The 144,179-nt window shown below is 39.8% G+C and overlaps 1 long non-coding RNA gene across 3 annotated transcripts; it reads right to left on the bottom strand.

Annotated features, from left to right (window-relative positions):
* Positions 1-23,807: 23,807 nt before the first annotated feature.
* Positions 23,808-124,279, bottom strand: LOC114228963 (uncharacterized). Of its 3 annotated transcripts, none has more exons than XR_008557481.1 (5): positions 124,150-124,279; positions 119,322-119,559; positions 114,595-114,693; positions 113,568-113,698; positions 23,808-23,887 (listed from the first exon to the last, which is right to left on the bottom strand). It is a non-coding gene; the product is annotated as an uncharacterized LOC114228963 (long non-coding RNA). The 3 variants fall into 3 exon arrangements; XR_008557480.1 differs by lacking the exon at positions 124,150-124,279 and adding an exon at positions 122,674-122,718 and having other exon boundaries at positions 119,322-119,669; XR_008557482.1 differs by lacking the exons at positions 23,808-23,887; positions 113,568-113,698; positions 124,150-124,279 and adding exons at positions 97,115-97,163; positions 122,674-122,718 and having other exon boundaries at positions 119,322-119,669.
* Positions 124,280-144,179: the final 19,900 nt, after the last annotated feature.

Raw genomic sequence — 144,179 nt, 5'->3', positions numbered from 1 at the left:
TAATAAAAATATTTTTAAATATGTAATTCACATTGTCTGTTTCTCCTTGAGTAAGTTTTATGGTTTGTGTTTTTCTAGAAATTTTCCATTTTATTTAAATTGTCTAATGTATTGTTATAGAGTTGTCCATAGAATTCCTTTTAGTCTTTTTTTTTTTTTTTCTGCATGATTGGTAATAATAATACCTCTGTTGTCATTGTAATTAAACATTATAAGCATGGTCATCTGGGCAGCTTCACCAAGAAGCTACAGATTGACTCTCCCCAGAGAACCACTGGTCCACTCCATGCAGATGACTGGGGATAGGGATGGAACAAAGGGAGATGTGGGAGCACACACAATGTAGATGGGGGCAACACAGGGAAGGTGCTTGCCTGTTTTTCTAGCCTGGCGAGCAATGGATTGGCTGGCGGGTGGTCCCTGTCAGAAGTGCGTGAAATCTTGGAAAGTTGAAATCCCCGGACAAAGGAACTTTCCCTCTCTGGTGCTCCTGTTCTCCTGTTTGCGCTTGTTCTCTTGCTCTTGCTCTCCTGCTTGCCTCTTTCTCTGGCTTGCTCTGTGAGGAGCACTTGACCATGCTCTCACCTGCTTTCTATCCAGACTCATGTAGTCCATAACCTATGTGGACACTTGCATCTGGGAACACAAGCTAAGCTTTCCAGATACTAGACTGGACTGTACTTTAATATGGAGCAAAAGCTATGGGCAGTGGCCTTAATTCTGGCCCTGCTGAAGACAAGTTTGGACTGCTTCCCTTGTGAGACGGACCTTGGAGGTGAACCCCCTTAATTTTACATAATCTATAAAGCTTTCCATTAAACCCCATCCTCCTATGGGGGCCACAGGAAATTCTTTTCCTCAAGGTACCCCAATAACTGCACTTCCACTAATAATTCCTCTCTTATTTCTGATATAAGTAATTTTAGACTTTTCTTTACTTAGTAATCTAACTGCAGGTTTGTTTATTTTGTTCATCTTTTCAAAGAACCTTTACATTTTTCTCTATAGTATGTCTTAATTTTAACTCATTTCAGAGTTTGTTTTATAATTTTCCTCTGTTTTTTTTTTATGCATTGAATACTTAGTGTTCAATTTCTATACATTTTGAACATTTCCCAAATGTGTTATCTTATTGATTTAAAATTTTACAACATTGTGATTGAAAACAATACTATACAATATTTCATTTTATAATTTATTGAGGCTCGTTTTATGACCTCTCATATGTTCTACTTTTCTTTTGATCTTTTGTCTAGTTTGTCTATCCATTATTAAGTGTGATTTATTGAAATCTCTAACTGTTATTATTAAAATGTCTATTTCTTTAAATGCTTTTAGTTCTTGTTTTATGTCTTTTGGAGTGTTTTGTTAGGTACATATCCTATATAATAAAAGGCTAATATGAAAATCTACCAAACAGCGGAATGACCAGTTGCTATGAACGCACTGACCACCAGGGGAAAGATGCTCAATGCAGGAGCTGACCCTGGTGGTCAGTGTGCTCCCACAGGAGGAGCGCTGCTCAGCAAGAAGCCGAGGTCACAGCTAGCAAGTGCAGCGCCAGTGGCGGGAGCCTCTCCTGCTTCTGTGGCAGTGCTAAGGATGTCCGAATGAAGCCATCAGTAGGACATCCCCTGAGGGCTCCTGGACTGCAAGAGGGTGCAGGCTAGGCTGAGGGACCTCCCTGAGTGCATGAATTTCATGCACCAGGCCTCTAGTATGCTTATAATTGTTATCTCTTGTTCATGGTATATTCTTTTTATTATTATAAAATACAGACCCAGTGCATAAAATTCGTGCATGGTGGGGGGGTGTCCCCTCAGCCCAGCCTGCACCATCTCCAATCTGGGACCCCTTGGGGGATGTCTAACTGCTGGTTTAGGCCAGGATCGGCCCTAAACCGGCAGTCGGACATCCCTCTCACAATACTGGACTGCTGGCTCTGAATTGCTCACCTGCCTGGTTGCCCCTAACATGCCCCCCCCCACCAGCCTGATCATCCCTCACTGCCTCTGCATGCTGGCCTGATTGCCCCTAACTGACCACTCCTGCCAGCCTGGTCACACCCAATTGCCCTCCCCCCGCTGGCCTGGTCGCCCCACACAGACTGCTGTTCAGTCATTTGGTTATCCCTCACTAACCCCCCTGCCAGCCTGGTTGTAGGAAGCCATCTTGTGAGGGCATGAGGATTAATTTTCATATTACCTCTTTATTATATAGGATGTTCATCTTTATCTCTAGAATTTTTGTTTTCTTTTTTAAAAATTTTATTTTATTGTTTAAAGTATTACATATAGTAGTACATATATCTCCTTTTTTTCCCATTGACCTTCCCCCAGCCTCCCCTACCCCCTGTCACATGCCCTCATTCCCCCCCCCCCCCGTGTCTTGTGCCCATTGGTTATACTTATATGCATGCATACAAGTCCTTTGGTTGATCTCTTTCCCCCTCTCTCTAGCCTTCCTGCTATAATTTGACAGTCTGTTTGATGCTTTACTGCCTCTGTATCTATCTTTTTATTCATCAGGTTATAATGTTCTTTATTTTCCATAAATGAGTGAGATCATGTGGTATTTTTCTTTCATTGTCTGGCTTATTTCACTTAGCATAATGCTCTTCAGTTCCATCCATGCTGCTGCAATTGGTAGGAATTCCTTCTTTTTTATAGCAGCATAGTATTCCATTGTGTAGATGTACCATAGTTTTCTAATCCACTCATCTGCTGATGGGCATTTAGGCTGTTTCCAAATCTTAGCTATGGTGAATTGTGCTGCTATGAACATAGGGGTGCATATATCCTTTCTGATTGGTGTTTCTAGTTTCTTGGGATATAATCCTATAAGTGGGATTACTGGGTCAAATGGGAGCTCCATTTTTAGTTTTTTGAGGAAACTCCATACTGTTTCAAGTTATTCTTTATATTAATACTAGAGGCCCGGTGCACAACATTTATGCACTGAGGGAGGGGGTGGTCCCTAAGCCTGGCCTGCACTCTCTTGCAGTCCAGAACCTCTCAGGGGATGTCTGCCTGCCAGCTTTGGCCCGCTCCCTCTGGGAAGTAGGCTTAGCTGACAGTAGGACATCTCCCGAGGGGTTTTTAGTGCTGCCTCAGAAGCAGGAGAAGCTCCAGCCACTATTGCTGTGCTTGCCAGCAATAAACCAGGCTTCTGGCTGAGCGGCGCTCCCCCTGTGGAAGCACACTGACCACCAGGGGGCAGATCCTGCATTGAGCATCTGCCCCCGGGTGGTCAGTGTGCATCATAGTCACTGGCTGTTTCAAAGTTTGGTAGATTTGCATATTAGAGTTTTATTATATAGGATCACCAATTCCAGCATTTCCATGGTTGTTGTTTAAATGACATACCTTTTCCATTTATTTATTTATTTATTTATTTATTTATTTATTTAACCTATTTATACTATAACGTGGTGTTCAGGGCTGTGGGAGCATTCACTACTCCATCCTGCTCACAGCACCAATTGTCAGAGCAAGTTCTTCCTCTGGACCCTGCTCACTGTACTAATTGTTGGAAAATCAGTTCCTTCATTCTGCTGACTATGCCAAGTGTGGGAGCACTCACTCCTCAACCTGCACATACTTTTGAATCCTGCTCACAGTGCCAAGCGTTAGAGCAAGTTCCTCCTCAAACCCTGCTCTCTGTACTAACTGTTGGGAACTAAGTTCCTCCTTTATACTGTACTCAACTACGCTAATTGTTGGGTCCGAGCCCCTCTGCCAGGGGCTGAACCTTCTTGGATGCCTGGTGGTAGACAGAGAAGCCAGGGGAAGTTGTTGTATATGAGAGGGTCTTTATTGTAGGAGACAGTCGCCATGTGGCTATTGCTAACAAGGGGCCACTAGACAAAACAGTTCTTCAAAGCACAGTCCCATAAAGAAGGTAGCCTCACACTGGCTAGGTAACAATACATCTTTCCCACACAGTAGCAGTAGCCTCTGTACCCACAGCCTCCCATAACAGCAACCTACCTTACATAGGAGCAGCCCCACCAAACAGCACACTGGCTGGTCAGTAACAACTTTATACTACTTAGACAAAGGAGTCTTCTTTCCAAATAGTGACATTAATCATTTGGGTTATAGAAGGGCATGCTTGTACAGTCGTTTGCTGCATCCTTGCACCTGCATATAGCATCTTAGGCTTGGGAACCCTGATTAAGATTCCCACACTCAGAGTGGCCTTGGACATCCAGTGTACTCTGAACAAGGCCTCTGTACTCTAATTGGCCTTGAGCATCACTCTGAATAAGGTCCCCACAGGGGCACAGAATCTCCCCCTTGTGGGTTCTTGCCCTATGAACTTTGAAGAATAAACTCAGACTAAAAGGTTTCTTTAGTAATAAATGAGGAAGTTTATTGGAAGCATATACAAACTATGCCTCCCCAAGGGGTCTCCAAATGAGAAAAACCTGATCTCTCTTTATCTAGTGGGGAAAAAATCAAACCTAAATATTTCCTAATTTTGTCATTCTTCTGTAGAGTATCAGTTTCAAAGTCCAAAGCCCACATGGTGCCCCCCTCCTCTTCTCCCCATATCTGTGACATTCCTCTATTTTCTGTGAAAGTAAGATAAGCATTGGAGCCCATCACATCTGCACTCCTCTCTCATGGACCCCTTTTATTCCCTGAAACTGCCTGTCCTATCTCTAAAATTCCTTTCAATACCATTGAATGTAATGTTTTTACATGTAAATAGAATATAGTTGGATCACTTTTTTTCACTCCTACATATTCTGCCCTCTTTTGTTGTTTTGTCTTTATATGGAGCTATATCTGCAAAGCTTTGCCACCCTGAAGCTGACTTTTTGAGATATTAATTTCAAGTTGTTCATTAAGAAACAAAACTAAGAAAGAAACTTTGACCCTTCTCCTTTCCTGCCTAAAAAATTGAGACAAATAAAATGGCTTCAGGAGGGTCTTAGAATGCCATCTTAGCCTAACTTACATCAAGTATAAATAAGAGGGCTTCAGGAAGGTGCCTGTTAAATAGGTGTTACCTGTGTCCCATTGTCACTGAGTTGCCCAGCAAGAATTTTCTTGTCCTGAGTTTTGCTCTACCTCAGCTACCTGTGAGTCACCTATTCCCACCTCTGAAATCTGACATTCCATCCTGCCCCCATCTCTTTTATCCAAAAATGTCTTTGGCTCACAGGTTTTTTGTGTTTTTTTTTTATTTTAATTTTTATTTTTTAAATATATTTTATTGATTTTTTACAGAGAGGAAGGGAGAGGAATAGAGAGCTAGAAACATCGATGAGAGAGAAACATTGACCAGCTGCCTCCTGCACACCCCCCACCGGGGATGTGCCTGCAACCAATGTACATGCCCCTGACCAGAATCGAACCTGGGACCTTTCAGTCTGCAGACCGATGCTCTATCCACTGAGCCAAACCGGTTTCGGCTGGCTCACAGTTTTTGCCTCACTTTATAACTTTATGGAATTATCATGCCTATGTGAATTCCCCATGTTCATGAATTAAACTTTTATTTTCTTCTGATTATCTGTGTTAATTTGATAGCCCAGCCAGAAGAACTCCATAGGTGAGAGACACAGTATTATTCTTTCAGCTCACAGAAGACACATTCCCTAGAGAGGGTAGATGTGAGGAGATGGTAGAATGATGAGATGGTCTGCTCCCTTGGCCCTGGGATTTGAACAACCTACTGCCAGGATGGGTGAGTTAGTGTAGAGAGGGCAGGGCCCCCAAAGCCACCTTCTCTACCAGCCTTTCCAGCCATTCTAAAACTTGTTGAGGTTTATGGTGCATTGGATGCACACTTTGCTGTGGCCACTCACTGGCCAAGGGATAGTCTCCTGCCTCTCTGTCTTTTGATTGCATTGTTTAAACTACTAACATTTGATGTTTTCATTTTATTTATTGAGTTTGATTTATTTCTGCCTTTTTACTTTTTCCCCAGTTTCATGATTTTTGTTTCTCTGTTTTCTTTCCCATTTTCTTTTATATTAAGTGAATATTTCTTTATGTAGTATTTGAACTTCATTAATAATTATTACAGTGTTTTAAATTTTATTTTATTAATTATTGCTGTAAAGATTACTGTATACATCTTAAATTATTAAAGTCTAGTTGAGATTTTACTGACTAAATTCTAGTGAATTAGAGAAATGTTACTCTTATATATCTCTATCCCCTCTTTCTTTTTTTGGGGGTATTATTATTACATGTGTATAAGATACAAACCAGTAATACATTGCATGGTTATTACAATACATACTTTTATATCTACTTAAAATGTCAAGAAGAAAAAGAAAACAATTATATATTTGTAGAGTTGTTAAACTCCTTGCTTACCATTACTGGTTTTCTTCATTTGTTCCTGTGGATTTGATTAAATATCTAGTGTCATTGCTTTTCTTCAATATAGCTCTGCTTCTATCCATCAACTTGTGCTGTTATTGACAAATATGTGACATTTTTATATATTACCTGGTATAAACCAAGCAATATTATTATATACCTACTGCATTATAACAAGATTATGCTAAGCAAAATAAGCCAGTCAGAGAAAGATAAATATTACATGATCTCATGTATATGTGGAATCTAATGAACACAATAAACTGATGAATGAAATTGTTAGGACTGTAGGGCAATACACACTTTAATTGCCACTTGTAAGTTTCCTGCCTCAGGAGAACAAAAGACCAGGAAAAGCTTGCTGGACACCAGAAGTCAAACCATGTAAGGAATTGAAACTGTCCTGAAGACACCTGATCAGACACCTGCATTCCATCTGCATTCCAAGCCCACTGCCTCAGCCTCTAGACCCACCGACAAAAAGTTTCCCGCCAGTGACTGAATATAAGGATGAAACTCCAGCTCCTGGGGGCTGCCATCATCAACCCAATGTCCTCTTGGCTCGGTACTATGTGGCCATTCCCTCCCCTATCCCCTTTCCTTAAATAAATTCAATTTTTCTTTATCCACAGTCTGAAATGGCTACCTAGCCTGCCCGTGTACACCACCATGTTCACATTTCAAAATAGAATCAGAGGCATGGAAACATGGAACTGATTGATGAATCTAAGAGGGGCTGGGTGGGTGAAAAGAGATTAACCAAAGGACTTATATGCATATATGCATTGCCCATGAACACAGACAATAGGGTGGTAAAGGCCTGGGGCAGGGAGGAACCTGGTGGTGGGGTGCAAGGGGAAGACAAAGGGGGAGATCTGTAATACTCTCAACAATAAAGATAAAAAAGTAAAATACCCAAAGTTAAACTTAGCAAGAGTACAGCAGAATGTAAAATTAAAATCTTAAAATCATGGAAATCAAAAGAGGCATAAATAAAAAACAACCAAGCAAAAAACAAAATCCATTTATAACAAAAAATATGCATCCTTACTTTTCATAATTACATAATTACCTTTATCACTGCTCTTTGTTTTGTTATGTGGATTCACATTATCATCCAGTGTCATTGCTTTCAGCTTCAATAGCATCCTTTATGGTTTCTTAAAAGGCATATCTGCTAGCAAAAAATTCTCTGTTTTTGTTGACCTTGGAATGCCTTTATTGAATTCTAAACTATGGCATTTGAAAATACTGTTTCAACTGAACCCCATTTAGCCATCCTCAACAGGGTGCCAAGCACACGAGTGCTACCACAGTCTATCCTCTACATGCGCCAATTCACTAATTGAAAATCACAGAGTGACTTTGTTGTGAACAGAAGAATGTCTAGGGAAGTTATCTAATGACTAATCTTTTCTGTTAGCCCATTAAAGTTGCAAAAACAAAATACCAACTGGTGGCTTATAAACAACATAAATTTATTTCTCACATATAAGATCATTCTTCCTTTTTTTGTGGGCTCTGCCCTCCTGATCTCATGACCTCCAATGTTTCTAAATCATAATATCATCATCTCCAGCATTAGATTTTCAAAATATGGATTTTGGAGAAATATAAACATTCAATCTATATTATCCATCTTCTGAAGGAGAAGAAAAGCTGAAGGGATTTTTATTGGCTGTTGAGGAAATGTTGGTTCTCTGATATTCTGGCATCTATCTATCATCTATCTATTATCTATCTATCTATCTATCTATCTATCTATCTATCTATCTATCATCTATCATTCTATCTATCTATCTATCTATCTATCTATCTATCTATCTATCTATCATCTATCCATCCATCTATCTATTTTCATCATCATCATCATCATCATCTATCACCCTAACTATCTCTTTCTTTTGTTTCTTTACCTCAGTCTGGTTGTTAGTCAGGAACCACTAAGGGATTTTAGGGCTCACCAATGGATTATTCACAATTTGCAAATACTGGCCTTGTGTATCCTAGTCTTTGTTGTCCTGAAGATAACGAGGCGTAAGATATGACCCACTATCGAAGTGTTAATAACTTGACAACTGTTTAGTCAATCACTCTGCAAGGGTTCTGAATTAGGAAGAAATATTATCAGCAGGGAAGGACCTCTGATTTAAACTTCCCTACAGTTCTAACTTAGGTGTGTGTGTGTGTGTGTGTGTGTGTGTTTAATGAATAGTTAAGAATAAGATTATGTCTCTAACTGCTTAAACATAATTTTTCATATTTTAATAAATTTAACATTTCTCTCTGCATAACACTTAATTGCATTTATTTATATCTCACAAATGAGTTTTTATTAGAGCACCACCTCAGCATGACCTCCCGAGCTGATAGACACAGTACAACTCCTATGGTGGAAAGAGAAGGCCCCCAGTTCTTCCTTATGTAACTTCTACACAGTAAAGGTCTGCGTAGACCTTTGCCCAAGGAATGAATGAGCATTGTCTCTTCTGAGAAAAGAAAGAGAAAGTTTTCTCCCTTCTCTCTTCTTTTTTATTTTAACTAGAGAGGACTCAGGGGCATGTCTTGCTTTGAAGCAGAAATGACAGGGTTCATTACTGAATTTCCGGCAGGGAATCAGAAGTGCTCCCTTCCTGTAGCACTCCTTCGACTATCAATTGGCAGCCAAGAATAGTGCTTCTTAAAAAGTATCTTAACAGGGAAACTGCTATTTGGGTGAGGGAGCAGTAAACTCTAACCCCACAAGACAGTAATAGCAACTTTTTATGAATGTCTTACTCATCCAGCTTTATTATAGAGTGCTTTCCTCATGGACAAGCAGCAAGCAAACCATTACAATGTCTGAGAACACTTACTGAACACCGAGCACATCTTCCTACAACATTTATAAACTTGAATATTCCAAAGCTCTTGCAAAATGGTGACTTTTTGTCTATATAATAGGGTTTTGTGGGGAAGTATAAATGTATCTAAGGAATTTTCATAACTGTAATGAATGTTGCTTTTGAAATATATTGTGGCTTTGATATAAAGAAATCAAAATCATAAAACTTCACAATGAATTCTTGTCTAGGAAAATAAAAATTCCTCTTTACATGGGCCTTTTTGTATGCCAAAGGGAGAGAGAGCTTTTACTTTCACTGTCTGTGGACAGAGAAAGAAGGAACATTAGAAGTGCTCTGAGCTCATCAGCAGAATTAATGATTTATCGCAGGTACATTCCTGTCAGCATGACCAATACGGACCCTGGGTTCTTGATCCCAGATCAGTGATTTTTCTATGAATTGTGTCATACAACTCAAATAAATCTTCTTTTCTAGAAAAATTTGCCTCAACCAAGAGAAACATTTATCTGTAAGGTGATTTCTCATATATATTTTATAAACCTCCCATTATGCAAAGCAGAAAACTGACCCCCAAAAATGTTAAAAACATTGCCTTAAATTAAACATATAACACATGACAGAGCTGATGCAAAATATTTAGACTTCATGTTTTGTTGCCTTTTAATATATTAGACAAGAGTGTCTATTATTAGTGATATAATATTTAGTCCATATATAATCCAAACAGAAGTTAACACTCTTAGTAAAAATGTAATATACACAGAACACAATTTGTGAAGATTTTTATCTTTAGTGTTCTTTTGCCAATTTGTTTGCCAATATTCCCTATCTTTGTCTTCTGATCATGTTCATAATAAACATAATCAATGCTAGAAATGGTCAGTGTGGTAGAGTTAAACATATCCAGATGTTTAGCTACATTAATACGCTTGCCTTTCTTAATCCATTTCAATACTGTGACAAACTTTTTATTTCTTATGGCATATGGTGGAGAGAATGGGAGCTAAAAAAAAATAGTAATAATTTTCTGCCCACCGTTAGGCATATTCTTGTGCTCCATTATGCTCCGATTGGGGCTCTCACCCCTCCTGGTGATTTCCCTGTTATTTTCATTATTGGTTTCATGATTAACATCCTTCAGTTTCCAGTAAATCACTTCACCCAGTTTCCAGTGGCCCCTATACCTGGCCCCCACCTGCACTTTGTCCGAGATTGGTTACTCTGATTGACCTTTACAAGACACATAAATATCCCGCTCCCTCTACTCTGTCCCACTGATACCATTTTGGTCTCAGCCCTTCTGTTAGCAGATGTAACAAAAAATTTATAATTCTTTATACCTTTTGGCCTTGTGCGTTCCTCCTTCGGTGACCCTAACATTTGGTGCTATGGGAAGATTCCACGGGAAAGGGAGCCATCACCTGGGCTTCCGTCACCCCAAGTTTGCTACTCGGAGAGGAGGAGGCAGCAGCAGTTCGACTGGGCTTACCTCCGAATCCTACTCGGGTGGCCTTGATTAGGCCTCCTTCCGTTATGCGCCCTCTTGAACCAGCCAAGTAGGATGCTGGATCCGGAACCTGTCCTTCCCATTGCTGACCACACACTCAACATTTCTTCATTTCATCTCTGGTAAGTAACAATTGGATCACCCTTCTGGATTTCTGATTTGCTATCTCAGACAAAAGAACTAGAGTTAGGCCAGAAATCTTCTCCAGTTCAGCCTTGCCGTGGGACCAGGCCCTACATTCTTACTCATTGCAGGGGATGTGCCTGCCATGTGCATCAGACTCTCTTCCTCCCTCCAGAGTCTGACTAGATGATGAGGATGCCTTCCCTCTAGTCTAGCTTCCCAGGTATCCCTTTGTTGCTTACCTCCTCTTCCTAATTTGTACTATGGGGAATTCTTTTCCTGTTCCCCTAAAAAACACTCTCCTGGGATGTCTCCTCAATAATCTTAATACATTCAGCCTTTCCACAGAGTTCTGGCTAAAGGCCTTATCTTCTATTGTAATACTTCCTCGCCACAATTTAAATTAGACAATGATTCACATTGGCTCAAGAATGGAACTTTTGATTTTAACATTCTCGAGGATTTAGGCAATTTCTGTCACCACAATGAGAAGTGGTCAGAGATCCCCTATGTCCAGGTCTTCTTTACACTCCTATTGTCATCCTTTTCTGTGTCAAACCTGCTCTACCTATCAAATCCTACTTCTCCACTCAAAGGCCTGTTCCACTAACCCTGGACCTTCACATCCTGAGGCTTCTGATCCATCCTTCCCGGATCCATCAGGTCCTTCAGAATCTCCCTTTGGCCCTTCAGATCATTCAATTATCCTTTCCCCACCAGGTCACCAGAAACCACCTCCTTATGTCCCTCCTCTGCCCCCTGTCTTTGGAATTCACCTCTTCGTCCATCGCTTCACCCTCCTTACCAAGCCCCCTTCCAGGATAGCCCCACCTCCAGTCTCTGTCCTTCCCCTCTGAGAGGTGGCTGGGGGCTAAGGGTATTGTCCAGGTACACATCCCATTTTCCATGTCTGACCTCGCACATATTGAAAGGTCTCATGGGTCTTTTTCCTCCGACCTGATCACTTTTACTAAGAAATTTGAGTACCTGACCCAGTTCTATGATCTGACCTGGCACAGCATCTATGCCATCCTGTCCTTCTCTCTAACCCCAGAGAAGAAGGAGCATGTCTGGCTAGCAGCTCAGGATCATGCCGATGCTCTTCATAGACAGGGTACAGTGGCCAAACTGGTGGGTGCTGACGCAGTCCCATGAATTGACCCAAGATTGGATTATCCAGTTAATTCTCCAAGGCACCACCTCTGTAGCCACATGATCATCTGTCTCATTGCTGGACTCAAAATGGCTGCCCATAAGACAGTCAACTATGACAAACTAATGAAATCACTCAGGTTCCTGACAAAAATCCAGCTCTCTTCCTCTCCTGCCTCATGGAGGCCTTACAGAAATTTACCACCTTGGACCCCACATCCCCATAGAGAACCCTTCTTCTGAACACCCATTTTATATCCCAACCAGCCCCCAAAATATGCCATAAACTTCAAAAAATAGACACAGGTCCACAAGCCCATCAAAAAAATTTCATGAACCTGGCCTTTAAGGTCTTTAATAATAGAGTTGAAGAGACCAAAATCCAAAAACACAGGTGAGATCAGGCCAAGGCTGTTTCCCAGAAGGAGGCTTTTCAACTCCTAGGCCTTTCAACTGCTCTCATGAATCCCTAATGAAGTACCGGTCCTCCAACTAGGGTAAGTCAAGGGCTAAGCCTCCTCCAGGCCCATGCTTTAAATGCAAGAAGGAAGGACACTGGGCCAAGACCTGCCCAAATCTGAGACCCCCGCCTGGGCACTGCTCAAGGTGCAGAAGGGAAGGCCACTGGAAATTGGATTATAATCTAGCCCCTCCAGGTCAGACCTCAGCCAGTCCAGCAAATCCTCCCTCTGGATCTGATTTGGAGCTCCCAGACCACTTGGGACTGACCACTAAAGACTGAAGCTGCCCAGGACCTGACAAGGTGCCACAGACTTACATCACCAGGACAGAGCCTCAGGTAACAATTGTGGTGGCAGGTAAGTTGACCTCCTTTATAATTGACACTGGGGCCACTTATTCTGCCCTCCTTGAATTTGCTTGGAACCCTTGTCCCCTCCTCGGTTTCTATTATGGGGGTTGATGGACTAGTCTCACAGCGATTAGCCACTTCACCTCTGCACTGCATCTTACTAGACACCCCCTTTATCCACTCTTCTTGTTCTACCTCAGTGCCGGACCCCCATCCTAGTCTCTATCATCCTATGTTCCCTTGACCCTTCTTCCCACTTGTCACCCTCAGCCTTTCTCCTTCTCCTGACAGCCACCCCCAGCCCTGAAGCAGAACTCTTAAACTCCTCACTGGCCAACCTCCTTGTATGGGGCCTCTCCACCCCCTCTATCACAACCCATCACCAACCCATTTTTATCCGTCTCAAATACCCTAATACTTTCCCTTGCAAACCTCAATATCTCATCTCATTAGAAGAACAGAAGGGTCTCCAGCCCATCATTAAGAGACTTCAAAAGTCTGGCCTCATAAAAGTCACCAATTCTCCCTACAACACCCCCATTCTTCCTGTCCGCAAAGCAGACGGCTCATATTGCCTAGTCCAGGATCTTTGCTTCATCAACTAAGCCATCCTCTCCATACACCCAATAGTCCCCAACCATTACATGCTCCTCTCTTTAATCCCCGCTACCACCACCTCCTAAACCATCCTAGACCTCAAAGATACCTTTTTCTCTATTCCCCTTGATGAAGACTCCCAACACCTATTTGATTTCACATGGACAGACCCCCAACATCAATTCATCACAGCAACTAACCTGGACTGTCCTGTCACAAGTATTTTAGGGACAGTCCTCACTTATTTGGCCAGGCCTTATCCTAGGGACACATGGCTGCTGTGGAGAGAAAATGCTTGAGGGAACAGGGTGACCTTGTGTAATTGAGAGAGAGAGAGAGAGAGAGAGAGACAGAGAGAGAGAGACAGAGAGAGAGACAGAGAGAGAGTGCTAACTCTTTGTTAAGCTGGGACTGTATTATCTCAAGTTTGGGAAGGACCTTTCAAACTAACCAATCAACTTCCCAATGTTTCATGGACTGATGTTGGATCCTCCTTCTAAACAACCCATTTCCTACATCTTATTGGGTTCTGTGTCCCTATCCTATCTGATCCTTTTCCTAGGCTAGACAGACAGGCCTCTATACCCAGCGGAAATTTTTTTTTTCTTTATTTTTCTAGCCTTCCCCCAAGTAATCTGTGGGGACCAAAATGGTGGTTCCCTAAGGAGTGTGTGAAGCTGTAGCTTCCTACTGAAGCAAGCAGGCTTATTGTCCTATCATCTCCCTGGTTTATTAGGCTTAATAATGTCTGATTCCCTTTGCTCCCATCCTTTATTAATATCTAGCTACTTATCCTGACAATATTAGTAATATAACTTCATTATATAAGAACTAAAAATATTAATACTTTTCCTCGCACCTTCTAAGTTCTTCTGGCTAGGCAAATAACCTAATTAACAGAGTCAGATTGACAGGAGAAAAAGCAAAGTTTAATACATGCACATAGCAAATTCACCTAGACATGTTAAATTCATGAAAATTCCCAAGACAACGAGGCAACATTGAGTATTGCTGGGGGTTATCCCCCAAACTCTAACTTCAGGATTGATTCTGCAGAACCGACAAGTAGCCTTATTCAAATTCATAAGAGCTGTAACAGGGGAAACTTACATACATGGGAAAGCAGCTGCTTGTTTCCAGTGGTGGCTGGCCATGAAGAATCCATACCCCTCCCAGGAAAGAGCTCCCTTTGTAAAGGTGATGAGTAGTGGGGTTAATAGCAAAACCAAATGATGGGTAGTTGTGTAGACATCTTGAGAGAACAATGTATTACTAAGTTAAAAGAAAAGTTTAAAGACAGTATCAGGCAGTTATTACACTCTATACATTCATTAACCTCCTTCCTGGGGGCATGCCATTAGTCTTTGGGTGCCATTTTGGTTATTAGTGTAGTCAACAAAGTATGAGGTCTTAAAGAGTTAAAAAGCCACAGAGAGTTCAGCAGTCACAGAAAGTGCAACCTCTCCCAGAAGCCTCTGTTGTTGAGGCCATATTATATCTAAAGCGAGTTCCCTACAGGTAACTAAGACCTTTTCGGACAAAGGAGAAAGGGGGTATGCAGTATTAGATTTCAGAAGTGAGAATGGTCAATTTATAGGTTGTCCAGGAAAATTGGAAGACACATGGCAAGAAAAATCCTTGCAACACGTAAGCAATGCAACACAGGGCGTATCTAGCTGACAAGCACCTGCCTGAAGCCCTCTTGTTTTACCATACTTAATTTAAGGGAGACTGAGGCAGCATCCTAAGATCTCCATCGTGAAGTAGGATTCTTTGTCTGAATCTCTTGGGCAGAAAGGGGAGAGGGTCAAAGTTTCTTCCTGAGTCTTTTGTTTCTTAATAAGCAGCTTAAAATGAATATTCCAAAAAGCAGCTTCAGGGTGGCAGAATTTTAGTCCCTTCAATAATCAGTTGATTGTATTTCACAATGGAAGAAGTGTCAATCAAGAAAATTGTGTAATGTATCCAAGGTCATACAACTCTTTAGTGTGAGCAACTCAAACTCAAAGTTTTTACTCACTATGAGTTCATGTAATTAAAATTAATGTTAATAAAATATAGTGTGTATATTTAAACATAGACTGGTTAATAACTATATATTTATATATCTTTTTTTTTTCTTTTGACTGTTTTCTAATGTAGAATCCAAATATTTTTTTAAAAGACTTTTTTGTTTTTATTCTCATTTGGTACCATTGGGTTGGGTTTTGTAAAAAAGATTTTAGTAGGTTCTTAAAACCTGGGACTTGAAAGAAACCAAATATTTTCTTTTATTGATTGCCGTCCATTTAAACTTTCTAAAGTACAGATGTTATCCTCAGATTCAGTTTTGCCCTATGTTCTTTTTCTCTGTGCTGTTTATCTTGTGTATCCTCCTATCTTTCCTACTTCTTGTCAGTCTTCTTGGTCACTTTCTGCTTTGCCCATCTTCAATGAATGCTTCCCTATGACACTTGCCTTGAAAAGTGTTTGCTTTTACTCCACATTTTCTTGGGGATTTTCACTATTCTAGTTTATTTCATAGATAGTTTATGTGCTTATGATTTTCAAGTGAGCACTTGTTTAAATAACTCATGTCCGTGCTAATTTTTAGAACAAATTTCTTGACAACTTATCAAAATACTCTTCTAAAAAGTAGCATTTTAATAACTAATGTAGGAAAAGTGAGAGACATCTTTGACTTCTCCCTTTATCACAGACACTCAATCCTTCCTTTTTTTTCTAACCCTGTTCATTTCTTATCTGCATATTTTGACTGCTCTGCCCATGTATTCTCCTATCCTCATGACCTTGTGCTCTCTTACTAGTGTCTCTAGATTTCTCTTCCTTTTATTGCCTCTGGCTTTTAAAATCCATCCCTGATTGTATCCCATTGTTTGATATTTAATCACTTGCCTTTAACCCCAAGTTTCCCTATGGGGTTATAAAGATGGTAAGGCATATGGATTAAAGCCTCTACATTTTGGGTTGGCTGAAAATTCTAAAAATCAAAGGGAGTGTACTTGAGTTTTTGATAATGATGATTTTCAGCACTTACCACATGGCTCATCATCTTTGATCCCTCTCCTTCTCAGCATATGACTCTGGATGTCTATTCTTGAGACACTACCAATCTTCAGGCAGAAGCTACTCAGTCTTGTGACCACTCCATTACAAACCTGCCTACACATCAATTCAACTCTGACTCCTTTGCTAACTCAACATTTTACTTTGTCCCTTAAAGGTTCAGATACACAGGTTTGTCAATGTAAGAAACATTTAAACCTGCAGAAGTCTATTTGCACCAAACTGATAACAATTGCCAGAAAGCAAAATCTCAGTGAATGGAGAAAATGCTCCTGAACATGGCAGGTTTGCACCTTATTTTGTACATTATAATCAAAGGAGGAAGCTTAATGGGGTTTATGAAATTCATTGATGATGGATTAGGGAGGTGAGAGAAGGCAAAGTAGACAAATCTCTGAGACTAATAAACAGACACTTTTACATTTCTGGGTATAGGGTAGCTAGCAATTAACAATTAACACGATAATTACAATAAATATGTATTACATGTTTTGTGGTCTCTGCTCTGGTGCAGTGAAGGGTTTGAAAAAAAAAAGGAAATTTCAAAGGTATGTTATCATAGATGAAAAAAGACAGGCTCAGTTAAGGAAAGACTGACCTTTGTCAGGGGAGATACTGGCCTAGGACAGGACTACCTGCAATGGACTGCTTTCAGTTAGGAAGGTTTAATTTCAGACCATCCTATGAGTTTACTTTATGTCTCTGAGGTTTTTTTAAAATATATATTTTAATGATTTTTTACAGAGAAGGAGGGAGAGGGATAGAGAGTTAGAAACTTCGATGGGAGAGAAACATGCATACCTCCCACCAGGGATGTGCCTGCAACCAAGGTACATGCCCTTGACCGGAAACGAACCTGGGACCTTTCAGTCCGCAGGCCAACACTCTATCTACTGAGCCAAACCAGTTAGGGCTGTCTCTGAGTTTTTAAGGCCACCACGCAGGCTTCCCCTGAGCTTGTCATGTTTAGTATGTTGTCACTTTTTTGTCCACAGGTTATAAGCACACAACAGGGCTTGTGAAAATTATCAACACAGATTTCAAACTAGATTTAAATGCCATCAGAGTAATTCCTTTTTGTAACTGTTTACTCTTTTTTCAAGCTACTTCCATCATAAGTGGGTTATAGTTTTCATTAATGTTTTATTTCTGCTTAGTGAGAAGCCTCTATGGTAGTGGTACAACTTCCTTCTGATTAGGAAAAATATTTTTAATACATAAATAAATTATTTGCCTCAGTTTTATTTACCAAGTTCAAAATAATTATAATTACATTTGTATTTATATAATATATATATTTAACCATAAAATACTCAGAAGGACAATTTTAACAACTTTTCAAAGAATATAATTAGGATAATATTATTTACAAAATTGCTGTATGCAGGCCGACATCTTCTCTGTCTTTTATCCTCCAAGGTAAAGTATAACAAAGATAAATTTAAAAAATTTACCATTGTTCAAATTTAACTGCCATGCTCCTACCAAAAAAGTCATACTAATACACAAATTTGATTAAGCCATTTTATGCTTAAAACTCTTATGTTCCCCATAGAACCCAGAATAAATTTTAAAACATTTAGAATGACTTACTTAGTTCTTTAAACCCAGTATTTGCTTCATTGTCAATACCTTGTAGCACTTCCATCTCTTGTGACCCTAAGTGCCTTGCGGTATAGAAATATCTGTGCATTTCTTTTCTTTTGGTCTGCACACTTTTGGCTTGTTTTCAATAAAGGGGAGTCACACTTTTCCTCCAATAGTCATCTAGTCATCACAAATGTTTTAAAGTGAATTAATGAACAATGAATTAGTTTTGTAAACTATTCCTCGGATACTCTGCCTCTATTTTTCTCCCGAATAACACCATTGCTTTGAGTATTCTTCATCAGTTGCTTGGATTAATACCTGTCAATCTCTTTTTCTTTACCCAAACTCTGGCCTTCCCATCTCATTCTACCACCAAAAAGTAATATATTAATTTAAAACAGTCGTCAGCAAACCGCTGCTCGCGAGCCACATGCGGCACTTTGGCCCCTTGAGTGTGGCTCTTCCACAAAATACCACGGCCTGGGCAAGTCTATTTTGAAGAAGTGGCATTAGAAGAAGTTTAAGTTTAAAAAAATTTGGCTCTCAAAAGAAATTTCAGTCATTGTACTGTTGATATTTGGCTCTGTTGACTAATGAGTTTGCCGACCACTGATTTAAAACATTAAACTAGTCTCTTTCTGAAAAGTATATCATTACCTAAATAACAGAGCAAAGTTTTTGCACTCCAGTCAAAACTCCACAATATAGTTTCAAATTGCCTTACCAGTCCCAACGTCTATATTCCTATGCTACCAAGATAAGTATTCCTCCATAAAATAAAATCCAAAGAAAGCCAAACTACTCACCAATCCCTGTACACCTTTACGTTCTGTTGTTGGTTATGTTAAAACGTTAGTGTTATGAGAATGCCATCTATTCCTCACGGTGCATCTCAAATGTTACCTGCTTTCCCAAATGGCAAGACCTCTATAACCCATCAGATAAGTAGAGATAGTACCCTTTCTGTTTGTTTTAATTACATTCTATTATAAATATTTGTTTTCATATTTTCTCTGTATTTATAAATTCTTTAAGGGATCTTCAGTTATTACTGCAGACTCTCTCTCTGAAAGATTGAGTACTATATATCCATTTCTCATTAAATATGGGAAACAAAAAAAAAGACAGATTAAAAAAAGAGATTAAAACTATAGAAAATGAAATAATAAATGTCTCCAGGAAGCATCATAGAACAAAACTCCTTAAATTTTACATTACCAAAAAAAAAGAAAAAAAGAACTTTTCAAAGGCTTTTAAAAATTAAAATGTACAACAACCCTATTATTATTATTGTTGTTATATAAAATCAATGTGTGAAGAGATACAAAATGTTTAAAAGTATTTTTTTCTTACTGAGAACATTTTTACTTAAAGTCTGGCTCTGAATTGTTTTTCCCCTCAATACTCTGACATCAAATGTGTGGGTTTTCCTCACACCAATCAATTATCCAATTCTTCATACACCACATGGCTATCTTATAATTCAAATAGAGGCCGGGTGCATGAAAATTCATGCACTGGAGCGGGGGATCCCTCAGCCTGGCCTGCCTCCTCTCACAGTCTGGGAGCCCTCAGGGGTGGAAGGCGACCCAGTGATCAGGGGAAGGCGATGCCCCCATCATACCTCTGCTGCTGCCACTGCTGGCAGTGCAAGCCTCAGCCGGCCCTGGTTACCTGATCCTCGGGCAGCCCTGGGCGGCTGGGCAGCTGCCATCCAAGGCTTGCCTGCACCTTGGGTATCGACTGGGCAGCCGCCATCTTTGAGGGCGTGGCATGTCAATTAGCATATTCCCTCTTTATTAGATAGAATTCAAATATGACACAAACTCCCCAGAGTTAGCAGAGACCCCACAGTTTAATGGCTAAGTCCCACAAATCTGTCCTTCTCCATTCACTAATCACCAATCTCTGCCACCTCTATTTCTGACTGGGCAGTTATAAAGTCAGGAGGTTTTCACAACCCCCTCCATAGGTTCAATAATGAGCTCACAGATCTCAAGGAAACACTATAGTTACATTTACTGGTTTATTATAAAGAAAAACCAGTTAGGAGCGGTGCATGGAACAGGGTATGGGTGGGAGGGGACACAGGGAGCAGCACTTCCATGCTCTCTCCAGGCATGCCACCCTCCCAGCACTTTGTTGTGTTCACCAACCTGGATGCTGTTCACCAATCCAGAAGTTCTCCATACTCTGTGGTTTAAAGTTTTTTATGCAGATTCCATTGCATAGGCATGACTGATTCAATCATTAGTTATTGATGCTTGAACTCAGTTTTCACCCCCTCTACCCTCTAATTACATTGTTGGTTTATCTGGCAACTGGCCCCATCCTGAAGTTACCTAGGGGCCTACCTAGGGTCACCTTATTAGCATAAACTCAGATATAGTTAAAAGGGGGTTATTATGAAAAGACTAGAGGCCCGGTGCATGAAATTCGTAGGAGAGGTGGTGTCCCTCAGCTCAGCCTGCATCCTCTCCAATCTGGGACCCCTCGGGGGATGTCTGACTGCTGGTTTAGGCCTGATCAGACATCCAACTCACAATCTGGGACTGCTGGCTCTCAACCGCTTGCCTGCCTGCCTGCCTGATTGCCCCTAACCACTTCTGCCTGCCAACCTGATCACCCCCTAACCACTCCCCTGCCAGCCTGATTGACACCTAACTGCTCTCCTGCCAGTCCCCCGCAACTGCCCTCCCCTGAAGATCTGGTCCCCACCAACTGCCCTCCCCTGCTGGCCTGATTGCCCACAACTGCCCTTCCCAGCCGGCCATCTTGTGGAGGCCATCTTGTGACCACATGGGGGTGGCCATCTTGTGCGAGGGTGTGATGGTCAATTTGCATATTTCCTCTTTATTATATAGGATGCTCCTATCACTTTTGTCACCTAGGAAATCCCAAGTATTTTAGGAGGTCTGTGTCAGAAACCAGTAACAAAGGCAAAATACACAGTTCTTATTATCACAACTGCATGGGGATGTGTGTCCCTCAACTCAGCCTGCACCCTCTCCAATCTAGGACCCCTCAAGGGATGTCCAACGGCTGTTTAGGCCCAGTAGGATCGGGCCTAAATGGGCAGTCGGACATCCCTCTCACAATCCAGGACTGCTGGTTCCCAACCGCTCGCCTGCCTACCTTCCTGATTGCCCCTAACCACTTCTGCTTGCCAGCCTGATCACCCCCTAACCACTCCCCTGTCAGCCTGATTGATACCTAACTGCTCCCCTGCCAGCCTGTTTGCCCCTAACTGCCCTCCCCTGCAGGCCTGTTTCCCCCCAACTGCTCTCCCCTGCAGGCCTGGGTCCCCCTCAACTGCCATTCCATGCAGGCCTAGTCACCCCCAACTTCCTTCCTCTGCTGGCCTGGTCACCCATAACTTCCCTCCCCTGCAGGCTTGATTGCCCCCAACTGCCTTCCCTTGCAGGCCTGGTCCCTCCCAACTGCCCTCCCCTGCTGGCCTGATCACCCACAACTGCCCTCCCTTGCAGGCCTGGTCCCTCCCATCTTCCCCTGCTGGCCATCTTGTGGTAGCCATCTTGTGTCCACATGGGGCAGCCATCTTGTGTGTTGGAGTGATGGTCAATTTGCATATTACTCCTTTATTAGATAGGATGATATAAAAAATTGTGAATTAAACACTTAATAATATTTGCCTATTTCAATTCATCATTTTTTATTAGAGAAATGTGTGGATGGTCTTTCTCCATTGCTAGCAGGAGTGGGGTTCTTATGATATCTTGGGAAAAATAATTTTATGAGACTTGCATGGAAGAGTGATTTTTATTTGCATCTTAGGTTTATAAAGTTCCAATTTCCTTAATCCAGTCCTGGAAGATGGGCAGCTAGGGATTCAGTAGAGCTAGAAGCAAAGGAAGTGTCTAAAGTTTCCATTCCATGCTGGAGCTGGGTCCAGGTTAGCATCACGATAGGTGTAGCCCATTTGTCCATTGTGTGGGATCCACATGGTTGTGGGTGATGTGGGTGAATGCAGGGGAGCAAGGAGATTATAACCCCTGTAGCAGGAGTCCTAAGAGAGCCAGAGAGCCAAGAGCTAGAGGGCAAGAGTGTAAGTGTGGGAACCAAGAGCACAAGAGAGCAAACTCCTTTGTTTAGGAGCTTAAGTATCTCAGCTCTTCTTGCTCTTGCAGTGGCCCCGACGTTGGACAATTATCTGTTCCCAGGTGTGACTAATAGGCATGTACCTTCCCTATGTCACCAAGACTACTGGGCATGTGTGTAAACTGCAGCTTCCTGGCAAAGCTGCACAAATGGCATGCCCTTGGTATTTGGCTTTTCCTTTGTTCCTTTCCTGTTATTCATAACTAGTTTAAATTAAAATGGTATCAGTTTGTCATTCAAGTTAATTTCTAAAATTGTAATTGGGCACAATAATAATAGCAACAGTAGACGCTCTCTTATGTAGTTCTTTTTTTTAAATATATTTTATTGATTTTATTACAGAGAGGAAGAGAGAGGGATAGAGAGTTAGAAACATCGATGAGAGAGAAACATCGATCAGCTGCCTCCTGCACACCCCCTACTGGGGATGTGCCCGCAGCCAAGGTACATGCCCTTGACCAGAATCGAGCCTGGGACCTTTCAGTCCGCAGGCCGACGCTCTATCCACTGAGCCAAACCGGTTTCGGCTCTTATGTAGTTCTTGTTGTGGGTCAGCTGTTGGGAGAGTTAAGTCATGGTTCTACAAGCATAAATTAAACTCTGATGGCTCTAACAGCCCCCTGGGCCCTCTAAGGGAAAGCAGCGCAGCACAGGACTAGAGGAAGGGGCAAGGAGAATGTCCATGTCTAATGTGCTGACAGATCTCAATACGCACAGAGAACAAGTCATGTTTATAGTAAGTTCAAGGGTTGTTTTTTTTCTTCTTTTCATTTTCACCTTGTGAAGAGAGTCATTTATGTATGTGCTTTGAACTCAGAGAACAACAATGTCCTTAAATTCAAAGAACAACAAAGTTCTTTGTTATGCAAAATACTGATGAATTCTTATGTTTACAGGCTTTTGCCTGCTTTCACAAACTGGCAAAGATAAAGAAGGTTAGATTTTTTTCAAGTTCTATAGGTACTCAAGTGGACACATTTGTGGATAATTTGAATTAGCAACTTTCAAAATGCTTCCAAAATAAACATTTCTCAAATTTAACTCCTCATTCATGCAAAAAATTCTTTGTTTTAAATATATTCATGTATGTATAAGGTGCTAAATGAGAAGCTTATACATTTTCCCCCCAAAACAATGTTTTCTCCATAAGCAGTAACATGTCTAGAAACCCCACTTCTATGCCACAGGAATGAAAATCCCATGATTTTCCAAGGGAGTATTGAACTTAAGAAAGAACCACAAAGGATGGCCCACACCTCTAGGGGACTGTGTGAGGTAATTAATTGCTCTTCCTCTTTATCTAGCCTCCAGTTCTCTCCTAGGGAAAGTCAGGTGACCTTAGTGACCTTCCCACCCTAAATGCTGGGAAGGCAAGAATTCTAGGTATAGATGTTGCTGGTGGAAGTGGAGTCTGCAGTATCATGAAAGAAAGCATTTTGGGGGACCCACAAGGAAGGAGGAGGTCTGGAGGAAAGATTTATTTGGATGCTCAATACAAAATCAAGAGTACCCCTCCTAGGTTCCATCTGTGTCCATCCCAAAGTGGAAACTCAGGGCCAGAAATAGTGCCAATGCCCAGAGATCCTAAGCCATATTAAAGCTAATCCATTCCAGCATCCAGCTAGCTCACCTTGTGTTCACAGCTGCAATCCATTGCTGAGCTTGGTATCTAGGCTCCTCAGGGAACCTGTATTTGGAGTCTGCTAAGACCATGCAACAGGACAAGTGTGGGTCACTGAGAGAAAAAGAAAGAGAGAGAGAGAGAGAGAGAGAGAGAGAGAGAGAGAGAGAGAGAGAGAGACTCTTAGCAGAGGTAATATTATCTTGGGCTTGGGAAGAACCAAAAGCTTTTTCAAATTAACTTCCCAAGCTGTCGCAGCTTCTGAGGGGTCCATCCCATAATCATAATCTTTTTCTGGCAGGCCACTATGGTCAACACCCCCCCTGCACCATTTTTACTTCTATTGGAGTCTGCATGGCTTTGAAGGTCACATGGCCACGTAGAGAGAACATACTAGTGAGCAGGACCAGCGTGGGCTACCAACAATCTGGTGCTGGAGGGCAGAAGGGAGGAGTATTCATCCTTAGTGGGGCAATGCTGAATGATAGCTTCCTGGTGAAGCAGTTTCATGCTTCCCAGTTTTAATAGGCTTAATAATGTCAGATTCCCTTTGCTTCCTCCCTTTTTCAATATCTAGCTACCTACACTAACATAAACACTTAAGAATAAAGTTGGGCAAGGACCCGAGGTCAACAGAGGAACAATGTGCACAACCCAAGGAAAGAGGTTCACCACACAGGAGCAATGACATTCTGAAGCAAAGCTGCCTATTGGTTCCTCAGATCCTGCCCTGAGGCAGTAGTTCTGATTATACGGAGTCAGAAATCCAGACTCATATTCTATGTGTTTTTGAACAACATACTTGAATGTCTTGAAATCTCACATTTATCATCTAAAGCTTGAATCCTACTCTTTCCAGGAAGTATAAGCAAGTGATATAACATTATTGTTATAAGCACAAATAGGGCCTTGATTATAAGAAATGGTTATAGGGAAGGAGCAGGGTTGAGTCTCCACTTTCACTTTGCTGGTTTAAACATGAGAATACCTGAATTTTCAAAAGATACATATTGGTCACGTCTCATCTGGAATTGGAAACCATGAAAGTAGTGTCAGACTTTCTCCTTACGGAAGATTTCACAAATGCAGTTAGCGTGGACATTTGGATTGTATGTAAATGTCCAGGGGCAGAACAGGAACTGAGCAAATTGAATCTCATAAACAAATGATTGCTCCAAGACCCAATGTTTCCTGCTTTCTTTCTTGCCAGAAGAGAATCATTTTTGACATTAAAGAGATAGATTATCCTCTGGCAAAAATCATTACTTTCTAGAGTAAATAAAAGCCAAGTGTTTCCAATTAAAAGTTAAATAAGGAAGAAATAAAAGCTTGGCATTTAAAATTCCCCTTGCATTGTTTGTGTTTCATTTTGTCAGTTTAGGCAATTATAAAATCACCTCATCTTCTGCAGCCTGTCAGGTATACCGTTTGTATGTCTCTAAACACTGGCAATAAGATAAACTTGAAGAGCACAAAGAATGGCTTATTGAATATCAGGAACTTTGTGTTGATCAATAGTGAGGAATTCAAAAGAGCATCTAAAAATCATGCACACAATTGGCATCGATCATCTCTTTTTTGTCCCCCTCCATTCACAGGCTGCTTCTGCTAACTCACACCCCTCTTCTCTCTCTCTACAAGATGTTGCTACAAATGTCTGTCTCTCTCTCTGTTCATCAGTCTCAGCCTGTCCATTTCTCTGTCCTCTTGTTTCTGTATCATTCCATCAGGCCTTTTTTTAGTGTCACATATTACTTAAAAAAGTGCAGTGTTTTGTAAGTTTCTGTCATTTAAGAGGTCATGATTCAAGAATACTGTTCACATCTGTCATTCTGCTGGTGGTTTAAATATCAAATTGCATCCAGCAAGTACCAGAATGGGGCTGGAGGGAAGTGCAGGCAGTGCATGCATTCCAAAGGGCTTGGCTGATGAAGACTCCTTCCAAATGCAAAACAAATTAGGGTGGCATTCAAGCAAAGATAACATGACGCCTCTAAAAGGAAGGCAGATTTAATGCCCTGCCATTCTGTTTTCTAGGATATTAAATTCCTTCAATTGATTTCCATCCAAAAGGAGGCATTAGGAAGACAAAGCAGCCCTCCCAATAAAGCCTCCTAAATTTAGACCTTCTCATTAGAGCTGTTCAATCTTACTTTCTCAAACAATTACATTTTTATTCAAGGAGATTATTTTACAGCAACTTCCCACTTTGCATCCCCAGCCAAGGAAATCACCTTAACTTATTCACCCTTTCTACTTTTCTTTATTTGTAAATTCTTATACTAAATGATTGCTTGTTATACACGGTGGCTGTAATGGACAATTAAATAACTATCCTATAACTGACATTTCCATAGATTTTTACCTAAGAAATGTCACTAAGATGAATAATAAAACAAGGTGGTAAACTGAGTTATTCTTTAGGGTTAAGTTTCCTGTCATGTATATGAGAGATACTTTCTAGATGACTCCAAGCTCAACATCAGAACCCAACTATTTTCCTTCATAAATAGGCAATGGGTCATTCATTAATTCTAGGAATATGACTTTCCCATCAGTTATTATAAATTGACCAAAAGAAACTCAGAAATGAAAGTGATTTTTTTCCAGAAAGACTAAACCATGACATTGTTTATTTCAAATACTTTAACTTTTAATAGCTCCGAAAAAAGGGAAGAGCAATAGTCAAATGACAAAACAATGATTTTATAGCTTCAGAAATGTGGGTTGTCATGGAAACACCACACATCATCTTTGTCATCCTGTCACAATTTTCACCAGACCAGGACTAAACAGCAGTGGCCCTGCTTACATTAGTGTAGCTATTTATTTAATTTTGTGTAGAATGGCCATTTTTGCTCTCACATGTGTTTATTAAAATATGTATTGAAATTGGCCTTTGAGATGACCAAGTATTGAGTCATTCAACCATAAGCTAAGTTTTGGCCCAATAAAAGCCTAAATCTATGTATCTAATACATTTATTAAACAGCAGAACCCTTTATTTCATTATAAGAAGCCTACCATGTGATTCAGAAAAAAATAAATTGAAGTTTTGGAGGTACTAATAACTAAGGCAACTGTGCAAAACCATGAGGACTCTGGCTGTTCTAAATCATGTGCAATGTGTTTACACATGTAATTTGACATATGTAAATAAGTGTATATTTATGAAATGAGGATATACCAACTTCCCTAGCATGAAGGAACAAAACCAGCATTTTATTAAGCTCTTCAAAATGAATGTCCTTGATTACAAAGATTTTGGGATGATCCAAAGTATATGAAGCTTTAAGGATTAAGAGGAATGAGATGCTAAGACATATTAAAGACTAAGACATATTAAAGACTGAGACACCATAAGCCTGGATGCAGGCAAATGATAAGACCTTGAAAATAAATACAGCATGTTTAAGGTATCTGTTTGATTTTAATCAAGGATAAGATTCTGTGACCTAGTTGCTGTGGCAAACACTGCAGACTAGCTCAAGCAATACCTTCTTCAACCATATCCCAGCTTTCATTTTTGTGCTAAAGAGACTATTCCCCAGAGTGTGTTGCATCTACAGCTGATGGATTCCACTCTATATATACAGGGGAGTTGATGGAAGTGAATAGTTGGGCTTGGTGTCACAATCAGGGAGAGTAGATCTAGGGCAGAAATGTTCATTTTCTAGATCAGCTATGGTGGAGTTCCTGTCCATGGTCCCATAGCATCATATGTACCTGGAGACATTTTTATTAGCATAGTCCCATGGTGTGGTCAAATATGACTGCTAATTGCACTGTTCTCAGATAGGTAGTTTTCAATCTTGGTTCCATGACTTTAGAAACTTTATGGACTACAAAATAACCTAAAGTAAATATCTTTTAAACAATCAATGCTGCATTTTCTTGTTTACATCTGAGAACCTTTGCAAATATAATTGCCCTATTAAACTGCTCATGTGTGGGTACATAGAACATTTGTCCTTAATGAACAAAAATAGGTGATTTCAGAATTACCTGAAAATTTTTTCAAATGGCCATTTTTCATTCCCTTACCAAACTTTATCTCAACATTCTATTATTTCTGGTACACCAGAGCCTCCACTGAAGTGACAGCCTTACATAGATTAAAAATGATAAATGCTATACACCTGATACTAATACAAAGTAATATTGAATTATATATTATATGCATGTATATATATGTATGTATACATATATTTATATAATATATAATAAACAGCTGATTCCAACATAACTACATAACTACGAACCACTGATCTAAGTCAGCCATCTGAATCTGGCTCAGACCAGACTTTCACCAGAGCTAGAGTCTGTGAAATATACAAAGCCCCAGGTATACCCCTGACCTATTGAAATAGATTCCCTGAGGAGCAGATTAGGAATCCATACATTTTTAAAACTCCTCATATTACTATAATACTGCCTGCTAAGGACTTTTCCAAGACCTGGTATTTAGAAGTCACTGTTATAGAATTTAATTATTTATCAGTGGGGTTTATCTTAGATCTGGACTTCATGAAAATTTCCAAAAAGATGTCTTATGATAACTTTGTAAAGAAAATATAAGTAAAGCTGAATGCAAAAATTACTTGGTGGATTATTCAAAGGTGCAATGTCTATACACAAAGGATATTAATTAATGAAATAACTTTCTTCTAACCTACAAGTTCCTTCTGTGAAATGGTCACTATAGGTTATTTAACTTGTATCAGAGTACAGCAAAGTTAAATTTATTTACTTTCTCATGCTACATATTCATTGTTATATTTGTTCATTGTGTATTTTGCTACACAACATTATTTTTCCACACTACCAAGTTCTGAAATGAAATCCTTCAAGTTAGCATAGCCCTCAGTGGTAAAGGACTTAGTTCCACAAGACTGTCCTCCACTTCAGATGCCAATCACAAGTCTGTGTCATCTGAAATTCTGACCACTGGGCTATAGATCACAGGTTCCCACAAACCACTCCTTAGGTTTGATAATTTGCCAAAATGGCTCACAGAACTCAGGAAAACTGCTTCCTTACTATCACAAGTTAATTATAGGATGACTATAAAGGATACAAATGAATGACCAGATGAAGAAGTACATAGGGTGAGGTCTGAAAGGATTCCAAGTAGAGAAACTTTCTGTCCCCACTGAGTGTGGGGTCTGCCCACCTCCTAGCACATGGAAGCATGCACCAACCCAGAAGCTCTCAGAACCCTGGCCCCTATCATTTAAGTTTTTTAAAAATATGATTTTATTGATTTCAGAGAGGAAGGGAGAGGGAGAGAGAGATAGAAACATCAATGATGAGAGACAAATATTGATCAACTGCCCCCTGCACGTCCTACACTGGGGATCGAGCCTACAAGCAGGGCATGTGTCCTGAATGGTAATCAGATCATGACTTCCTGGTTCATAGGTCGATGCTCAACCACTGAGCCACGCCAGCCAGGCTCATTTAAGGTTTTTATGAGGTTTCTTACATGACATGATTGATTAAATTATCAACAATTAGTGGTTAGCTCAGTTTTCAGACTACCTCCACTTGTCCCCCAAGGTCAAGGGACTGAGACCGAACATTCCAATTCTCTAGTCAATGGTGCTAGTCCCCATCTGGAAGCTTTCTAGGGGCCCACCAAGAGTCCCCCTCTTGAGCATAAACTCAGGTATGGTTGAAAGGGGTTCATTAGAAAGAACAAAAGATGTTCCTCACAATTATCACTAAGGAAGTGACCAGGATTTTGGAAGCTCTGTCCTAGACAGTCGGAACAGAGACTAAAGATATATATTTTTATTATATCACACACCAGAAGAGATTTATGTCTTTTAGCTTTCATCCCATTGAATAAAGCAAGAACTAAGGTCACACTTAAATTTGAGGGTCTGGAGGGAAACAATTCTACTATGACTTTACAAAGAGGAGTGAAATATGATATCCTTTTATAAAATAGATGGATAGTGTCTACTGAATCTTGAAATCTTACCTACTTCATCTGGCACATGGGATCAAATGTGGTGGAGAAAAAAAGAGTGAATAAAATATCAATTAAAAGAAGAAAGAGTATTTTGGAGGATTGGACTGAAGGACAAACCTTTCATTTATTTTTCTAGATCAATGTTTACCATATGGGCTGCACATTAGAATTGCCTAGGGAGTTTTAAAAATCCAGATGTCCTAACTGTACCACAAATCAATTAAATCAAAAGTTCTTGGAGTGGGACCAGACATCATAATTTTTAAAAACTCACCAGCTAATTAGATGTGCATCAAGGTTAAGGACTATTGTTTCAGATCAAAAGTTTATAAACCTATGCTCATAAGTAAATCATTTGTAATGAAGAGTGCTCTCAATTATAGATGCCCAACAGCACCTGTTCTAGTCTCTATGCAGTAAAGTTATAGGGAAATAGGTTTCAATTGAATATCAGAAATATTTCCCAATAGAGAATGGTCCAAAGATGAAATGAGTTCTCTCTTTACGCAGTAATTAAAGACAGTTAGAGTGGCAACTTGACAGAGGCACAGTGGAAATGTATTTCAAACACATCTGAGTACTGGCCCTACTATTCTTGGGAAGCTGGTGGCCTTTGGCCATGCACTCCCATTAACAAACATCACTTGTTCCCATGCCTAGTGAGAAAGCCTGAGTCCCCAAGGAGCTGGGGGAGACCAAGGAAAAGAGATGCCCAGACAATCCTCCCCAAATGGCATCCTCACTTTCATCAGGGGTATTGTTAGGAGGTATGAATCCTCATGGGAATATTGCTATTATGTACTCTTCTTTCTATAGCTGATTTGCTCATTTTTGTATCCTTTAATTACATTACAGAAAGTTTTATTTACTTTTTGCACAGAAATTTGTCTTCCTTCTGTCAATCACTGCCAATCTTAGGACAAATAGTAGATGCTGTAGAGGGAATTCAAGTATTATGTTCAGCTTGAGGATCTTCAAATCTAATACTACTGGTAATTAAACATTTATTTCTAAAATCCTGATTCATTAGTATATTGTATAAAGTTTCTGTCCTGACATATAAAGTATTGGAAAACTAACAACATGTGCTAAACTCCACCCTTCATCCTTGATTAGCTTTATTATCTCAATAACTTAACCTCTCTTAGCATTGGTCTCCTTATATATATATACAAGGCTGGTTATAACATATAACAAATGGAAACACCATACCAAATGTAAAAGGTGTTCTTGTGATATGGGTTCAACAGGTTTTACTTATTTTCATTTTTTGCAAATTTCAATTACAAACAACTCTATGTGAGTCACTTATTAAATTATGTACTTTCTTCCAATTTGTTAACTTGTCAAAAAAAGTGCTTTTCAATTTTGCGTTACCTGTGTGGTATACAAATTGTTTTGAAACATTAAACTTTACTCCCATCCTATCCTCCTCTGTCCACCAGTTATCATTATCCTGAACCCCGTTTGACTGACTTGGCACTGTGCATCTACTTGTTACAGGAAAATAATGATGCCGCAGAACGAAGATATAAGAAAGTGTCAAATTGTTGGCTTGTCAAATTACAGAGAGAAGAATTTTTGATGTATCCATCATAAACCAAAGCAAAGTTTTCCCACTACATATGATATCCTGGATGGGGGTACGGGGTAAATCAGAGAAAGAGACAGAAGCATTTAATACAAACGGGCTGCTGAAAAGGGATACTTTAAACTCAACTTAACCCTGGTCATTCTCCCATAACATTTCCAGACAGTTTTAGAAATACTACTACATCTTTGACTCATCTATAAATAGTTGATTCCACTAGAGAACTAAGCCTTAATATCATGCATCAAGAATGGCACTAATAATGTCGTCTTGGAAAAATGATAAAATAGTCACTGAAGTCAGTTTTTAGTATGTCGTTCAGATGAGGAGTCCTGGTGGAGAAAGGCTGGTCTAAGCAAATTGAGAGAAATGGCCCCAAAGCACTTGGAGCTCCAGAGTGGCATGGATAAAGAAGAAGAAACCCATTCAGCTACAAAGGGTAAAAATAAATGTTGCTGGAAGAAATCCTGACTGGAGGAGGCTTGACATTGATGTAGGAAGGGCTCAGGAATGGTGGCTGTGAACCAATCATTGAAGCCTGATGGGATCACTGTCTCAAGAGACCATGAAGGATGAATGACTAACCAGGACAAAATCACCCTCCCTACTGCCAAGCCCCACCCCTCTGCAAGAAGCCTACCCACTGTTAGATTGAATTTTGTATTACTCATAATTGAAGTGAGTATTTATTATAGTATTAATTGAATTGATTGGTATAAAGGTATAAAACTATTTTAGAATCAAGTTTCTCAAATAGTTGGTGTTTTCCTCTATTATACAATCGAAAAATCCTATTCATCTTAAATTTTAAAAATTTTACCCATAAGGAAATTAACATATAGATATTCAATGTTGGTTAGTGGGAATATAGTATTTATAAAACACAGTTTATTTTATAACTATTAAAAACAATTTTATTTTTTCATAATGATATTTTCTTTTTTAAAACACTGATGATGCAAAATAACAAAGAACTAAAAAGAGTTAATGTTAGAGAAATTATATTTTGATTTGGTAAAGAACTCTGCAATCAATTGATTATGATTTTCTACCTATCTTCCATAGAAATATAAACTTAAAGTAAAAGATTTATTAGAATTTACAGGGATATTAAACATCCTTTCCTATAAATCATTAATGACTAATGTTTAGCAATATCTTCCCTCATGTCATATTTGAAGCAGAATTGATTTAAGTGAGGATAAAATTATGAAGTATGTGCAATAATTACTGAACTTATTAGAAAAGTAATTCAGCAGTTGGAGAATTGTTTAGAACATTATTTCAGGTTCTTGTTAGTTTCTCCTTAAGTGAGTAGAAGCATTGAATCATTAGTACATTTCACCATAAAACTGTTTAATTTTGATGGACAGGATACATTTTATGGTTTCCACTTGTGTGACACCTCAAATAAACTATTTCCATTAGAAATTTTGACTGTTGGAAAAATTAACTTCAATGTATTTCCTTTTTCTCCAGCAATTAAGTTCAGGATTCTCAAGCTTCACCATCATTTAACATTAAATCACTTTTATTTTTGCTTTCTATCCTTCTGTCTTACTACTTCTTATTTCAGATTCATGGCCAGTCTTAATTATTTTTTTCAGTTCAAATTTTCTTCCATTGCCACCTAACAGTATTTTCTGAGTTCCTTAAAAGTTTGAATTCAGTAATGTTTTTCAACTCTACACATACACATACACACATACATGCACACACGTGTGCACACACTTGCACACACACATTCTTTATTTTCTTTTTTTCTTTATTGTCTAAAGTTTTACATATGTCTCTTTTTTCCCAGCTTGACCCCCACAGCCATTCCCACCCTGGGTAAGCCCCCAGCACCCCAGTGTCTCTGTCCATTGGTTATGCTGATATTCATGCATACAAGTCCTTTGGTTGCTCTCTAACTCCCTCCCCTCCCCTGCCATTTGTCTCTGGATCTATTCTTGTTCATCAAATTATGTTGACCATTATATCCCACATATGAGTGAGATCATGTGATATTTATCTTTCTCACACACATTCTTATTTACCAACAAATGGAATAAAGTTGTCATAGGAAAAAAAATTAAAAATAGTATCTATTTGGTTTCTAGCAGAAGTATATTCTAGAACTGACTTGGTTAGGATTTGTACTAAAGAGCTTAGATGCTGTCCTGAGAGAATTAGGGCAATGGATAGTTTTAGAGATTAAAAAAATCTAGTTTTAGAGATTATAAAATATATAAAAAATAATCCTCTCTAATAAAATGGTAATATGCAAATTAACCATCACTCCGCTACATAAGCCACGCCCACCAGCCAAACTGGGCGAGTATGCAAATTAACCCCATCCAAGATGGCTACAGCCACAGAGAGCAAGGTTTCCCAGGTAACAGAGCAAGCCAAGCTTTCCGATAGCCGTTGCAGGCCTAAGCCTCCACTCAAGCTACAAAGTTTCAATTATAGAAGGTAAACAAATTCAAACAAATGGCAGCAGAATGGAACTTGAGAGAGCAAGCCAGGGTTGCCGGCGGCAACAGGTGAAGCAAAGCTTTCCGCACACCCTGGCCGGGCTCACCCGCTTAAGGCTACAAAGTTTCAATTGTAGAAGGTGAATTAACTGCCACAGAAATGGCTGCTGCCCCGGAGGGAACAGCAGGCTTGGCTCTGCTCCAGGCTACAAAGTTTCAATTGTAGAAGGAAAATAAATTCCAGATACCAGGGCCTCCACTTGGGTTGCCAGGGGGCGTGGCTGGCCTGCAAACCACCACAGGCCCCTCACTCAGGCCACCCCACACCCTAAAGGAACCCCACCCTGATCCGGGACACCCTTCAGGGCAAACCAGCTGGCCCCCACCCCTGTACCAGGCCTCTATCCTATCTAATAAAAGAGTAATGTGCAGATTGACCATCACTCCAACAAACAATATGTCTGCCCCCATGTGGTCAAAGATCCTGCCCCCATGTGGACACAAAATGGCCACCACAAGATGGCCAGCAGGAGAGGGCAGTTGGGAGGCACCCGGACTACAAGGGAGGGCAGTTGAGAGGGACCAGGCTTGCAAGGGAGGGCAGTTGGAGGTGATCAACCCTGCAGGAGAGGGCAGTTAGGGGTGACCAGGCTGGCAGAGGAGGGAAGTTGGGGGCAAACAGGCTGGCAGGGGAGCAGTTAAGCATCAACCAGGCTGGCAGCAGAGTGGTTAGGGGGTGATCAGGCTGGCAGGCAGAAGCGGTTAAGGGCAATCAGGAAGGCAGGCAGGCAAGCAGTTGGAAGCCAGCAGTCCTGGATTGTGAGAGGGATGTCCGACTGCCCGTTTAGGGATCCGACTGCCCACCGGGATCGGGCCTAAACGGGCAGTCGGACAGTCCTCAAGGGGTCCCATATTGGAGAGGGTACAGGCTGGGCTGAGGGACAACCCCCCGCTGTGCATGAATTTCGTGCACCGGGCTTCTAGTAGATTATAAAAACATAAATATATTATTTATGCATATATCTCACATATATGCATATATTTTATCCTGAAAAAATCTTAGAAAGTAGTAACTTTTTCAATTTTATTAATTGTGTGTATATTAACTTCTTCATTATCTGAAAAGTGAACAAAAAGTTGTTTGTTTGTTTGTTTTTGAGGATAAAGTTCATTCTCATTTTTATATGTGCCAGGTATGCAGTCATGTTTATTTCTATCTCCACATAAAACATGCAAAGACTCATAACTAGAAGAAAGCATGCTGATGTCCAAAATGAAGGGTGAAAAACTAACTTTATACTTCAAGAAACTAAAATGTTGGAAAACCTATGCCCAAAGTTAGTAGAGAGAATTATAACAAAGATCAGAAAGGAAATAAATAAATAAGAGTCCGGAAAACAATTAAAATCAACAAAACTAAGGCTGAATTTTAAAAAATCATAAATAAAACTGACAATCCTCTGACTACACTACTGAAGAAAAATAGTATAAAATATTCCAATAAGTGAAATCATAAATTAAAGAAGAGACATTACAGCTGATACTACAGAAATGTATAGAATCACAAGAGACTATTATATCCCAACACATTATAGAACTGGAATAATTCCTAGAAAGATATAACTTGCAAAGATTAAGTCAGGAAAAAAGATAAAATCGGAATAAAATATTAATGACTAAAAATATTTATGTAATCAATAATCAAAAACCTCTCATTACAGAAAACCCCAGGACTAGATGATTTTACTGGCAAATTCTACCAAACATTTAAAAATAATGCCAATTCTTCTCAAACTTTTCCAAATTTGAAGATGAGGTTATACTTCCAAACTCATTCTATAAGGCCAGCATTACCCTGATACTAAAGCCAGATAAAGATACTACAAAAAAACTGATGAATATGGATGCAAAAATTTCAACAAAGTTTTAGCACACTGAATTCAGAAGCACATTCAAAGAATTGTACATTGTGACAATGTGGGATTTATCTCTGGGATACCAGGATAATTTAACATAACACAAATCAATAAATGTGATTCACCACATTAATACAAGAAAAGGTAAAATGTATATAATCATCATGGTAGATGCAGAAGAAGCATTTAACAAAATAAAATGATATTTTTAAATAAATAAAAATCAACAAATTGAGTATAAAACATAAACAAAATTGGCAATAAAAGAAATATACCTAAATATAATAAAGACCATATGTAACTAATGAGCATATGTTAGCATTATGCTCAACAATTTAAAAAATTAAAAGCTTTTTCTGTGAGATCAGGAACAAGACAGGGGTGCCCACTGTCACCACTCTTACTCAACATAGTACTGGAAGTCTGAGCTAAAGCAATATGGTAAGACAAGAAATAAGGTCATTCATTCCGAAAGGAAGTAAAACTGTAATCATTTGCTGATGATATAACATGATACACAGAAAATTCTAACTATATTACTAAAAAACTGTTGGGACTAAACAAAGAATTCAGTAAAGCTGCAAGATATAAAATTAACATAAGGAAATCAGTTGAGTTTTGATGCAACAACAATAAAACATCTGAAAAACCCCCACTATCCTGTTCATAATAGAACAAAACTCAATAAAATGCCTAGGAATAAATTTCACCAAGAAAGTAAAAGGTATGTACAATAAAACTACTAGATTTTAATGAAAGACTATTGTTAATATGTTCATACTACCTCAAACCATTTATAGATTTGATGCAATCTCTATCAAAATTCTAATAGCTTTTTTTTTAGAAAAAGACAAAAGTCCTAAATTTTGTATAGAATCATAGACTCCAAATAATCAATGAAATCCTGAGAAAAAACAACAAAGATAAAGCCATCACAGTTCCTTATTTCAAACTATACTACAAAGCTATCTATATATATATAAAAGCCTAAGCGACCTAATGACCGGTTGCTATGACATGCACTGACCACCAGGGGGAAGATGCTCAATGCAGGCAGGAGCTGCCCCATGGTGGTCATATGCTCCCACAGGGGGAGTGCTGCTCAGCTGACTGACCTATCCCAGTGGCTCACCAGCCCAGCGGCAGCCACTCACTCCCTCAGCAGTCCTACAGGTCCAATCTCTGGAGAATAGGCCAGGCACTGATGGACCAGCGCCACTGTCACAATCCCAATGGTGCCGCTGACCTCCTGAAAGTTGGCCTTGGGCACCGTGGCCACCTCCCCTTCCTAGATGCTCCGCAAGGAAGAAACAATGTAAAAGCGGCCATTAGGTGGCTCCCGACAACTGGCGCAAACATCAGCAGGATGGATCTGGATCCCTGGAGGGCGAGGGCATCCCACCGCCAGCACAGAGGGCCAATCACATCCCGGCCCCCCCAACCCCACTTGGGATGGGTGCCAGATGCAGGGCTCATGGCTGGCGAGTGCCGCTGTGGTGGCACAAGCCTCACCTGATCAGGACTGACTGGGTAAAAGCCTGCAGCAGGCGCAGTGGGGCCAGGATGAGTGGAAGCAGCAGGTGGCATTGGACTGCCAGTTTTGGCCCAATCTCTGCAGGTCACGCCAAGGGACCCCACCCGTGCACGAATTCGTGCACCAGTCCTCTAGTAGTAATTAAAATACTATAGTAGTGGCCTAAAACCAGACACAGCACCATCAGAATAGAATAAAACCCCTGAAATAAACTTCCACATGTATGGTCAACTAATATTTGACAAAGGAGCCAATAACAATCAATGGAGAAAAGACAGTCTTTCACAAATGGTGTTGGGAAAACTGGATAACTACCTGCAAAAGATAAAATTTCACCAGTCACAAAAATTAACTGAAAATGGATTAAACACTGAAACATAAGACTTGATGCCATAAAAATTTTAGAGAAAACTTACAGAAGTTCCTTGACATTGGCCTGATGTTTTTAATATGGCACTGAATGAAATCTCCAAATTTATGGAAACTGTAAGTGTACATATATTAGAATTTCAATAAACTAAACCAGAAGCACAAGGAATCCATCTAATAATAGGGTAATATGCAAATTGGTCAGGATGCCATCACAGTAATGACCAATCAGGAGGCTGCATGTGCCGCAGGAGTAGGTGGGCGGGCGGGCGGGGACTTGCAGCATCGAGGACACGATGGTGGCTGCCACTTGCCCAGGGCTGGCCCCGGGCTCAGGCAAGCCACAGTGGCTGTGAAGGCCGAGGCTCAGGCAGCCTCATGGCTGGCAATGGCAGCAGCAGAGGCATGATGGGGGTGTCACCTTCTGATCACCAGGTTGCCTCCAGCAGAGGGAGGCCAGACTGCAGCTTAGGCCCGCTCCCCTAAGCCGTCAGTAGGACATCCCCTGAGGGCTCCCAGACTGTGAGAAGGGGCAGGCCTGGCTGAGGGATGCCCCCCAGTGCACAAATTTTGTGCACTGCGCCTCTAGTAATGAATAAGAAGATAAATTAACTTACATTGTCTTTCTTAAATGAGCGGTAGATTGATTGTTTTTAAAGTCTGAGAATAAAAGACATTACTTACAGAGGACCAAATGTAAGGATCCAATAGAGTTACTAGAAACAATGAAAAGTATAAAACAAAAGGAGCATCTTTTTCAATGAAAGACAGAATTGCCAACCCTTTAGCTTCTTGTAATGGTGAGAAGTTCCCCAGCACTTCTCTTTACTGTGTTTCTTATTTCCTGAGGTAGGCCTGTAGTGCTATGAACTTCCCTCTCAGGACCACTTTCACTGTGTCCCATAGGTTTTGGATGGTTGTGTGTTCATTTTCATTTGTTCCCAGGAAGTTTTAAATTTCTTGCTTGATCTCATTGGTAACCCATTCATTGCTTAATAACATGCTATTTAGCCTCCATGTATTTTAGTGTTTTTGAGTTTTGTTTTTTATTTTATTTTAGTTGATTTCTAACTTCATGCCATTGTGATCCTAGTAGGGGTAAAGGGTGTGTGTGTGGGGGGGGGTGGGCAAAATGGAAGATATCTGTAATACTATCAACAGTAAAAATATATTTAAAAAGAAAAAATATATAAAGCCAAAATGCACAATCATTCAGGACACAAATCTATGTCTGGAGATTTGGTAATATGAAGTTAAGAACCCCTAAAGTGCTAGAAAGATATCCATTCATATGTAGACAGATAACATTTTTTTATAAAATTGTATTTTTCCTTTTGCAAATTATTTTCAATCATCAGTTCAAAAATTAAATAATATAGTTTTCACTGAAAATAAGAAGAAAGATGGAGTTTAAAAAGGAAAAAGCAAAAAGGTGTAACTGGAATAGAGTTGAAAATGGGAGAACAGAAATAACTTCAGGGTTCCCTTGGTTAATCAAGTAACTTGTTTTGTGTCACATACAGAAGCTTTATTTTGTGTCAAAACACAGCACTGTTGATTTGATTTGCAATGAGCATACCTTAGCTTGCTTATTGCTATTTTGGCCTACATTAAGAAATTGTTAGAGAGATTATATCTACATCTATATCTATATATCTATCTATATCTACATCTCTTCCTCTCTCTCTCTCTCTCTCTCTCTCTATCTCTGTCTCTATATATATATATATATATATATATATATATCACATATGTTTATATCTATCTATATCATCTAAATGTCTAGAGCCAGAGAGATGAGAGAGAGAGAAGAGAGAGAGAGAGAGAGAGAGAGAGAGAGAGAGAGAGAGAATATTTTGAACAAGTGTTTAATGTTTGAATCCTAAAGTCAATATTCAGACAAGTCCAAGACTGCATTAAACTTCTGCAATACAAGGACAAATCCTAAATTTTACATAATAATTATTATTACAATTCACAAGTCATGCAATGGAAGTTCACTACTACTTATCAGTATTGTCAGTAGCTAGAAGGCTCCTGCATTGTTTATCTGGCACATTTGCAAAACTAAATGGGATTTCTACTAAGGTCAGTGTGGAATCTGAGTATTGAGCCTGCTCTACTGGTATGAGACACCACAGATGGTGACATTGCCACCCAATCATGAAACTTTTCTTCCCAATTATAGCTGACTAAAGTGAAGACAAATTCATTTTCTACTTCTGGGTTGAAGATTTGGTCAATGGTTGCCATGTGATTTCATTGAGATATTCCTGCATGGAAGTCTAGTGCACGGTTTGAAAATATCGGTGTCTGAATATTTACAGAAGCAGAATTAGAGTTGTTATCTCACATTTTAAAATTGATAGTAGTATGCAATTGTTGCTTCACAATGGCTTGAAACAAATTTGTCCTGATTCCTTTTATCTAGAAATGAGGATGGAGCAATGTAATTGGCACCAAAATACTGAATGAATTTTTATTAGCATATCAGCATCCATTGCATAACACCATTCAGCCTCTTCCCAGGAGTGGGATGATTTAGATATCTCTACAACAGACTTTGTGTAAGGAATGCCTGCACTCTTGAAGTACAGTGATTTGATTACTTATTCAGTAGGTTCCAGCAAATGAACTTCTTTCTCTGCAAGCCCTGCATTACTGTTATCTGCACGGTACAATATTAAGGCTTCCTTTTGTGTAAAGAGCCTTTTAAAAATGTAATAGCTGCAATTTCATATTGGTTAAACATTTTTCATATTATGAGGAAGGTAAAAAATCACATAGCTCATCTTTGACTAAAGAAAAATGACAAAGATGAATATATATATATATATATATATATATATATATATATATAATGGGCAGTATTTCTTTTACAGTAGCAGTTCTAAACATACAATAAAAAATGTGTTGAAGACACTGTACCCTTGGGATTCATAAATAAATCGGAACCTGTTCCTCTGTCAATATCATTGCATGGCACATTTACCTGTCAGTTTATCATTTTAAAAAATTTCTTCAATAAGTTCTATGTTGCTAGTTGCTTGAGAGCCTAACATTTTTGGCAAGCAAGTTGACCAAAAGTATAATCATTAATTTGCTCCAAGTTTTTTGAAAAATATTTTTCATTGTTTCTCTCCTAAATATCCTATTAGACAGAAGTAGCACGCTGAATAAATCGTCTTTTGTGCACAGTATATTGCTTTCTATGTTTATAGTAAATAAAAACATTGTTTTACTAGTATATTTTCCAAAAAAAAATATTTTACATGAGATTTACTCCTTCAGAACAAAATCCCCCCCAAATCATTTTGTCTTTATTGAAAATGGTTGGTAATTCTTTAATAATTGTTTAATCAATCTTTTCATTTAAATATTTAGACTCAAAGTATAATATACCATAAGTATTGTTATAAATGATTTGAAGCTTTTCCAAGTATTGGAATTTTAAGGTGTCACGATTGATATTTTGTTCATTATAAAATTCTCGAATAGCTTTTTAAGATTATTTGATTCCTGGTTTACATGGAATCAAACAATCATAATAGAAATACATTTCTTCATCATTGTTTTGGTAAAACTTACAGAGTCTAATTCATCATTTAATTTCACAAATGTTAAATTATAAGATTACTTATTTCCTATTTTTCTATCCTATATTATTATTTTTTAAATTTTTATTTTTTAAAATATATTTTATTGATTTTTTACAGAGAGGAAGAGAGAGGGATAGAGAGTTAGAAACATCGATGAGAGAGAAACATCGATCAGCTGCCTCCTGCACACTCCCTACTGGGGATGTGCCCGCAACCAAGGTACATGCCCTTGACCGGAATCGAACCTGGGAGCCTTGAGTCCGCAAGCCGACGCTCTATCCACTGAGCCAAACCGGTTTTGGCTATCCTATATTATTTTTTAATTTTTACAGCAATATTTGTTGGCTCAAAACAAGACAAAATGTTCTTCCTAAAGTTATTTGGATAGTATAAACTTTCAATGATTTTAATAGTTTAATAGTTTTAATAGATTTAGTAGATATAACTTTCAATCTTTCTCTACATTGTATTTATTTTTTAAAATATATTTTTATTGATTTCAGAGAGAGGAAGGGAGAGGAAGAGAGAAACATCAATGATGAGAGAGAATCATTGATTGGCTGCCTCCTGCACCCCCCTGCTGGGGATTTAGCCCGCAACACAGGCATGTGCCCTGACAGCAATCGAACCCTGACTTCCTGCTTCATGGGTCTACGCTCAACCAGAGCAACACAGGCTGGGCTCTCCACATTGTACCTCAACGTTTATAGCAATGACTCTTGCACATAAATCTAACAGCTTTTACTATAATTATGAATGTTTGAGTTATTTTCTTTTGCAATGATAAATAATTTATTTAAATGAGACTCTCCATATAAATCACATAAAAATATTTCATTTAAAGTTATGCTATGATATTTTCTTCTTCTCAAAATTGAATATAGAAATATCAACAATAAGTCAGAATCACATGCTTATTTGTAATCCTGGCATTGTCATGGTAATTAGCTATGATGTTACTTACATGATCACATGAAAGTTATTAATTATGTGGAAGCTTAGGAATGCAGCCAGGTGATATTGGCATCAGGCTGTTTGGCCTTCTAAAGGCCAACAGTGAAGCTGAGGCTGAAGAGCAGGTAAAACTGAAACCACATTTGGGTGTATTTGCAGTATGAACCCTGTACCCATTTATGACAAAGAGAAGATGGGGTTTGCATTAATGGGGTCATGTATTTAAGAACATTGTTGAACATCTTTTTTGTGTCACATGCTAGGTGCTAGGGAGGCATAGCTGGACTTTGGGGTCAAACCCTGTCCTCTCACAGATCCCTGTTGAGTGGAAAAACTGTGAATGGATCATAGTTAGTCTATGTGCCAAATGCAACCAGTAAGGTGTTCACACGGCAGCTGTCTGAGACGCAGCCTCAACACCATGGAGATATGTTTAGTTGGGCAAAGACAGATTAAAGGCATTCCTTACAGAGGTAACAACATGAGCCCAAGACTAGGCATCTTCAGGGAGCCGGAACTATTTCAGTATGGATGCAGATATGGTGCAAGGAGCGGAGTGAAGAAAACTGAAGTGGGAGTCTTACCAGAACCAGGTTGTGCAGGTGCAGAATGCTATGTTGGGGGATGATATCAAAAATGGTTGCCAACAAAGTTGACCTGGTGTGAGACTAATGAACTTTATTTTTAACAGGCAACATTGCTGTAGGTAATAAACTATGGATATATATTTAATTGTAGGGAATCTGTGACCATATTTCTGCTCCTGAAAGATCATTCCTTACTGAAGAAGGGATAAATTTGACAGCTGTGTAAAAGGTTAGAGAGGGTGGGGACAGTGAAAACCGCTGGGCTATGACAGTTATCCAGGCAAGGTCTGAACTGGTGTGGTGATGTCAGGTGATTAGAAGGAGATGCTTCTGAAGTTATCAAAAGGATAGAATTGAAAGGAATATTGGAGCATATTTCATGGGGCAGGGTGAGGGAGGGCTGTGAAATAGAGTCAATGGTGGATTCAGTTATGTATGTTCAGGCAATTTTGAAGTTCCTATTGAAAATTGAAGGGAAATATTAGAGTATAAAATGGCATTTGTGAATCTGGAATTTAGTAGAGAACCCTAGCCAAGATTGGATTTTGTAGTCATTGGTTGAATGTGATTAGATGTTAGAGAAAAAGATCATCTAAAGTCAGAGTATAGAATGGAAAGAAAAATGGGATGAGATGGAGGTCTTCACATTTCTACCTTGACACTACTTTGAACATAACCAATGTATTGAGTTGTTAGGGGCACAAGGTCATTGGGCAGGAAGGAGATCAGACCGGCCTCTGTAGCTCATGTACTCACTAGTCGCCCACTCTGCCTCCACGACCTATGCTCACTAGTCTCAGCTGAGATTGGCTTTCCACTCTCTGCAGCCTCACCTGCTTACATTTCCATGTGTCTCTTGATCTTCCAAGGATGCCTCTACTGCTTGCTTTTATGAGATTAAAATGTTCGTGAAAAGGGTCTTAGCCCTGCCTGTGTAACTCGGTTGGATCGTCAACCCTTACACCAAAAAGTTGAGGGCTCGATTTCTGGTCAGGGTTTGATCCCAGGCCAGAGCGTATACAGGAGCCAACCAATGGATTTTTCTACCCACCCCTCTCCCTCCCCCTTCCTCTCTAAAATAAATAAAAATATCCTCAATTGAGGATAAAAAAAAAAAAAAAAGAAAGAAAGAAAGAAAGAAAAAGGGTCTCAGGGTAGAATTTCCTTGGCGTTGTTTATTGTCTATGATTATATAAATCTTGTTTTCCCCTCCTGTGAGAGTTGAAAAATAAGATGTGTTCTGAGGGAAGCAAAGTAATTTGACATTGAATGACTTGCTTTCAGATGATTTCAAAGGCAATTGTGAATATAGCAGAATAAAGCATGAAACAAAAGAATGAAAAACCAGCCTGCGTGTTATATACCTAACTTTGTTCTTACAAACATGGCCGAGCTGCCTGCCACAGAACAAGCCCAGCCTCCACAGGAGGGAAGTCATGAGAGGCTTGGTGTGTGTGCTACATATCCTCTCAGCATCCTAAACTGCACACGAGACTCGCACCATTCTTTATGGGAATAAATAGATTGAAGCTCACGTTCAACCCGCCTATTTAAGTTTCCACAGCTCTTCTGTGCAACTCCCCTTCACAGAGGTGGCAGCTGGCCCAATCTACTGCTTCTCAAGCCTGTTCTTCCTCTGCCTGGGGCTCCAAGGGCACAGAAGTCCCTCTCTAGCTCTGCGGATCCCTGCAGCGGAGGGCAAGCCAGCCTGAGTCAACGGCTATCTGGACAGGTTTCCAAGTTTTGAAATTGGTATTATGTGATGCGTAATTGAACTTATGTCTAGGGACCTGAGGGAGAGTAATTTCTAATCAAGAAAAGAAGTAATTAGTGGGCAATGTGAGGTGGGAAGAAAAGTCTAAAATTCCTCTGATCCATCTGATACATGTGTTAATGGCTTCATGTCTTCTCATAACAAATCCATTTTTCTAATTAACAAACTTAATTTTGCAGTGCATATGAAGACCACACAAGCACGGTCTATCCTCAGATCCAAATGAAGGAAAGAGAGTCAAGAGACATAAACCCAATTTAACAGGGCAAACTTGCTCGTGCTGTGTGAAGCTGCCGTGAACAGACTTTCACTCTTGGGTTAAGTGGGAGACTTCTCTTCTCATCCCTAATTTTGAAAGCAGCCATTTTTCCTCACTGACTACAGATTAAATCATGAATGCTTTAGCATGGAACAGAGGGACTTTTATGTCAGCTCCATTGTGTTTCATCTCCAGCTGAACCCTCCCTATTACCACTGCTAATCGTATACCAAGCCTGCCTCAAGTGGGTCTGCAATCATGCCATCCCTTAGCTGCAAAGCCCTCTCTTTTTTCCCCAGCATCAAACTTGTATTGTTCTTATGTGCTGTCCTCACTTGATGTGCTCTCCAGTCAGTCATTATCATTGGGATTAAACATCCTTTTCTCTATATCTTTGCTTAGATCTACATTTTAGCCCAATTTCTTCTGCTATATGTTCCTTATTTGCATGTCTCTCTTATCACTAGGATAGTTCCAGCAAAGCTTGAAATCAGAACCAAATATATCTATACATTGTAAGGCTTCAAAGAGATTTATTGGACTAATTTGGGCAGAATTAAACTAATTCCTGTTTCAGTAATATTAAAAACATACTAAATGGAAATGGTAAGGGATACAGATTTTATACAATATATTTAAAACTCCACTCATTAAAAACATTTTTAAGGAAGTGCTATTTATTTGCCATAGTTATAGGTCCATAGACTACATCACTGAGCCAAGTATCAATGATGCCTTGCCCTTGTGAAGCTTTCAGCCTAGCAATAGAACAGAATTGGTTAGAAGATTAGAAGGTGATGCATGATCTGGAGAAAAAGATAGAGCAACAGAATGGTGTTTGGGAATGTTAGACGGGGAGATTTAGTATAATTTTAAATATATTGGTCAAGGCATGTCTCACTCAGTTGGTGGCATTGGCACAAACACATTAGAGATTCAAAGTTAGGCACAATGATACCTGGGAGAGATCCTTCCAAGTAGAGGCAACATCTAGTGTCAGATACACGAGGCACTTTTGAGAAATATCATGGAGGCCAGTATGGTTAGAGCAGAGTTAAAGTAGAAAAAAATTGATATTGAAAAGGCACTAGGTGAGGGAGGAGAGTCAAGCAGGGTAGGTTTTGTGAGGACCTGTAAATGTTTTGGCTTTGATGGTTAGGGAAATACAGAGCCATTGTAGAATTTTGGAAAGAAAGCAGCATGAACAATCTTATGCTTTTAAACAATGCTGTGTTAAAAATAGACTGTAAGAAAGAGGGGGTAGAAGGGCTTATTGGGTGCTGTAGCTGAATCTAAATGAGAGATGCTGAAGGACCAGATTCAGGTGGCAGCAATAAGCATTTTACAACGTGTTCAGATTTTGGATATTTGAAGATAGGGTCAATAGAATACTTAATGTGGAATGAGATGTAAATAGAAAAACCAAGGATGACTCTGAAAATTTATTTTTATTTCCCTGTGCAACTGGAAGGATGGATTCACCATTGCTGAAATGGGAAGGCCCGTTTCCATACATGAAAGAGGAGCAAAAATTCAGTTATGGACATATCAGTTTTGAAATGTCTACCCAGCATCATGTAAAGTGTCAGTGAAACAGTAGAAATATAAGTCTGAGTGGCAGGAGAGGGGTCTGCAATGGAAACAAATGTTTGAGATAAAGTGGCATGTCATAGCTTCTTAAACCATGAGATGGGATGGTATCACATGCAGGGTTCTGTAAATAGAGAAAGGAAAAAAACCAAGGTGGTCTGAGGGCTGAAGAACTTGAACATCAAGATGGAAAAGGAAAAGAAGGATCAGGAAAATGAGGCCAATTTGAAAATGAACTAATATGAAATGAGCCTCCAGGGAGGTTAGTGAACCAAGCAGGGCTGTGTTCAAGGCCTGAGTTGACAGCGCTGGGGAGACAGAACTAAGGGAACTGCTTTTGCCCTCAAGGGATTTATGATCAATTTAGGAAGTAAGACAGATAGAAGTACAGAGACAGTAAATACATACAGGAAACATTATTAGTAATGTCAAAAGTCAAAATTAATTGTAGCAGAATGTGTAGTATGTTCATAGAACGACAGAATATCTGCTTTTCCAAATGAAGTAGACTTTGCTTTGGATCTTTGAGGAGGCGTTTGATCCTCAAATAGAGAGGACATCCCAAGCAATGGAGAAAGCATGATTGAGGAAGTTGTGCAAAGCCAGGGCAGGTGAGACCTTGGAACAGACAGCATGGGCGGAAAGTATTGATCATGGGGGTAAGGGACTGCAGAGGATGTTTACTAATAAAAACCGGATGTTTGGCAATATAACTGATTGTTCCCCATGGGGAGCCAATGTCCTTCTGCATTCCTTTCTAATCTTTTATTTTTCACTAGAGGCCCGGTGCACGAAATTCATGCATGGAGGGGTGTTGTCCCTCAGCCCAGCCTGTACCCTCTCCAATCTGGGACCCCTCAAGGGATGTCTGACTGCCCTTTTAGACGGGCAGTCGGACATCCCTCTCACAATCCAGGACTGCTGGCTCCCAACTGCTTGCCTGCCTGCCTTTCTGATTGCCCCTAACCACTTCTGCCTGCCAACCTGATCACCCCCTAACCACTCTGCTGCCAGCCTGTTTGCCCCCAACTTCCCTCCTCTGCCGGCCTGGTTACCTCTAACTGCCCTCTCCTGCAGGGTTGATCACCTCCAACTGCCCTCCCTTGAAGGCCTGGTCCTTCTCAACTGCCCTCCCTTGCAGGCCGGGTGCCTCCCAACTGCCCTCTCCTGCTGGCCATCTTGTGGTGGCCATCTTGTGTCCACATGGGGACAGGATCTTTGACCACATGGGGGCAGCTATATTGTGTGTTGCAGTGATGATCAATCTGCATAGTACTCTTTTATTAGATAGGATAGAGGCCTGGTACAGGGGTGGGGGCCAGCTGGTTTGCCCTGAAGGGTGTCCCTGATCAGGGTGGGGTTCCCTAGGGCCGTGGGGTGGCCTGAGTGAGGGGCCTGTGGTGGTTTGCAGGGGGGCCACGCCCCCTGGCAACCCAAGCGGAGGCCCTGGTATCTGGAATTTATTTTCCTTCTACAATTGAAACTTTGTAGCCTGGAGCAGAGCCAAGCCTGGGGCTCCCTCCGAGGGCCCACAGCCATTTGTGTTGGGGTTATAATTGAAACTTTGTTGCCTTAAGCGGGTGGGCCCGGCCAGGGTGTGTGGAAAGCTTTGCTTTCCCTGTTGCTGGCGGCAACCCTGGCCTGCTCTCTCAAGCTCCATTCTGCCGCCATTTGTTTGAATTTGTTTACCTTCTATAATTGAAAATTTGTAGCTTGAGTGGAGGCTTAGGCCTGCAATGGCTGGCAGAAAGCTTGGCTTCCTCTGTTACCTAGGAAACCTTGCTCTCTGTGGCTGTAGCCATCTTAGTTTGGGTTAATTTACATACTCGCTCTGATTGGATGGTGGGCGTGGCTTTGTGGGCGTGGCTTGTGGGTGTGTCGGAGGTATGGTCAATTTGCATATTTCTCTATTATTAGATAGGATGTAATCATTGGACTGGCCTGAATTATTGCCCTGCTTTCTCATGTCTCTTTCTGTTATACCTTTTCTTTGTTGACAATAGTGACCAGCAGGGCTGGGCAGGACTTTGACTTGGCTTATGAGGAAGTGAATTCACAAAGACTTTGCTAACATTTTCCAGGAGATTTTAACCTAAGTTCCCCAAATTAAATTGCACAGCATAAATGGAATAAAACTTTCCATATCAACTGAGTTTAGTTTGAAGAGCGTTTTTAAACATCTACTGTAAGTCTACAGCTGCACTCAATTCATGTGACAGAAAAGTGAATGTGCATGATCACAGCCTTGATTTTTATCTGTCAACTAGTGGCCCAATGCATAAAATTTATGCCCATTAAAAGGGAATTAATTAGAGGAAATATTTTAATATTGCTATTTGCCCTTTCTCTATAATATGTGTTAGAGATGAAAGAAAATTAGTAAAATATATATGAAAATCTCCCTCCTGTCAGAGTTGGGGGTGTGCCACAGGACCCAGAGTCAAGTCTCTGCCCACCACCTGCATGCGCTTTGAAAATGCAGGAGACCCAGACCCGGCCTGCCCCACCCCCATTGGGCGAGACCCAGACCCTGCCGACCCCACTCCACCAAGGCCCTTTGGGTTGGGGGCACAGTCTCAGGTCCCCCGCCAAGCCCCACCGGGCAGGGGGTGCAGCCTCAGGTCCCCTGTCAAGACCCGCCGGGCCGGGATGCAGCCTGAGGTCCCCCAGCCTGGCGCCGGGGCGGGAGGTGTGGCCTGAGGTCCCCGTCAAGCCCCGCCAGGTGGGGGGCCTGGCCTGAGGTCCCCCGCCCCGGCCAGGTACCATGCAGCTTCAGGTCCCTGCTGTTAGGTTATTATGTGATGGTGTGCTGGCAAATTTGCATATTCCTCTATTATTAGTATAGATATTCTGGAAACCAATGCTGTCACTATATTATTGCATGGGATACGACAAGAGTATGCACAGCTAAAAGTGGGAACCCAGAGGAATGAGAAATTTAGGCTGGAGAAAACCTTCATGGTGAAGGTGATACCCATTCACTCTGTTAAGAAGATAGCCAGGCAAATGGGTAGACACATACCTGTCAGTAATGACTATCCATGGTGGGTGAGATTTTAGGAGTGACAAGCCCTCTTTCTCTGATCTATTTATATAAATTTTAAAGTGTTTTTTAATTTTAATTTTTAAATGAAAAGCTGTCATACTCTCAGAAAAAAGGGTGCTAAAATATTTTGAAATATTCCTTACATACTTTGGAATATTTCTTACAAGACAAATTCAATGAAATTTGCAATTTTTATTTCCACTTCATGCTTTAATAGAGAGAGGTCATCCCACAAACAAATCTTGGAACGGGATTTTTAGGCATCCAGAGCAGCATGAGCAGAGGCCTGGAGGCAGAGAGCAGCATGGAGAACGCCAGGAATTATTAGAGCAGGGGCCAGAGGTACTGGAAATGGGTGCCCAGGGAGCAGGGTTGTGGATGGGTTATATGGGAGGCTTCTTGACCTCAGAAAAGAAGCACAGCTTTCAGGCCAGATGCTACTCTTCACCACCACACATTTCAGGAATTTGTTTAATTTTTCTGTCCTCTTATTTTACATGGAGAGTACATGCTTAATAAATACCAATTTATTACTTAGGCTTTTTTTCTGTTTGTCTTTTCAGAGCAAAGTAACCTTTCAATTTGAATAGCAAAATCAAACTATTGTTATCGCAGAAATCAGGCTGGCAGGAAGCAACAAAACATACGCACTTGGAGGTTCAGAAAAGAACTGTTTTATTTGCACTGGTGCTGGCTCAGTGGAGTCCCCTCCAGCGGCTTAGCCCCGTGTCCGGGTTCTAATCTTCTTTTATACATGATAAGCTTCTGGGTATTCAGGGGTCTTTCCACACAGGTGGCCATCTGGGCCGTTGGTTGATGCAAGAAGCAAGCAAGATTACAGAAGCCAAGGGCATGGTTATGGTGGAGCAAGTAAAGGGAGGGTTATCTGCTCTCAGCTTGCCTTTTCACTATTCCAAAAAATCCAAAAGGAAGAAACACTTCCAACCTCTTTTTACAAGGCCAGCATTATTCTAATTCCAGAACCAGATAAGGATTATACAAAAAAAAAAAAAAAGTATAGACCAATATCTCCAATGAAAATAGAATCCTCAACAAAATATTAGGAAATCAGATCTGGTAATACATTAAAAAGATCAAACCTCAGGACCAAGTGGTATTTATTCCAGGGATGCAACGTTAGTACAATATTCAAAGATCAAGAAGTGTGCTACATCACACAAACAAAAGATAAAAATCACATGATCATATCAATAAATACAGAAAAAAGCATTCAACAAATTCTAGTTCCCATTGATGATAAAAACACTCAGCAAAATGGGAATAGAGGGCTCATACCTCAACATAATAAAGGCTATATATGACAAACCTACAGCCAACATACTCAATGGGCAAAAACTAAAAGCATTTCCTCTAAGACTGGGAACAAGACAGAAATATCTGCTTTCACCACTCTTATTCAACATAGTACTGGAAGTCATAGCCAGAGGGATCACACAAGAAGAAGAAATAAAGGGCATCCAAATTAGAAAGGAGGAAGTAAAACTGTTATTTGCAGATACCATGATATTGTACATAGAAAACCCTAAAGACTCCACCAAAAAATTATTACATCTAATAAATGAATTTGGCAATGTATCAGGATATAAAATTAATATTCAGAAGTTTGTGGCATTTTTATACACCCATAATCAATTATTAGACAGAGAAACCAAGAAACAATCCCATTTACTATTCCAGTAAAACTGGGAATAAACTTAACTAAGGTGGTAAACTTCAGAAAACTATGGGACACTCAAGAAAGAAATAGAGGAAAATACAAACAAGTGGAAGCATATATGTACCATGTTCACGGTAGTAGTAATTAACATGATTAAAATGTGGATACTAACTTAAAAAAATCTATTGATTTAACTCAATTCCTATTAAAATACTAATGGCATATTTCACAGGCCTAGAATAAATATTCCAAAAATTCATATGGAACCAGAAAGATATTGAATAGTCTCAGAAATCTTGAGAAAGAAGAAAAAGGTTAAGCGATCACAAGACCAGATATCAAACTATAGTAGAAAGCATTGTAATCAAAACAGCCTGATACTGGCCCAGCCAGCATGGCTCAGTGGTTGTGTATTGACATATGAACCAGGCCAGGGTTTGATTCCCTGTCAGGGCACATGCCCGGGTTGCAGGATGGACTCCCAGTAGGGGGAGTGTAGGAGACAGCTGATCAATGATTCTCATCATTGATGTTTCTATCTCCCTCTCCCTTCTTCTCTGAAATCAATAAAAATATATACGGTTTAAAAAAACAGCCTAGTACTGGCACAGGAATAGGCATATAGACCACTGGAACAGAACAGAGATCTCAGATATTAACCTACTCCTTTTTGGTCAATTAATATTTGACAAAGGAGGCAAGAGCATACAATGGAGTTAAGACAGTCTCTTCAAAAGTGGTTCTGGGATAATTGGACAGGTACATGCAAACATATGAAACCAGACCACCAACTTACACCATACAAAATAATAAATTCAAAATGGATAAAAGACTTAATGTAAGTTGAGAAACCATAAAAAGTCTTAGAAGAAAGCATAAGCAATAAAATCTCAGACAACTGTCATAGCAATATTTTTGCCAATATATCTCCTAAGGCAAGGGAAATAAATGAAAAACTAAACAAATGGGAAGTCCTGGCCTGGTAGCTCAGTTAGTTAGGACATTATCTGATACACCAAGGTTCTGGGTCAATCCAGGGCACATACAAGAATGCATAAATAATTGGAACAACAAATATCTATCTATCTATCTCTCCCCATTCCTCTCCCTCTAACATAAATTTTTAAAGAGATTTAAAAAATAAACAAATGGGACTACATCAAACTGAAAAGCTTTTGCACAGCAAAAGAAATCAGCATCAAAATGAAAAAGAAACCCACTGTATGGAAGAACATATTTTCCAAAGCTACATCTGATAATAGGCCTGTATCCAAATGTATAAAGAACTTATACAACTCAACAACAGGAAGACAAACAATCCAATTATAAAATGGGCAAAGGATCTAAATAGACACTTCACCAAAGAGAACATACAGATATCCAATGGACATATGAAGAAATTTTCAATGTCACTAATAATCAGAGAGATACATATTAAAACTGCAATGAGGTATCACTTCACACCTGCTATAATGGCTACCATCAATCAATCAACAAACAACAGGTACTGCCAAGGGTGTGGAGAAAAGGGAACCCTAGTACACTTCTGGTGGGAATGCAGACTGGTGCAGCCACTGTGGAAAACAGTATGGAGTTTCCTTAAAAATTAAAAATGGAACTGCCTTATGACCCAGCAATCCCACTTTTGGGAATATATCCTAAGAATCCAGAAACACCAATCAGAAATAATATATGCACCCCTATTTCATTGTAGCATTATTTATAACTAGTAGCCCATTTGCAGGAAGAATCCTGCAAGCGGCTGCTGCAGCCGCGTGCACTGCCGCTGCCATTGTGGCAGCTGCTCCTGCACCCAAGCGCCGCTGCCGCCCGCCCCGCTCCGCCCCGCCCTGCTCTGCCCCGCCTGGGCTTTCCCTCTGGCAGCCACCTTGCTTTCCGCTTTTCCTCCCTCTTCCTTCTAAGTTGTCTTCAGTCTTCACTCCTCCCTCCCTCAGCGTATGCAAATTAACCACCATCTTTGTTGGATAATTTGCATATTCACCCTGATTGGCTGGTGGGCGTGGCTTTGGCTGGTGGGCATAGCTTGGGCATAGCGAAGGTACAGTCAATTTGCATATTACTATTTTATTAGGTAGGATAGCCAAGATCTGTAAACAGACCAAGTGTCCATTAATAGATGAGTGGACAAAAGAGCTTTGGTACATTTACACAATGGAATACTATGCATCTGTAAAAAATAAGGGACTCTTACCCTTTGCAACAGCATGGATGGACCTGGAGATTATTGTGCTAAGCAAAATAAGCCTGTCAAAGACAGAAAAATAGCATATGGTCTCATTACTATGTGGATTCTAATGAACAAAATAAACTGACGTACAAAATAGAACAGAGGCATGGATAGATGGAACAGAATGACAGAGAGCAGTGCTGGGGGACTGGAAAAAGGAGGTGAGGATATTAGCCAAAGAACATATATGCTTAGCTCATGGACATAGACAACAGTGTGGTGAAGACAGCCGATCAATTATTCTCTCTCATCATTGATGTTTCTATCTCTTTCTCCTTCTTCCTTCCTCTCTGAGATTAATAACAATATATTTAAAAATAAATAAAATACTCATGTAGAGAATTGGATACTTATTGGACAATAAACCAATCAATTTTGCTGTTAATTGCTATTATTTTTGCCCCTTTCTCCAGTAAGGCCCCCTAGGATCCCTCTCAGGGCCAGTTTTTTTGGTTCGTTTTTTGTTTTAGATTAGGTATGTTCTTTTTTCTTTAACTGACTAAAGTAATCTATACTAATAAAAGGGTAATATGCTAATTAGACCAGACATCTTCTGGATGTCCATCCAGACAAAGTAACAGCACCTGTGGGGCCTGCGGCACAGGAGAGGTGCTGCCAAGGGAGCAGGAACGGAGGCGGTGCCACCGCTGCCACCTTTTGCAGGGGCGGTGTGGAAGAGACCTTGTCATGGGCTGGTCCAGAGCCACGGCCCCTTCCGCAGAGGCAGCGGGAGAGGGGGCTGCACGATCCAGGTCCCAGTGCTGCCCCTTCCACAGAGGCAGCCACAGAGGCAGCAGCGCTGGCCCTGTCCCGGCGCCATGCCTCTGCAGAGGCTGGACAGGGTGTGACCTGCTATGCCTCAACCTCCCAGAGTCCCTCCCCCAGCCGGCCTGGCCCCAGATTGCCTTCCATGCACCAGTTGGTGGGAGGCGGGGCTAGCACTAAGAAACAGTGGCAGCGGCAGTAGGGTGATGGGGGCAGCACCTTCCCATGATCGGCCCAGTCACCTCCCACAGATGGAGGCCATCAGCAGGACATCCCCTGAGGGCTTCTGGACTGTGAGGAGGGGGCAGGTCGGGCTGAGGGAGCCCCACCCCCCCAGTGCATGAATTTTCATGCACTGGGCCTCTAGTACAAAATAAAGGTGATTAGTGGACAACAAGAGTGTTTCTTTGAAATAATGGTCCCTACATGTCTAGAAGTCCAGGGTTTCTTGTATTCATACAGAACATTCTTGCTATTTTTAATTTTTCTATTGATTGATTAGACAGAAAGAGAGAGAGAGAGATCAATTTATTGTTCCACTTATTGATGTATTCATTGCTTGATTCTTGTATATGCCCTGACTGGTTATCAAACATGACACTCTAACCAACTGAGCTACCTGCAACATACTTGCTATTAAGGCAAGCATTTAAACATGTATTTATATTTGATTTCAATGATGCATAATTCTCATGAACTGGACAAATGCATGGGACTTGTAAACTACAAGATGAGATTGAATATGACATATGCTGTAGTTTAGATTGAGGAAGAACTTATCTCTTAATAACTTGAGGACTTTACATACATATTATGCCATTTCTTCAAAGGGGATGAAAGAAAACTCAGGCAATTATAGACACAACTTCGGTTACTAGTGACAAAATGACTACTGGATGATCAACTTTGTCTTTCACTATAAAAAACAGTGACCTCAGTTTATTTTCCTTAAGATAAACTTGTTTCAAACAGACTTTCTGTTCACTTTTATATTCCAAATGGAAATCACTTGGCATAAACACATGGTCTAAATGCGCAGTGACAGACAACACATTTGATCGATAACTACTGGGAGAGGAGATCAAACATGCATTCTACAAAGCAGTGGTAGCACATCATAAGAATAATAAAATAAAGCAGATGAAAAGAAAGCTCATGCATAATGGATGGGGATTCATTGAACACTATTAAAATATGCAGACTCTGGGTGGCTGATGGATCCCAGATGAAATAGGTCCAAAGGACAGGTAAGTGAAAGTGAAGGCCAAACAAGGAAGTTGATTACGTGATGGGGGAGAAGCTCCCCAAATGGGAGCTCCAAGGATCAGATTTTAATTGCACATATCTCACTTAGCCTGCCAGGTGAAGAATATTGCAACATGGACATGACACTGGTCAGCACATATAAGTAGTGGGGGGAAAGGAGAAAGTAACATCAGCAAAGGTCAAGGAATACAAAGTTAAGTGGACAGACATTGCACATACCAATTATGAGCATCACGAAGGCAAAACACTTTCCTTTAACAAGGGACAAGGCACAGAAGGAAGCTGGCCAAGAGCTGGTCACTGGAGAACATATGTTGCGTCTATAATTTGTAAATCCAAAGAAGCAAAAGATATTCTCAGAGCCAAAAATTCTAGTTCAGAGAGTCTAAAGCAAATATATGTGTTATTCAAGTGAAATAGATTTTTTTCTAAAAGACTTGTTATTCATATTTTAAAGAAAAAAATCCCAAACATACTGGGAGTTCTTTACTTTGTATACTGGAGAGATAAACTTTCTCATAAATAAATCTTCTAGGTTATGGCAATGTTTTCCATTCAAATATCACTTTACAAAATTAAAAAGTATATTTAATTTATTCCATGCTTTTCACCTCTGGGAAATATTATCAACCTTTTTATCTTCATAGGTAAGTTTCACCACAATCTACCTTTAATAATAGTGGAAACAAATCTGATACTATTCCTGTATGCAATATTATAATTACTTTATATTAATTTAGACATTGCCATTTCTATTGCTAATGCTTTATCTATTGATTTAGAAAAGCATCTACAGATTATATTCAAGGGATGTCCTCCCCACCTCCCACCAGAAATTAAGCCCTTTTAACCTCTGTGCTGTCTCTACAGGTAAACTACCAATTTCCCTCTATCAGACTTGGAGTCAGACTGTTCAGAATCATTGCCATGATTCTCTCTTACTAAGTAAATGCTGCTTACATATTAACCCATATGTTTCTGATTTAGTTTGCTAGTGTTTTGAAATTAATACATATAAAATAATACTTTGGTTCTTAGGTTATTAGGTCAAAATATTAACATATCATAACATATCTGAAACAAAATCAAACATACAGTCCAACTTAGACTGTGCAGGTCTGATAGAGAAAAGTCACTAGTTTACTTGTAGAGACAGCACAGGGTTAAAAGGGCTTAATTTCTGATACGGCGGGAGGAAGACATCCCTTGAACATTGTCTCTGGATGTTTTGCTAAATCAAGAGATAAAGCATTAACAATGGAAATACTAATAGCATCTGAATTTCCTATAACTTTCCATTTGTCAGGCATTTTGTTAAATATTGATAAGCATTATCCAATGTTAAACAGAGATGACATCACCTGTTTAACATAAATCTGTTAAACAAAGAAGACCCTAGCCTTTATTCCTCCCCTCCCCCAACAGGTCAACCTTAGACAGCTCTACATGAACACAATTAGCCTGAGAGAGCTCTGGAGTCCACTTAGGAAACTTCAGCAACACTGTACCACAAAGATCCTGAGAATGGCGACATTGAAAGGGAAGGATGAATGGTGTCATTTTACTTTCATCATCCATCACCCACGCTGACACTGCTCCGTGCTACATGGAAACTCCTCAGTGAGAAAACATTCGCTTCACCAGGAAAGGAAGAGGAGGACTGACAGGCAGCCCAGGCCACTACAAGCTGTGTGTGTGCCAGACACCGGCCCAGGTCTCTACAGCGGACCCTCCCTACTCTGTCAGTGCTTAGGGCTGGGCCCCCAGCTTCACATCACTGGCCTGATGCTCATCACCAGCTCCCACTGCTCTGTCCATGCTCCAGGGAAGACTGGGTGACCACAGGAGAGCATACATAACAGCCAGAGCCCTCACAGCTGTTTGTGGCCTTGGATCAAGCCCTGTCTTCTTTCACTAACATGAACCACTTTGCTCAAATGTAGCTCACTCCTCCAGCAGTGCACCTGCACAAACTACAACCCCACACTGGTACCCTGTGCATCTGAAATGAAACCCAGAAACCATAGTAGTATATGCCAACAGCCAGGACCCCCAACATGTGTGAGTCTGCAACCAGCCCCTGCCACTGCACACACACCTGCAACTAGCCCCCACAGCTGGGTATGTACACACCATACAGAGCTCTGGTCTGTAGACATTGGACCTAGAGGTGCCACTATGGAACCTAACAGCCCTTACAGCCACTGTGGATGTCATTGCTTGCTATTGACATAGTTGTCAATGCTGCTAACTCCAGAAGCCTGAGCTAAAGAAACATCACACACCCCTGGATTTGGTGCCATCACCCCTGCTCCCACTCCTCTCCTCCCGCTTCCCCCCCTCCCCCCACCCCCCACCCCCAACTTACTGTACAGCAATACTAGCCATGTGGTCAGATCATGCAATAGCATGCCCAACTGGTAGGTAAAACTCTCACCATATCAAAGTCATCACATCAAGCCTGGAAGAGATGACTACTACTTCAAATGCACAGAAACCTATGAAAGGTAATGAGATAAAAAATAACTGGAAAAACATGACTCCACCAAGGAATAGAGTAAACTTCTGGTAGTTAGCCCAAATAAATTATCTAGAAAGATTCAAAATAAGTACACTAAAGATGCTCAAAAAGCTATAAGAGATAAGCAATTTTAAAACATCAGGAAAACAATCCAAGAACAAAATGAGAAGTTCAACAAAGATATAGAAAACATAAAAAAAAAGAACACATAGGAATGTTGAACTATAGAATAAGAAACACAAAGGTATTTTGGAACTAAAGAATACAATGGATAAACTGAAAAATTCAACATAGAGCTTTAACAAGATGACTGAGCAGAACAAAGAATAACTGAGCTTAAAGACAAATCAATTGAAAATATCCAATCAGAGAAGCACAAATAAAAATAAAAACAAGTGTAGAATGCCTATGTGATCTATGGGACAATTAAAAAAAAAACAATTTGTGTATGAGCTTATTTAAATACATAATATCTGAAAATATCTCATTTAGAAAGAAATTTGGATAGTCAAGTTCATAAAACTCAAGTCACCAAAACAATATCTATTTAAAGAGGTCCTCTCCAAGATACATTATAATAAATCCAAGTCAAAAAGAGAATCTTAAACAGTAAGGCAAAAAAATGGCTCATGACTTGCAAGGGTACCCCCATAAAGCTAGTGTGCATTTCTCAGCAGAGACCATATTGGATGGAATACAGTGGAAAGATATATTCAAAGTGCTTAAAAGAATAACCAATAACAACTACAACAATTTTCAACCAGGAATATATTTACTGGAAAAGCTGTCCTTCATAAATAAAGCTGAGATAAAGACTCCCTCAGACAAACAAAACCTGAAGGAATTCACCACCACTAGACCTGCCTTATATAATGCTAAAAGGAGTTCTTCAAGCTGAAAACATACCAATAGAAATATGAAAACATTTGTAAATATAAATGACATTGGTAAAGATAAGCATATAGTCATATTCAGAATACTCAAATACAATAATATGGTAGAGTGTTAACAAGTGAACTCCAGTATTAAAGTTAACAAACAAGAGTACTAAAAATAAATATAGTTAAAATAATTTGTTAATAGATGCACAATATAAAAGTAGGCAAATTTTGACATCAAAAACAAAAGATAGGAGGAAAGAAGCAGTTTTTTTTTATATATACGATCAAAGTTAAGTTGTTATAAGACTAAAATGAACTATTGCCTTTATAAAATCTACTAGAGGCCCATTGCACGATATTCATGCAAGAATAGTCCTTTCTTCCCCTGGCTTCTCTCCCAGCCACCCAGAAACCAGCAAGTCCCCGCTCCTGGGCTGCCCCAGAGCCGCCAAGTCCTCACTCCTGGCCAGAGCACCTCTCCTGTAGCTCCCTCCACCCCCTTCCCTCACCCTCATAGCAGGCATCCCACCTGCCCAGTCTGCGCCTGCATATGCAAATTAATCTTCCATCTTTGTTGGGTTAATTTGCATACTCACTCCTGATTGGCTCTGGGTGTAGCAGAGGTATGGTCCATTTACATGTTTGTCTATTATTAGGTAAGATATATAGAAAAGCCTAAGCGACCAGCCGACCTGCCAACCGTCTGGTAGCTATGACATGCAATGACCACCAGGGGGCAGACACTCAAAGCACAAACATGTAAACAGGAAACAGACTGATGAATCTCAGTGGGAAGGGGGAGGGGCAAGGGCGGGAAGAGATTAACCAAAGATCTTATATGCATACTAAAGGCCATGTAACGGTGGGGTCCCTCGGCCTGGCCTGCAGGGATCAGGCTGAAACCGACTCTCCAACATCTTCCAAGGGGTCCCAGATATTGAAAGGGAGGGCACAGTCCAGGCTGAGGGACCCCACCAGTGCACGAATCCATGAACCGGGGCTATAGTATTTTATAAAAGCCTAATGGAGAAGGAAATTAGAGCATACCACCATCACAGGGAATCATCAGTGACAGAGCAGATCAGCAAAAGAAGGAAACAGAAATGAGGGAACTACAAAAAAAATAATACAACTTCTTATAATCTTATACAACTTCATATTATTCTACAAGTAACTGTGGCTCTGTCAACATATTTTTCCATCTTATTTATTTCTGTGAAGCAGGTTCCTTATATCTATTGTTCGATCTTTGAGTCCCTTGAATTTTTTTTTTTTTTTTTGCCATCCATGTGCTGTTACACCAATGCATTGAACTTTTATTTCAGATACTTTAATTCTTAATTTTAGAATTCAAAATCGATCTTTATTACATTTGCTTTATGATGATGCTGTTTACCATCTGTTTATTCACTACACCATCTTTCTAATGTTATTCAGCATAATTATAATAGATTCTTCAAAGTACTTGTCTGATAATTTTGACATCTGTGTAAACTGTGTATCTATTTCTAGTGCCTATTTTTCTCTTAACTATGGTTTGTATTTTAATGCTTTTTTTCTCATGTATATTGTTTTGATTGTATGATGAATCTTATATATACCATAGAGCTTCTGCTTCTTATTTTGGTTCTTTGAATCATATTGCTTTTGTTTAAATAAGCAAGTAAATTACCAACAGACAACCTTAAACTTCTGTATGCTTGGTTTCATGTACTGTTACTGTGGCTATGTTGAAGATTGGACTTTTGGAGAAGTCTTTAGGCATCTTCTATAATAATAAAAAGTGTAATATGCTAATTAGACCTGATGTCCTTCCTGACAAAGCCAGGGCTGTGAGGGAAGCCCGGGTCCTGGGTGCCAGAAGGAAGTTGGTGCCGGCAGCCAGGAGAAGGAAGGCCTACTCTTGCACAAATTTTGTGCACCAGGCCTTTAGTAGTATATATTCTTTGCTCATTAAGTATGTTGTTTCCTGGGTTTTGATAGGAAGCTGGATGAATTGCTCCTGTAACTTGGTGGGATTCAAACAATAAGTATTATCTTCTGTTTGGTGGATGATAGTCAAAGCTGCTGTGCATGCTTTCAGTTTTCCAGCTACTATTTTCCATCAGATTCTCTGTTGCTGTCCCCAGCATGCTCAGTCCATGGGTCAGATACATATATGATCAGTTTACGTGCAGATTTCAGTTCTCTCTTCCTCCTCTTGTGGAACTCTCTCCCTCACTTAGAGCTTTCTTGCAGCCCCAGAGAAGGCCTCTGTGCTGAAGGCTCAAGAGAATGCTCAGTGTGCAGCTTGTCCATATTGCCTTTGTTCAGCTAGCGATAAAGTCTCTCCATGTCTTTTAATGAATTGATAGCTCATTTCTTTTTAGCACTGAATAATATTCCATTTTTTTTGATGTGCCAGCTTATTTTTCCACTTGCCTATTGAAGGACATCTTGGCAGCTTCCAACTATTAGCAATGATCAATAAAGCTGCCTGCTATGACATTCGGTTGCAGGTTTTTGTGTGGACATAAATTTTCAATACCTTTGGATTACTGGATTCTGTGGATAAAAGTCCATTACAAAACTATCTTTCAAAGTGGCTATAAATATTGCATTCCAACCAGAATTTTATGATAATTTCTGTTGTTCTACATCCTTGTCAGCCTTTGGTATTGTCAATGTTCTAGATTTTAATAGATGTGTGGTAGTATTTCATGATTATTTTAATTTGTAATTTTCTAATTACATTTGATGTGGAGTATGTTTTCATATTTTTTCCTATCTATATATCTTTGATGAGGTGTCTGTTCAGGTCTTTGGCCCACTTTCTAATAGGGCTGTTTGTTTTCTTATTGTTGAGTTTTAAGGATTCTTCATATATTTTGGATAATAGTACTTATCAGTTGTGTCTTTTTCGAATATTGTATCCAAGCTTGTGGCTATACTCTAATTCTCTTTATTTTGTATTTCAATTTTTTTCATTGATAATGTCGTTGGTGCTCTATTTAAAAAAGTATCCTCATACTCAAAGTCATCTAGGCTTTCTTCTATTTTTGTCTCCTAGGATTTCTATTGTTTTGCATTTTACATTTAGGTCTATGATCCACTTTGAGCTATTTTTGTGAATATGGTAAGTTGTGACTCTAGATTCACTTTTCTTCCTTCCTTCCTTCCTTCCTTCCTTCCTTCCTTCCTTCCTTCCCTTCTTTCTTTCTTTCTTTCTTTCTTTCTTTCTTTCTTTCTTTCTTTCTTTCTTTCTTTCTTTCTTCTTTCTTTCTTTTTTAATATTTGGATGCCCAGGTGTTTCAGTAGCTTTCATTGAAGAGACTATCTTTGCTCCATCATATTGCCTTTACTTCTTTGTTGAAGATCAGTTAACTATTGAGGGCTGTTTCTGGGCCTTTATTCTGTTCCATTAATCTATTTGTCTGTTCTTTCTGTCTTAATCTCTGTTTTATGTATGTTTTCCAACTTTTCTGCTACTCATTTATTCTAGTTTTGTGTGTCTATTTTCTTGAGAATTTTCAAAGTGTACTTAGATTTATTCATCAATTTCAGTGCTATTTTGTTTTTATTATTTAAAAAGATACTTGTTGTTGAAAGTATTACAGATGCCCCTCTTTTCCTCCCAATTGCTCCCCTCCACCTGGTTCATGCCTTGCCCCAGGCCTTCACCCCATTATTATCTGTACGCATAAGTAATGCATATATATACATATAAGATCTTTGATTAATCTCTTCTCTCTGAGATTCATCAGTCTGTTCCATGTTTCCATGCCTCTGATTCTATTTTATTCATCAGTTTATTTTGTTTATTAGATTTCTTGTTCATTTATTTTTACTTTTTTAGATTTAATTGTTGATCCTTATGCATATATTGCTATTTTATTGACATATTTTTTATATTTTTTTTCTTTTTCTTGCTCTTATTAAAGAATACCCTTCAACATTTCATGTAATACTGGTTTGGAGGTGATGAACTCCTTTAGTTTTTTCTTATCTGTGAAGCTCTTTACCTAACCTTCAATTCTAAGAGAGAGCTTTGTTGGGTAGATTAATCTTGGCTGTAGGTCCTAGCTATTCATCACTTTGAATATTTCTTGCCACTCCCTTTGGCCTGCAAAGTTTCTGTTGAGAAATCATCTGACAGTTGTATGAGTGCTCTCTTGGAGGTAACTTACTGCTTTTTTCTTGCTGCTTTTAAGATTCTCTCTTTGTCTTTAACCCTTTGGAGGAATTGACCTCTAAGCCAATTGATTGTGAGGACCAGCTGAGACTATAGTGGAAGAGCTGTTGTGCAGGAGACACCCTTATGGAGTAGAACTTGCTTTAGTGGGGCTTTGGTGCTCACTGAGTCTGCCCTTTGAGTGGGTCGCTTGTGGATGCATAGAGTTATAATCTGGTAGGGTCTGCAGCTGTCCACCTAGTGCACTGGCTCTGGGAGGTACAAAGTCAGCCACTCCCTGGGGCCACCTGGCAGGAGCTACAAAGAGATCTGCAGGTCACTGCTACTTGGGCTATGAAATGCCTAGGCAAGGCCAAGCTGTGAAGCAAGGTCGGCTGGTGTCAGTGCTGAATCTTGGACCTCTTATTGATAGGTTTTTGGCATGCTGACTCCAGCTGCTGCTTATTTAAGAGATTTTAGCAAAGTCTGAAGTCTAAGCCAGAACAGGCCATTCATAAGGAAGAGCACCTGCAAACAGCTTGGGTGGGGCTGCAAATTGGATGGGGCAGGGTCTCAGGGAATCACCAGGCCCAAGCTGATGGAAACTAAGTTATGGCTGCCAGTCAGCTCTGTGATGGGGGAGGTCCCACCACAGGAATAATGACTCCTGTGAGAACCCTTGTCTGGGAGAAAGCCACCCTTGACTCCAGTCCCAAGGTCAGAGAGTCCAGTTCCTCCCGGTATGTCCCTAGATTCCCGCAAAGCTGCTGCCTGGCACTGGAGCTCAGATAAAGTGAGACCATGTAAGTTTGTGTGCAGACCCTTTAAGAGGAACACATGGGACTACATTAGACTCCCTGTCCCTCAGCCACAATCCACACTCGTTGTTATAGCCAGAAGTTACAGGGTCTTCTCTTTCCAGCTCTGGAACCTTGGACTGGGGGATGGATGTGGGGCTGGGACCCCTAGCTTCCCACAGGAGGCCTTGGTGATATCCCTCTCAATTAAAAAAATGCCACAAATGGGTGTCAGACCAGCCCATTCTGCCACTCCTCCCCTTCTACCAGTCTCAATGTGTTTTCTTCTTTACTTCTCTAATTGTAGGACTTCCATTCAGCCAGATTTCAGGTCCTTTGAATGACGGTTGCTCTGCATTTTAGCTGTAATTTTGAATGTGGTTGTGGGAGGTGGCAAGTGCAAGAGTTTACTTACATTGCAATCTTGTTTCTCTCAATTTCAGTGTTATTTTGTTTTCTAATATGTCAATTGCTTCTTTCACCTGTATTAATTATTTCCACCTATTGTTAGTCTTTTGGCAATGTTATATTTACAACTAAAAGCCCAATGCATGAAATTCATGCATGGGGGTGGTGTCTGCTCCCCCTGCCCACATGATCATCCCCAACTGCTCTCCCCTGCTGGCCCAATTTTAACTTATCCTAGCTAATAAAGAGGGAATATGCTAATTGACCCTCATGCCATCACAAAGGCGGCGGTGCCCACAGCCAATAAGGAGGAAATATGCTAATTGATTGCCCCACCCTCAAATATGGCAGCACCCACAGCCAATAAGGAGGGAATATGCTAATTGACTGTCACGCCTTCAAAGATGGTGGCACCCACAGCCACAAGATGGCCACGGCCAGTCCCCTCAGCCCTGCCGGGGCGGCTCTGTGTGCCTACCTCCGGAGACCCCCATTCTTCTCAGCTCCCCAGACGCCCAGGGCCAGCCCAAGGCACAGGCAAACCTCAGATGTTAGCCATCCAGCCTCCCATGGCCGGCCCGAGGTGAAGGTAAGCCTCGGATGGCAGCTGCCCAGCCGCCCAGGGCCACCCGAGTCTCAGGTAACCAGGGCCAGCCAAGGCTTGAGCTGCTGGCAGTGGCAGCAGCAGAAGTGTGATGGGACATCGCCATCCCCTGATCGCCAGGTCACCTCCCGCCCTTGAGGGCTCCCAGACTATGAGAGGGGGCAGGCCAGGCTGAGAGACACCCCCCTCCAGTGCATGAATTCTCATGCACTGGGCCTCTAGTAATTAAATATTCTATAATTGTAAGTATTATTTCTTATGTAATGCAAGAATTATTTAGCGAATCCCAATTTTTAAATGGTTTGGTTCTTTTATTTATGCTTTTATTTTAAATACATATTAGATTCATTACAAGGTAATTAGATGTAATCAACTTCACATTTGTGTATATGCTGATTTTTTCTAGTTGATGTACGAATTTTCAAAGCATTCTTCTTAAAAACCTGTTTATATATTAAGCCAGTGGTCGGCAAATTGCGGCTTGCAAGCCACATGTGGTTCTTTGGCCCCTTGAGTGTGGCTCTTCCACAAAATACCACGTGCGGGCGCGCATGTACAGTGTGATTGAAACTTCGTGGCCCATGCACAGAAGTCAGTTTTTGACTCTCAAAAGAAATTTCAATCATTGTACTGTTGATATTTGAGTCTGTTGACTAATGAGTTTGCTGACCACTGTATTAAGCCATTGTTTTAATTTATTGTCTAAGTACAAAAATAAAATGTTTTGAAAATTATTAGCAATATTCTTGTCTTATTAATCAATTAACTATAGCCCTGGCCAGTGTTGCTCAGCTGGTTGGAGCATCCTCCTCTTTACCAAAAGGTGGTGGGTTTGATTCCTGTTTAGGGCATATTACCAGGTTGAGGTTCTAACCCTGGTTATGTGATTCTTGAAAAAAATCAGTTAGCTATATATATAACAATTGAAACAAGAATACACAAAAAAAATATAAACTTTTCTCCTCTACCCTAATTTATACCCAATATAGTACAGTTTTTAATGTTAATATGTTAAATTGCCAGATGTATCCATCTAATTAAAATTTCTGGTATTTTGAGTTAATGAGATTTCTATTATTGTTATTTTTTCCTGATACTTTTAAGAATAAAAATTGATTACACATTACTGATCACTCTAAACCTTTATTTTTTATGTAATTAAGTAACAGGTATTTTTAAAAGTCCATATCCTGTATATAACCAATAACATTGTATGAGAGTTTCCTTAGTTCTGCATTTATGCCAACATTTACTGTGGACTGACTTTTTATTTTACATATTTATTTATTTACTAGAGGCCCGGTGCATGAATTTCGTGCACGGGGCAGGGGTGTCCCTCCACCCAGCCTGCACCCTCTCCAATCTGGGACCCCTCAAGGGATGTCCCACTTCCCTGGATCGGGCCTAAACGGGAAGTGGGACATCCCTCTCACAATCCAGGACTGCTGGCTCCCAACTGCTCACCTGCCTGCCTTCCTGATCACCTCTAACCACTTCTGCCTGTCAGCTGATCACCACCTAACCACTCCCCTGCCAGCCTGATTGATGCCTAACTGCTCCCTTGCCAGCCCAATTGCCCCTAACTGCCCTCCCTTGCCAACCTGGTCACCCGTAACTGCCCTACCCTGCCAATCCAGTCACCCCTAACTTCCCACCCCTGCCAGCCTGATAACCCCTAACTTCTCTCCCCTGCCATCCTGGTTCCCCCCAACTGCTGTCCCCTGCAGGCCTGGTCCCCCCCAACTTCCCTCCTCTGCCAGCCTGGTCACCCCTAACTGCCCTCTCCTGCAGGCTTGATCGCCCCTAACTGCCCTCCCTTGCAGGCCTGGTCCCCCCCAACTGCCCTTCCCTGCATGCCCAATCACCCCCAACTTCCCTCCCCTGCAGGCCTGGTCCCCCCCAACTTCCCTCCTCTGCCAGCCTGGTCACCCCAAACTGCCCTCACCTACAGGCTTGATCGCCCCTAACTGCCCTCCCTTGCAGGCCTGGTCCCCCCCAACTGCCCTTCCCTGCAGGCCCAATCACCCACAACTTCCCTCCCCTGTAGGCCTGGTCACCCCCAACTTCCCTCTCCTTCAGGCCTGGCCCCCTCAACTTCCCTCCCCTGGAGGCCTGGGTCCCCCCAACTGCCCTTCCCTGCAGGCCTGGTCACCCCCAACTTCCTCCTCTGCCAGCCTGGTTACCCCTAACTGCCCTCCCCTGCAGGCTTGATTGCCCCCAACTGCCCTCGCTTGCAGGCCTGGTCCCTCCCAACTGCCCTCCCCTGTTGGCCATCTTGTGGCAGCCATCTTGTGTCTACATGGGGGCAGCCATCTTTGACCACATGGGGGCAGCCATCTTGTGTGTTGGAGTGACAGTCAATTTGCATATTACTCTTTTATTAGATAGGACTAGTCAGACTGGCATCTAAATTGAATCATTTGTTTTAATTTACATTTCTAAGACTATAAATTGGGTTTAGCATATTTATATGCTTTTGTGGGACTTCCTGCATCATTTCTTGTAAAATCCTTGTTGATGGCTTCCTGCATTTTATGTTGATTTTCTTTTTTTTTTTTCTTTTAAAGATTTGTAAGAATTTCTTTTATATTTTGAATAATAATCCTGTTTCGGGATGCATTTGTAGTATTTTTCTCATTTTGTGGTATGGATTTTAATTTTGTTCTGTTTATTATTTAATATGTTTTTAAATTTTAATAGAACCTATTTCTTTTACATAGTTAACATTTGTTAGTACAATTTTGTTTTGTTTAGGAAATCCTATCCATTTACAGTAATAAAATTACTTTTTTATAACCTCTTTCAAATATCTTAAATTCTTGCTCTCTACATTTATGTCTTTAATCCAATGGCAGTTAACATTTGGAATGACATGAGGTCATAGCACTATTTCCTTTTATTTTTTCTACATTAATTACTTAATGTCATGACATTATTTTCCTAGTGCTATACATTTTACCATTTGTTTATTTGTTCAACTTATATTTATTAATCACCTATTAAGTGAGGGTCAGTGTTTCAGTATTACATGTACATCATTAAATATATTAAGCTACTCAAACTACCTCAGTGAACAAAATAGACAGAATCCTGCTCCTAACGGAGGTTATGTTTTTGTAAAAGGAGACATACAATAAACAGCAAATAGTAAAGTATTACCCATAGAATAAGTCATAGTGGATAAGTGCTGTGAAAAATAGGAGCAGTTTAAGGTGGATAAGAGAGTTTAGATTGCAATTAAATAGAGTGCTTAGGATATGCCTCGGTAAAATGTAAAAGTTGGGTAAAAATCTGAAAGATATAAGTAGGCATTATAGCTAGAACACCCAATTCCAAAATCTTAAGAAGAGGGAAAATAAGAGACCAGGGTGTGAGGGTTAAAGGGAGGAGGAGGAGAGAACTGGAAGACAAAGTGAAGGAGGACAGGGAGAAAGGAAGGGCTAAAACATGTGATTCCTTGGTACACTACAAAGATGTTGGCTTTTACTAAGTGAGATGGGAAGTCACTGAGGGTTCAGAGCCAGGAGTGACCTCATCTCCTCTACAATGATGTGTTTCCTCAGTATTCATGATTGAGAGAGAGGGGCTTCCAGGTATAAAGGCCAATGTATAAATAATGCCCCATTATGTTAAATTGCATAACTATGTGTCAAATAGATCATAACTACAAGGTTCAAAAAGTACGTCGTAACTATAAGGTTCAAATATTATCAAGCAGAATAGTGATTGACACTGGCTCAAATTGTCAATCTACCCTGGAATCCTACCTAATAATAGACAAATATGCAAATTGACCGCACCTTCACTACGCCCAAGCCATGCCCACCAGCCAAGCCACGCCCACCAACCAATCAGGATGAGTATGCAAATTACCCCAACAAAGACAGCGTAGAAAGAAGCCAAGAGCTCCAGGAGGGAGCAAAGCTGCGGAGAAGCAAGCAAGCCGGGGGAGGAGAAGGGAGGAGTGGAGGCGGGGCCAGGGGCGAAGGAAGGAGAGTGGGCGGGCTGGCAGAAAAGGGAGAAAAGCAGGCAGGCTGGTGGAGAAGGCAGGGTGGGGTAGAGTGCAGCAGGAAACCCTATTGCAGGATTTTTCCTGCAATGGGAACGCTAGTGAATTAATAAGACTGCAGATGGACGGTTAGAAAACTAGCAGGTAGAACAGGAAAAGTGTTGGTCTGTCTCTGTGACCTGGGTCTCTGTTACCATTATAGATGGAGCACAGCAGATGTCAAAAGTTGGAAAGTAAGGATAATTTGAATAATGCCCATTTCTTTCAGCTGCCACTAGAAAACTATGTAACTACTCCATATTGAAAAAATATTTTGAAATATGAAAAGGGGCATATGTATTAGAAGGATATTCAGCAAGGATAATTTCTGTTTTTAGGAGATGTTAAACTGCTCCAGACTCCAAAATTTCAGATAAAGAGAACCAGGTCAATAGTTAGCAATATCTCTACTTCTCAACTTTGGACTTAATTATATGTAGCCTGAAAAATTCTAATGCCATTGGACATTTCTGTGCTACCATTTTCTGGATTGCCTTCATATTCCTACATTACAGACAAACTCCCTTTCATCTTTTAAGATTTATCTTAGTTAAAATTAGGAAAAGATCTTTTGAGCAACTACTGTATTCTCATGAAGTCATTGATTCTAGTAGTGCTCACATTATATTATTCTTAGATGTAAACTTCTAAGTAACTCATGGTGCATGCTGAGTAAAAGTTTATAGAATGAATGAAAGAATGAATAGAAAGGAAGATTATGTTAGGTAGTTTGACTCAAATAATAATTAAATTTAGTAGTCAAAAACTGAATTTACTTACATCTTAAAAGGATCAATGAACTAACATTATAAATAAAATAGAGTCACTAAAATTAAAAAATGAACAAACAAAAACAATGCCAAGTTCTACTGAACATGCAGAGCTACTGGAACCACTCACACACTACTGGGGAGAATGCCAAATAGTCTGATCACTTTGGAAAGCACTTTGACCATTTCTTACAAAGTTAAACATCACCATAAGACTCAGCAATCCCACTAGAAATTTGCCCAATAGAAATAAAAAATAGATATCTCCACAAAGATGTATAAACAGATGTCCATAGCAGCTTTATTCAAAATAGCTAAAAATTAAAAACAACCTAAATGTTCATTGATTGGTTAATAGAATTATGGTATATGCATACAATGTAATATCTATACTAATAAAAGGGTAGTATGCTAATTAGACCAGATAGACCAGACCTCTTCTGGACATCTTTCCTGACAAAGCCCCGGCCCAGGTGAAGCCACCCAGGATCACAGGTGCCTGCAGCTGTCCCGGGTGGCAAAGCCCGGGGTCCTGGGTGCCTGCCCGGGCGAAGCTGGCCTGGAGACCCAGGTGCCTGCCCAGGCGAAGCTGGCCAGGGTCCCAGGTGCCTGCAGCTGGCCTGGGTGAAGACGGCCCAGATGCTGCGTGCCTGTGGCCGGCCCAGGCGAACTCAGCCTGGGTCCCAGGTGCCTGAGGCCGGCCAGAGGGAGGGAATCTTGGGTCCCAGTTGCCTATGTCTGGCCAGAGGGAGGGAAGCCTGGGTGCTGGGTGTGGGGGCCAAGGCAGAGGCAGTTAGGGGTGATCAGACAGGCAGGCGAGTGGTTAGGGGCAATCAGGCAGGTAGGTGAGCAGTTAGGGGTGATCAGGCAGGCAGGCAAGCAGTTAGGGGTGATAAGGCAAGCAGGCAGGTGAGTAGTTAGGAGCCAGCGGTCCTGGATTGCAAGAGAGATGTCTGACTGCCTGCAGGATTGGGCCTAAATTGGCAGTTGGACATCCCCTGAGGGACCTGGATTGTGAGAAAGTGCAGGCTGGGCTGAGGGACACCCACCCCCACGTGCATTAATTTCATGCACTGGGCCTCTAGTCCTATATAATAAAGAGGTAATATGCAAATTAACCCTTATGCCCTCACAAGATGGCTGCCTATGACCAGGCCAACAGGGGGGTTAGTGAGGGATGACCAAACGACTGAACAAGCAGGCTGCGTGGGGCGACCAGGCTGTTGGGGGGCCATGAGGGGTGATCAGGCCAGCAGGGAGGGGCAGTTGGGGGATACCAGGCTGGCTGGGGGTGGGGGGCAGTTAGGAGCAACCAAGGCCGGCAGAGGGGGGCAGTTGGGGGCAACCATGCTGGGAAGGGGGGCAGTTGGGGGCAACCAGGCTGGTAAGGGGTGACCAGGCTGGCAGGGGAGGGCAGTTAGGAGTGACCAGGACAGCAGGGAGGGGGAAGTTGGGGGCAACCTGGCCGGCAGTGGGGGGCAGTTAAGGTCAACCAAGCTGGCAGAGGAGGGGCAGTTGGAAGTGACTAGGCTGGCAGGGGGGACAGTAAGAGGTAACCAGGCCAGTGGGGGTGCGGGGCAGTTAGGGGTGATCAGGCCAACACATAAAGGCAGTGAGAAGTAATCTGGCCAGCAGGTGGGGGCAGTCAGGGGCAACCAGGCAGGCAGGCACATGAGCGATTAGGAGCCAGTAGTCCAGGATTGTGAGAGGGATGTCTGACTGCAGGTTTAGGCCTGATCCTGGGGATCAGGTATAAGCCAGCAAGCAGACATCCCCCAAGGGGTCCTGGATTGAAGAGAGTGCAGGGTGGGCTGAGGGGACCCCCCTCCTGTGCACAAATTTCATGCACCAGGCCTCTTGTTTAGACATAAAAGACAGTATAATGGTGGGATTATAAATTGGTGCAGCCACTATGGAAAACAATATAAAAGATCCTCAAAAGATTAAAAATAGGACTACCCTATGATCCAGCAAATACACTTCTTGGTATTTATCCAAAGAAAGCCAAAACACTAATTTGAAAAGATATTTACATCCCTATGTTCATTGCAGCATTACTTATATTACTTACAATAGCAAATGTATGGAAATAACCTAAGTGTCCATCAATAGATAAATGAATAAAGAAGTGGTGGTACATATAAACAATGAATGTTACTCAGCTATAAAACATATGAAATCTTACCATTTATGAAAACATGGATAAATTTAGAGGGTATTATGCTAAGTGAAATAAGTTGAACAGAAAAACAAATACCATATGATTTCACTTATATGTTAAATCTATAAAAATAAAATAAACAAAACAGAAACAGACATATAATACAGAGAACAAATTGATGTTTACCAGATGAGAGAGGGTTGGGAAGATAAGTGAAAAAGGGAAAGAAATTAAAAAGTACAAATTGGCAGTTGTAAAAACACTCAAGGGATATAAAGTACAGCATAAGGAATATACTTTGGTCAAAAAGATTGTAATAACTATGTATGTGTCAGATAGGTAACAGACTTATTGGGGTGATCATTTTGTAAGATATCCAGTATGTGACAAAGGTAGGTTTATAGTTGTGAGTATTGCAACAGTTTATTCTTGTATATTTTTTAAATTTATTATTAAACTATTTTCCATACAACTGTAAATCTACTTTTGCCCCACTTTGTATAAATCCTATATAATAACAGTCTAATATGTAAATTGACTGAATGGCAGAACAACTGGTGGCTATGACGTGCACTGATCACCAGGGGGCAGACACTCAATGCAGGAGCTGTCCCAGCCCACAGGCCCAGGACAGCCAAGGTGGGTGCAAGCAGGGGCCCCCGATAGCCCTACCGGTGCCCCACAGATCGGCCCTGATTGTTGGCCAGGCCTAGGGATCCTACCCATGCATAAATTTCATGCACCAGACCTCTAATATCTAATAACTATGTTGTGCCATGAAACTAATATACCATTGTATGTCAACTGTAATTACAAAAATAAATAAAAATTTACAAAAAAGAAAATGCAAATCAACAGAATAAAAATGAGCAATTCCCAAAAGAGACACAAATCCCAGTAAACCTTACAGTCAATGATAGGGCAAATTAAAACATTAATGTGATCCAAGTAGCACCTTTCAAATGGACAAGGTAAAAAGGAAGATGACACAATCGTTAGCAAGAATATAGAAAAATAAACATTCTCATACATGGCTAGAGAGGTGAAGCTAAATTCATGCTTTCTAGTAGGCAAATGGTAATTTGCATAAAAAATTAAGGTTCGGCATTTACACTGAACCCACAGTTTCACCTTTAGCAACTTATCTTAAGGATAAAACCACAAATATATCCAAACTAATATGTGTAAATATTTTGTCACAGTGAAAATTTGGAAACTAATAGTGTTCAAAAATAAGAAAATTATTCCCAAATCATGATACATACAAAGAAGCTACACCAGGATTATGTTATAAAATATTACTAGACATAAAGTAAAGGACATTTGTGAGGAGAAAAATATCTGTCTATCAGTCAATATGCTCATGGTACAACCTGGGATGGGGCAGGACGCACACCATGATTTAAATGGCATACAGCAGCTCTGGTACCTTATTTCCTGCTTTCAGCATCTCATCTGATAGTCACAAGGTACTGAGATGCATGAGGTTGATGCCATTACCTACACAGAACTAAATGATATCCCAACTAGCCTTCCATACAGAATGGGAAATGGATCATCATAATCATTTTGACATAGGTAATGGCAGTGTTGGAGGGGTGAGAAAATTCCACTTTGTGGGCGAGGTGAAATATGGCTTCGATACACATTGATAGTCATAGAGCTTATTATTATACTCACTACTCCCCATTCCCTTTACACTGTTTTTTATTTTTATTTTTTACACTAGTAGCCCGTTTGCACGAAGATTCGTGCAATAGACCTTCATTCACCTGGCTGCCTGCACCAGTTTTCTGCCGGCACCGGGGACCCAGGCCTTGGCTGTGGCCACCGCCTTCTGCCTTCTTTCAGGGTCCGGGCTTGGCCCCAGGCTGCGGCCTTGGCTCTGCTGCACCCCAGCCTCCCTGCTACGGATCGTAGGAGCCGACCCCCTGGTCGTTGCCTGCGATCCGTGCAGGCTCCACCACACCCCAATGTCCCTGCAAGGGTTTCCTGCTGGGCGTGGTTGGTGGGCGTGGTTGGTGGGCGTGGCTTAGTTGATGGGCGTGGCTTGGGCGTAGCGTAGGTGTGGTCAATTTGCATATTTGTCTATTATAAGGTAGGATATACCACCTCCTAATACTTTCAATAATTTACATATTTATTATTTTGTCTCCTACCTCAACAAAAAACAGCCTATTACATGATTCCATTGGTATGACACTTTTGAAAAGGCACAATACTAGAGACGGAAATATGACCGCCATTGGCCCCTCCTCTGGTGTGGGAAAGGGGGTAAATAAAAAAAGGGCATAAGGTAATTTCTTTGGTATGATGGGGATGGTTTATATATTGATTGTGGTAGTGGTTCAAAACTATATATAGTTTTGTTTTATTCTCCTCCCTAAATGAAATAAAATGTCCTATGCTTTAATTATTTATATTATTTACAAGCCATTCTTACACAGCTGAGATGATCTAATATCCTATCTAATAAAAGAGTAATATGCAAATTGACCGCGCCTCCTTATACCCACAAGCCAGGCCCACCAGCCAATCAGGATCAAGTATGCAAATTAACCCAACCAGGATGGCTGCAGCCACAGAGCGAGCAGGAGGCTTGGGTTTCTCCAGCAATGGAGGAAGCCAAGCTTCCCACACACCCTGGCTGGCCCTGGACTCCACTCAAGGCTACAAAGTTTTAATTATAGAAGATAAATAAATCCCAACAAAAATGGCAGCAGCAACAGAGCTGGAGAGAGCAGGAGGCTTGGGTTGCCCCCAGCGATAGAGGAAGCCAAGCTTCCTGGCCTGCCTTGGCCTCCGCTCAAAGATACATAGTTTCAATTATAGGAGATAAATAAATCCCAACAAAAATGGCTGTAGCCACAGAGTGAGCAGGAGGCTCGGGTTTCCCCGGCGATGGAGGAAGCCGAGCTTTCAGCCTGCCCTGGCCTACCCTAGCCTCCACTCCAGGCTACAAACTTTCAATTATAGAAGATAAATAAATCCCAGATACCAAGGCCTCCGCTTGGGATGCTAGGGGGCGTGGCCATCCTGCAAACCACTACTGGCCCCTTGCCCAGGCCACCCCATGCCCCAAGGGAACCCCCACCCTGATCCAGGACACCCTTCAGGGCAAACCAGCCGGCCCCCATCTGTGCACCAGGCCTCTATCCTATCTAATAAAAGAGTAATAAGCAAACTGACTGTCACTCCAACACATAAGATGGCTTCCCCCATGTGGACACAAGATGGCCACCACAAGATGGCCAGCAGGGGATGGCAGTTGGGAGGGACCAGGCCTGCAAGTGAGGGCAGTTGGGGGCAATCAAGCCTGCAGGGGAGGGCAGTTAGAGGTGACCAGGCCGACAGATGAGGGAAGTTGGGGGTGACAGGGCCTGCAGAGAAGGGCAGTTGCGGGGGGACCCAGGCCTGCAGGGGAGGGCAGTTAGTGGTGACCAGGCCTTCAGGGGAGGGCAGTTGGGGTCAAACAGGGTGGCAGGGGAGTAGTTAGGCATCAATCAGGCTGGCAGGGGAGTGGTTAGGGGTGATCAGGCTGGAAGGCAGAACGGTTAGGGGCAATCAGGAAGGCAGGCAGGTGAGCAGTTGGGAGCCAGCAGTCCTGGATTGTGAGAGGGTGCAGGCTGGGCTGAGGGACACACCTCTCCCCGCACCGTTGTGCACGAATTTCGTACACCCGACCTCTAGTAAATAATAAAATTCCAGAAAAATAAAGGAAATTCACATATTAAGTGTCTATTTTATGCCAGTATCATGCTGTGATCTTCACAATGCCCTCAATCATTTAAGCAAACCCAAAGGTTATCATTATAACCCTTCCACAGATAACTCATCTACAGTAAAATAACTTAAATGCATTGTAACAGAGGTATTGGAACTGGGGATTTCAACTTTATCACTCTGACTCTAAACACACGTGTGAACACATGAGGTGATGGCTACTGGATGGGGAAGCTGTCATTCTGAGCATACTTTTTCACATATACTGGTAGATAAGATCAGATTATATTCCTGCCTAAAACTTCTCTATTTCCTTCCTTTGCATATTGAATAAATTCCCACTCATTGTCAAGTCCTTTGAAGTTGTGCATACGAGGAGCCCTGTGGCCTCTCCAGTGCTCTCCATCCCATTCTCCCTGAGCACCACCAGGCTCCACGCAACCAAGGTCACTTACATGTGTGGTTCCCACCTCTTGGAAATCCATTTATCCTTTTTTTTCTACAAAAGACTGTTTTCATTCTTCAGGCTTCTGTCAAATGTCATCTCATCAGAGATGCTCCTCACCACTCCATAGGAGGTTTCCTCTCCCTTGGTATTGTGTATTTATTATCATAGTTTCCTGATAAACCCAATATATTGATAAGTATTCAATTATATTTTTATTAAATGACTAGAATGAAGGTTAGTCTGATGTAAGCAAGTGCAGAGGAAAACCCAGTTATAATCTAGTTCAAAAGAAAAGACCACTGAAAAGGAGACCTTAGACTTTCAGAGCTGGAATCTGAGGTCTGCATATATCAGTAAAAGTCAATAAATAACAATAGGCTTGCTAGAAAGACAGAAGCTGGAATTAAATCAATTAATGTTTTCTCTATGTAAATAAGAAACATCAACTAAATTAAACTGCCAAAATGGAAGATTAAAAGAATATTAATGAGCTGGATAGAAACGATAGCATTTCCCTTTCGTGTGTGTGTGTGTGTGTGTGTGTGTGTGTTTAAGGAGAACCAAATCTAGGGAAACGCATTTTGAGAGTGCCCCAGGCCTTCTTAATGTCTCACAAACACATTTGTGCTTGAGAAGATCATCCTAGTTAAAATAAAAGAAGCCCTTTGTTATCTTCCACCCACATCCGGATTCTTTCAAAGACTGGTGCATGCTCCTGTACAAATGTTTCATGCTGGTAATATCTGAGTGACTTATTTTATTGCCATAGGAACATTAAAATACAGTGCCACCTCCAACAGAATTCTCCATTCCTCTGGTGGGACTCCATCTCCACACCTCTCTTGTCCAGAAATATTTCCTACCAAGAGGATAAACTTAGACCTGACTTCCACACACAATAGCTTTCCCCCCAACGCACACACACTGACACAGAATAAGAATTAATTCTCTCATATCTTTCATCTCCAGTTTGTCAAAAATCACAATAAATCCATGTGTCCTTATCCTCTGTACAGGAATGTACACCCCTCTGCCTCTCCCAGGTCCTCTAAATTCTTCTACTATGCTTCTAGATTGCCGGTCTATCAACATTATCTCTCTCTCTCTCTCTCTCTCTCTCTCTCTCTCTCTCTCCCTCTGCCTACCACTCTCTCTAAAAATCATTAAAAATATTTAACAATAAATAGATAAACCTTTATTTTATAGCCAGAACAGATTTTTGCTCTATGTAAAATTATATTACCATATTCTTGAAATTTCAGATTCTGTATTGTTATGTGTAATTGTTTTAAATGTAATGACATTTAGCAGTGTTTTTCTTTTTAAAAATAAGTTCTTATTGACTAAAGTGAGAGAGGAAAGGAGAGGGAGAGATAGAAACATCAAAGAGAGAGAAACATCCATTGACTGCCCCCTGCTGGAGATGGAGCCTGCAACCTGGACATGTGCCCTGACTGGAATAGAACAGGCAACTTCCTGGTGCATGGGATGAGGCTCAACCAACTGAGTCACACTGGCTGGGCTCCAGTGTTTTCTTTACTACTTACTGTATTTCCTCTCAGAAGGCAATTTTGTGTCCACTTATTCATTTGTTTCATGTATTCACTTTACAAGTATTTGACATGATGGATGAATGGATAATCACCCAGTTAATTAACTGTTATGTGCCAAACATTACCCTAAGTGTTGGAATTAGATGGCAAATGGCATACCATCTCTACCTTTAAGGAGCTTTGTACCAGTGGTGATGGACAAGCCAATTGATGATTGGATTTTTGTGTCCCCTGTTATCCTCTGTACAACCCAAGACTCTTGGGGAAGTATTTTCTCACTGTCAAAATCATAGATAGATGACTTCCTAGAAGTGAATTACAAATGTATTTAAAATCCTTGGACCTTAGAGTCACAAAAATCTACGTTTGAATCCTGGCTTCCTAAATAGGTAGTCATAGAACTCGGAAGGTCATTGTCAGTGAACAAGTGTCAATATCATCTGCTTTAAGGGGATACTGTAAAGAGCATCTGAAACGATTATATTTAATTTATCCTTTCAACAAATCTTTATGAAACCCCTGAATATGCCAGGCACAGCAGTAAACAATGTTTCTGTTCTCACATTCTAATAAGGATGAAAGACAATAAACCAACAAGCAAATCATATGTAATATAACGTTAGGTAACTAAAAGGGTTACAAAGACAATATTGATTAACAAGCTCTGGGAAAAAAGAATGCAATTTGAGATGTGGTAGTCAAAGACTTTAATGATAATATGACATCTGAGCAGAGACAGAAGTGACTGCTATTTATACAAGAAACATCAGGATTAAGTCATTCTGGATAAGTTCAAAAGTCCTTGGATGTTAATGTATTGAGTCTCTTAAAGAAATAGCAGAGTCCAGTGAATATGAATATAGTAGAAGGAAATTGGAAGGAAAGAAAAACCATAGATATAAGTAAGGGCACATCACCTATGGCCTTGTGGTGCTGCTTTAAACTCTATTCTTAGGATGGTGGAAAATGGTTGTGTGTGCTGAACACGGGAGAGACATGATCTGACTCACAGATCTCTCTCACTGTTACAAGGAAGAAACTTCTGGAGATGGAAAGCAAAGTCAAACAAGATTAGTTAGGAAGTTACTGCACTTAGGCCAGGTGAGAGAGGATTGCATTCTGAAGAAGGGATAGGTGATGGGAAGAGGACAGTTCAAAGTATGTTTTAAGGTATTTGCATGACACACTGGTGTGTTAGATGTGGTTTATAAGGAGTGGAGTGCTGGTAAATGTTTAGTAATCAATTCTCTGACAATGAAAAGTCCCAATTTGCCATATTTGCCAACTTTGCTGGTCTGCATACCCCCAAAGTGACTGATTTCAAGCCATGGATGTGGCCTCACTGAACACAGAGTTGGAAAGAGATGAACACAATCTGCTCTCTCGAGTCAATGCCAACCAGCTCACGCACCACTTGTGGTAGGAAGCCTTGAAGATAGCCCTCAATGAACTTCACCTCCTGGTATTCTTGTCCTGGTAGAATAATCCCCTTCAGTTGAAAAAAATGAATAAAATGTGGCAAAAATGGTCCAATGTCAGTGGAAATTAGATGGCCAAGAAATTGTGACTTTCGTCATGAGCATGCACTCTTGTTCTCTCATTGCCTCTCCCTGACATACTCAATTCCTCCTTCATATTTTGGATCACTGATACTGGGGAATTCAGCTGTCAGTCTGTAAGGACCCCTACACAGAGGCTCAAAGGACATGGAAAGGATTTGAGACCCTCTGTGATGAGTGGAAACCTACAAAAAACTATGTGAGCAAGTCTGGAAGCAAATTCCTCACTCCCAGCAGAGTTTGGAGCTGACTGCAGCCTGGATATTAGCTTTACTGTCATTTCATGAAAGACTGAGCCAGCAATCCATCCACAATTCAGTTGTGCCCTGACTCCTGACATGGAGAGGTTAGGATAACTCTAAGTTTTAGTACTTCGACATCTGGGTAACATGGATATCATTTAGTGAACCAGGGAAGACTATGGAAAAATCAGTTTAGGGATAGAAATACAAAATTTGGTAATACTAGGACAAGCTTCAGACATTTCATCGTAATAGTGGAAAAGTCAGGTAGAAGGTTGTTTATGTGAATCTGGAAGCTGTTATGAATAAAGAGGAATATTTGTTTATTGTCTTTCATCCTTATTAGAATGTGAGAACAGAAACATTGTTTACTGCTGTGCCTGGCATATTCAGGGGTTTCATAAAGATTTGTTGAAAGGATAAATTAAATATAATCGTTTCAGATGCTCTTTACAGTATCCCCTTAAAGCAGATGATATTGACACTTGTTCACTGACAATGACCTTCCGAGTTCTATGACTACCTATTTAGGAAGCCAGGATTCAAACGTAGATCTTTGTAACTCTAAGGTCCAAGGATTTTAAATACATTTGTAATTCACTTCTAGGAAGTCATCTATCTATGATTTTGACAGTGAGAAAATACTTCCCCAAGAGTCTTGGGTTGTACAGAGGATAACAGGGGACACAAAAATCCAATCATCAATTGGCTTGTCCATCACCACTGGTACAAAGCTCCTTAAGGTAGAGATGGTATGCCATTTGCCATCTAATTCCAACACTTAGGGTAATGTTTGGCACATAACAGTTAATTAACTGGGTGATTATCCATTCATCCATCATGTCAAATACTTGTAAAGTGAATACATGAAAGAAATGAATAAATGGACACAAAACTGCCTTCCAAGAGAGAGGAAATACAGTAAGTAGTAAAGAAAACACTGGAGCCCAGCCAGTGTGACTCAGTTGGTTGAGCATCATCCCATGCACCAGGAAGTTGCCTGTTCTATTCCAGTCAGGGCACATGTCCAGGTTGCAGGCTCCATCTCCAGTAGGGGGCAGTCAATGGATGTTTCTCTCTCATTAATATTTCTATCTCTCCCTCTTTCTTCTTCTCTCTCTAAAGTAAAAAAAAAACATATTTAAAAAAAGAAAACACTGGAGATTATTGATCACAGAAGTGGCATAAAGGTATAACTGCTAAATGTCATTACACTTAAGACAATGTACAGGAAACAAAACAGAATCTGAAATTTCAAGAATATCTACATTAATAAAAGAGAAACATGCAAATTCACTGTCCCTCCGCTATGCCCACCAGCCAATCAGGAGTGAGTATGCAAATTAACCCAACAAAGCTGGCAGTTAATTTGCATATGCAGGAGCAGAGAGAAGACTGAAGACAGTGTAGAATGAAGCCAACTGCTGCAGAAGGGAGTGAATCAGTGGAGAAGAGAGCGAGGCGGCAGAGAAGGGAGGGAGCGAGGCAGCAGAGAAGGGAGTTTCTCTCGGTGGGCTTCTCTCCCTTCTCTGCTTTGCTCAGGCTGCAGGAAGCCCTATTCTTGCAGGAATAGGCCCGAGGAAGCCCTATTCTTGCAGGAATCTTCTTACAATGGGCCTCTAGTGGTAATATAATTTTACATAGAGTAAAATTCTGTTCTGGTTATAAAATAAATATTTATTCATTTTTTGTTAAATATTTTTAATGATTTTTAGAGAGAGATGAAGGGAGAGGGAGAGAGAAAAAAAATATCTATGTGAGAGTGAAACATGGATAGGCTGCTTCCTGCACTTTCCCTACCTGGGATCCAGCCTGCAACCCAGGCATGTGCTCTGATCGGGATCCAAAGAACAGCCTTTTGGAATAGGGGATGATTCCCAACCAACTGAGCTACACTGCCCAAGGCAAGGTGTTGTTTTTTTTTAAAGTAATGAAGTTCACCCTCACCATTTTCATTCTGATTCTTTTATGTTTGAAGATCAGACCTAGTCTTGTTACCATGAATGAATGAATGCCTGGGTGAATGGGGGGGAGGGGCATGAACATTTTGAAGACCAATTAATAAGTGAAAGTAGACACAGATTATTATGATTATAATTCTTGCACAAAATTGGAATCCCTACCTGTCACTTAATTCTGTTCCAGAGCTCAAAATGAGAAAAAGATGGAAGAGGGAGCTGCAGAATTTTTAAGAGGGTTCTGCAGCTAAACATAAATTTCCCACCAGATATTTGACATGAAGAGTTAAGTACTGGCATTCCTAAGGGTCAGCTGTCACAAGTGCTTGTTAAAAAGGTATTTTTTTCCAGTTGTTACTCCAAACAAAATTTGACTTTTATTTTCAAAAGTGGTGAACTGCACAATCTCATCACCACAGTGTGTAAAATAGTGATCTGTGGAAGAATCCAAAGGATGAGATACAAAAGATTCAAAGAGGAAAATGGAGCCTGTCTCTGTGTTTGCATCAAGATTCACAATTACTGTTGAATGTGCTTATTGGGATAATGGTGTGTATATAATAACCCGTGGCTAAAATATTTTCAGCAAACATCATATGTGTGAATGAACAAAAATGAGCAAAATATTAATATTCATAAAATCACAAATTAAATTCCTATAGGTATTCACTTCTTAAATTTAATGACCAGTGCTTAAATTCACATTTCCTTCCAATTCTTTAAGTTTTGTGTTTATGAAAGAAAACATAAAGAGCAAAATTCTTCTTTTTTTTTTTTGCTAAGAAATCTACATTAGGGGAAAATAACTATGACATTGAGGTCTAAAAACCTTTTTCCCCACTCTTATGTGATATATATTGAGATGAATTTTCTCAACTCTAAAGCTGGGCAGAAATATTTAATGATAAATGGATGTTGTATCTTATCAAGTGCTTTTTATGCATCTATTGATAAGATCATATGATTTGTATCCTTTGTTTTGTTAACTTGGTATATTACATTGGCTGATTTGCATATGCTGAACCATTCTTGTGTCCCTCAGATGAATCCCACTTGATTGGGATGTATTATTTTTTAATCTCTTGTTGCATTCACTTTGCTAGTATTTTATTTAGGATTTTTGCATCTGTATTCATCAGATATTGGTCTGCACTTTTCTTTTTTAGTGTTATCCTTGTCAGGTTTAGGTATTGGGTTTATTTTGCCCTCATAAAATGTGTTAGGAAATATTGTCTGTTCTTTATTTTTTGGTAAAGGTTTGAGAGGAATATGCATCAAATTGTTTTTTAGTGTTCACTGTTGAAGCCATCTGGTCCTGAACTTTTATATTTTGAGTGGTATTTGATAGTTGTTACAATTTACTCACTGTTGATTGGTCTATTTAATTTTTCCAATTCTTCATGATTTAGTCTAGGAAGGTTATATATTTCTATGAACTTATCCATTTCTTCTAGGTTATTGAATTTGGTGGCATATAGTCTTTCATAGTATTCTAGTATAATCCTTTGTATATCTGTGCTATTTGTGGTAACTTCTCTTTCATTTCTGATTTTGTTCATATGAGACTTTGTACTTTAGTGAGTCTAGCCAAGGATTTGTCAATTTTATTAATCCTTTCAAAGAACTAGCTCTTTATTGTATTAATATTTTTATAGACATTTTATTTTCTATTTCTTTCAATTCTATTCTATTTTTTATTATTTTCTTTCTGTTGAGTTTGGGTTGCTTTTGTTCTTTTTCTATTTTTAAATATGCAATGTTAAGCTGTTTACTTGGTATTTCTATTGTTTTATGAGATAGGCCTGTAATGATATACATTTCCTTCTTATTATTGCTTGTACTGCATCCCAGCAGTCTTGCAATATCACATTGTCATTCTCATTTGTCTCTCTATATCTTTTGACCTCACTTATTATTTCTTCTTTGACTGTCATTTTTTTTAGCATTATGCTCTTTAATCTTCACATATTTGTTGGGTTTTTTACTTCCTTTTTGCAGTTGATTTCTAATTTCAAAACATTGTGATCAGATAATATGCTTTGTATAATTTCAATCTCTTTGAATTTGCTCAGTCTAGTTTTGTGACCCAGCATATGGTCTATCCTTGAGAATATTCCATGTGCACTGGAGAAATTGTATAATCTAATGTTTTTGGATGAAAGGCTCTATAAATAACAATAATGTCCATTTGGTCTAATGTTTCATTTAAGGCTGATATCTCTTTATTAATTTTCTGTTTGGATGATCTACCTAGAACTGTCAATGGAATTTTAAGGTCCCCAACTATAATTGTGTTTTTGTCTGTTTCTCCTTAGTACTTGTTTTATACTAGTACTAGAGGCCCGGTGCACAAAATTCATGCACTGGGGGGTGTCCCTCAGCCCGGCCTGCACCCTCTCCAATCTGAGACCCCTCGGGGGATGTCCGACTACCAGTTTAGGCCCAGGGATCGGGCCTAAACCAGCAGTTGGACATCCCTCTCACAACCCGGGATGGCTGGCTCGCAACTGCCCACCTGCCTGCCTGTCTGATTACCCCTAACCACTCACCTGCCAGCCTGATCGACACCTAACTGCTCCCCTACCAGCCTGATTGCTCCCACTGCCCTCCCCCGCCAGCCCAGTCACCCCCAACTGCCCTCCCCTGCAGGCCTGATCACCCACAACTGCCCTCCCCTGCCACCCATCTTGTGGCAGCCATCTTGTAACAACATGGGGGCTGCCATCTTGTGCGAGGTTGTGATGGTCAATTTGCATATTACCTTTTTATTATAAGGATATTTGGTGCTCCATGATTGGATGTATTAATATTATTAAATTTTTGTTCTCTTATTATAGTCTCTCCTTATTTTTATAAAACCCCATCTTTGTTTCCTGTTACTTTTGCAATCTTATAATCTATTTGTATCAGGTATACTTATGGCTGCACTAGCTTTTCTGTGGATTTTATTTGCTTTTAGAATAATTTTTCATCCTTTCATTTTGAATCTAACTTCATCTTTGCAGCTTAGATGTGTTTCCTAAAAGAACTATATGTTTAGGTTTTGTTTTTTTGATCCAATCTGCTACTCTGTGTCTCTTTATTGTAGAATTTAGTCCATTTGTATTTAAGGTAATTATTGATGAATAAGGATTTTCTATAGCCACTTTATCTTTTGTTTCCTGGTAGCTCTGTGTCTCTATTATGTCTTTTCTTTTGTGCTTCTGCCTGTTGTCTTTGTTTGGTAATATTCCACACTTCTTTCCCCTTTTTTAAAGTTATGTGTCTCAGGGTGTGTGTGTGTGTGTGTATACCTCTAGATTTATGAAAAAAAATTTCATATATATACAGTAGTCCTCTTTCTTTTGAATGCATCTGCTTTCCATCCTCCTTTGGAAATTCAAATCTTTAACCCCACCCCTTTTATGTTTTTGTTGTCACAAATTATTCCTGATTATGCTGTAAGTTTTGGGGTGATCTTCTTCATAGTTTCATAATCTTTTGTTGTTTGTTTCAGGTAGACTAACCCCCTTCAATATTCCTTAGGAGAAGGTTTTCTGGTGATAAAATATCTTAGTTTCTCTATGTCTGAAAAAGTCTTTATTTCTCCTTCATATGTAAAAGATAATTTTGCTGGATATAGTGTTCTTGGCTGGCAATTTCTCTCTTAGAGTAGAAATTGAATATTTGGTTCCACTGTTTTTCTAGCTTGTAGAGTTTCTGCTGAGAAGTCTAATGAAAACCTAATGGGCTTTTCTTTGTTGGATACTTTCATCTTATCTTTGGCTGCCTTGAGAATTCTTTCTTTGTCACTAATTTTTTATTGTTTTAATATAATATACTTTGGAGAATGCCTTTTTAGATTGAGGAAATTAGGTATTCTGCATGATATTTGGATTCTAGGGTCTAGCCCTTTCCATAGGTTTGTAAAGCTCTTGTCAACTATTTGTTCAAATAGGCTCTCTGTTCCCTTCTTCCTCTCTTCTTCTGGTATGCCTATTTATCTTATACTAGAGGCCCGGTGCACGAATTCATGCACGGGTGGGGTCTGGCTGCCTCCTCCCCTCTGCATCCCCCATCTGGGTTGATCAGGGCTGGGCAGGCTGGGGGAAGGGAATGAAGGAGGTTGGCTAGCCAGCCCCACCTCTTATTGGGCTGTGGGGGGCTGATCAGGCACGGGGATGGCTAGGTGGAGGGGCCCTGGATGGTTGGTGGGCAGGCCCCACCCCCTGGTCAAACTCCTGTTTGAGGGGCCAATTTGCATAATACTCTTTTATTATACAGGATTGCTCCTTCTGATGGAGTCAGATAGTTCTCATAGAGTTCCTTCAATTTTTTAATGCTCAAGTCTCTTCTTCCCTCTGAATCATTTCTAGATTTTATCTTCAATATTACTAATCCTTTCCTCCATCAGCTGAGTTCTATTTTTTATGCTTGCTCATTCATTCTTGATCTCTTTTATTGAGTTCTTCATCTCCAGAATTTCTGTTTGTTTTATTTTAAAGTTTCAATCTCTGTAGTAAAGTACTTGTTTTGTTCATTGATTTGTTTTCTTGGCTCATTAAACTGCTTATTTGTATTTCCTTGCATCTCGTTGAGTTTTCTCAGAATTGCAATCTTGAATTATCTGTCATTTAAATCACATATTTCCATGTATTTAAGTCTGTTTCCTAGATTTTTTTTTTTAATTTTCTTTCTGAGCTGTCTTGCTACCTTGGTCATTCATGGTAATTGATGGATTTCTTTTCTGTCTAGGCATCTTTGTATGTATAGCATTTTCCAGAAGATTAATATGAAGAGGGCTTTCTCTTATTTTTCAGTAGCTGGTGCTGAATCACAGGTATTTTAGCTCTCTTTCACTTCTCTGGATTTTCAGATCTCCACGAGGTGGTGGAAAATGGAAGGTGGGTGCCTCCCTTATGATCTGGTCACCCCAGTCTCAGAGGAAAATAGTGAGCAGTGGGGTTCCAAGTCCATGAAATCTCAGTGCTGTTCTCTCAGCCAGGCACTGCCTTCTGTGTAGCAGTGATGAGTGAGGATAGGATGGGTGGAGTATCCCCGTCACCTTCTAAGTTGCTTTCCCCTCTTGGTAACAGTGACCTTGGACCACTGAGGAGTCTGCCATGAACACTTAATACCAGGACAAGTCACAGTGTGCACCCTTTGCTCAGGGAAAACGTGATTCTATAGTACCCATTTCCTTCACCCTTGCAACCCAACACCAAAGACCAAGAGAAGCAAGCTCTGGGAGGTTAAAGCATGGCCAGACTTGATGGCTTTGTCTCTCTATCTGGAATGTTGACTGCCTGAGAAACATAGCCGCATGTTTGTCCTATGTCCTTGCCCAGGTCACTAGGCTCAGCCACAGCTCATACTGCCCACTCCTATAGGAATGCCACTGAATCTCTTTGCACCTCCTGGCTGAAGAGAGTGCCAGACACAGCCTGATTCCTGTCCTCTTGGGGATGAGTCCCTCTGTGAGTTCCCAGCTATAGGGCTATGTCCATTGCTCCTCTGAAAGATTTTCTCTTCTCACCTTCCCAATCTACTCTCACTTACCCACCTTCAGATGTTTCAATGTGCAGATGTCTCATATGCATTTGTGTGTTGAGCAAGAAATCCTTTGTTGAATTATAGCTGTTTAAATTGTTGAAACTTCAAGAAGAGAGATAAAGTGGATAACCCATGCTGACAATACTTTGACATCACTACTATAGGATTTAAAAAACAAACAAACATTTTGCTTAAAAACAAAAACAAAAACATGGAAGTAGGCTAAATTGGGGGACAATTAAAACACACATTATTGAGGGTCCAGAGCCTCTTTATAGTGTGGTGGCCTCCAGCTGGGACAAAGCTTTGACCCCTTTTCCATGGGCCTGTTTACAGAATCCATAACCATGTTTCCGGTTCTCAATTCCAATTCCTCAAACCCCTCCTCTGTGTCTTCCCATTGCCATGGAGGAGCTTTCTTTCCCATGGGATTCCATCATCCTCTTGGTCTCACACAGAGTTATCTCAAGGGAAAAACTCCCTTTGTACTTTTTAGCATTCCACCAGATCTTCTGCAACCATGCCTTCTGATAGGCAGGCATTAAGGTACAGCTCCAGAGAAGGCTAGTTGAGATGCTAATGAATCACAGTGTGTAATAAAATAAGAAAAATAAAAAATAGAGAATGCCTTTCTATCACGTATGTTGGTGTTAACATGCTTTTCTTTTACATAATGATCAGGAAAAGTGGTAGTTTTGTTGTTTAGGTTCTGAAAAGCCTGTGCAACATTAAGCTATAGTTTAAAATATTATGTCTACTCACAAGGTTTAGATTTTCTGTTTCTGATATGAAATGTTTCTGTTTCAGTGCTGACAGAGGCTACATACAGAGAGACTGCCTTTTCCTTTATTACCTTTACTATGTTTGCTTTCTTTATGAACTCTTGATTTAAGTATTTGAATATTACAAATAGATAGTGTGAGGGATATTTATGTATATCGTGTATTATTTTTTTTGTAAAATAATTTTTAGAATTTATTTTAAATTATCTATTTAAATTTGACAGAAAAAAGTGACAAAAAACTTTATATTTGTGTTATAGTCAACTATGCTATACAAACTGTACTTTTAAAAGGAAAATATTTATTTCAAAATTATTGACTCTTTCACTACCTTTTGAAGGTAATAGCAACATTAAAAGATTGTTATTAACACTAACTTTATCAGAATTTCTTCCTTACCAGGTCAGGTGTGTATTAGCTACATTTAATGTATTAATGTTGGATGTATATAATTAAACAAAATTTAGAAGCTTCAGAGTTTTAATTGTTATGAATTTTAAGTATGAAGATTTGTGAAAATATTAATCTCTCCCTTGCTAACTGGATAGGTTGTTGGAAGTTACATCTGAAATCAACTTTTGATTGCAGACCCCAGTTTGCTCTTTTTATTGAGGTGGTGTATAATTAGCATATAGCATTATATTACTTAATAGTTTCAGGTTTACAACAATGATTCAGTATTTGTATATATTGTGAACTGATTACCACAATAAGTCTAGTTAACAACTGTTATCATACATAGTTACAAATGATTTTACTCTTTTATAAGACTGTCAGGGCCAGCCTGACAGGTTGAACCAGGCTGAGGTAGGGAGGTGGGAATTAAGAAAAGAAAGAAAGACAGGACAGCGGGATCGGGAGGAGTCTGCAAGTCATCGAGAGACTGCAGCTGTTTTATTAACTGTGTAATGCCTTTTATATACAAACACTGAATAGGAGGTCTGTGAAGAGGAATGCACTCTTTGTTCCTCTTAATCTCTAAGGGAGAGACAGAGCAGAAGGACAAATTCTCAGTACAGCAAATCTCAGTAAATAGTTACAGACTTCTTGGCAAGACATGAAAGGTTGCTCTCATTCTACTGATAATCGCCATCCAAACAAGCCTGGGAAAACTGTGTGGGTAGGGGGCTAAGTCTTGCTAGCCACTTCGGGTGCAAGGGCTGTGCCAGCTTACACCCGGTCTCCAACATAAGACTGAGTAATATTCTTCTTTATTCATTCACTTGTTGATAGACACTCAGTTTGCTTCCATATCTTGGCTATTGTAAATAACACTACAACAAACATATAGATGCATATGTCTTTTCAAATTTGTGTTCTAGTTTTACTCAGATAGCTACCAAGAAATTGAATTGCTAAGTCCTTTTTTGTCTCTCTTTTTTTTTTAATATTTTTATTGATTTTTTACAGAGAGAAAGAGAGAGGGGATAGAGAGCCAGAAACATCGATGAGAGAGAAACATCGATCAGCTGCCTCCTGCACACCCCCTACTGGGGATGCGCCCGCAACCAAGGTACATGCCCTTGACCGGAATCGAACCCGGAACCTTTGAGTCCGAAGGCCGACGCTCTATCCACTGAGCCAAACCGGTTTCGGCATTTTTTTGTCTCTTGTTATAGCCTTTGTTTTAAAGTATATTTTATTTAACATAGGTGTTGCTATCCCAGATTTATTTATTTTTGTTTCTGTATGCATAATTTTTTTCATCCTCTACTTTCAGTCTGTGTGTGTCTTTTGATCTAAAGTGGGTATCTTATAGGCACATATGCATAGATCTTGTGTTCTTATCCATTTAGCCATCCTATTTCTTTTGATTAGAGCATTAAACCATTTACATTTAAAGCTGTTATTGGTAGATATATTGTTATTGACATTTCATTATTTATATTTTTTCTTTCTTTCTTCTTTTTAAAGAAGTCCCTTCATCATTTATTGTAATACTAGTTTAATGGTAATAAACTCTTTCATGTTTTTCTTGTGTGGGAAACTCTTAATCTGTCCTATGATTTTAAATGATTGCCTTTCTGGGTAAAGTAATCTTGGTTGTAGGTCCTTGCTTTTATTCACTTTGAATATTTCATCCAATCTTTTCTGACCTCTAAAATTTCTGTTGATAAATTAGCTGATAGTCTTATAGGAACTCCCTTGTGGATAACTAATTGCTTTTCTTTTGCTACTTTTAAGATTATCTCTTTGTTTTTAATTTTGGCATTTTAAGTACGATGTGTCCAGATGTGAGTCTTTTTGGGTTCATTTTGTTTGGGACTCCCTGGACTTGAACATTTATTTCCTTTGCTAGGTTAGGGAAAAATTTAATCATTTCTTCAAATAGGTTTTCAATCCCTTGTTCTTTCTCTTCTCTTTCTTGTACCTTTATGATACAAATGTTGATATTCTTGATGTTGTCCCAACCTCTTAAACTATCCTCATTTTGTATTCTTTTCTCTTTGTGTTGATTCGGCTGGGTGTTTTCCACTTCCTTGTATTTCAAATTGTTGATTCTTTCCTCTGCTTTATCTAATCTGTTGATTCCCTCTAATGCATTCTTTATTTCAGTTATTGTATTCTTCATTTGTAACTGGTTCTTTTTATATTTTCTATTTCTATTTTAATGGTTTTTACCTCTTTGTTAAATTACTCACTAAATTAATCTACTATTCCCTTATGTTTATTGGGCAACCCTACAACTAGTGTTTTAAACTCTGCATCTGGTAAATTGTCTCCATTTTGTTTAGTTCAATTTCTGGAGTTTTTTATTAGGGTATATTTCTTTGTCTCCTCATTTTGACAGACTCCCTGTGCTTGGGTCCATGTAGCAGGTGTATTTGCTAGGTCTACCAGTCTTGGTAGAGTGGCTTTATTTAGTAGGTATCTTGTGGGACCCAGTGGAGCAGTGTCCATTGTCACATGAACTGGCCACTCCAGGAGTATCCCTTGTGTGTGCTCTTCTGTTGTAATTGAACCTTTATTGCTGTTGGTACATCAATTGGGAGGATTGACTCTCAGGTTGATTGGCTCTAAAAAATGGCTATGACTAATACAAAAATTATCTAGGCCAGCCCTTGCCACTCTTCTCCATCCTCTTTGTTACCAGGCATACTTGGCATACCTGAGGGCTGCCAATGAAGACATCTTTGGAAGAAAAGTCTGACCAAATGCGGTAGCTTTGAAATTTTGTTCTTGAATTTATTTTGTTAGTATAGAAATTCTGTTTTGCTCAAGAAAAGAAATATTCTAGTGGATAACTTTTGATTGAACATTTTTAAGTGTCAAACTTTGAAGTGCTCAGTTAATGAGTGATGGAGTATTTCTGCCAGTAGCTTTTTAGCATAAAACATTGAAGGCTTTCAGCAGCAAGTGTACCACCTCCAGGAGCAAATGAAGGTCAGAATGGCAGCTCATTTCCACCTGTCCCATCTTGGGAAAAAGTTGAGTCAGCTTCAGAACCATTTGAAATCAAGGTACAAATAAATATATACCTGAAGGGAAACCTCTACTTAAAAAAATCCATAAGTATTTGGGTTCTGGAGCCCAATTCTGTGGGTTAAGACCCTTCAAGGGCAAATGGATCTTCCCCTCATTTTGTTAGAAACATTTTCTTTACTTTAATGCCCTGGTTGCCAGTAACAGATGTGGATTTATTGTTTCTGCCTTTGACCTACAAATTTGCATCTGTATAGAGTCTTCCAGGATGCCAGAGATGATTCAGGGCTCATGTGTCTTTTTCCCCCAGCAAGGTTAGGAGTACAGCTCTAACTCAGAGGCACAAAGCCCAGGCACAACTTTCAGGTGGGAGGAATAGGCAAAATACCTTAGGATGTATAGCCCATGTCAATTTCTTAGATACACAAATAAACACTTATGTTTATTTATTCTGCCATGCAGAATCTTACTAATTTTCATGTTTTATATTTATAATGCCTTTTGTTAAAATTTTCTATTTATAGCATATATATACATGAGTGTTCCTACTCTGAAGCAAGGCTTTCTTTTCTTTAATTTTCCCTTTTTATCTTTAAACATATTAGTAGTTCACATGTTTCTCTCTAGTGGACCAAATACTTTTAAATCTTTCTCAGAGGAAACAAAGGCAAAGCAAATTTTCTTTTAACTGTATTATATATCTTTTTTATACCCTCATAAAATGCAGGTGTTAAGATGCTCTTTCATTCCAATGTCTGCATTTTATGATTCTCATGATATATTTTATTTGTGACTCCTTAAAGTGGATTGAAATGCAAACAATAGAAAAGGAATTCATTTAAAATGAAAGGCAAGATAGACAATATGTTTATCTGGACTAATATTTTTAAATGTCTAGAAACCTAGCAAAGGTTAATATAAGCGCTAAAACACAAATCCATATACAGTTTTATCTGCCATTTATTTGCCTTTTTATTTCTTTCATTATTGTTCAGAATTAGAAAGGCTTGACCAAATTGTGTGTCAATCTTTTAAATTGTATGCATTATTATAATATTCAAATCTGAATAATCTCCTCTTTAAAAATAACTATGAAATTCCAACTTTTATATAACTCAAGTCCACTGTAATTACACATTCTAGATGATAAAAAGAAAATGCTTCATTGAAATTGTTTGCAATACCTCTCATAATTTTTGAATAATAAAAGAATCATACTTTAAGCTTCAAAATGAGTTTGCATTTTTTTTTTTTTTTACTATTACTGATATAGTGGGGAACCAAGGTCTTAAAGTAGATGCAGAGTTTATAGTCTAGCCTTAGGGCATAGAGCAATACCAAGAAAGAAGATATATGAAAAACAGGGAGTATTTTATCAAACAGTAAGTTTGCCCAAAACTACACTTCTGATTAAATTACAAGACTTTGGGGGGAATTATTCCTTTGACCCACTCTCCCTTTAGGGTAATTCAGGACTAAATAGAGGCACAAGAATGGTGGTCACTGGCCAAGAATCAACTTTAAATATGATGTCTTTACTTTTATGAGTGTAGACTTGAAAGAAGAGCCATGAAAAGCAACAAAGGTGCTCTATCACCGGACTTTACTGGAAAAACATTCTCCTTTAGAGAACTGAGTTCCCAGGGTTGGTTGGGCTTTTTCAAAACAGTATATAAAGAGATATCTCTAAAAAAGAAGCTCCACATTTAAATTGGGGTTTCACTGTTATTTTAAAGGTTATGTGCCTTTAAGCTAGAACATCATATCTCAAAAGCTCAGTGAACCCATCTGGAGGATGGACATGAAATATAAATCTACCTTGTACGGTCACTTGGTGGATAATATCCAAGTCCTTCATATAACTTTGTTGCTATGCCCTTTTGTAGTATCAACCTCCCACCAAAAAGAAACAAACACTGGATTGTAATAAAAAATAAAAAGCATTTATGTCAACAAAAGAATTGCAATCCAAGAGAGGCAGATTTGGGTAGCAACTGTTCTATGGAAAAAGAATAAACACACACACACACAAAAAGGCAGAGTTTATAAAGGTAAAAACCATAATCTGGAAAAAACAACAACACACTTTTCCTATTGTCTACTTAACATGGTGTGATGACAAGTTCAAAAAAGATTCTAGGGTACATGTTGGCAAGGAAACAAGGATGGTGGGGGGCAGGTTCCAGGAAAGTGTAAAGTTCAAACCTCATCTGGGTGCCACTGTTTATATTTCTGACTTCCCTAATGACCTCCTAATTCAATTTTTTGGGCTCCCTGATACCAATACTCTGCTATAGATATTTTGGCTCACAGTAGAAATAATCCAAGTTTATTCCTTAGCAGGTAAGGGGCCCAGGCCATGATGGAAATACTTTTTATTGCTGACAGCCAGTGGCCTTTCAATTGGCACAATGATTGTCCAATAAGGACACTAAAATTAGTGCCTTCTTCCTTAAATTCCCTTCTGTATTGCTCTGCCATCTCTCTCACCTATGTGTCTGGCATCATCATATCATTGGGCAGAATTTCATCTGTACTGTGCATTCTTTGCTGTAGGTCAACTGCACACAAGTAAGTCTTTGTATGCTCTCTTGCCAATGTAGATTGCCCCTCTTAGCACTGCCCACTAAAATAGGTGGAAAAAAGGCGGGGAAGGGATGAAACTCCTAAGTTCACTGATGGAGGTAGGGTGCAAAAAATGGGGGAGGCAAGGTGAAATGCCTACTTTTAAATCTGTGCTCCATCCTTTACAAACCCTGCGATATTAGGCAAGTCACTTAACACTCTATGGCTTAGTTTCTCCAAGTGCAAAATGGATAATAATTTAGGAGTGCTATAGCAATGAGGCTGGGGAGCACTAAATGACTTAATATTCATAAACACTTAGAGCAGTATCTATAAGTAGTATTAAATAAAAAGATGTGAAGTTAACAATTGGATTATCTTTATTATGGAAGCCCATTGCCCCTATTCAAATTTACCTTGAGTTTATGAATTAGGAATTGTTTTCCCTAATTAACCATTTAAAATTGATTTGATTGCTACCAGCTTTATTGCAATGAGCACAAAATGGCTGATACAATTCTGTCCCTTTAATAACCTCATTAGAAAGAGAAAAGGCAACAATGACAAACAAGCTGTCCTCACACTCTCAGTCATTAAGAGGGACCCCTTGGACTGACCACTTGAAATGAAATCCCTGCAGGTGGAGGTGTGGTACACTTCGTCCTGGAGACACATCCAAGGCTTCACACAGGTGGGCACCAGCTGTGGGGCGTCGCTCAGGATGACAGTGAACAACACAGAACTGGGAGGAAACCCACATGGACAGTCAGCAGCCACAAGGGAAGAGACTGGCCATTTCAGGACAGGAAGCCTCAAGATGATATAACACCTCATGTGTTAAACTAGCGGAATATCACTTTTAAATATTGTTTTCAAAGAACGTGTTCCAGCCCCACCCACTGCAAGCAAAACTGAAAATGGTATTTGCAGTCTTTATTTTCTGACTTCCTTTAAACGATGCCAAAAGTTAGGTTTCAGTTTATTATTTTTATCTACTTCTAAACAATGTGTTTAGTCAAATGTATGTTTTATTTGCAGAATTTCAGCAGTAGCTCCATTTATTGTGAAATATATTATGACAGGAAGTTACAAAAGAACATGAGCCGCAGCCGTGGAGAGGAATCCTTTCGGAATCCCCTTCGGGATGCTGATGCGTGGCCTTTCCCCTCTGTGGACCTCTGCCTGCTTGCCTGTAAGATTAGAGCACATTGAGCTGTCACGCACATTAAGCAAAGTGTCTCATGGAAAGCTGCCCATGATTATATCTGACATTTAGTAGGTACTTAATAATATGTATTCCCTTCCCTTTATTACCATAAAAGGTAGACTGAATATGAGTGAGTACTAGGTACTAAGAAAAGCTTAATAATTGCTTGTTAAAACTAACTGTTCATGCTTAGATTTGCATACATCTTTGACATTTTCATATGATGATAGATGGGCAGTTATGTCACCCTATTCTCCTCTCCCGACATGCTACAGAAATTTTCCTTAAAAATATTAAAGGCAGAATTTTGGATTGAGTGAACTATTTGATTTTCAACTTTCCTCATTGATATATCTCAAGTACATCAAATACCTTTTCCTTTTATCTCTATACTTTCATACTTCATAAGCCATAAAAGCATTATGCTATGGTATTTAGATGAAATCATACAACTTTTAGAAATACCTCATTTTTATATTTGTACATATACCAGGTAATTAAGGCTGAATAGAAAAATCTGCTTTAAAACTGTCAAATTATTAAAAAATGAGAAGACACACAAAGACAGACATTTGTATTCTGTGACCAACTTCATGGAAAACCTGCTGAATGGAAGAGGCCCAGTGCCTCCTGGATGGGCCTGTTCTATTCACTGCCTAGAAGGCAAGCATCAGTTTTCTTGCAGGAGAGGAGCTTTCCAAGAGTATGTGATCATGATGGCAGTTCATGAATCGACAAGTCATCCTCACTGAGAACCTGAGCTCCTTCTTTTTTCTCATTATTCCTTGATACTTAACTGCAACTTCAAATGGGGACCTTGCTAATTCTGCTTCCCTAATTTCCTTTCTTTCTGGAGAAGGTGACAGATGAAGTGTCCTCGCTCCTTGACTATTTCAGCAATCCTGCTCTACACCCACTCCCCAACCCACTCTCTCTAGTTCAGTAGACATGAGGAATCCAGGACGGCTGTAGTCTGCAGGGAAAAGACCTTAATGGCTGGCTGTTGATATGGTATGAAGTCTGAGCTCCAAAACAGCACTCAGTGCCTTTATCTGGAGACTTCCTTCTAGACACTTCTCTCCTGACTTGTTTTCTCATGTTCTAAGCTCTATTGTCTCCATTAAATAGACTGTGTCATCCCTCTTCACCTTACCTGTTACCTGTCTAGAATGCCAATTCCTTCCTTTCTTCTTTTCTTTGATAAACACATACACCATTCCCTCCTCAACAAAAAATAAGTCAAGTACTCTCTCCTTTATAAAGCCTTTCTGTTGGCATTTGATCCTCCCAACAATACCTCTCTTTAGTCACTCATGGTTTCTACCACAAAACACCAGTCACACTGACATATGTTTGTTCCTTCAATAGACCATAAGTCCTTTGGATGTAAAAATGGTATTAGTTCGTCTTCAATGGTTAAGCAGATGCAGTTAGACATGGGAGCTCTCAAACATAAGTTCTGCCAGAATTTTCCCAGTTTGGGGGAAGGGGGCCAAGGTTTTGTACCCCAGGGTGATGCACTAGCTGAGGTTTACCCCATGTGTAGGGTAGGATGGTGAGAAAGGGAGAGCTGTGAATTCTAATGGGATACCAACCAGTAGAGCTTTTTAATAATATGTGAATCTTTAGCCATTTAATGAGACAATGGGACACAGTTACTGAGATGCATGGGTATTCCTTTGGAACAAACTCTACTAAAAGCTGCCTTGCTATTGTGCCTATGAAGTACCAGGTCTAGTTTGAATGTTTTGCTTCCCAGATTAAAACACCATGCATTTGTGTGAAGAAAACATTGGTCATATCCCTTTTGTATTACTAAATATGCCATTATTTGTGACTTGTTACCATGAAAAAATGGCCAAAAAATTTCCAGCAACCCCAAGTGTAACATCAGTGACAAGAAACAACAATAAGACCACTAAACTTTAAAAATAATGTTAATTAAACAATAAGCATCCTAATGATATAAAATTCTGCTAATTGGTCATTCTTTTAATTGAAAACAAAAGCCTTCTAATGTATAAACATGTAGAAGAAAGTTGTTAAGCGTTAATATTTTAATCACTCAATTGAGTGTGTAATACTTTCATGTGAAAAAATCTGATCAGCATTGCTTTCTTCATTTGCAAATTATCAGGAAACCCTTTATCTGTCAATATATGCAGCACCAGCTCCTTGGGTAATGTATTACTCAGCATGGCAGAGCTATAATTCACAGCTTTATAATCTTATGCAATCTCTATCTAGAGTTAAACAGACATTAAACCTCAAAACAAACTTGAAAATTGACACGATATAAGCATGCATGCTGTGATGAAGTGGTTCTATAAATCTATTTATATACTAAATTATCATTTAAAATATTAGCTGATAATACCTGAAGACATATTTAATTGGCTCTTTTCTTTCTCATTAACCAGCTTTGAGGTCCATCTTTCTAGGGGATCTTAATGAAGGATGATAATAGAAATGTGAGATGTTGGTGACTTTTAGCCTTTTTTTGAAGAATCCTATGCAAAGCAATTCTGGAGAAATGGTCACTGCATAATAAAGAAGGATGAATGATGACATTTTAAATACTGACATTTAAGTTTTACAGTTTATTTTTCTCTGAATCTGGCCCCAGAAACTTTAGAGTATGAAATTTAAAATTTTGATACCGCTTCTGGTTTATTTTTATAAAGGTACTTTTCTCTGTAGACATAATTCTTGCATTCCCTTAGAAGAAGGATCTATGTCACACCCTTTGGTTTTAAGTGCACCTCTCCAATGCATTGCACCCAGTGAGACCAAACATTTTTGGGGAGTTGAAATGAAGGCATGGCACTCTGGCTAGAAGCCACTCATGGAATGAGAGTTCTTGCAAGATGCACTGTAAGTGGAAGTCTTTGGATCTTTCAGGGATTACAGATTGGACTTAGGCATGGGTACTGCTCTAGGACCCCCAGGGAGAGACCTGAAGCACCCTCCACATGCAGAATAGAGCAAAATCCTGGAAAATAAGTGAAAGTAAAAGTCAGGGAAATATACCTTGGCAACTGCTTCCCTTTTCTCTTTCTGTAGGTGGTAATGCCATGCAAATGGCTTCAGTATGAGGAGAAAGGAAGAGAAAACTGAAAATATTTTTGAAGAATAGGAGACTAATTTTCTGAAAAGTTTGAGAGGTATTTAGCTATACTATTTAATTCATTCATTTCTAAATTAATTATTTTATTTTTATTTCAGGTAAGACTTATTGGGGAGAGCTATATCATCATCCTGAAGAAAAATGAGGCAACACTTATGTCTTTTTTAAAAAAACATATTTTTACTGATTTCAGAGAGGAAGGAGAGAGGGAGAGAGAGACAGAAACATCAATGATGAGAGAGAATCATTGATCGGCTGCCTCCTTCACGCCCTCCTCTCGGGATCAAGCCCCCAACCCTGGCATGTGCCCTTGACTGGAATTGAACCCAAGACCCTTCATGAGGTAGTGACAGTCTCAGAGGTAGCAAGGCCAATAGGTCTGAGCAGGAACCACAGCGACAACATTAAAGGAGGACACACAACTTGTCCTCCTTGTGATTGCTTCTCAGTGTGATTGCTTCTGGGCGATTATCTACCAAGCTTTTTCATTAGATGAGATTGTGAACAATACAGTGCAGACTTCAACAAAACACAGCTGGTGGATCAAATTCAGCCCATGCCTGGTTTTGCACAGCCCCTAAGCTAATAATCATTTCTACATCTTTAAATGGTTGGGGGAAAAGTCAAAAGAAGAAGAATTTCACAACACAAAAATTATATGGTAGCCAAATTTCAGTGTTAATTAGGTTTCATTGCAACTTAGCTATGCTCAGTTATTTATGTGTGAACTATGGCTGTTTTTGCACTAAAATGATGGAGTTTAGTAATTGTATGGGCTGTATCACCTGCAATGATGAAAACACTTTGTATCAGGCCCTTACTAAAATGTTTACCTGTTTCTGATAAAGAATAATTGCCGGGAACCAATTCCAGCATGTCATAATTACAAGAGTTTCACCAAAAGGTTGGTGAAGGTTGGGGGGCTCAACAAGGGTTGAGCCACATATATAATTACCTGTTGGAAAATGGTTTCAAGACATTTTCCCAAATCTAAAGATTTGTATATATTATTGCTTGCTGCCAGACAGCTCAGGGCATCTTAAATCTGCATGTTATTGCCTCCTGTTGGCCAAACACCTGAACAGCTGTAGGCTATTCCCCAAACTGACAATGCTTCTGTAAACCCTACCCTTTGAAGTGTATTATCTACACCTTGCCTTAGGACAAATTGTGTTAATAAATAGCATGGGGTCCTTAGACAAGGGGTAGTCTTTAGTTCCTTTAGCTGAAGCTCCTCTGACCCCCAATGCCTTTCAGAATTATCTTTCGTCCTTGGACTCCTTCTTAATCTATGCATCAGCTCCTGTCTCCAGATTGCTGCACCCCTTTGTAATGCTGGGACAAGAACCCTGACAAATAATCATCAACTAGCTAGGCCAGCCTGAAGTTTTGGGGGTGGCTGTGTCCAGAGAGGGTTAGGGTTGGGGCACTGCCTCCTAGGCCTCCATGCTGCTTATACTCAAGGCACAGGAACATCCACTTGGGTCCCAGCTCCAGCTGCTACTCTTTCCTCACTCAGACTGAAGCCCAGGCTCTCGTAGTCCTCTGGAAGTGACTTTCCCATTTAAAATAAGATAAAATCTTACCTATCTGTTAAAAGCATGTCCTTAAAGGGGGATTTAGACTTAATGCACTGCAAGTTGAAGGAAAGGGGTGTTTTGATTTGGTGTCCCAGGTGTGCACAGTTCCTTTGCCCCCAGTGCACTTACATAGGCTGGTAATAGAGCGACTGTAGGGGGATGAAGGTGCAAAATACCACCTAAGGCCTTTCAAACCCTATGTCCTGTTTATGAATATGGAGCAGCATTCTGAATTCTTTCCTTTATCTGGATAATTTCTCCCTCAAATCGGACCCTTCCTACAAGTGTTCTATTGTCAGTGGGGATCCCTGGCCTCAGTTCTGTTTCACCCATTGCCAGTGGCTGTTTCTATGTGCACAGCCTGGGCTGCTCTCTTGGGGGAATCCTGAGCCTTCAAGTCACTCACCAAATAAACATAAATACAGGGGAGCTGAGGTCTCCTAAATTCATTCCTCAGTGACTTAGGTGAATTTTCTTTTCATATTCTGAAAATTAAAAAACAACAACACAACTGCATTTCATTTAAAAAGTAAAAATTAAAACTTCCAGTTCAAAAGTAGAAGAAAATTAAGTGTGATTATCATAAGAAAGAAGAGAGGAACACGTTTTATGAAAAGAATTTCCTTCTATAAAGGTCAAGGTGACCTATAGCTAGTCTGTTCCTTGCAGTAGGGATTTCTTTCTTAAAATACACTTAATAATAGTAACCTTTTAAAAATAGAAACAATTGTGATAAGCAAATTTTAGTCAAGCACTGGCTGAACAAATGTGGCTTGACATCAATAATAAATTGCATCATTTCCTGGGACCAACGTCATTCTTATTGTACAGGAAATGTCATCCTGCTGACGGAGGTGTGAATGGATGGTAGAAGGTGATGGATAGTGTGGATGGTTTGCTCACTTGGAGTGTCTGGTAAGGAACGTCTCACTCCTTCGGTTGAGCCTTTGAAATTATGTCTTCCCACTGCTTAAAAGGCATGTGGCCAATATGACTTTGATTTCATTATCCTGCCCATTTGTTCTTGTTTGGATTCTGTATATTCCAGAGTAAGGACTCACTTCCACCCAGAGTTACTGCTTTCTCTTTCTCTTTCCCATTACCCACTATTACATTTCAAATCAAAGTGAAGTTTTGACTGTTTGAAACACTGGTATCTTAAGGATGTATCATTGTGAGGGGAAAATGATCTTACAGAAGTTGAAGCCATACTTCACCTCCGCTGTCAGATCTGAAGGAAAGGGATGTTTAAAATGTTGTCCTTTTTAAGTAGTGCCTCTGCAGTAAGAGAAGAAAGGAGGCAGTGCCCTACCTCTCACTCCCTGGTGAATCAAGCTTGAAAAGGTTTCTGGGATCACTAGAGAAATGAGCTGCTAGGGAGTACAGAGAGGCCATCAACGGTGCTGGCGTGTGCTAGACACCATGTGGGCTTACAGGCATTGTCTCTGCGTGTTTAATCCACCCGAACTGAAACTAGAGACTGCTGGTTTCACTTTATTTACATCTGATGATCAGACGGGGTAGGTGACTTGCCTTGGGTGGTGTAGTTTTAGAAACCTGACCTAGAGTTTGTCTGACCTCAAAGGCAGTGTGTTTCTCCCCACCCTCATCCCTCCAGTCCCTATATCTCTCCTGGCAGCCCAGTGAAGATGAGCAGTGCCTGGCTCTCAGTCCTCGTTAAAAGCTTCAGTTCTAGCACTGACTCCACCCTATACCCACGCTTGAACAGACATGCTGAGGGTCAGTGGCCTTCCCAAACCACAAGCCAAGGACAGTCCCATCAGAGCCGCTCCTACATCCTGCTTTCTGCTGAGTCCACAGCTCAGTAGAGCTAAGGCATTATGTCTGACAGCCATTGGTAATTTACCTATTTCCTAGCACTTTCCAATTTTTTATTCTATTGTAGGTTCACACCTAGGCTTCTATACCATTGTGGCAGGTATACTTTTTGTTTCTACTTGGCCCATGAGGAAACAAAGCTTAGAAAAGTTTGTATAGTTTACTCAGCATACTAGTAATAAAACATCTTAAATCATCACTGATATCATACCTATACTCATTCATAAATGACTAAGTTTCATAAGTGACTAAATTCTCAGTGATAAAAGTGGTGTGAGCCAGGGTACTGGAGACATGAGTGTATGGAAAGAGGACCTGGTCCACTCACATCTACTTCAGATCTACTAGTAGTCGCTAAGCATTTGCCATGCTTTGCTATGTAACAGGTTTATAGAAGGCAGTGGAGGTTAAGATCTGATCTCGGTCCTCCTAGTCTCTACAATGAGAATAATAAACCATCCTATGATATTTTTGTGGAATTTAAGTAAGGTAATGCATATTAAACTCCTAGATCAGCCCATGACATGTTGACAGGATTTTAAATAATCTTCAGGGTTCATTTCCTCTTGGGGATACATGCAAGTGAGTCTTCTCCATCTCTGATCTAAGTGGTGGCTCCTTTTGAACTCATGACCATTGTTATGACCATCGATCATTTACTTGTAGGCTGCCTAGTCACTTGGGCACTGGCCTCTCCCCCAGGAGGGAGCCTCAGCTTCCAGGTTTTGTTCCCAGACTTCTCCTTGAACTTCATCACCTCATTTCTATCAAATTCCCAGACAGAAATAGTGGGACTCTCAAATTAAGCTTTTTAAAGATGATTTAATTACAAAGGATCAATTTACAAAGATAGGCATAGAATGTCTGTAAACCATACACACACACACATACACACACACACACACACATACACACACACACACAAATGGTATAGTAACTCAAGGCTAGACACAGCAGAGAGGGAACAATTATTGGGGCCTGGAAGGATAGTTGGGTAGTTGAAGCTGCCTTGACAGAAGCCATATTAGGCACAGTCAGACCAAAATAACCTCAAAGGTGAAAGTGGGAGGAATAAATGTCCTGACTTCATTTGCCTTCCTTCTCTGATCTATTTCTGGGATGCTGGAGTTTGAACCCACAGGAACACTTAGATATCATCTGCACAATCTGCCTCTGTGGACAGAGCAGGAAGAAGAAGGGTGAGCTGGAGAGGAAATTAGGAGATAACTTGGTGTGAATCAATTTCCTTTCATACTCTCATCTTGCCTTGACGACCCCATCAACCACACACACACACAACTGCAGCTCCCTTTTTAGTCCTTGTTCATGAAGATTGATTTTGCTCTATTGTTTCCGACCTTTAACTCCACTGCTTGGATCTGCTTCCTGACCTCGCTCAGCCAGCCTTCCACATGCCTTGGGCCCATTCCCAGGGCCCATGGTCCTGTCCCATACACACCCATGTCAGCAAAGATGAAGCCACTCTCTGACTCACAATATTCCATAGTTACCCCTGACTTTAATATACACAAGTATTTCCTGAACCTGACTGTTAAGTGATAGCTGAGATGATTATCATCTTTGTAGATAAACATAAAGTGTCTGATCTCAAATAATTTTTATTCTGGAAGGGGAAACAATACAACATGAGTTGTGCTATTATTAGTAATGCTATATATAGATGCAATTTATCATTCACTCTGTGCAGATGAGATATATTGTTTCTTAATTATTTAAACAACATTGTGATGTAACTAGGAACACTTTCATTTTCTAGAAGAGAAAATAACACTGATAAACATAAGCAACCCACCAAAAACTTCACACCAGTAATGGCAAAAGTGAAATTTGAATTTATGGCTATCTGAGGCCAGCGTTTTTCTTCAGTTACAAGATATGTATACAGTAGTCTAATTCAGAGTATAATAATAAAAAAAGGAAAATGTGTTTGGTGGTGAAGAGCAGAATATGTATTGAGTTTGAGAAATTCTACAGACTGAATGTTTGTGTCCACCCCCAATAAATTCTTATGTTTAAGCCCTACCCTCAATGTGATGGCATTTGGAGATGGGGCCTTGGAATAATTGAAATTAGATGATGCATTGAGGGCAGGTCCCTGACTGATGGGATTAGTGACCTTATAAAAGAGGCACTAAGATGTTTGCTCTCTCTTTCTCTGCCATCTGAGAAGACAGTGAGAAGGTGATATTTACAATCCAGGATCTTGGACTCCTCAGCCTTCAAAACTCTGAAAAAAGAGAATTTCTTTTGTGTAAGTAACTCAGTCTATGCTATTTTATTATGGCAGCCAGCTGATTAAGGCAGATTTTGGTGCAGAGAAGTGGGGGTGCTACTGTAACAGATGCCTGAACATGTGGAAATAGCTTTGGAACTGGATAATGAGTAAACACTGAAAGAATTTTTGAGGTTCATGATAAAAATATAGACATCAGAAGTAAATCTGGTGATATAGCAGATGTAAATGTTACTGAAAATGGGAGGAAAGGCAATTCTTGTTAGAAAGGACATGGCTGAACCATGGCCCAGTGTTTTGTGGAAGGCAGAGCTTGTGAGCAAACAAATTGAATATTTAGCTGAAGAGATTTTTAAGCATAGTACTAAATGAGTTAGCTTTGACCCTCCTGACTACTTATAGCAAAATGGAAAAAGAGAGAGATGAATTGAAGAAAAATGTGTCGAGCAAACAAGAACCAAAACAGAGAAATTTAGAAAATTTGTAAAGAAAACATTAAGGGTTAAAAATCATCATTGAAAAATCCTTTGATAGACTTTAAACTTAATTAACTATTTCAACAGAAACCAGGAATTGAGGTGTGATCATACCAGCAGAGACACTGCCAGTTTGAACTAAACGGTGGGATGGAATAACTATTGGTGGACTTCTTGCACTGTACTGGATGGGACCATAGAGCTATTGGCTTGTGAAAGTGTATTATTTTTCAAGAATAAGAAAGAAGGACCCCAAAGGCAATTTAGAAATCATCAGAAGATCAGAGACCCAAGGTAAACGGGCCTGGGGTCAAGGCTAGTCCCACCTTGCTTTCAAAGGGTGCAATCGCCAAACAGCAGAGCTGCTAAGGTGGGGCACCAATTATGGACTTTATAGATGCCTATAACGAGTTACTGCTCTACTTCAAAATTACTTGTTTAGAGCATTATGGAAAACTTGGGAACATTTACGAATTCATCTATTGTTATTTCCTTGGCGTGTTCTGGGGTAGAGGAGACCCTCTGGGCATCAATTCTCTGATTAGGGAGTGGAGATGGTTTGAGAAAATTGAAGTCAACTGATTTTGATTCATTCATTCATCCACTGTGAGTCTGTGTCACCTTAGTCAAGCAATAGTGAACAAGACTGAGAAGACCACGCCTACAGGGAGTCTGTATTATAACTAGTGAAGAAAAAAAAATAGACAAGTACACAAACCAAAAGATTACATGTCACACAGTGAACAGTGTATGAAAGGGTGAAAGCAACATTGTAGGTGAATACCACCACAGGTCTTGTGGGAAGAGAGGAGGAGGAGACTGGTGAGCACTGCTTAGGCGTCTCTATGAGCAAGTGAATGACATTTGAATTGAAGCTTGAATGGTCAAAGTGCTGGGGGGAGTGCCAAGGAGGCTGCGGCAACAGCAAGTAGGAGGGAGAATTGCTTTTTCAGATGTGAGAAAGAAGGAAGAATGTGTACCATTAGTGAGACAAGCATCAGGTAAGAACAATCAAATGGAGCCAGAAAAAAACATTAAAAACTAAAAAACAAAAGGGAAGACCTTTCACTTTTTTTCTGTGCTTGTGTGTGTGAGTGTGTGTGTGTGTGTAAGTGAGAGAGAGAGAGAGAGAGAGAGAGAGAGAGAGAGAGAGAGAGAGAAATGGAAAGAACAAGAATATATTTTATTTTATATACTGCCAAGGTTTTATTTTATTTATTTTTATCCAACACTATTTTCTGTTACTTTTAGGTGTACAGCACAGCAGTTAGACATTCATATCCTTTACTTTTCCTCATTCTCTAAGAGCACTCACTATGGGAAACCAACGTCTCACTCCATTTGCTCCCATTGCTCCTCTGAACACAGTCTCAAAGGTACACTGACCTGGAGTAAACTAAAGCAGCAAGAGTTGTCTGCAATTTAAAGCCCTGGGGTTGACCTCCATGCTGGTCAGTTCTCCATGCAACATGGCCTTCTAATCTCATTGGAGAGCAGGCATTTCATCATTCTGCTCTTCAGTTGGGTTTCTCTGTGCCTTTACTAATTATCTCTTCATGAAATAATTTCTTCATACTCCACAGTAAATATTCTACTTATTCCTTGGTTGCAATGCCAGTTCTCTTGTAAAATCTACCCCAAACTCCAGAATTAGATTGAGATTCTAAACATCCCTTTTATCACACTACTAGAGGTCCGGTACACGAATTCATGCATGGGTGGGGCCCCTCTGGGTAGACTGCAGGGATTGGGCTGAAACCCACAGTCCAACGCCACCTGCAGCTCCTACCTGCTGCTCCCACTCATCCTGGCCCCATTGTGCCTGCTGCAGGCTCACACCCAATCAGTCCAGATCAGAAGAGGCTCATGCTGCTGCAACAGTACTCACCAGCCATTATCCCTGCATCTGGTGCCCTCCCAAGCGGAGTGGCCTGCAGGATTGGGCTGAAACCAGCTCTCTGACATCCCCGAGGGGTCCCAGATTGTGAGAGGACACAGGCCAGGTCGAGGGACCCCACCGGTGCACAATCAGGTGGGGAGGGACCTTGGTAGGACTTCAGGGCATGTCCGGCCCATCTTGCTCAGTCCTGATCATCCGGACCTCAGCAGCAAGCTAACCTACCGGTCAATCCCTGGTGGTCAATGTACATAATCGCGAGTAGTTGAGCAGCCTTAGCATATCATTAGTATATTACTCTTTGATTGGTTGAACAGTCAACAGGTCACTTAGCATATTAGCCTTTTACTATATAGGATATTATATTGAATAACATCACTGTACTTATTTTATTCTTCTTATTATTAGTTACTTCCTTTACCTTTGTTCCATTTTCATTAAGAAATCCAGGAAACTTTATGGATAATTTTCCTTAAATAAATTTCCTATGATAATTTTCCTTAATTCCTCCAAAAAGCCTCTGTTGAACCTTTATAATGGCAAGAATACCAACATTTGCACCTATCCATACTTGACATACAGTAGGTACTGTGTTCTTCTACCCTGTACTCATCTAAGAGAACTGAACACAAAACCTATGTCTTATTCATAGTTATGCCCCTAACGCCAAACTGAATTCCTTAAATCAGGTAAATGCTCACTAAATAATGAATAAAAAATAAGTGAATAGAGGTGCAGGTTTAATTAAACTTCATTGACTGAATTTAGTTTAGAAATTCAGTTATAGTCAAGAATCATTTTTGAGTACACAATTTGTAGAAAACAAATTTACTAAGTACTGAAAGCTATAAATCATTAGCATTATCTAACTTCCTCGAATAGATTATTGTGAAAAATTGTAGTATCTATTCTCCAAAAGCTCCAAGAATTAAGAATATTATTAGGGCTTGATCCTACCAATAAAATGAGATGTACCCTGAATATATAAAAGTATTGTCTAGATTTCATTTTTTTGCATCAACATTTTTATTAAAATAAAATAGGCAGCACTGAAATATCTATTATTATTGTACACTTATATAATACATAAATATAATTTATGCTACACATTTCTATGTTTCTGAAATGTTGCTCAAAATTTTGTTAATAAAATGTATTCTCTATATTGGTATAATTATGAAATGTATTGTAATTTGTTCAATAAAATGACTTTATAGACAAACTATGTTAAATATGAGTATTTATGATATTAACAAAGTATTGGGTGATTTAGTTTTATAAAAATTAAAATTACTCCAGGCCTATAATAAAAACTAGGTTTTGGTTAATTCTTGAAGTAATTTTCAGTTTAAAATGATCTCTCATAACTGGGGAATATAGCTAACAGTTTAGGTGAGGTTAGTAAGGCAAGTGATCCCACACTGACAGCTGTGATGCGTTTGTCCACATATAACCACATTACAGCAGGTGAAAGTGGTGTGTATGCATCATTTCATGAAATATGATGAGGGATTGGATATGTCTTTTTTTGCCTCAGCATTATTCTTTATACAATGATCACTCTCCTCCCTCTGCCTCCCTGTTTTAAATCATTGAAAATGGTTATTTTTGATGTTTTGCCAAAGGACAGAGTACGTGTTTGCTTTACAATCACATTTATCCTCAAAGCATTTCATATCAGTCCTTTTAGCCACCTTACCCAAATTCTCTCCAGGAAGAAGTAGAGAGGCCAGACTGGAACCCCAGCAGGCTGAATGGGACACTTCTGGAAGTTATTTGGTATCAGTACTGTCAGCATTAGTCAATGTCTCTCCTTTATCCTGCATTTTCCCTTGGAAGATTACTGACAGATAAGCATCTGTAAATGTGCTTCTATTCTTTAAGATATCCAGCTCACAATGAGTAATAAAATATTTATGTTTTCCCTCCAAAAGATTAAGGTGTTTTCTTTGCCTTACTTTACAGAAAATACATTTCAGACTCAATTAAAAAGACTTTTTAGATCATCTCACAGCTCAGAAAAGCCACATAGAAAACCAATCCAGTTATAGTGTAACACAGTTATATAATGGGGTATGCATCATATTTTCGTACCGAGTAGAAAGAGATATGACATTTTGAGATGGAGTTCTCAAAGCTGATACTAAAGAAATTTCTATAAGGAGTAATATGTTTCCTTAATCTATTTGTTTATAGTATTGGGGATATACTTGCACAGTAAAATGTTAGAGTCAATAAAGCTAAAATTTAGCCAGACATGGTTTGGGAGCTTGCATTGATGATGGAGTATTATGGTAATGTGGGATTTCGTTAAATTTTTCTTACAGTGTGACCCTCTCTTCTATTATCAACTTTATCCCATGAAATTTTCAAATGAAATTCCATTTTCTTCTCCCATCAGTCCCTTAAAAGCCTTTGTAGTTAGTCCCACAACTCTCAGAAGAATACCTAGCCAGAGAAGTAGTCACTAAAACCAAATCACCTGAATAAAAGCACATCTTACATTTCAGGCTCCATCTAGGTATATATAGAAGACTAGAACTTTGATTTACTAAATAATAAAGTCAGAATTATTTTTATAAAAGAACAGGGCCACAGATCTTAGGGTTCAGAGAGGCCATATAAATATGTCTTAGAACTGGGATGGGGAAGACCACATAGATGGAGGGTTAGCACAAGCTGCCCTTGAATTGCTGAGCAAACTTGACTAAGTCACTGAAAATCTATGCCATTCCTTTAATCCTGATCTGAAAGGCTGTTGCTAGATATATACTTTCCAATTACAAAAGCAGAGATTCAAAGCTGCAGAAAATATCCAAAAATTTTGCTAACCTGATCAAAGTATTACTAAGAAACCTGCTGATACCGGACTGCCAGCAATGTTTATCTTGAAAATTTCCCAGTGGCATTGGGGGTGGGAAGGGTGGGAATTAACAAGTGTTGTTAGCAGTTTGGATGAGGAATTTTCATAGATGAAGCCACTGAGGTAAAGAGGCATTTTACAGAACACATTATCATTTAAATTATTTTCCATTCCCACATCAAAGTCACCAAAAAAGAAGTTCCAACAAATTTTTAAAAAATTAACAGAAATGAGGTAATTGTGAGAATGGTTTATGATATTGCTTTTAACGTGCACATATATATGACTGTTCTACCCTTATAATTGAATAGTTTACAGATTTTCTTAAAAAATATATATATATCCTATATAATAAAGAGGCAATATGCAAATTGACCATCACTCCAACACACAAGATGGCTGCCTCCATGTGGTCAAAGATGGCTGCCCCCATGTGGACACAAGATGGCCACCACAAGATGACCGGCAGGGGAGGGCAGTTGTGGGTGATCAGGCCAGCATAGGAGGGCAGTTGGGAGGAACCAAGCCTGTAGGGGAGGGCAGTTGGGGGTGACCAGGCTGGCAGGGGAGGGCAGTTAAGGGTGGCCAGGCCTGCAGGGGAGGGTAGTTGGGGGCAACCAGGCTGGCAGATGAGGGAAGTTAGGGGTGACCAGGCCAGCAGGGGAGGGCAGTTGGGGGCAAACAGGCCTGCAGGGGAGGGCAGTTTAGGGGTGACCAGGTCGGCAGGGGAGGGCAGTTAGGGGCAATCGGGCCATCAGGGGAGCAGTTAGGCATCAATCAGGCTGGCAGGGGAGTGGTTAGGGGGTGATCAGGCTGGCAGGCAGAAGTGTTTAGGGTCAATCAGACAGGCAGGCAGGCAAGTGTTGGGAGCCAGCAGTCCTGGATTGTGAGAGGGTGCAGGCTGGGCAGTCGAACATCCCTCCAGGGGTCCCAGATTGGAGAGGTGCAGGCTGGGCTGAGGGACACACACACACATACCCCGTGCATGAATTTTGTGCACGAGGCCTCTAATATATATATATATTTACATATATATGTGTGTGTATCAACAATATATATATGTATATATTGTTGATAGTATTGTTGATAGTACTACAGATGTCTCCTATTTCCCTGCCTCCTTTACTGCCCCCCTAGCACTGAACCACCCCAGCAGGTCTTCACCACCCTATTGCCAGGGTCCGTGGGCTATGCATATAAGATCTTTGATTTATCTCTGCTCATCCCCCAAACCCCACATCAAGGTATGTCAGTCTGTTCCATGTCTCCATGCTTTGGGTCTTATTTTGTTGGTCAATTCATTTGTTTTATTAGATTTCACAAACAAGTGAGACCAGGTGATATTTGTCTTTCTCAGATTGGCTTGTTTCACTTAGCATAATATTCTCCAGGTCCATCCATGCTATCCCAAAGTGTAAGAGATCCCTCTTTTTTACAGCTAAATAGTATTCCATTGTTTAAATGTTCCACAGCTTTGTTAATCCATTCATCTACTGACTGTTTTCAATTCTTTCTGACTGGTGTTTTGGGGGATCACTGGGTCAAATGGAAGTTCCATTTTAAAATTTGATGTAAGGTGATATCTCATTGTGGTTTTAATTTGCATTTCTCTGATGATTAATGACTTTGAGCATTTTTTCATGCATCTCTTGGCCATTTGTATGTCCTCTTTGGAGAAATCTCTATTCAGGTCGTCTGCCCATTTTTTCATTGGATTGTATGTCTTCCTTTTGTTGACTTGTATGAGTAATTCATATATTTTGGATATTAACCCATTATCAGATGTTTCATTGGCAAATATGTTCTCCAATACAGTGGGTTCCCTTTTCATTTTAATGGTGGTTTCTTTTGCTGTGCAGAAACTTTTAATTTATAGTCCCATTTATTTATTTTCTCCTTTATTTCCTTTGCCCTAGGAGATGTATCAGCAAAAATTCTACTACATGAGATGTCTGAGATTTTACTGCCCATGTTTTCTTCTAAGATTTTTATGATTTCCTTAGAGGCCCGGTGCATGGATATGTGCACCGGTCAGGTCCCTCAGCCTGGCCTGAACCCACTTGCAATCCAGGACCCCTCGGGGGATGTCTGACTTCTGGTTTCGGCTCAATCCCCGCAGGCCAGGCCAAGGGACCCCACCAGTGCAAGAATCTGTGCACTGGACCTCTAGTATGCATATAAGATCTTTGGTTAATCTCTTCCCACCCTTGCCCCTCCCCTCTTCCCTCTGAGATTCATCAGTCTGTTCCATATTTCCATGCCTGTGCATTGAGCGTCTGCCCTCTGGTGGTCAGTGTGCATCATAGCTACCAGTCAAATGGTCAAATGGTCGCTTAGGCTTTTATATATATAGATGCCTTACATTTAAGTATTGTATCCATTTTGAGTTTATTCTTGTGTGTGGTGTAAGTTGGTGGTCTAGTTGCATTTGTTTACATGTATCTTCCAGTATTCTCAACACCGTTTGTTGAAGAGGCTGTCTTTACTGCATTGTATGCTCACAGGGACTGGGGCAGGGTGCACATGGGTTCAGCCTAGGCCCTAGCTAGTCTGGGTGGTGGTGAGTCTGGGCATCTAGCCTCTGCTGTTCCCTGCAGCCTCCTCCCAAGAAGGATCTTGTAAAACCTTTAATATGGCATGGTGCCTGAGCCAGAGCCATGCCCAGGGAGTACTTGTGGTGGTAGCAGGAGCTCTTTGAGCAGGAGTGCCCAAATCACCCATCCCAAAGTCTCTTGCATGATCAGACTATAACACACACACACACACACACACACACACACACACACACACACACACTGCATGTCCACACACCCTCCTCTCTCTACCTCATTCACTCACACTCCCACCCTCACTCTAGTTGTGCTGTCTGCCATGTTTTTTCACCTGTTTTTCTTTGTAATGGTGTGAATATCTTTATAAAACAATATAAAAAAAACTAGTTAATTAGGTGCTTCCACTGCTTAATAAACACATTTCAAACTTTATTTTTATGACTATACAATGAACTGCTCATGCTAAATATTGTAAAACATATTCTGCACAGTTACATTCATTTTACTGCTGGTGTTTATCAGTTGAATTTCAAGAAATGTTTTTAAGCAACTTGGTCTCTACTTTTTTTTCTTCTACAAAGTGAAAAAAAAACTGCCTTTAAAATGGGTCACTTGGATCAAGGGTATGGTCAAGTTTAAACAAAAGAGTGAGAGTCAGGGTGACATGGCTTCATTGTACTATGTTAAACTTATCACTGGACCAACCACTATTAGATGGCACCAACTGATTTTAAAACTGAATGCTGTATCTACTTTCAGGCTCCACAATATTTAAAGTTATCCCGAGCTCCAATAGTCATATGTTAAATATCTGTTCTTTTTTTTTTTTAATTCCCAGATTAGCAGAAACTGGGGATAGATGGTGGCAGTAACCATGGATAGTGCTCCTTGATAGAGACAACAAGGAATAATGATTTGTTTGAAGCTTTGTATTTATTTCTTTTTTTAATTTTAGGAATAGTACATAAGAGATCAGATAAAACCCTCTATTTATTAAAAATAATAACAATACTTGCAGGTCATCCCACTATTATGAGGGGAAACTCAGAGCCACTGATGAAAATATTCATTAATCACTCTTGTTGTGAGGAACCCTTGATGACATAGGTTAAACAAGAGCAAGGGTTTTCTGTTGAGAGAAAGTCCATTTTTAGAAGAGTTGGAGTGCCCACATGATGTTAAAATAAGATTAAAGTTGAGCGCCGTCTTCTAGGAGAGAAATGAACACTCAAGACTGGGAGGACACCTAAGTGTTTTGTGTGCACACAAAGTCACCCAATATGCCATTTAGTATCAACAAATAGGCCCACAACGCTTTGCTAAATTAGTGTTCTTTATTATTCTCCCCTATCCATTATTCAGTTTGTTCAATTAAAAAGCATCTAATCTAATAATAGACAAATATGCAAATTGACCGCACCTTCGCTACACCTAAGCCACGCCCACCAACCAATCAGGACGAGTATGCAAATTACCCAACAAAGATGGCGGCTAATTTGCATATCAAGACAGGGTGGAAAGAAGCCAAGAGCTGCAGAAGGGAGTAAAGCTTCGAAGAAGCAAGCAAGCCGGGGGGCGGGGGGGAGGGGAGGAGAAGGGAGGAGCGAAGTCAGGGCCGGGGGCGAAGGGAAACGCAGGCGGGCTGGCAGAGAAGGCGGGGCGGGCTACAAGGGCGGAGCGGAGGTGGGGCCGGGGAGCGAAGGGAAACGCAGGCGGGCTGTTGGAGAAGGCGGGGCGGGTGACAAGGGAGGAATGGAGGCGGGGTAGAGTGCAGCAGGAAATCCTATTGCAGGATTTTTCCTGCAACGGGAATGCTAGTGAAATAATAAAACATAACGTTAAACATAAAAATAAGCATAAACAATGTTGCATCTACCCCTTCAATTAATATATTTAGTTGAACATATACTATAATTAATCTGTGTATCTCATCTTATTGCCAAGAGATATAATCACAAGACTTTATTTTAAAATCCAATGTCTTTGAGACCCAGAGCACTCTCTGTAAGACTGCTTTTTGTCCCTCATTGCAATTCTCACTCGGATATTAAATGGCCTTTGAGATGTCAATCAAAGGACTCAACCCTGGTCACTAGGCCTGGAAAAGGAGGGGGTAAGGACTTGCTTTGACCCCATGGCTGAGCCTTCCAGATTGCAGTTGTTCTCCCTGCCACAACGTGTCCTTGTAAAATATAGGGTGTGCAGCCCTGGGGTCTTTGTCACTGCGTGTGTGTTCAAACATCTCTCCATATGCAGGTTTACCTGGGCAGCATGCACCTCCCAGTCATGAGTGCTATGGGCGTGCCAGCTCTGCAAATTGAAGACAGCTATCACCTTGCAGAAAGAGACGACCTCTCTTCTCAGGGTTCTTCTAAGTAGGGGCTGTATAGGAGCTTTAAATAGTTAATTAGTTCATTAATTACTAAAAATTACTATTATAACTAGTTATTATATAACTAGAGGCCTGGTGTACAAAATTCATGCACGGGGGGAGTGTCCCTCAGCCTAGCCTGCACCCTCTCCAATCTGGGATCCTTCTCACAATCCAGGACTGTTGGCTCCCAACCGCTCACCTGCCTGCCTGCCTGCCTGATTGCCCCTAACCGCTTCTGCCTGCCAGCCTGATCACCCCCTAACCACTCCCCTGCCAGCCTGATCGATGCCTAACTGCTCCCCTGCCAGCCCGATTGCCCCTAACTGCCCTCCCCTGCTGGCCTGGTAACCCCTAACTGCCCTCCTTTGCAGCCTGGTCACCCCTAACTGCCCTCCCCTGCCGGCCTGCTCACCCCTCACTGCTCTCCCCTGCTGGCCTGGTTGCCCCCAACTGCCCTCCTCTGCTGACCTGGTCACCCCTAACTGCTCTCCCCTGCCAGGCCTGGTCACCCCTAACTGTCCTCTCCTGCAGTTCTGGTCTCCCCCAACTGCCCTCCCTTGCAGGCCTGATCCCTCCCAGTTGCCCTCCGCTGCTGGCCTGATAGCCCACAACTGCCCTCCCCTGCTGGCCATCTTGTGGCAGCCATCTTGTATCCACATGGGGGCGGCCATCTTGTATGTTGGAGTGATGGTCAATTTGCATATTACCTCTTTATTAGATAGGAAGTTTACTATGTACTACAGTGTATTCCATACAGTTCGCATTTATTACCCTGACTCTCACAACCCCCAGAGGTTAATCTCATGTCCCTCACTGTACAGATAAGGACATTAAGGCATGGAGAGGCATGTGATGTGCCCGCAGCTGCCACAAGAGCTGGGATTCAAGGCCAAACACTAGAGGCCACACACTTACCCATCCAAGCCACTTTCTCCACTGTGGTGTGCAGGCATCCCCCACGGCTGGTTGGGTGTGGAAGGGTTTCCTCTCTCCAACATCCTCCATGGGGCCCTGCTGTGGAGAAAGCCCTGTCTCAGTCCCCAGGCACACCTCTAATTCTAATCCAAGGGCAAAGGGGAGTGCAGGTGGGACAGGCCACCTTTGAACAGAGACCTCTGCTGCTCACCATATCCATTGCTGTTCTCTTTCCAGGACTTGGAGGATCAGTGTCCCATCCCTCTGTACTTACACAAGCTCAGTGACTGGTCCTGACTGGTGTGGAAGTCACTGTTGTTAGTTCAGGCTTAAGTATCTGCAAGTGACGACCCTGTAACATTCTCTTCCCAACATGAACCTTGAGGACGTCATGATTCAGGCAGTGCAGCCAAGATTTGGTGGGGTCTCATCAGAGGGGAGCTGAGTGGCTGAGTGGAGGCCAGTCTCCCACCCCTACCCCACCTCATGGACAAGGGACCTAAACGTAAATACATTTGTATTGTGTTAAGGGATATTTAGTTTAACACTTTCCAACTTAGCCTATCTTAATTCACACAGGTATCTCCATGTGCATGGCCCCGACAGGTGTTAGGAATGCCCCATTCATTGTCAGTGACCACCTTCAGTAAAACCTGGCAGACTCAGAAGGAAGGCAGAAGGAATTTCACTACCATTACCAGCTGAGGAAATGAGAAAGGTGGGGTTTAGGACTATGACTGAGGAAACTAAGACAGTGGAAAGCCTGTCTTAGACGAAGTGGGCCAGGGAGCAAATACAGTGCTCAGAAACCACACTGAGCGGGCCATGTCCTGGAGTCTCTTGGTCACAGAGAAAGTCACCTTATTTAGAGCCAAGACCACTTGGAAGGGCACTGCCATGATGCCTGCTTGTGCATGGTGAGCCCAGGTGGCAGATGGACTCCAATCACAGGCAGCAGAGCCACACTCCCCGTGCCAGCTGAACGCATGTGAGCAGGAGGTCCTCACCCACAGACCCAGGGGTTTCCTTTCCCTTTTAAAACCAGTTCTTAGATTTGTCAATACGGGAGAAATTATACAGTTCTATGCCTTTTTTAAAATTTAATTATTTATCTATGAGCTCTTGTATAGTGGCTAAATTGGAAAAACATCATAATATTTCATTGTATTTCTGTAATAACTTCAGGAGCCTCCTTATTCCCAGGTTATGGTGTGCAGGTACATGCTAATGCTCAGATGCTGTAATAAGGGGGGTTGAAAAACCGCATTCCTGGCTGCTGGGTCAAAGGATATGTACATTTTTATATTAGAAATCATTGCCAAATTGGTCTCTGGAAATTTTGCGCCAATTTACACTCTCATCAGCTTTTATGAGAGGCCTTGTCTCCCCAAGGTACTGGGAATTATTAAGCTTTTTTATTTTTACTTTTTTGATAGGAGAAAAATCTTTATTTTATTGCTGTTCTGATTTGCATTCCTTTTGTGGCTTTTTTCATATGCTTATCGGCCATTATTCTGTAAATGAAAAACGGCTTACATCTTTTGTCCACATTTTATCTTGGATTGTTTATATTTTTTCTTATTGATTTATGTAAGTTATATTAGGATAATGAAATTAGCCTTTTATCTACTACTGTGTTGTGATTACAATTTCTCACTTATGTTCAGTCATTAGATTTTGTTTATATATGATTGTTTTGTGCCATAAAACTATTTGACACATAATATAGTGTTCCCAGTCAGATCATCTAGATTTTAATTACAAGGCTGCTGTTTCACTAGCATTATGATCTTGAGCACGTTATTTAACTTATCTGTACCTCAGTTTTCTCATCTTTAAAATGGGTATAGTAAAAGAAGTAATTCAGCCCTGGAAGGTGGCTCAGTTGATTGGAGCATCACCCCATACACCAAAAGGTTATGGTTCGATTCCTGGTCAGGGGACAAACCTAGTTTGCAGGTTTGATCCCCAGTCTTAATGCTTATGGGAGGCAACTGACCAATATTTCTCTTTCATATTCTCTCTCTCTCTCTCTCACTCTCTCTCTCTCTCTCTCTCTCTCTCGCGCGCGCGCGCATGCGTGCGCGCTTTGTCTTTCTCTCTCCTCCTTCCTCCCTTCCTTCCACTCTTTCTCTAAAAAAAAAAAAAAATCAATGGATGAACAAACAACAACAAAAATCAATAAAAAAATACCCTTGTATGAGGATTTAAATAAAATAGAACCAATTCATAGGATTCAATGAGAATAGATAAGTTTATTAGAGTAAAACTATAGCATAATTTATAAAGTATAGTAGTTGTATATTAACTTTCATTTTATTCCTCTATGGTCAAATTTATCAAACATTTTCTTTATAGATTCTGAGTAATGAATCTTGATTGGATATCAGAGATTCTTAAGATATAAACTACAAATTTTTCGAAAGGCACATAACAGGAACAAATAATAATTCAAATAACAATTCTCAGTTGAATTTGGTCATGGATTTTACCCAATGCTAATTAATTAAAAGTCTGAGTGCATGCCTGGGACTCTATGATGTACCAGCAACTTGAAATGTTTCCGACTTCACACTCATAATTTAAAAAAAAAAAAAGTGCATATCTCCAGTGATTTTTGTTCTGAGGAGGCTAACATTTTCTTAATTGGGCTTGAGATTTTAAGGGACTTTCTTGTCCATGAAGTTCTTCCCATGACTGGCCTCGAACACCAGGTGAAAAAGTGGCACCTACTGCCCACACATGCTCCAGATCTTTCCCACATGGACCCATCTGATGCTGGAGCTCTCTCGTGCACTTTGGGTGTTTGTATAAGACACGCAATAGAAGGAAAGAAGAGCCTGAGTTGTACATAGGGTGCAAACTCTGCTTGGCAGGGAACTGAATTAGAAGTTCCAGTGTCCAAGGGGACCAATGCGTCAAGAACAATGGAATGGCCTGGTTTCCAGTCTTTCTATGCAAATTATGATTGGTTCAAGAAAAGGGCAAGACTGAATATAGAGATGGTCCCTGATTTACGATGGTTGACCTTATGATTTTTTTTTTTTTTTACCGTGGTGTGAAAGCTATAAGCATGCAGTAGAAACTATATTTGGAATTTTACATTTTGGTAATTTACGGGGCTGACAATATGTGGTATGATACTCTCTTGCGATGCTAGGTAGCAGCAGCAGAATGATTTTGCCCAGCTATAGGCTGTTAGTGTTCTGAGCACGTTTAAGGTAGGGTAGGCTAAGCTAGGATGCTTGGTAGATTAAGTGTATTCAATGCATTTTTGACTTACAATATTTTCAGTTTACCATGGGTTTATTGAGACATAACCTTGCCATAAATTGAGGCACTTCTATACTGTCAATGTGGCTGGACACACTTTTACATTCTGTAAAAGTTCCAAAGGGGAAGCACACCCCTCTCCTCCCCTTCACCTCAGCCTAATGGGTGTCTCTCAGTAGCATGGACTTGAGAGTGGACATAGAGCCCTAGCTGGTTTTGCTCAGTGGTTAGAGCATCAGCCTGCAGACTGAAGGGTCCCAGTTTCAATTCTGGTCAAAGGCACATACCTCAGTTGTAGGCTTCTCCCTGGCCTGGGCCCTGGTGAAGGAGCAACCAATTGATTTGTTTCTCTCACATTGATGTTTCTCTCTGTCTTTTCCTCTCTCTCTCTAAAAATCAATTGAAAAATATCCTCTGGTGAGGATTTAAAAAAAATAAAAGTGAACATAGAACTAGACTCAACTTCCAGTTCCATCACTTAACCCTAAATTGCCTTCCCATTAAAAGTAGATGTTAGCCCTAACCTGTTTGGCTCAGTGGATAGACCGTCGGCCTGTGGACTAAAGGGTCCCAGGTTCGATTCCGGTCAAGGTCATGTACCTTGGTTGCGGGCACATCCCCAGGCGTGAGTGCCTCTGGGGTGGCAGCAATGCGGGCGCAGGGTGTGGAGTGTGTGCCCTGCCTGGGCAGAAGGGCCCGTGGTGTGGAAGTGCCAGCCACGGTGCAATCATGGGGTATACGCCATTGAAGGGAGACCCAGAGTTTTTTGGGAAGCTCAGATCTCAGTCTGGGTGGGGTTGGAGCCCTTCCCTGTGTGACCCCAGCCTGGGCCTTTCTGGGTGCCCAGGGGGCGGGGCCACACCCAGCTGCTTAGAGCTTTCACAGAATCCCAGTTGTTACCATGGAAGGGGCCTAGGAATCCAATTATCCTAGCCCCCATTTTATAGTTGTGGCAACTGAGGTCCAGAGAGAAGGAGGTCTCCCTAGAAGTCAGTCACTAAAAGCCAAACTGTAATGAAAATAAATGGCTCCCAATTCCTAATTTCCATTCTCCAGCGCCCACAGGTCAGCAGGGGTGGCAGTTGGGGGCGATGAGGCTGGCAGTTTGGGGCATTCAGGTTGGCAGTCAGAGTGGTTAGGTAGGGGTGATCAGACAGGCAGGCAGGTGAGCAGTTAGGAGCCAATGGTCCTGAATTGCAATAGGGATGTCCGACTGCCAGTGCAGGATCAGGCCTAAATCGGCAGTCTGACATCCCCCTAGGTGCCAGATTGGAGAGGGTTCAGGCCAGGCTGAGGGACACCCCCCCCTCCCATGCATGAATTTCATGCACCAGGCCACTAGTAAAATATATTTTAAAGAAAAAGTAGATGTTAATATGAAACAATTGGATTATTAATGGGATTAAGTCACAGAAGTGACATATGTGAGTGACTGGAGCCCATTTAATACTTACTGGTATTCTTGTTGCTAATCACTCTCTTCATATCAAAAGTAATCACATCATAGATGTAAAAAAGAAGAGCTCATCTTGAAAGGGTCTCAGCAGGTCACAATTGTCATGCAAGGATTTCACATGCCACTGTTGTCTTCAGGAGATACTAGCCCTCTCCAGCATGGAGGCAGAGCAGCAGTGAGGTTAACAAGTGTTTCTGTGCGTCCTCGTCCTGACTGACTTTGCACCCCAGCCTCATCTGCAACAGGAAATCAAATCTTTGTAAGCCATGTGCCCTGAAGCTGTTATGCTCAACTTTTGCAGTAGTACCCTTAGAAAGTATTCCTTGGGATGTTTTCTAACAGTACACTGTAAGAATAAAAAAATGGAGACAGCAGTCTTTAGATAAAATCCCAGCACCTTCAGTATTTGATTTAACAAATATTTATTGAGCATGTAATGTGTTTGTGGTTCTGTGCTAATAAGCTCTGTCACAGACAATGTACTGCTGAGCAAATTAAAGATTTTACCTAAACATAGATTATAACAGTTACAGTAAATAATATAATATGTTAAACACTAGTGCCTGGCATAGAATAAGTGCTCATTAAATGTCTAGCAGATGCCATCAGCACCATCTGCAATAAAACATAGAAAATACCTTTTAAAGGTTAGTATTAGTATTGAGTTGAACTGCCCTCTAAGCCTTTAAATACAAAGAAATCTCCCTTGTAGCATGACAAGGTACTTAAAAGTCCTAGCAAATTGTAATTCTCAACCCACTTTTACCCACCGTATTTAGATATCACAGTGTTGAGAGGGCAGGTGAGAAAAGGATTTTGTTATTAATCTTCACCCAAGGATATGTGATTTGTTGTTGTTTATTTTAAAAATTTATTTTAGAGAGAGAAAAGGAGAGAAGGAGGATGAGGACAGGAAAGAGAGAGAGAGAGAGAGAGAGAGAGAGAGAGAGAGAGAGAGAGAGAGATTTGAGAAAGAAACATCAATGTGAGAGAGAAACATTGATCAACTGGGAATAGAATCTGCAAATTGCCTTGGTATGTGCCCTGACCAGTAATTGAACCTGCCACCTTTTGGTATACAGGATGACACTTCAACCTACTGAAACACACTGGCCAGGACAACCAAGGAACAGAATAAAGAACCCAGAAATAAATCCTTGCCTTTGTAATCAATTAATATTTGACAAAGGAGGCAAAACCATATAATGAGGTAAAGATAAATTCAATAAATGGTGTTGGAAAAATTGGACAGATAGATGCAAAAAAATGAAACTAGACCACTTTCTTACACCATACACAAGATTAAACTAAAAATGGATTAAATATTTAAATGTTAGGCTGGAAACCATAAAAATTCTAGGGAAAAATGTAGGCAGTAAAATCTCAGACATTTCTCAAAGCAATATTTTTATGATATATTGCCTCAGAAAAAGGAAACAAAAGAAAAAATAAATGAAGGGAACTACATCAAACTAAAAAGTTTTGTACAACAATGGAAACCATGAAGACAATGAAAAGACAACCCACTGAATGGGAAAACATATTCATCAAGACATCTGATAGGGACTTAATATCCAAAATTCATAAAGAACTTATCAAGCTCAACACACACACACACACACACACACACACACACACACACACACTCCAACTAAGCAATGAGCAAAGGACCTGAATAGACTCTTCTCTAAAGAGGACATGCAGATGGCCAATAGACATATGAAAGGATGCTCATCATGAGATAGACGCAAATTAAAACCACAATGAGGCATCACTTCACATCTGTCAGAATGGCTGTTATCAATATATCAACAAACAACAAGTGTTGGTGAGGATATGGAAAAAAGGGACCCCTGGTGCATTGCTGGTGGGAATGCATGTTGGTGCAGCCACTTTGGAAAACAGTATGGAGTTACCTCAAAAAATTAACAGTGGAAATGCCTTTTGACCCAGCAATTCCACTTCTGGGAATAAACCTCAAGAAACCAGAAACATTAATTCAAAAGAATATACATACCCCTATGTTCATTGTAGCATTGTTTATAATAGCCAAGATCTGGAAACAGCCCACGTGCCCATCAGCAGATGAGTGGAACAAAAAGCTCTGGTATATTTACACAATGGAATACTGCTTGTCCATAAAAAAGAAGGAAATCTTACCTTTTGTGATAGCCTGGATGGACCTGGAGAGTATTATACTAAGTGAAATAAGTTAGTCAGAGAAGGCAAAGTAGCATAAGATTTCATTTACATATGTAATATAATGAGCAAAATAAACAAACAAACAAAAAACAAAGTGGAGACAGAGTCATGGATTCAGATAACAGACTGACAGTTGTCAGAGGGGAGGGGATTGAGAGCTGGGGGAGAAGGGTGAGGGATTAAGCAAAGAAAAAATGAAAGACTTATGGACACAGACAACAGTATGATGCTTGCTAGAGGGAAAGTGGGGTGGGGGAAGAACATAAAAGAAGGTAAAGGGGGATAAATGGTGATGGAAGGAGACTTGACTTGTGGTGATGAACACACAACACAATATACAGATGATGAATTGTAGAATTGTATCCCTGAAACCTATATAAGTATATTAATGAATGTCACCCCAATAAAAAAGAAAAATGTTAGAAAAAATTAAATTCTATAGGATAAAAGCAAATACAGAGGAACTAATATATTTAAAATAACTTTCCCAGGAACTTATTAGAGATGCATATTTAACTTATAAAGTGAATAGTATCTTCATTTTTCACAAGAAAAAATTAGCCTTGATATGTTACATACATGATACAAGATTGCCCACCTAATGAAAAGCACTGCTGGAATCTGAAATCAGTTTGTTAATTTAAATAACAACAAATTTGTATGTGACTGACGATGAAGAAAAATCATAGCTTTGTCCAAACTAAGTGAAATATACGAGTACAAAAGAAGAAATAAAAAAAACAAGCACAAAACACACTCAATGTTGTCTATTGTGAGAGAAGATGGTAATGGATGGTGAGAATGTGTAGGGTGTTTTCTGCTTTTAGAATGCTGTGATATAAAAGGGTTTATAAATATTTATTATAGAATCAGGGCTTCCCAGAAGTGTGTCATTCACAAAAATAATTGATGAGATAAAGGTCAATGGTAAAAAAACAAATAAGGCATAAGAGATACTGGAAAAGGGGAAAAATAGTAAAAGAAAGACAATTATGTTAGGAGCTGGGGCAATTCACTACAGCTTGGTGACTTCAAATCCTTGAATATAAGAAGTCTAGTTGGAAGTCACTCTTCCCAACACAAGCCAATATTTAGGAACTCTGTTTTGGGGCTAAAGCTGTCTGACTTGGGATACACTTGATATATACCATATTGAGCATGTCTCCTAGAGGTTCTCTGAAAGAGCGGAGCAGGCCTACGGGTTATCTGTGGTGCTGCTAGACCAATGAGGATGATGGCACACGCAGCAGTGGAGAGAGTTACTTGTGAAGGGTTGAGGAGAACATGGATGCAATCCATCCTGCAGGATCTATAGGAAACTGAAAGAAAGGGAGGTCAGGATGGGGATAGAGGCAGATTTTATGCTAAAAGTTTAAGGATTTGAAAATTATGCTCACACAGAAACCCAGACATTATTTAGTTCAGCTTTATTCATAATCTCCAAACACTGGAAGCAATCAAGATATATCTCAATTGGTGAGTGGATAAACAAATAGTTATATCCATAAAATAGAATGTTTCCAGTAATAAATAATTAGACATCAAGCCATGAGAAGACATAGATGAATCTTAAATGCGTATGTTAAGTAAAAGAAGCAAGTATGAAAAGGCTGCACATTGTATAATTTCAATTATATGACATTCTGAAAAAAAAGTAAAACTATAGCAATAATTTTAAAGACAAACCTCTGGTGGTTTCCAGGATTTTGAGAGGAGAGGGGTGGGCTGATTAGGTAAAACGTAGGATATTTTTAGAGTGGTGTTCTGTATGACACTGCAGATGTATAACATATGTGTTTGTCAAAACTGATAGAACTTGATAGCAAAAAAAATACCTTAAAAGAACCTTAATGTCTGCAACTTTAAAAAATGTAGGCAGCAAGGAGATCCTGGGATAAAATCCAGAATGTGACAAAATAATCTAATTTTATTACAAATATATGAAACACCTCATTGAATGAGCAAGGATGGACAAGTGCTCTCCTAAGTAACTTTGGATATAAGTGGAGTTCTAAGTATAAAGCATTGTATTCCAGTTGGTGAAATTGTTTCCCAAGAGGTTACTGGTTAATAATTCTGATACTGCTATACACGTGTATTGGAATTGAGAAGTTAAGATGGATGGTAGGAGCCAGGTTCTCCACTGTTGGAATACGCGGTTTTCAGTAAGCAAGTGAAGGAGGCCAGAATGACCCATGTGGTGGTGTACTGATACACATATATTCTTGGGTTAATATGCACACCTCCTTGCTCTGTCAGCTGAAAGGGTCTAGAAGTGGCTACACCCCAGGAGCATTGATGGTACTCTGAGGTTAGCTTCTAATACCATTCTTCAATTGAAGGAACCAGGTGTTCTTGGATAAATGACTGATTCTAGGTTTGAAAAGGAAGAATACAGGATGAACCCAGAACAGCTTGTAGTGCCATAAAATATGTGGTTGAGTTTGGAAAAGTCTGAGCAAAGAAACAAATTGAGTCATGTTGGATTATAATCCAAAGTCCAGAATAAATTTCTATGAGTCCAAACTAATTTTAAAACCATTGTGTAAGTAAGTAAATGAGGGAGAACAACAACTCTCTCATGAAGAATTCCAAATGATTCATGAATTAATGGAGATGCTTACCCTTGAGGAGCTGAAGCACAGCAAACTTCTCACCCCTTAAGTGTGGTCTGTACAAGCTGTCTTTTTTCAAAATAAAACAGTATGAAAAGGGGGAAAAGGAGTAAATTCACAGTGGAGGAAACTGATGAGTATTCACTTAACCCAGTGATCAAGGTTAACATCAATAGTGATGAGTCATGGTAACAGTATGACTATGATGTCATGGAATAGCACCTTGCCTCTGTGGTCTTCCTCCCCCACAAAACACCACCACAGTCTAGGAATGAGAAAAACAAACAAACAAACAAAAAACACAAACCAAACAAACAAACAAAACCAATGTCTGATTGAGAGACATTGTATAAAATGCTTGACCAGTGCTCTTCAAAAGTCTCATGGTCATAAAAACAAGGAAAGTCTGAGAACTCATCATAAACAAGAGAAGCCTAAAGAATATGATGACTAAATATAATACGTTATCTTGCAGGTGATCCTGGAATAAAGTAAGGTTTTTAGATGGAAACTGGGACAATATGAATAAAGTATGGACTTTAGTTAATAATAAAAAATCAATATTAGTTTATTAATTACAGCAGATGTACCATGCTGATATAGGATCTTGATGTGCCAGAGGCTGAGCATGGGGTATATAGAGACTTTTAGTGCTATCACTAAAAATTTTCTACAAATCTAAAGCTGTTCTATGATAAAAATTTCATAATTTTTAAAGTCAAATTAAAAGCTCTTTAGATAAATTTTTCCATGTATTGCAGTATTTTGAAAGTAAACCCTCACTAATTTCAATGAGAGCTTCTTAAAGCCCAGTGAATAAGAATTTGCTGATTCAAAGATTTATCTTATGAAAAATATAATGAGTAAGAAAAAAGAGAGAGGTGAGCAATATTTCAGCTTCATGGAGTTCGGCCATATTTATTCAAGACAGGCAATCCAAAAGCACAAACTATTGTCCTTTAAAACACGAAGTTTGCACATGTACACACATACTTGGCTCAGCACAAGAGAGACTATTTATATGCCACTGGTTTCCAAATTCCAACTTCAGCCTTTATGATTTAGCAATCTTGCAATACATGGGCTGCATTCTTCATTCAGCTCCTTCAAGGAGAAAGTAAACTGGAAAAGCTATGCAAATCAGAGGTTCCTCCTTTGTAGGAAAGATGAAATTTTGTAAAAGCACAGACATATGAATCAGCATTATGTTTTAAAGAAACTCCAAAAAACATGGTATGATGCAAGAGAGATGGTAATTCAAAAACAAAGGGAAGTCAAGACTGTGTGAGACTAAACATTTTTATCCTGGATTTTCAGCTTGCCCCTTCCTCACTGTTAGCAGATAAGCTTGCCTTCTTCCCAGAGAAAAGATTATTTGAAAGAAACTTTGAATTCATTTATCATCACATGCTGTTGTCCCACAGATTCAATAAGTTAGTGTGTATAAAGCTACTATAAATAGAACTTATAAACTTATTGTTATATTATAGTTTATAATTATTAGTGTATACATTTTAGCATATAAAGTGAATATCCATATATTATATCTATAATAATAAAAACATAATATGATAATTAGACCAGACGTCCTTCTAGACGACCTTCCAGACAAAGCCAGGGCTGCGAGGGAAGCCCAGGTCCTGGGTGCCAGAGGGAAGCCAGTGCTGGCAGCTGGAGGAAGGAAGGCCTACTCTTGCATGAATTTCATACACCAGGCCTCTAGTGCCTACATATAATCTCTATATACATACCCATCTATCTATGTATCTTTACATCTAACTATGTTAGATCTAGATAGCTGTAGATATAAACTATAGATATAACATAGGCTTGTGTAACTTTTTACAGGTATCCTAAAGTCAGTGTCCAAAAGTAAAACTGTCTTGTTTTCCTCCAACTCTGTTTCTCCACTGAGGTCCTTGACTCTGACTGATGCCATCATTCCAAAATTCAGAAGCCGATGAGGTGTCTATTCTTTTTGCATTCTATGACCTGTCTGATGACTTCAGACTATCCACTGCTATTGCTTTGGTTCATCGCCCTGGACTGACCCACAGTCCTGAGCCTAGGTCTTTCACATCTGTCTTTCCTGTGAATGGCAGACAAAGGGACCTCTCTGATCTATGCATCCTGACTATCCTGGCTTTCTTTTCTTCATGACCAGGCTCCTGGCCAGCCCTCTCCAGTCTTGTCTCTTTTTATATTTTATTTTATACTTGTCCTTAATGCAATCTGAGTTATTTTAATTTTCTTCATGGTCCATGCTCTTATTGTGTACATTCCACTTTCTGGGATGTTATGTCACACCCACTAGGTTCAGAATTCATTTTTTATGTCATCTCCCCTAAGCTCTCCTAATACCACCAAATTGTGATGATATAGTCTCTCTTTTCTTCCACAAACCATCTGTTTATAGAAATCATAGTGTTTAGCACACTTTATATTTTTATTAAATTATACTTGACATACAATACTATATTAGTTTTCAGGTGTATAACATAGTGATTCAACATTATATACCTTAATGTGTGATCACTGCAATAAGTCTAGGAACCACCTGACATTATACAAAGTTATCACAATATCATTGTATATATTTCCTGTGCTGCAATTACATCCTTGTGACTTATTTAATGGAAGTTTATACTCTTAACTGCTTTCACCCATCCCACACACCTCTCCCCTCTGGCAATTATCAGTTTTTTCTCTGTATCCATGAGTCTGTTCATGTTTTGTATTTTTGTTTTGCTTTTATAGATTTCACATATAAGTGAAATCCTATGTTGTCTTTTTTCTGTCTTACTTATTTAACTTGGTATAATAGTTTCTAGGCCCATCTATATTGTTGCAAATAGCAAGATTTCATTCTATTTTATTACTAATATTCAATTCCATATATATGCCACACATTCTTTACCTATTTATGTATTGATGCACACTTAGGTTGATTCCATATCTTGGCTATTGTGAATAATGCTGCAATAAATGTAGGGGTATACATATTCTTTCAAATTAATGTTTTTGTTTCTTCAGATAAATACTCAGCAGTGGAATTGCTGGGTCATATTTTAGTTCTATTTTTAATTTTTTAGTAACATCCATACTGGTTCCATAGTGACTGTACCAATTTATAATTCTTCCAATTGTACACAAGTTTTCTCCTTTCTCCCTATCATCTTTACCACCTGTTATTTCTTGTCTTTTTGATAATAGCCCCTCTGAAAGTGTGAGGTTTCCCTGTGGTTTTGTTTGCATTTCCCTTACAATGAGTGATACTGAGCATCTCTTCCTATTTTTGTTGGCCATCTGTATGTCTTCTTTGAAGAAATGTCTTCTGCCCATTTTTTAGTCAGATTTTTTTAAGTTGAGTTGTATATAATAAGTTGACTTCCTTATATATTTTAGATATAAACCCCTTATTAGATATATCATCTGCAAATATTTTTTCTCAATAAGTAGGTTGTATTTTCACTTTATTGATAGTTTCCTTTACGGTTCAAAAATGTTTTAGTTTGCTGTAGCTCCATTTGTTTAATTTTGTTTTTGTTGCCATTGCCTGGGGAGAAATATAACAAAATTTGCTAAGACTGATGTCAACGTGATCGGTGTCAATGTTTTTAGGTATTCTATGGTTTCAGGTTTTACATTTTAAATCAGTGGCTCTCAAGCTTTAGTGGCCATAGTTCATATCTCTAGAATCACCTGGAGGGTTTATTAAGATATAAATTACTTGACCCAGTCTTGGAGTTTTTGAATTAATATCACTGGGATGGGACTTGCACATTTGCATTTCTAGCATGCTCTCAGTTGGTGTGATACTGCTGTTTTAAGCAGTCTGTACCCTAAGGGTTCACCCTGAATAAGGCATAAGGTTTATTTACTTAGCTTGACCCAGGGTAAGAAAAGAAAAAATAAAACTTTGAAGATGTAAAGATCTGAGAAAGCACCAAGTCCTAAGAACCAGATAAGGCCAATTCTGCTGCACATTAAAGACGAGAGTCACATTTTCTCAGAAGTAAAGAAGAGGTGTGGTCATTTCAATAAATAAAGACTCCCTTTGATGACCATTATGAATTATTATAATGTTTCCTGGATGATCTATTCAAAAATGCTAAATTTTATGTTTAAGGATACTTCTCTGGAACTTAAGTTCTTTATTTGAGGGGAGTCCTATTAAAATTGGCAATCAGTGGTGAGCTGCCTCAACCCCCATAACTCAGATTCACTAAATGGGTGCATTCTTGCAAAGGGATGCTGAGTAGGCAGTACCTGCAGGAGTATTTAGACATGTGAAATCCTGAGGCTCTCAGGAACTAAGATCAAGTTTAAATATTTTAGGCATTCCAATCTTGGAGAGAGACAAACAGCAAAATAAAGAGATTATCCAAACCCAGAAATAAGGAGCTGTGTTGGAGATCATCAGATATAGATTTGGGCAGACAGATAGCTGGGATGTGGATAGAGTTGTTTTGGGGGGTTGTCGAAGGATTGAGCAAAAAATAAAAAAGAGAAAAATACTCATGGACAACACTGTGGTGATTGTGGGGTGGGGAGAGGGGGTGGGTGGAGGTGGAAGAGGGTATAGGAGGGATAAATGGTGATGGAAAGTAATAAAGATAAATAAATAAATAAATAAATAAATAAATAAATAAATCCAGATGTGCTACATATCATCTACATGGTCTTCTATGAACCTCTGTTTTCTCTAATGTAAAATGAGGATTAAGAAATAGACACCAAGTTTGTTGGGAATACACCAGACAAGAAACAAAATTTTGACATGATGGGATAATAGTAAGTTGTAGTAATTACCACTACTGCAAAGTGGACAATTAGTATAAGTACCCAGCTAGACTTAGGAGGAGCCCTGGGCATATGTTGTAAGAGAGAACTGGTTATCAGTTCTGAGCTAGAGGATCCTAGATAGCTATCCCCAAAGCTTTCTTAGGAAATGCATAGGTTCTTTCAGTGTCCTTTTTCCCACAAACCCTTCACCTTTGTTCCTCAGACTTATCAAGCTACTCAATCTTAAGAGTGATTGACAGAGTCACCATTTCCCCAGGGAGACTTACATGGTCCATCTGAGCTTGGGGAAGTATCTGTCTCCCGGGCTTCAGTGTACAGTATTGTGATAAGATCTCTCTATGTGTCAGATGCTACTCCATCAAAGCCACAACTACATTGATTCCTTTTCTGTTTCCAAGCATTTACCACAGCCCCTGACAGAGAGAAGAAACTCACTTTATGCTTGTTGAAGGGAATTACATATCCTATGACTTGGAAAAAATGGGCCTAGTGTTTTTGTAAGACAGCAGCGCATTGCACCATGTGGATCAGGCCGAAGTCAGAGCTGGATACAGACCAAGGTCTTTTGACTTGGTCAAGTGTTCATTTCATGACTCTATGCTGCATTCATGCATAGTGTTATGCATATTCCAAAATACTTTCTCATTATTCATGATAGTGTAGAAGAAATAATAAAATTAAAGAAAGCTGAATCATGACATGAAGGAGGAGAGTCAGACATCTCTTTCTATCTATCATCATTATCTCTCTCTCTTCATACATTTTCTATTTCTATCTATCTATCTATCTATCTATCATCTATCTATCTATCATCTATCATCATCTATCTGTCATTTTATCTCTGTGTATTCATCTTGTTTTGTTCCATCCATCTTGTTTTGTTCTGTGGATTTATATGTTTTGTTTTGTTTTTCAGAGAACTTAACACACTGTATAATTCGGCTGCTGTTCATATGTCTGATTCATTTGGCTCTGTTTCTTCCAAAGGAACATGCCAGACTATGTTGGTTTTTCTTATAAATAATTTCACAATGGTTAGCATGGTTCTAAGCTGACTCAATAAAGGAACAATTGAAAAAGAATAAAAAAGTTAAAGATTTAATATAAAAATGAAAAAAAAATTGAACTGTTGAGGCTGAAAAAAAGTTCCCTACTTTTCATAGGAAAAGGTCAATAACAAACCAGTTTTTTAACTCTAGTTACTATGTTTATTTATTTTCAAAAGACAAGTAATATGATCATTCCTTATTAGACATGATACTCTAGGTGACACGACTAATACAATGTAGCTTCTCATTTAAAACCCTAGTAATATGGTTGAGATAAAGTCACATGTTCATCACAACACCTGAGCTAGATACACAGTGAGCAGGGACTATCCAGCAAGCACTTTGTCAAACAATGTAGCAGATGACTTCCAAAGAGGGCATCCTTTGGAAGGAGTTGAACAGCAACAGAGAGAGGTGTACAGATTAGTTAGTAGATGACTTTGAGCAACACTATTTTGGTTGGAAAATTGAGGGCATTTCTAGGGACAGAGAAGACCAATAGAGGAGGATGATTTTATATACAAAATATTGTGAGATAAGACTAGAAAGATATATGGGCATCAGATTAAGAATGATCTTGATGTGACAATAATTTTATTTGCCATTATAGAGATGCTATTGCAAATTTTATTTCTTTTTTTTTAATATATATTTTATTGATTTTTTACAGAGAGGAAGAGAGAGGGATAGAGAGCTAGAAACATCGATGAGAGAGAAACATCCATCAGCTGCCTCTTGCACATCCCCTACTGGGAATGTGCCCGCAACCAAGGTACATGCCCTTGACCGGAATCGAACCTGGGACCCCTCAGTCCACAGGCCGACGCTCCATCCACAGAGCCAAACCGGTTTCGGCATAAATTTTATTTCTTTACAGTAAACCACAATCATTACAAATGCCACCACTCACTTGCCACTGCATCCATATTATTACCATCTCTTAGTACCTCCTGTGTACCATTCACTGTGCTAGACATGTCATATACACCATGTTAGAAACCATCATAACAAGCCTAAAGATGAAGATTGTTTACCGACATTACACAGGTCAAATAGGTAATAAAGAGCTGAAAAAAGAATTCTAATTGAATTTTAGAACTCAAACAAACAAACAAACAAACACAAAACAACCCAAAACATTCTGTCTGCTACTCTATGTGATTACAAAAAAGGTTTAGTCTTTCCAACACCCTTTAAGCACCGGAAATCCCCCATGCCCGAGTATTGTCACAAGATGTGGTAAACTGAGCTTTCATCCACCATCCATTTCCAATCACACTCAGTTTAATGATTGTGATCTTGTAAAAGGAGATGCTTGCTGCGTTGGGTGCCGCCTTTCCCCCTGAGCAGTCTCCATGCCTAACAGAAGAGGGTCTGAGACAACTTTGAGGAAAAAATTCACTATGTGGTTGGGGACCAATACTTCTGAGAGTTTTGCTTCTTAAACTGTTTAAAAGTCCCCAAGTAATAGAAGGCTCCTCTCATAGCTCCTGCCTTGATACCACACTATCTAGAAAGAAAGATTGTGCTTGAAGAAGAATTTTGGGTTATAGGATCCATAGATAATTTTTACACACCATTTTATGAAATTTTAAAAGTTCCTAACAACCCAAATGACAAAGTAAATGAGGATGTACATTCTTAACCCCATATGGTTTCTCCCTATACGTAGCAGGATTATTTCTGGTGTTACAGACAGAAATTACTTTTTGATGATCTTTATCATGCAGACATTGGATCTCCTAAAGAGCTGTTGAGTATATTCAGTGATATTTAGTGAACAATAGCTGAGAAAAATAAAAATGAGAGAATAAATGGTCCATTGGCTGGCTCAGGCACCATTCAAATATCTTAAAACTTAATATTTTACTTTAACTGGTATTCTTTGAAGTTATCTTTGTGTGATTTGTAGGACAAACAGGAGCCTGTGCTCACTGGTTAGAAAAGCTCTGTCAGCTAGTGGGCATTCAAGTCCTCAGAGAGTAGACCCTGCCAGTGATTGGAGGTGACCAGGAACAGCAGGTTAAGCTTTCCTTGGAGAATTCTAAGGATAGTAGATCAAGAAACAAACACCATCGCAAAATTATGTGTGCCTTCTGACAGAAGACCGGGGAGAGGAAAGTCATCCTCCTGGTGAGTGGTCCTTAGGTCTCACTGAGAAGACATTCTTCTTCTGGAAAGGTGTTTTTTAGCATCCGTCTCTGCTATTGGCTCTGCCATTCTCTTTTCCCAAACAGTATATCACCATTTCAAAGATATACATTTAGTGTTTGTATATGCCTCCTTTACACTGGCCACTGTAAATTTAAACAGGTATGAAACAGGTTTTGGGTTCATGTAACAGGTTTCTAGGGTTTTCCAGCAAAACACTAATATCTTCAAGATGCACCTAATAGACTGAGCCCAAAGAAAACAAAACATTTATTCCACAAATCTAGCAGGCATACTGACATGGCCCTGGTGTTTCCAAGATGCTGCCCTTTATAACTGTCATTGTGGGGATTGAAGGCCCCAAGTTCTTTGCAAATATTTTAAAATATTTTGGAATTATTAGTGTGTGTGTATGTATGTGTATGCTACTTTCTCAATTAAATGCTAAGTTTCTTTATTACAAAAATCTGCTCTGTGAATCTTATTTATCATTGTATCCACATGACATCCTAGATTTTGTAAATTAAATTTATTGGGGTTACATTGGTCAATAAAGTCATGTAGGTTTCAAGTGTACATTTCTATTACACATGATCTGTATATTGCACTGTGTGCTCATCACCCAAAGTCAAATCCTCTTCTATCACCATATATTTGGCCACCTTTTATCCTTTACTACCTCCTTTACCCTCTTCCCACAACCACCATACTGTTTTCTGTGTCTAAGAGTTTCCGTTTTATATCCCACATATAAGTGAAATCATGTGGTTCTTAGCTTTTCTTGACTGACTTATTTCGCTTAGCATAATATTCTCAAGGTCCATCCATGTTGTTGCAAATTACAGTATTTTGTCTTTTCTTATGGCTGAGTAGTATTCCATTGTGTAGATGTACCACATTTTCTTTATCCAGTTCTCTATTTAAGGATGCTTTGGTTGTTTCCATGTCTTGGCCATCATGAATAATACTGCAGGGAACATAATGGTGCATATATCTTTTCAAATACATGTTTTCAAGTATTTTTGGGTAGATATCCAGAAGAAGGATTACTGAGTCATATGGTAACTCTATTCTTAATTTTTTGAGGAACCATCATATTGTTTGCTACAGGGTTGTACCAGTTTACATTCCCGCCAGCAGTGATGAGGGTTCCCTTTTCTCCACATCCTCTCTAATACTTATTATCTGTCTGGTTGATAAAAGCCAGTGTGAGATGGCATGTCCTTTGCATTTTCCTAATAGCTAATGAAGTTGAGTATTTTTTCATGTATCTGGTGACCCTTTGTATGTCTTCTTGGGAGAGGTGTCTGTCCAGGTGCTTTGCCCATTTTCAATTGGATTGTCTGATTTTTGGTGTTGAGTTGTATGAGTTCTTTATGTATTTTGGATATTAACCCCTTTTCAGAGCTGTTGTTCACAAATATCTCCCATTCCATTGGTTGCCTTTTTGTTTTGCTGTAGGTTTCTTTTTCTGTGCAGAAGAAGCTTTTAATTTGATATAGTTCTGTTCATTTATTTTTCCCTTTACTTCCTTTGCTTTTGGTATCAAATTCATAAAATGGTATCTAAGACCAAGGTCCATAAGTTAGTAATTATGTTTTTTTCTATGTAATTTATTGTTTCAGATCTTATATATAGGTCTTTGACCCATTATGAATTAATTTTTTACATGGGGAAAAACTATAATCTAGTTTAATTATTTTGTATGTGGCTTTCCAGTTTTCTTATTCTTTCTAAATTTGCTTTCATACATATCATATCTTAGTCTATTTGTACTACATTCTAGAGAAAATTACTTTGATTCATTTTCCAACTTAATAACTAACTCTTCAGTTATATCCATTCTGCTCATCCTCACATCTGTTAAGTTTCCTAAATCTTAATTTTGGAAACATATTCTCAAATTCTAATGGCTTTTTATGATAATTTGTATACCAGATGTGATATTGTCTGTATATCTTTTAAGATATAAATTCCTCAGCTATTATATATCTTTTCTTATTTTTTTTGTTCCTTTCATATTGTTGGTTAAATTTCAAATCCTAGTAAGTTTTAATTATTCTGTTTTTGAAAATTTCTGCTTAACTACTTGTGTTAGGTATTAATTCGTGCCTGCTGAGTGGTGGTGGCCAGGCATATGCTGCAGGAGACAGTCAAGTTTTCCTCTGGATGTTGGGCTCTCTTCCCACTTTGAGGCAGTAGATGAGTGAGCAATTCTCCCTGATATGACCTCTGGGCAAATGCCCTTGCAGCCAGCAACTTTGTCTGAGCAAGGTGAGAACAGCAGGCAGGTTTATCCTCTCTGAGTACCAACCCTTTAGCTTCTTGTAATGGTGAGAAGTTCCCCAGCACTTCTCTTTACTGTGTTTCAGGCTATGCCATTTCTGAATTTATCTGTATATGTATATAGCTCTTATGAATTTCTAAATTTGAAAATTCTTCAATATGTACCAACATTTATGAACTGCTAGTGGATACTTTTTCCAATGGAGTATTTATTTGATAATGATTTAGTGATTTTCTACTATGTAACAACACTATTCTAGGGTTGTTCTTGGGGATTCAGCAGTGAACCAAAAAGATAAAGGCCTTGTTCTTATATGGACCAAGTTGGAGAATAAGAAAAGGAAAAAAAAATATAAACATATATGTGTATAGTCTGACAAAGTTTAAGTGCTAGCAAAATTGAAAAAAAAAATAAAGGAGGAGAGATAGAGGATTGAAGGAAAGAAGGAAGGAAAAATCAAGGCAGGGAAGTGATGAAGAGTAACTGCGGTTGCCATCTCGTACTGTGTGGAGACCAGGAGAGTGAAGCATCTCTGAAGACATGCCATTTGAGCACATGGATGACAACAGAAGGAAATGGACACATATGGAAGAGGAAGAACCAGCAAGTGCAAGCTCTGAGGAATTGCCTACTGGACATGAGTATGGGGTGGATGGAGTTGGAAGGCTAAGGTAGATGGAATTTTGTGAGCAACAGGGATAAGAATAGTAAGTTGATTTGAACAGACGTTCAGGCTGGGCTGAGGGACCCCCCCAAGTGCACACATTTTTGTGCACCGGGGCTCTAGTTATAAATAACATTGCTATGAACGTTGGGTTGCATCTATTCTTTCTGATTGGTGTTTCTGATTTCTTAGTATATATTCCTAGAAGTGGGACCACTGGGTCAAATGGCAGTTCCATTTTTAATTTTTTGATGACACCTGATACTGTTTTCCACAGTGGCTGCACCAGTCTGCATTCCCACCAGCAGTGCACTGGGGTTCCCTTTTCTCCACATCCTCACCAGCACTTGTCATTTGTTGATTTACTGATGACAGCCATTCTGGCAGGTGTGAGATAATACCTCTTTGTAATTTTAATTTGCATATTTCTGATGATCAGTGAGTTTGCGCATTTCTTCATATGTCTATTGGGCATTAGTATGGGCTCTCTGGAAAAGTGTCTATTCAGGTCCTTTGCCCATTTTTAATTGTATTGTTTGTCTTCATTTTGTTGAGTTGTATGAGTTCTTTATATATTTTAGAAATTAATGCCTTATCAGATGTATCATTGGTGAATATGTTCTCTCGTACAGTGGGTTCCCTTTGCATTTTAAGGATGGTTTCTTTTGCAGTGCAGAAACATTTTATTTTCATGTAGTCCCATTTACTTACTTATTTTTGATATTTTGTTTCTTTGGCCCTAGGAGAAGTATTGGTAAAAAATCTGCTACATGAGATTTTGAGATTTTACTGACTATGTTTGTCTTTTAGGGTATTTTTAAAAAACATTTCCCATTGCCATTTTCCTTGTATAACACTTACTAATATTACAAGGAATTAGTGCTTTGTAGAACCATATTTCTTGAGAATTTTGCAATAGGAACAATTTTTATGACATGCTTATAATATCCTGATGTGACTCAAAAGGCAGACCTTCATTTCCCAAGTCCTAATTAAAATGTCTTTCCATCATTTCAAATTTTGACCCAATCAAATATAATTCATTGTTACACCATTCCCGTAAAGATTGCAAAATAATAATGTTTGTCCTTAGTGCATAATTTAAGAAATAGAAAAGGAGAAATTTCTTTGAGAACTGGTCTATAGTAAATGTCATCCATGTTGTTCAAAGGGCAAAGGCATTGTAAACACCCAGGTGATATATAAGAATCAGGGCTTTATGTGGATTTTGATGGTGTTTCTGTTGATATTGTATATTCTGTATTGGTTCTACTCAGAGATAAAAATTAAATTGCCACTTTTTGCCTTTAATCTTTTTTTTTTTAATATAGTGGATTTTAAATACTCCTATTTCCATAGTAATAAGTGTATCTAAAGCCAATACAATTTAGGAAAAGGTAAGAAATATATTCCTTCAAAATATCACTACCATGTGCTAGACACTTGTTGTTCCTGTTCATACATGAGTTTCATTTCCTGCTTATTTTATGCCTGTAATGTAGGTGTTTTTAATTCCATTTTTAGAAAATAGCAAAGCTAAAAATATGTGCTGCCTTGCTTAGAAAACTGTAGCAGAGAGATAAGAGAATAAATTTTTAAAAATATATATATTTTATTGATTTTTTACAGAGAGGAAGAGAGAGGGATAGTTAGAAACATCGATGAGAGAGAAACATCGATCAGCTGCCTCTTGCACACCCCCTACTGGGAATGTGCCCGCAACCAAGGTACATGCCCTTGACCGGAATCGAACCTGGGACCCTTGAGTCTGCAGGCCGACACTCTATCCACTGAGCCAAACCGGTTTCTGCGAGAATAAAATTTTGAACATGTTTTCTAATGCCAATGAAGCAGGAATTTTAGGGGTAAAATAGGACAGGTTTAGAAAATTTTAGAAATTTTGGAAATTGGGGGGGATCATGGAGGAAGCACAGGGCTGCAGAGTAGCAGAAGGTATATTTCCATAGAATAGGAGAAGCTGGAAAGCTGCAACAGGTACATTTCCATAGAATGAGGGAGCTGGGAACAGCAAAAGATCTATATTTACAAAATAAAGAGAAGGAAGCCCTTCATCCAGAAGGAGAAGAAGAAAGCCCAGGGGAATAGGAAAACAATAAGGAAGTGGGGGGGGAGAGAACCTCACCTGTACCTTGTGAGGTTCCACCTTTGAGCCTAGGAGTTACTATAGTAACCAGTCCAAGGGAATAGTGACCAATCAGAGGAGACATCAAGGCACCAGGATCTGCAGCCTTTATAAGCCATAAGGGAAAGGAACTCAGTGGGACTCTTCCCCCTCCCCATATTGGAGTCAGTTCTGTAGGACTTTTCCCCCTCCCCACATGGGAGTCCATTCTGTGGGACTCTTTCCTCTCCCCACGTGGGAGTCTGTACTTGTTCTTCAATAAATCTCCACCTATGCTATACCACTTTCTGTTCGTGGATTCATTCTTCGATTCCAGCAGACAAAGAATCCATGTTCCAGTCCAAAAATTTGGTATCACCAACATCAATAATAAATTACATTCATCAACTGATATTTATATTTAAATAATACAAAAAATAATTATAGAATCATTAGACTCAATAAGTGCATTTAATTTAAATGAGTGTAAGTTCATTTAAAATAAGCTTAATGTCTAGGATTATATCTGTACTAATACTGACAATTGAAGACAGTTTTGTATACATTATCAGATGTTATACTTTATATTCAAAAGCCCTAAATTTGCAGATAAGGCATCTAAGGCTCTGATGGATTAAATGGTTTGCCAATGTCTCACCATTGCAAAGTGGCAGAGCTGAAACTCCAACTCAGCCTCACTGTAGCAGCCAGCTGCCCAGGGGCTCCTGCTGGCTCCCTGCACTTCACCTCCACTGTGCCCTGTACGTGATGGCTCAGTGCAGCTTTATCTCTGGGTTGGCTTACTATTACTGGATATAAACCTACGGTTGTTAAAGAAGTGAACACATTCATGATTTTTTAAGATATATGTTAGCTACTTATCCTGCCTGATCAATATATGAATGCAGTGAATGTGGTGGGTAGGGGAGGTGTGTGAGACGGAAAGAAAATAGTATTATGCAAAATGAAGCAGAGGCTGTGACAAGATCTGCTTGATTTAAGAGCAGAGAAAAATGATTGGTCTGATTTTCTTCAGGATGAACTCTTGGTCTGTTCTCATTTCACAAGGGAAAAGCGTATCTCAGAAAATGAATGCATCTTCAGATTTTAATGCCATCGCCATGGAAGTCACTGAAAGGTGTTGCTGTGACCTTCCCTCACACTGGAGGATTTCATGATGTATGTTCTGTTGATGAAAATTCAGAAGACCAGCGGAGCGGGTAAAATATAGCTAAGTGATTCAGAGAGTAAATATTAGGTTCGGTGCTTGATTGCCTCGTATTTTAAATATCTCAATGCTCCCTGCATGACTGGATGGGGGTAAAGTACTCAATATTTAGCAACCTCAGCCACAAAAACACCTTAATAGCATCATTCAAAATATGTCTCGTCTATTTTAGAGTAATGGGCTTTTGATGATAGTAATCACAGAATGCTACCTTTGTAGGTTGGAGGCATAGCCACAGTGAGAAATGAGGACTGCTCAGGACATTGGCTTGTCAGTAATTGTGTCTTTGCTCAGTCTCTTTCTCTGATTAAAGTCAGTGACAGCAGGGTTGGAGGGGGCAGGGTTACTTCCTCTTGACAGAATGGGAGGCAGATATTGATGGCACAGAAAGGTAAAGACTGGGATCTGTAATGAGATGCACTCTGAGAAAAAACACAATGGGAACCATCAGAGACTAGAAAGAGATGGGCTGCATACTAGCACAGCGGAGATTAGCAGGCCTGGGCTGTTAACTTGGAAAAGAGGATTCAGATGGCAGATGGGGGAGGGTGAGATAAGCTGGGAAAGAATGCATAATGCCTGGGGTAGGGACAGGATTCTTCTAGTCATCTTGCCTTTAATGAAGAAAGGGGACCAGCCTCAGGAGATTGAGAACTGGAACACTTAGATACAGAAAGGGTTCCTGTTCTCTGTGTAATGAGTCAAGTTCAATCTTCTGTGTCACGTGCCCCGAGGGATAAGCTGCTCCACAGAAATGGAACAATGAGGGTAGAAAAAGCAGACCAAACCGAATTTGTTAACACTAACATTCTGGTACTATAACACACTAGAGGCCTGATGCATGAAATTCGTGTAAGGGGCTCGGCCTCACAGCCCCAGCTTCGCCTGGAAGGATGTCCGGAAGGATGTCTGCTCTAATTAGCATATTACACTTTTATTATTATAGATGGGGCTTTTACCTATGGTAAGAGTTCCCTAGTGTCAAAATAAGACATTTGGAGATTCAAAATAAGCAATGCCCAAACCATTAGATAATTTTTACAAGTTTATTTGAGCCAAACTGAGGACATATGCCAGGGAGCAAGTTCTCAAATGCTCCAGGGAATTATGTTTTGCAGCTTATTTGATGCATTTGAAATTGAGGGTACATAAGGAAGATTACTTAAAGGTGGGGCAAAGCAAAGCGAGATTTGGATTATAAAATAGTTAAGATTATTTACTCTCTTGAGAGTGGTTAAGTCTTAGAAGGAAGGGTCTAAATGGAGGCACCTCAATGGCATGTTTGCCTAGCTCCACAGCAACAATGGACAGGCTTGTTTAAGGTAAAGAAGTTATACGCCTGGGGCATGACTCCTCACCATGCCCTACCCGGTTAGGAATGTATGGTCAGATAACCCTGTGAGATTACTTTTTTAAAACCCGTTTTTTTTTTTTTTTTTTTTTTTTTTGCCCACAAACAGGCACCATGTAAAATATAAATAATTTAATAACTCAGGAGGGTGTTGAACTGGGTGCTGAACTGGCTTTTATTTCTGGTGTGTCACTTATGGTCACTGTGATCTTTGCCAGGGTAGTTCATGAAAGGAGTTTTTAGGGGTAAAATAGGAGTTTTTGGGGGTGAAATAGGCAGGTTTAGGAAATTTGAGGAATTAAGGGGTCCATGGAAAAAGCACAGGGCTACAGAGCTGCATTTCCATAGACTAAGGGAGCTAGAAACAGCAGAAAGCACATTTTCATAGAGTAAGAGGACTGGGAGCTGCAGAAGGGTGTGCATTTACAGAATAAAGGGAAGGAAGCCTCTCATTCAAAGGAGAAGAGGAAAGCCCAGAGGGAAGAGGGAAATAATAAGGGAGAAGAAGGAGGGACCTTTGAACTCTGGAGTTGCTATAGTGACCAAATCAGAAGGGGATAGTGACCAACCAGAGGGGATATCTAGGCACAAAGTTCTGTAGCCTTTATAAACCATAGGACAAAGGGACTCAGTGGGACTCTTGTTCCCATTGTGCAAAACAGATGCCTGAGAAATGAACTACACTGGCAGTCAGTCTGTTCCTCTGTACATTCCATTATGGAGTTTTTGAGAGACTAATCAGGCAGGGGATGTTTTTTGGAAATGATCAAAAACTGAGATGTTGGGTCAGAATACTACTACTAAACTGTAAGGATTATTGTTGTCAAAATATAGAACATTGACTAAGTTACACTAGAAAGAAATCTTTCTCATGACTAAATCCAAATAATTTTGTCATAAAAAAGTGCTTTCAGCCCAGCCGGGTGTAGCTCAGTGGTTGAGCATCGACCCAGGAACTAAGAGGTCGCCGGTTCGATTCCTGGTCAGGGCATATGCCCAGGTTGCGGGCTCGATCCCCAGTGGGGAGCGTGCAGGAGGCAGCCAATCAATGATTCTCTCTCATCATTGATGTTTCTATCTCTCTCTCCCTCTCCCTTCCTCTCTGAAATCAATAAAAATATATTTAAAAAAAAAAAACAAAAACAAAAAAAGTGCTTTCATTTTGCAAAAAGCTACCTTGGCCAAGTTCACACAACACATTGGTTTTAGGGCCGGGACTGGAACTTGTTTCCTGCCTGATTCACTGAGCTTCTCTCTACCTTTAGCATCCCCGCAGGAGCATACAGGGGTTTGTGCGATGTGGTTGCACTAAAACTGTTCTGGCCAATATGGGGTTTAGCTGAATGAAAACACAGAACCAATCTTGAGCTATTTTAACTTAATTTAATTTAATTTATGCTTTTTCCATCTCCATGTATCCCCCTATACCATTTCACTTCCACCCACACCCTCCCCGTCCACCATCACCACACTGTTGTCCCTGTCCATGGGTTCTTTCTCTTTCTTTTCTTTTTTGCTTAATTTCTCCAATCCCTCCAACATCCCCCCTTCAGCCAGACCTGTCTGGCTGCTCTCTCTATCTGAGTCTGTCTCTATTTTGCTTGTTAGTTCATTTTGTTCATTAAATTCCACAGATGAATGAAATCATATGGTACTTGTCTTTCTCTGATCGACTTCATCTTGGCATGAGGTATTTTTAAATCAAAGAAATTGAACTGCGTGACTGCTCCTGCACCCATGGCGGACATCACTGTGTGACCTCGTTATTTTTCTCCATGCAGCAGTCCCAGCAGCCATCTCTAGTTCATCTGGGCTGGCAGTTGGATTTCCACTGTGTAGAGAAGAGCTCCAAAATGGACCTCCCTGTCAGCCTCTGCCAGCGAAGGTTGGATACTGACTCTCATACCTACTGGCTCTGTGACCTCCAGCAAGTTACTATCTATAAGCTTCAGTTTTCTCAGAATACAAAATGAAGCTTCAACAGTTTCCGCCTCCAAGAGCAGAGCTCCTTAAACTTTGGCATGCAACACATAATATGGAGAGCTAATTACATAATGGCTGAGGCTCATCGAAGTACAGCTTTCCCATCTGACTCAGATATAAACCTGTTTAAGAACCATTGCCCTAGAGTATAAAAATGATGCTGGTAGTGAATGCAACACTGTCTGACACAAAAATAAAATCCAATCCATTATCATTATCCTCTCCTATATTAGATGATTTTATGGTCATTCTAATTTTAATTGTTTATAATTCTATGATTCTGTAAGACAGGTGCTTTAGCAATATATAGAAGAGTTAACCAACTGAAAGAAATTCTCATTTTACTCAAACAAAATTAATACGAATACAGAAATTGTTAAACATAGGTACAGTAATTATTCATTGTAATAGGTTTTAACTACCCATGAAAAATACCTATTTATTAGCAATCTAGAATGGTGGGATTGTTACTCTGAGATTAAAATTCTATATTTCTATGTCAGTAACTTGTCAGTAATGAAAGTAAAGTAAAAAAATTCTGTTACTTTGTCTTGTGACTGAAGTTATAGCTTTAAGACAGATGTTAATTCCTTCTAAGTGACAGTTTTCAAGGATCTGTTTTCTGTAAGGCCTTCTATCTGCAGTTGAGTGAAATGCAGGCAACTGTTTAATGAAAAAACAACAACTATGTTTTGTGCAAATTTCCCTGGAAAGCAAAATTCATGAAATTTTATTTAAAGATAATAAGATACAATCTGCTCTTGTGATTCCACACATCCCCAACTACCTACATTTTTAGATACTTGATGTTATATTTGGTATCTCCCTTTGAAACAAGTTACATTGCCTTGGGAATTCACGTGATTCAGTAGGAGAAAAACATCTGAGAATCAGGCAGTCATATGCACTAATTAAGCTTATGGTAATGAAATATTAAAGTAATGTAGTCTCTTAAGGAACAGGATGGGACATATGTCTTTGCAAACAAAACTCATAGCCTATGCTGCTATATTTTTTTGTGGTAGCAAATATGCATATGGAAAATAGAAATAAAAAAAAAACATGATTGGTCACTATAATGTTAGACATTATCTTACTTGTTTATACTTCCTTTTAATCTAAAACTCTCACAAGAAAGAAGGTAGTGTTTCTATTTAGAATTTCCACAAAGAAAGATTTTGAGAAACATAATGATTACATAAGAAGGCACCTTGTAAACTATTTACTATCTTTTCCAGTTCATTGCATTGTATACAATGAAATTTGTTCCCTGGCTCTAATAGGGCAACTTCAGCTTGACCTTTAGCTATGGCCCTCCTGTTAGTTTGATATTTGCTGCCTTTCCATTTCATGTGGCAATTTCTGATAACATACACTGGACCTTCTGTCCCAATTCTACTTCACTCTGGATAGCAAGAGCAATCTAGTGGGCAGGAGATCACATCACTCACATATTTGCAAACAGAACTGAAAACACTATTTTGAATGATGGGCTCTGTGATTATCCTGATATTTGGTGTCTTATAGATGGAACATTTGTAGAGTCTCCAAAACATTTTAGGAAGCACATAATCTAATACAATATTAGATTCTCTCCATGAAACATTTTTTAAAGTTATGTTTAGGCTCCCTATATGATACAAACAAAAAGATTCTTAATGACTATGCTGTATGATAATTATTTATACTCTCTCTTAAATCCAAACATCATACTAACATAAAATTAGAATGCTGATTCTATTGATGATATTACCCTATTTGCTTAGATAATATTATTAACATGTGCTGAGTTATCTTATATAATAAAAGCCTAATATGCTAACTGTCTGGTCCTTTGGTCATCCATTCAACCAATCAAAGCATAATATGCTAATGATATGCTAAGGCTGATCAACCGCTTGCTATGACATGCACTGACCACCGGGAGTGAGACACTCTGACTGGTAGGTTAGCTTGCTGCTGGGGTCCCACCGATTGGGACTGAGCAAGGTGGGTTGGACATGCCCTGGAGCCCTCCCAGGGTCCTTCCCCAGCTGGCCAACCTCCCATATCCCTTCCTGGCCCCAATCATGTACCGGTGGTGTCCCTTGGCCTGGCCTGTGCCTCTTGCAACCCGGGACCCCTCAGGGGATATTGGAGAGTCAATTTTGGCCTGATCCCACAGGCCAGGCCAAGGGGCCCCACTTGTGCACAAATTTATACACCAGGCCTCTCTAGTCATTTAATAAAGTTATACTGACACAACTAATAGAATTCAGGGCATTGACATTTTTTCTTCATTATCACATTTCTTTATTCTTACCTGAAGGTTAAGAAGTCACTTTTTTTGTATATTTTATATATCCATTTGCTTTATCTCTGCTTCTATGGTTGAGATAGAAGCCTTCTCCTCTTGTCG

The sequence above is a fragment of the Eptesicus fuscus genome, chromosome 11 (genome assembly GCF_027574615.1).
Source record: "Eptesicus fuscus isolate TK198812 chromosome 11, DD_ASM_mEF_20220401, whole genome shotgun sequence".
NCBI classification, from domain to species: domain Eukaryota; kingdom Metazoa; phylum Chordata; class Mammalia; order Chiroptera; family Vespertilionidae; genus Eptesicus; species Eptesicus fuscus.
The sequence above is the reverse complement of the archived record's forward strand: the minus strand, read 5'-3'. Positions and strand labels throughout refer to the sequence as shown.